This window comes from Prunus avium, chromosome 5 (genome assembly GCF_965620075.1).
Source record: "Prunus avium chromosome 5, drPruAviu1.hap1.1, whole genome shotgun sequence".
NCBI lineage: Eukaryota > Viridiplantae > Streptophyta > Magnoliopsida > Rosales > Rosaceae > Prunus > Prunus avium.
This window is the reverse complement of record NC_142288.1, coordinates 19,081,957-19,220,396: the sequence shown is the minus strand read 5'-3', so window position 1 is coordinate 19,220,396 and position 138,440 is coordinate 19,081,957. Positions and strand designations below refer to the sequence as shown.

The 138,440-nt window shown below is 36.8% G+C and overlaps 18 protein-coding genes and 1 pseudogene across 40 annotated transcripts in view; 9 read left to right on the top strand and 10 right to left on the bottom strand.

The window, feature by feature from the left end:
* The window catches only part of LOC148294467 (chaperone protein dnaJ 13-like), a 10,364-nt gene extending 3,706 nt beyond the window's left edge, over positions 1-6,658 (top strand). The window contains exons 8-14 of one of the 3 annotated variants that reach the window (XR_015835978.1): positions 969-1,022; positions 1,367-1,447; positions 2,365-2,442; positions 2,707-2,937; positions 3,384-3,491; positions 3,602-3,742; positions 6,556-6,658. Coding sequence is in view for 1 of the 3 variants with exons in the window: in XM_088253481.1 (XP_088109607.1) it covers positions 969-1,022; positions 1,367-1,447; positions 2,365-2,442; positions 2,707-2,937; positions 3,384-3,491; positions 3,602-3,658 (609 nt within the window). In the remaining 2 variants the exon portion in view is untranslated. Of the gene's footprint in view, positions 1-968; positions 1,023-1,366; positions 1,448-2,364; positions 2,443-2,706; positions 2,938-3,383; positions 3,492-3,601; positions 3,906-3,956; positions 4,256-6,555 lie in introns of those variants that run through there. The other 2 variants (XR_015835977.1, XM_088253481.1) reach the window with 2 other exon arrangements.
* On the bottom strand, positions 4,465-9,677 carry PRMT7 (protein arginine methyltransferase 7). Its single transcript, XM_021958740.2, has 14 exons — positions 9,206-9,677; positions 8,892-9,105; positions 8,660-8,785; positions 8,393-8,557; positions 8,191-8,309; positions 8,023-8,102; positions 7,377-7,648; positions 7,000-7,236; positions 6,577-6,650; positions 6,126-6,219; positions 5,847-5,996; positions 5,638-5,712; positions 5,033-5,129; positions 4,465-4,886 (listed from the first exon to the last, which is right to left on the bottom strand). The coding sequence occupies exons 1-14, from the start codon at positions 9,517-9,519 to the stop codon at positions 4,729-4,731; spliced, it is 2,175 nt and encodes a 724-aa protein (XP_021814432.1). The 5' UTR covers positions 9,520-9,677; the 3' UTR covers positions 4,465-4,728.
* An 8,796-nt stretch (positions 9,678-18,473) lies between these two features.
* On the top strand, positions 18,474-20,507 carry HINT4 (histidine triad nucleotide-binding 4). Its single transcript, XM_021958658.2, has 6 exons — positions 18,474-18,687; positions 18,865-18,911; positions 19,012-19,088; positions 19,213-19,279; positions 20,066-20,143; positions 20,243-20,507. Exons 1-6 carry the CDS (start codon positions 18,607-18,609, stop codon positions 20,346-20,348), a joined length of 456 nt encoding a protein of 151 aa, XP_021814350.1. The 5' UTR covers positions 18,474-18,606; the 3' UTR covers positions 20,349-20,507.
* Positions 20,508-25,120: 4,613 nt separating this feature from the next.
* Positions 25,121-26,615, bottom strand: LOC110757123 (zinc finger protein ZAT4). The gene has a single exon (XM_021958673.2). It carries the CDS (start codon positions 26,461-26,463, stop codon positions 25,459-25,461), a length of 1,005 nt encoding a protein of 334 aa, XP_021814365.1. The 5' UTR covers positions 26,464-26,615; the 3' UTR covers positions 25,121-25,458.
* Positions 26,616-33,731: 7,116 nt separating this feature from the next.
* UMAMIT8 (nodulin MtN21 /EamA-like transporter family protein) lies at positions 33,732-36,838 on the bottom strand. The gene is made up of 7 exons (XM_021958734.2): positions 36,321-36,838; positions 36,094-36,159; positions 35,215-35,331; positions 34,839-35,073; positions 34,523-34,684; positions 34,164-34,315; positions 33,732-34,049 (listed from the first exon to the last, which is right to left on the bottom strand). The coding sequence occupies exons 1-7, from the start codon at positions 36,527-36,529 to the stop codon at positions 33,923-33,925; spliced, it is 1,068 nt and encodes a 355-aa protein (XP_021814426.1). The 5' UTR covers positions 36,530-36,838; the 3' UTR covers positions 33,732-33,922.
* A 4,498-nt stretch (positions 36,839-41,336) lies between these two features.
* LOC110757192 (protein NONRESPONDING TO OXYLIPINS 2, mitochondrial) lies at positions 41,337-43,768 on the bottom strand. 9 transcript variants are annotated; one of them, XR_015835730.1, is made up of 5 exons: positions 43,513-43,768; positions 43,225-43,403; positions 42,654-42,721; positions 42,063-42,104; positions 41,337-41,723 (listed from the first exon to the last, which is right to left on the bottom strand). XR_015835730.1 is itself a non-coding variant. In XM_088252950.1 (4 exons), exons 1-3 carry the CDS (start codon positions 43,662-43,664, stop codon positions 42,085-42,087), a joined length of 291 nt encoding a protein of 96 aa, XP_088109076.1. In that variant the 5' UTR covers positions 43,665-43,768; the 3' UTR covers positions 41,337-41,723; positions 42,063-42,084. The 9 variants fall into 9 exon arrangements, 5 of the variants coding, with proteins under 5 accessions (XP_088109076.1, XP_088109074.1, XP_021814448.1 ...); XR_015835728.1 differs by lacking the exon at positions 42,063-42,104; XR_015835729.1 differs by lacking the exon at positions 42,654-42,721.
* Positions 43,769-45,279: 1,511 nt separating this feature from the next.
* Positions 45,280-46,874, bottom strand: LOC110757191 (Matrixin family protein). Its single transcript, XM_021958754.2, has one exon. The coding sequence runs from the start codon at positions 46,516-46,518 to the stop codon at positions 45,439-45,441; it is 1,080 nt and encodes a 359-aa protein (XP_021814446.2). The 5' UTR covers positions 46,519-46,874; the 3' UTR covers positions 45,280-45,438.
* A 9,484-nt stretch (positions 46,875-56,358) lies between these two features.
* LOC110757172 (O-fucosyltransferase family protein) lies at positions 56,359-62,195 on the top strand. Its single transcript, XM_021958733.2, has 9 exons — positions 56,359-56,972; positions 57,062-57,152; positions 57,232-57,308; positions 57,489-57,577; positions 57,719-57,908; positions 58,087-58,268; positions 59,420-59,522; positions 59,781-60,109; positions 61,350-62,195. The coding sequence occupies exons 1-9, from the start codon at positions 56,652-56,654 to the stop codon at positions 61,729-61,731; spliced, it is 1,764 nt and encodes a 587-aa protein (XP_021814425.1). The 5' UTR covers positions 56,359-56,651; the 3' UTR covers positions 61,732-62,195.
* Positions 62,196-63,368: 1,173 nt separating this feature from the next.
* G2484-1 (protein) lies at positions 63,369-77,758 on the bottom strand. Of its 5 annotated transcripts, none has more exons than XM_021958722.2 (17): positions 77,552-77,758; positions 77,320-77,465; positions 72,972-75,058; positions 72,365-72,868; positions 71,788-71,937; positions 70,166-70,551; positions 69,351-69,823; positions 68,782-68,834; positions 68,598-68,705; positions 66,781-68,531; positions 66,501-66,609; positions 66,068-66,248; positions 65,630-65,697; positions 65,381-65,493; positions 64,422-65,282; positions 63,857-63,953; positions 63,369-63,751 (listed from the first exon to the last, which is right to left on the bottom strand). In XM_021958722.2, exons 3-17 carry the CDS (start codon positions 75,046-75,048, stop codon positions 63,735-63,737), a joined length of 6,948 nt encoding a protein of 2,315 aa, XP_021814414.1. In that variant the 5' UTR covers positions 75,049-75,058; positions 77,320-77,465; positions 77,552-77,758; the 3' UTR covers positions 63,369-63,734. The 5 variants fall into 5 exon arrangements, with proteins under 5 accessions (XP_021814414.1, XP_021814415.1, XP_021814412.1 ...); XM_021958723.2 differs by having other exon boundaries at positions 77,350-77,465; XM_021958720.2 differs by having other exon boundaries at positions 77,320-77,416.
* A 3,884-nt stretch (positions 77,759-81,642) lies between these two features.
* LOC110757094 (uncharacterized) lies at positions 81,643-88,202 on the bottom strand. 2 transcript variants are annotated; one of them, XM_021958631.2, is made up of 11 exons: positions 87,747-88,202; positions 87,084-87,153; positions 86,790-86,900; positions 86,171-86,287; positions 85,149-85,496; positions 84,412-84,734; positions 83,760-83,859; positions 83,621-83,680; positions 83,030-83,116; positions 82,667-82,807; positions 81,643-82,270 (listed from the first exon to the last, which is right to left on the bottom strand). In XM_021958631.2, exons 1-11 carry the CDS (start codon positions 87,872-87,874, stop codon positions 81,941-81,943), a joined length of 1,815 nt encoding a protein of 604 aa, XP_021814323.1. In that variant the 5' UTR covers positions 87,875-88,202; the 3' UTR covers positions 81,643-81,940. The 2 variants fall into 2 exon arrangements, with proteins under 2 accessions (XP_021814323.1, XP_088109044.1); XM_088252918.1 differs by lacking the exons at positions 86,790-86,900; positions 87,084-87,153; positions 87,747-88,202 and adding an exon at positions 86,388-86,449.
* A 2,475-nt stretch (positions 88,203-90,677) lies between these two features.
* On the top strand, positions 90,678-92,185 carry TIP2;2 (tonoplast intrinsic protein 2;2). Its single transcript, XM_021958679.2, has 3 exons — positions 90,678-90,866; positions 91,196-91,440; positions 91,666-92,185. Exons 1-3 carry the CDS (start codon positions 90,740-90,742, stop codon positions 92,038-92,040), a joined length of 747 nt encoding a protein of 248 aa, XP_021814371.1. The 5' UTR covers positions 90,678-90,739; the 3' UTR covers positions 92,041-92,185.
* Positions 92,186-95,175: 2,990 nt separating this feature from the next.
* Positions 95,176-99,080, top strand: LOC110757120 (VAN3-binding protein-like). Of its 4 annotated transcripts, none has more exons than XM_088253411.1 (7): positions 95,176-95,803; positions 96,560-96,804; positions 97,105-97,483; positions 97,734-97,910; positions 98,174-98,223; positions 98,309-98,366; positions 98,531-99,080. In XM_088253411.1, exons 1-7 carry the CDS (start codon positions 95,773-95,775, stop codon positions 98,767-98,769), a joined length of 1,179 nt encoding a protein of 392 aa, XP_088109537.1. In that variant the 5' UTR covers positions 95,176-95,772; the 3' UTR covers positions 98,770-99,080. The 4 variants fall into 4 exon arrangements, with proteins under 4 accessions (XP_088109537.1, XP_021814361.1, XP_021814362.1 ...); XM_021958669.2 differs by having other exon boundaries at positions 95,177-95,803; positions 96,375-96,804; XM_021958670.2 differs by lacking the exon at positions 95,176-95,803 and adding an exon at positions 96,040-96,188 and having other exon boundaries at positions 96,375-96,804.
* A 2,008-nt stretch (positions 99,081-101,088) lies between these two features.
* Positions 101,089-103,014, bottom strand: LOC110757122 (uncharacterized). Its single transcript, XM_021958672.2, has 2 exons — positions 102,779-103,014; positions 101,089-101,989 (listed from the first exon to the last, which is right to left on the bottom strand). Exon 2 carries the CDS (start codon positions 101,978-101,980, stop codon positions 101,270-101,272), a length of 711 nt encoding a protein of 236 aa, XP_021814364.1. The 5' UTR covers positions 101,981-101,989; positions 102,779-103,014; the 3' UTR covers positions 101,089-101,269.
* A 925-nt stretch (positions 103,015-103,939) lies between these two features.
* Positions 103,940-107,187, bottom strand: LOC110757112 (formyltetrahydrofolate deformylase 1, mitochondrial-like). Of its 2 annotated transcripts, none has more exons than XM_021958657.2 (8): positions 106,979-107,187; positions 106,746-106,858; positions 106,128-106,278; positions 105,951-106,024; positions 105,747-105,852; positions 105,254-105,352; positions 105,054-105,140; positions 103,940-104,235 (listed from the first exon to the last, which is right to left on the bottom strand). In XM_021958657.2, the coding sequence occupies exons 1-8, from the start codon at positions 107,126-107,128 to the stop codon at positions 104,089-104,091; spliced, it is 927 nt and encodes a 308-aa protein (XP_021814349.1). In that variant the 5' UTR covers positions 107,129-107,187; the 3' UTR covers positions 103,940-104,088. The 2 variants fall into 2 exon arrangements, with proteins under 2 accessions (XP_021814349.1, XP_021814348.1); XM_021958656.2 differs by having other exon boundaries at positions 105,693-105,852; positions 106,979-107,185.
* A 982-nt stretch (positions 107,188-108,169) lies between these two features.
* Positions 108,170-108,995, top strand: LOC110757124 (uncharacterized). Of its 2 annotated transcripts, none has more exons than XM_088253084.1 (3): positions 108,170-108,357; positions 108,469-108,617; positions 108,777-108,995. In XM_088253084.1, exons 1-3 carry the CDS (start codon positions 108,352-108,354, stop codon positions 108,793-108,795), a joined length of 174 nt encoding a protein of 57 aa, XP_088109210.1. In that variant the 5' UTR covers positions 108,170-108,351; the 3' UTR covers positions 108,796-108,995. The 2 variants fall into 2 exon arrangements, with proteins under 2 accessions (XP_088109210.1, XP_088109211.1); XM_088253085.1 differs by having other exon boundaries at positions 108,469-108,621.
* Positions 108,996-114,178: 5,183 nt separating this feature from the next.
* On the top strand, positions 114,179-116,345 carry LOC110757138 (pentatricopeptide repeat-containing protein At4g32430, mitochondrial pseudogene; annotated as a pseudogene).
* An 8,904-nt stretch (positions 116,346-125,249) lies between these two features.
* On the top strand, positions 125,250-126,645 carry LOC148294466 (calmodulin-1-like). Its single transcript, XM_088253019.1, has 2 exons — positions 125,250-125,389; positions 126,258-126,645. Exons 1-2 carry the CDS (start codon positions 125,314-125,316, stop codon positions 126,419-126,421), a joined length of 240 nt encoding a protein of 79 aa, XP_088109145.1. The 5' UTR covers positions 125,250-125,313; the 3' UTR covers positions 126,422-126,645.
* Positions 126,646-128,774: 2,129 nt separating this feature from the next.
* Positions 128,775-134,243, bottom strand: PSD1 (phosphatidylserine decarboxylase 1). 3 transcript variants are annotated; one of them, XM_088252839.1, is made up of 13 exons: positions 133,916-134,240; positions 133,524-133,612; positions 132,986-133,039; positions 132,785-132,850; positions 132,513-132,573; positions 132,233-132,342; positions 131,876-132,129; positions 131,651-131,757; positions 131,259-131,326; positions 130,511-130,588; positions 129,902-130,024; positions 129,279-129,439; positions 128,776-129,138 (listed from the first exon to the last, which is right to left on the bottom strand). In XM_088252839.1, coding segments are annotated over exons 1-13 (1,332 nt in total). In that variant the 5' UTR covers positions 134,076-134,240; the 3' UTR covers positions 128,776-129,137. The 3 variants fall into 3 exon arrangements, with proteins under 3 accessions (XP_088108966.1, XP_088108965.1, XP_088108964.1); XM_088252838.1 differs by having other exon boundaries at positions 129,268-129,439; positions 133,916-134,239; XM_088252840.1 differs by lacking the exon at positions 130,511-130,588 and having other exon boundaries at positions 128,775-129,138; positions 129,268-129,439; positions 133,916-134,243.
* A 2,567-nt stretch (positions 134,244-136,810) lies between these two features.
* LOC110757183 (basic blue protein-like) overlaps positions 136,811-138,440 on the top strand; it is a 3,242-nt gene continuing 1,612 nt past the window's right edge. The window contains exon 1 of the mRNA XM_021958743.2: positions 136,811-137,054. Coding sequence (XP_021814435.2) covers positions 137,008-137,054 — 47 coding nt within the window. The 5' untranslated portion in view covers positions 136,811-137,007. The remainder of the gene's footprint in view (positions 137,055-138,440) is intronic.

The following is a 138,440-nucleotide window of genomic DNA, read 5'->3' as shown; positions in this document are numbered from 1 at the left end:
GTAGAGGAAATAACGAAGAGAACCAATTAAACTTGATATATTGAGGTTTTAGAAACCTTTCTTTCTATTCTTATACATATGGTTAGCAATTAAATTAAAATTCTATAAGGTACTTAATAAGGCTAGCAATTTCCATTTATGGTTTAGGAAAAATTTCTGGATATGTTCCTGGAAGTGATTTCCAAGAATTTCCTGCTTATAGAAAAATATATCCTCCACAATTTTTGGAAAAGTTAGTAAACCAACCATACAGCCAGGAAGAGAGGTGTTCATCCGTCTGGATTGATCAGTTATTGGAATATTTTCACACTGGAGCAACATAACATATCTATTGTTTCAGAAAGTCGACTTTGAAATTAACCAAACGAGCACGAGAAATTGACACGAAAATAGGGGGTTGGACAGTGCAGTTGATTGGTTTCTATAATTATTGGTTAACATTTTAATGGGACTTGAAGAACAAGGGGTTTTTTGCAAATTAATCACAGGTATTTTCACCATTTTCCAGATAAAAGTAAGACATAATAGAGATATAGCAAGAAATCAAAAGAAAAAGGAGTCGACAAGGGAAAGAACTTGGGATGTTTGGGGCAGTCAAGGATAGATAGTAGGGGAACAAGCATCAAAGAACATGTTTAAAGTTCCGGTGAATTGGAGAGAGAAGGACAGGAGAATTAGGGAAAAAGAAAACACAGTACATTATATGTAGGAAAAATTAGACAGCTGACATGTGCTCGGTCATTCACAAGAATGCAACAGGTTTTTAATACCCTTGAACTGCCTGCCGAATAGTGACCTGTTTGTTTTCACATCTGAAACCAAGTTTGACCCTTGGTCAGTTTCCTTAGTTCAGCAAACACTTTAAATATATTTTTACACTGCAATTCACTTGTTCAGTTAGTACTTGGTTGACTTCTTTATATTTTTAAAGTGTGACTGATATCTTATACGCTACCATTCTATAACAGGGTATCTCTTGGAAATTCAAATTGCGTCGTGGGGGCCAAAAGTTAGTTATTCCTGTAAGAATTGTCTTTACTCTGTATGTATTTTAGATGTGAGTACGAATTTGATCTGTATTTGACATCTAAGCAAAGGTGTTTTATGTGCTTGTGTGCCTTTTTATTGTTGTTCTTGGGGATTAGAAATGCAGCGTATGTAGAGTTTGAGGATCCATTGGGATTATAAAATACAAAACTGAGGTTACATTTTGATATCTGTTATGTAGTTTTGGAAAACTTTCTTGTCATGTGTACATTTCTCTTTTAATATCTTTTTGGAAATAAAATAAAATGTAACTCTATATTGTATAATCTAGGTTTAGGCCTCACAAGCTTTGATCTGTTGCTGATGGCTTTACATGCAGATTTTGCTTTCCGGGGATTTGGATCCTGTATTTGCAGCTGCAGCGTTCATAATTCCAACATCACTTTACTTCGTACTCAAGGTTATTATAAATATTCTCTAACTTTGGCCATTCTGTTTTGAGTATGTTATTCTTCTTTACCTTTTGCTTTTGCAAACAAAGCCTAGATTTTTTTACTGCTAATTTTCTCATTAATTTTGTTTACATTTTTTCTTCTCCTTTATATTAGGCTTTTTAAAATTTAATATATATTAGTTGAAAACTGTCTTTAGTTTGACATATCAAAATGTATAGCAGGAAGTGGTTTCTTGCTCCCCTTCTATTCGTAAATTTTAGATTGTGAAATATATTTTGATCAGTGAGCATGCATTAAATGAACGTTTTTCTATTTGGTCTTGTGCTTGCAACACGGAAGTAGTCATGTGAATCTTAGGCAAAGAATGTAGCCATGAATTAACGATGGTACTTCCTGTTATTGAAAAGACTTGTGGCTGATGTTTTTGACCTATTTTTGTCCTGTTAAAGTGGGTCCCATTTGTAAAATTCATGAAGCAAATTACGAAATGATGTACGTGGGCTAGTGTCTTGAAGTTGCAATCTACCTTATCAGTGTGCTCAATTCACCAGAGATTTGCATGTTCTATGCTTGATATATATATATATATATATATATATATATATTTCTCCCTAGATCCCATGTCAAACGAGGAAAAGGGATTTTGTACATCCATTAGGTGGCCAAGTGTTTAGTTATGGAGCAGATGCGTTGTTCCACCATCTATTGATTATTTGACGTCGTTTTCCATGGTCCATCATTAGTCGCTTACTTATATTAGTTTATCTTCTGAGTTCCGATGTGCGGCATTTTGTGTTGTGTGAAAATCTTGGTATTGGGAAATGTATTGATACTTGGAAGTTCCAATTTGATCTTATTAACCCACATTCTTTTTAATCAATATATTGTCTATTGATTATGTGTCCTTTTTGAATACTTGCAGAAATTCGTTTTGAAACCTTATTACCTTAAGAGGGAAAAGCAAAAGGCTTTAGAGAATATGGAGAAAACTTCTAAACCGGTATGGCTATCCATAAGTGCAAAATATCTGTGCAATTTAATGGGACCAAGTTTTGTGCTGTGTTGTAATTCTTGGTGTGATGCTGAAGATACCTGTTGCACCTTGTTTTAAGTTGGATGATTGCAGGTTTCAGTGTGTTCTACGATTATTTTTCCCTGAATTAATACAATGCAGTCTGTGCACATGATATCTTTCTGTTTTTTGATTGTTTACCATTTTGTCTTGTGTGAAAATTTGGAAGAATTATAGACCTTGTATCTGCAGGTTCTAGAGGCAAGAGCAGCAGCAGACAAAGCTCAGAAGTTACTACAGAATGTAGCGAATAGGAAACAAAATAGGCAGCTAGAAATCGGGGGCCTGGTAATCACAAAAGCATGGTATGGGAATCTCAAGGCTTTGAAGAAAAGAGATGAACTGGTAGAATCGAATGATTCACCGGTCATTGATGTTAAATTGCCTCTAAATTTCCTTGTCAGTGATTCTGGGCAACTGAAGGTTTGTTCTTTTATAAATATTATGTTACTGCTTTTAGTATCTTGAGACTCTTAAGTATCAAGTGCTTACTTATTGTTGGCCTAGCAATAAGTTTGGCTAAAATAGAATAATATTGCATTTACGAGAATGCATGCTTACCTATTATAACCGAAAAAAGAACAAAATGCACGCTTTAGTATGTACCAAGTAGTAAAACAAACTATGAAAATGAATTTTACAAACCTTAAAGTAATGGAGCATTTTCCTCCACTCTGCTCTTTCTGTCAACCTAAGGGGGAAGGGAGGGTAAGGTTCTAGCTCATGAAGACATTGAGTAACCAAACTGCAACTGCTTTGACATGCCAGTCTTGCAAGTAACCAAAATAAATTTCAAGTTTAGAAATAATTGTTCCCTAAAAATGCAATAGTTTTTCTAAGACTTCTGGTTGCTCAATTTAATCATGCAGCTTCATGAAGGCGTAAAGAAGTCCGGCATTATGGGCTTCTGTGATCCATGTCCTGGAGAGCCAAAACAGTTGTATGTGGAATACACTTACGGTGATGGGAGATATGAGGTACTACAATTCCCTTTTCTTTTGTTTTCCGGTCAGAATCTTCTGCTGTTTAGAACACAAGTATCCTGAAGTATTGTTGTTGTCTAGCTAATCTGAAACTTTTATACTAGGTTACCGTTGACGATTATGACAAGTTGCTAATACCTCAGGAAGAGCACAGAATTTGATTTTCATTTCACCATGTTTGAATCTCATTTGCTTACCTATCACAGTTTTGAATGATTTTACAAGCCTTGAGACAAAATGAAAAGGTATCGTAATTAGATTTCCACCTTTTTCTCCCATTACAACCGATCCTTTTATCTTTTTCCTTGAATTTTGTATTTAATTAGAAACCTGAAAATAAGTTTCCCTGTGTATTATACTTTGACAAAAATTGAAATAAAGGCCATATTTTTATGCTAGAAACAGTTTCACGTCATTTTCGTGTGATGTCATATTTCTCTTTTTATTTTTAATTTTTAGGTTGCCCAGAAGAGCTATTATGAAAAACGATTTTCATTGGTGTCTCTAATTCCCAGTGTACTCAATGGATCAATCAGATGTTGAACTCAAGTGGAATCTGCTACTTCCTGTAGAACTGTTTTTGTTTCTCCATATTTTCTTAGTTAAAATCATCATCTGATGTTTTTAGTGTTGCTTGGTGCTTACGTCCAAAAATACATGCTTAACATTTTTTTCCCCGAGAAGAAACATATTTATTACCACAAAGAAATGCACAAAGAAAGACCCAAGGGCCTGACACGACTCATTTCAAGTCTGAACCAATTAGTTTACTGGTAATTTTTTTTTTTTTCTAATGTTTAAAGAGGTCGAAAACAACACCACCTCTTGTATATTTTAAAAAAAATTAGGATCCTCTGAATTTTACAATTGAAACTTCTAATTCTATTTATTTAAGACTCTGTAGTGAACTCTTTTGATCAATATCTACTACTATATGTTTACATAAATTTAATTGAAAAACTTCATGTATTTTAAAAGTTTAAAATATATTGTATATTTCATTAATCATACTAACAGCATAATTCAGAACAGAAACCAATCGATCCACGCATCAAGGGTGCAAACCCTAAAAAAATTGGGATTACACTCTCAGTTATAGATCATGAACTCTAACAAAATCCTAAAACATGAGACAATGATAGCACAAGAGAACCACAGTATGAGAGGCTAAGAGAGTGCAGGTATCACTTCATGGTTCAAATGATGTAGAGGCAGGTTCCACTTGACATGGCTATGAAAAAGCATGTCTGACTTTGAGGTCGCCGCTTGATGGGTCAAACGACGCTTGAATCACTGCAGACCGGCATTCACCCGTACTTCTTGATTCGTTAGTTCTAACTGCCACAGGCTCAGCCAGAAGCTTTACTCCTTGCTTCCAATATCTCTTCTCTGTATCCACATTTCACACAAAATGTGAGCAAAACATAACTCAGGCTGAAGTAAAAAAACAATCATGGTTGTTCAAAAACGTGCATAACAGCAAATATAAGTAGCAAATTTCCATGGAACAGCTTGGACAAAGAACCCAACCATACCTGGCCCTGTAGACACCACAAAGGAGTTCTCTGAATCCATCACCCAATCAATCCATAGTGCAAAGCCATGGCATATCCCAGGCTCAGTAAATTCAACCTGGCAGGAATGCATTCCAACCAATTAAGCAAGATCATAGTGACGCTGTTATGAGAAGTTATGATTAACCCCCGTAGATAATAAAAACAGTCATGTTTATTAATTCAAAATCAGAACGTTGTTTAACGGAAAAATAGGCGTAAGGTCACTGCAGTTTGATTTTTCTGTGAATAGGATATGAAAATCAATTTCCTAACAAAATTAGGGATAAATCGGTATTTTACCTTATAGTTTATCAAAAAATAGATTATGCTGATTTTAAAAGATAAATTTGATGTTCACCTCTTAGATGGAACGTAAAGAGCTCAAGGCAATTGAAATCTTAAACTACCAAGGTCTTAGAATCAATGATTAGTAAGCACAATAATTTGTTCCGTGGTTGGTGCTAAACAACAGAGAGCATGCTTCATTATGTCTGACTAATAATACCACCACTACTGTCCTTTGCAATAAACCAACTGTGACCACAAATATTACCATCCAGATTTCAAAGTTCTAATTGTGGTACCTGGGCTTTTCCACAAGATGATGTTATAGGTTTTGAGCAATCAAACTCCATGACCGTAAATGCTTCACTCAGTTTCTGAAATATTGTTGGAACAGTTGCCTCAACATCAGTGACATATTAGTCATTCCAAAAATGGAACTTAAATCTTCTAATTCTTCTCCAAAATAAAACTCCTCTCTACAGGAACATAAAATCCACTGGTTGATTACCTTAACATTTCCACACTGCCATATAAAATAGGGCAGACAAGGACACTCTTGCTCTGCAGGTAATTCACCGCATGCTCCTAAGGTAGAATTTACAACTGAATGATCAAAACCTTCAATCTTACTCAAGCAGCAACGACTATTCCAAAGATCCTGTTCAACAGGTCACATACCATAACTTATAATCCATAGTGAACAGCCATGTACATTGTTGAAACAAATAAGATATAGAACTTTCCACAGTAGGGGAAAAGGAGAGTGGTAGGTTAGAACACAACTTACAGGGACAGACAAGGCACAAGCCTTTAATATTGCCTTACACGGCAGTATCAATGCATCTTGGGATAGGACAGAGTCAAGCATTGTCCGTTCGTTCCTTCAAACCCAATCCAGAACAAGGAAAAAAACATTATATATATATATATGTGTGTGTGTGTGTGTGTGTGTATTTGTACACATTTAGTTTAACTATATAATCAATCAACATCTTCCACATTGCATAACCAATGGTCACCATTATATGTTGAACAATGATAAAAAAAAAGACAATGGTTTGGTGGAAAATTATGCTAATATGAAAAGGCATATATACAGTCATTGCTATCCTAAAGAAAAGAGTCTAAAACCAACTCCTACTTGAGTCTACATATTGTATACATCATCTTATTAAAGCATGAAAATCTCATGAAGCACTTAATTTGAATTACTGCAGGAACAGATAACAAAAGTATACCAAAACCGTAGGTTCTGCCATGGAAGCATGCCATCCATTCCATAGTAGAAGGGTTCTCCAATCAGCAGGTCAACCTACAAACAGGACAAAAGCCCCAAAATGGTTCAATTCAGTTTGTAAATTGTCAACAGCAAAAATGTCATATTTTCATCCAATGGGCAACATCAACTTTCAAAATGTAATACACAAGGTTTCAGTGCAAATTCAGCTCTTCAATTTTACAGAATTTCAAAACCTATTCTATTGTTACCACTAAAAGAGCGAGGAGGAAAAAGAATTATCATTTTATGTCTTTTAATCGATCAACCTATCATTACAGAAACCTTTTTCCATTGTAAGCTTAAAGAGCACACACACATACAATAAATTCAATTTTCAGCTCCCAATCATACTGGTATACAAACTCAATTGGGAAGAATGTACCTTTTTCTGGTGTGTGTCATGCATGGTCAACTTTGTTTTCCTCTTATTAAGGAATTCTACACGATCCATTGAGAAACCATTTGAATTGGCAACAGCTTGCAAATATTGGAAACCCTTGTCTTGCAACCCCGGAAAAAATGACATCACATGTGATGTTTTAGAAAGATGTGCAACAAGGAGTGTCACGAAGATGCTGTCATCTGCAACAATGCATAATGGATCAACTCTTCCCTGTAACTGTGAAGAATACCATTCATGTCAACAATGAGAAGCTTTCTTTTTTAATTTTTAATTTTAATTTTTGGAACAGAGGAGCGGGTGTGGGGTGGGGATGGTGGTGGTTTGAGAGAGAGAGAGAGAGAGATCTTAATTCTTACAGAATTACTTATGGCACTAAACATGGTATGCCTCCATTCACTGTCTCCATAAATTGCAATTCTTTCTGGTGGTAGTATGAGCTTGAAATCCCCATTTTTGAAGCCACACTGCATAATCTCATTTCTTGACGCTTGGTTCTTGAGATTATATAAGATGCTAATATCTGTATGAACAGCGTGTAAACAAAGTTCTTCATCCTTCGTTATGGACATACCTTCACCAGGAACAAACCAAACACACTGTTTCCAATGGTCACACCAATCCCCATGACCTGGCAAAAAATTAAAACCACCTTCTTTATTGCATGAACAAGATGACCAAACATCAAGCACCGGTAAATACTAGTCAATTAATTTGCACAGTGAAGTTTCGAATAGACGATTAAGTTTCTCCTGTAAGACCTAATGCAGCCAGGGTTGGTGGAGAATTTGTCATTGAGGATAGCAAAAGACATTTGTACTGTGCTACAACAGTTTCACATGACAACACTAATAGGGTGAACATACAAAACCACTGAATTGATAATTTATTGAATTCTACATCGAGCTGCTTAACTTACCATGAAGAACACAAAAGGCACTAAATATAGCACAAAGTAAAATGGCATTCGCTCTTACTCACAAAGGAATGTTGTCTACAACTTACTTGTGTTGCCTGGCAAACTTATCCACCTAGGAGCAGTGGAATAAAAGATTGTCCCTTCACGATCAAGCTGAAGGATCCACCTGAAACAACACACAAAAACACACCGTGAAATTGTTAGAATTGTCCCTAGAAAAAAAGAAGTATAATCAAACCCCACAGTCCAACTACCATGATATTACAGCATGAACTCGGCCATCATTAGTTGCCTTCACATGCACTTCTGTTTCCCCATGACTGTCTGGCCGTTTCCAAAAATCAAACTCAAAAATTTTGAAGGGTTCGGACAGCTGGATGAATCCAAAACTGAGTAGGAATTAAACCACTAGCATTTTCTCTAAAAGTCTGTTCAAGAGTAACATGATGTCATTACCAGTTTCACTTCTTTTCCTATCGCGTCACAATGAAAGGCATACTGCTGCGGCTTAACACCTAGAATATTATCCAACCCAGTTGGAACAAGACGAATCCCATCAGACGCTTTTGCCTCATTGCCATTTAAATCATGAAGCTTCCACAAAAATGTGCTTTCAACAAGCTGAGGGAATGTTGCACAAAGCGGGTTATTCAACATATTTGTTACATGGGAAACACATGACATTCCATCCTACATTGTAAAACTCATTGTATCTTCACATACCTGGCCATAGGTGGTGGCCTTATACGGCACCGTTTCAGGATTTTCCACCAACAACATGTCATGAGCATGTTGTAGACTCGGAATAAGCCCTTCACCCAGCAACTCAGAATCCAGTATCTCACTAACCTACCCATTAAAGAAAAGTCTCAGAGGTATATACTCTAACTCTATGCTTAAAATCAAAACGGCAACGTTTTTGCACAAATCAGAAAACTCTGTTTTTTTAACTTACCAGAACTTGAGCAGGAGAAGTGATATCAATTCCGCGTTTGAGCTCATCAGAACGCTTGTTGATAAGCTTTATTTGGTTTTCCATGCCGTTCAAGCGCACCACTTTCTTCATTAACTTCACCATTGGAAGGTAAGACTCGCAGGCAGTCACCATACGACGTGTCGTCGAGCCCATTGCCCGCGCCGCCATCATCGATAGCAACCCAGTTCCAGAACTTCTCAAAAATTCAAATTTGGATTAATTAATTAATTAAAATGTAAAAAGAATATAAATTTAATTGATTGCATTAAACAAAGTCGTAATTTTGTAGCTACCCGATATCGAGAACATGGCAAGGAGTGGAGATGGTCTTGTCTATGGCTTCACGGAAGGCTCTGTTTCTATGGGAGTCGTTGAGCATGTCAAGATACGACGTCGTGGCAAGAAGGGCATTTTGGGAACCGCCGTTGAAAGTTTGTTCTTCTGGTTCGTCTTCTTCAATGACGACCCACTCGGAGTTTCCAGTGATCGGGTTGACTCGGAGCTGGAAGGCGCGCTGAGCCGACTGGGAGCTCATGGCTCGGGCAAAACGAAGTATACAGCAAAGGGGTAGTTGGGGAAATAGGGTTTTGGAGACTCGAGAGAGCATTAGAACTGGAAGGACGAGGCTTGAAGTAGGTTGAAAAACATGGTGGTGAGTCACTGAGTCTGGTGACCCGGCGAGTCAGTCAGTGACGGTGAGAGTAGGGGCTTTTACTTCACGTTTGTGTTTTCAACGTTAAATGTTACAAGCGCCAAAACACAGTCACTCTCGCTCACTCACTCACACACCGGTTGGGCAGAACTGGATTCTAAGCAGAAGCAACAAGCCCTCTGTCTTCTTGGGCCCAGTCTTGAGTTAAAACTCCGAGCCCACTATAGAGAATCGAAAATAGGAGATTTTCCGATATTAAGGTGAATGTTTTTAATCACTTGAGTTACAAACTTTTTAACCCATTTTCCATTTAGTTCGTTGTAAGTTTAATTTTAGTAAGGATAATGCTAGACATACCACATTTATATACCATATTGTGTATCTCCTTTCTAATAAAGGTGGAGCCCACCAATACAATGGAGTCCACCTCTATTAGAGAGGTGATACACAATGTGGTATATAAATGTGGTATGTCTAGCATTTTTCTTTTAACAATCATATCCTTGTCCGCACGCTACCAACAGTTACAACTAGGTTCAAATTCCACATTTTAGGTCATACTATTTGATTCAAATGTCACTTTTTGATCACCCAGAAAGGTTACTTGAGTCTAATAAGAAAGAGATGCATTATGGATTGTGCCACACTAAAATAATGAGTGGTAAAACAATCCAGTTAAAACATGACAAGTGTTCAAAATTAATGATAATTTTCAGTTTTTTAACACATGCAAACTTTTAACTTGAATGTTTTGTCCCACGCAAAATTCTCTCCTACATTGGACTTGGACTTGGAGTAACAAGCCCCACTTAGAATCTCAACTTTCTTTGGGTTACACGAGAATGGGTCAAATATTTGACATATTTGTTCTTTTTTATTACGATTATAAATTTGAGACTTCTTCTATTGTCACATAGAGAAGTACTACTAGACCATGATTCTTCCTCTACCTTGAACTTCATCTTACAAAACTAAGAATATTTTCAAGGGAAGAGGCAAAAGAGTAGGCAAACCTCATTTGTCTTGCCACATTAGCATTTTCTTGCTCCAAAGGAAGAGGCAAATGGGCAGGCAAAATATACACACTCTCCCCAACAAGGCAATTTGCGTAATTCAAAGTGAAGAGGTATATTGGACCCCACTTGCTTTTTATAATAAAATATTATATCCATTCTCTCACATACTTTCTATAAAATATAATAGTAAATGTAAAAGACCAATTATGCTATGCAAACCTCTAAATGACGGTGTGAAGGTGCATCTTGTGAGTTGGGAGAAGGTATCTCGTCCAAAATGCTTTGGTGGATTGGGTCTTTAAAAAGCCAATATTGTTAATAAATCTCTTCTTGCTAAAGTTGGTTGGAGGATTTTACAACATCATGAGGGCCTTTAGCGGGATGTTTTGAATGGTAAGTATATGAAAGGTAAAGAGGTGACTAAGGTTAAAAAAGAGGACTTTGCTGATTCTTCTTCTACTTAGAAAGGGGTCTTATATGGGACTTAGGCTCTTTCATGGGCGGAACTAGGTTAATGGCTACAGTGGGTTGTAGCCTAGGGAGTTTTTTGGGGAAAAAAAAAAAAACCAAACATATATATTTGACTTGTTTTAAATATAACAAAGCAAACTATATATTAAGCTATTAAAGTCCAAAAAAGTCCAATTCTTTATGAAAATACAGACTGAAATGTGTACACTTATGTTGTTGAACGTATTTTTATTTTGATAATATGTGTTTTTTGGTTGCATTTAATATATTTTTTTTAGTACAAGCGATTGGAGGAGGGAGTAATTACATAAATATTTATTGGGTGCCTACAGGTTTCAAACCTCTACCCATATGGGTGGAGGTGGAAGAGCTCAACCAACTAAGCTATATACCTCACTGGCATATGCGTTTGTTTTATGCTAAAGCTTATTGGATATCAGCATTTAGCCTTGCACTTGAGGTTCTAAGTTCTATTTCCCCTCCCCAATATCGCGTATAAAAAAATTTATTGGAAATTAGTGAATGGATTAGCATGATTTATATGATTTATTGTATACTTTTATGTCTAGAAAGACTATAGAAATGGTAAGTACCCAAAAAAAAATTATTAGATTTTTAAGCTAATGACTTTAGCTAGACCACCCGTTGAAAAATTCATGATTCTGCCCTTGGGCTATTTCCACTGATTTGAAATGGAGCCTAGGAGATGGGTGTTCTGTTATGTTTTGGACTGACAATTGGGTTGTTTTCGGCTTGCTTCAAAGGTTTGCTTGCCATACCCTTACGGTTGATCATCTGCAAGAGAAGGTAAATGATTTCATTACTAATGGTGAATGAAATTTTGCTAAACTTAATACGTGACTTCCTCCTGATATTTTCAACAAGATATCTTGTATTCATATTTTTGCTCATAGCAAGCATGGACTCAGGATTCAAAAATGACTATGGCTAACTTTTAAGCCAATTTTTTTTATTCGGTGTGCAAATAATATGATCATCAAAATAATATATTTTATTACTTTATATGAATTATTATTAAATTAACACATTAACTTTATTAGTTAAATATTTTATATGTATTGGGTATGTATTATTTAAATCCTGAAATCTCTCGATTCTCTTTGTTTTCCCCCAACACAAAGATAAATTGAAGAAAATAGAAGTACTAAAGTTGAGGTTACAATATACAACAGACAGATTCCCACAAAACAATATAATAATAAAAAATTGAAGTGTGAAAGAAAATGTGTGGGGCTCTCCTGATATGACCCCAGCAATGTCCCTGTTTGGTAGGACATGTCTAGTTGTTATTGTTTAGCGGGACATGTGTTAATGTTTACTGCTGCTTCGCATCATCTTCCTGCAGGCTGCAGCTGCCTTTGCAGTTAAAAAAACCTTGGATATATAGGTAGAGGAAACTTTCAAAAAACTTGGGTCGAGCTCCAGCCTTACCTAGACAAGGCTAGGTCCGTGTTGGCTGGCATTGGGATTTCATTTGGAAACTAAATCTCCCCCCTAAAATTAAAACCTTTCTGTGGACCACATTGAAGGAAGTTGAGGTTCCACTCCAAAATTAATTGGCAATGAGGGCGTAGCCCAACTCCTTATAAGCTTAGGCTAAGTTCCTTAAATTTTTCAATGTGGGACAAACACTCTCAACACGCCTTCGCACATGTGGCGAACTTTCAAGCCTAATACGTGGACAACACATATTGGGTGACATAGAAGCACGTGTAGTCGTTGGGCCCAACACATGAAGCCTTGCTCCGATACCATGAAGGAAGTTGAGGTTCCGCCCCAAAATTAATTGGCAATGAGGGGAGTAGCCCAACTCCTTATAAACTCAGATTAAGTCCCTTAAATTTTTCAATGTAGACAAACACTCTCAACACTTATGCCATGATAAAATTCTTACCAACAAAGCTCGATGGAACAAATGGTTATCTGTCAATGCGAGCTGTCGCATTTGTAAGTGGCCTTCAGAATCTATTTCTCATCTTCTTATGCATTGCCCCAATGCCAAGCTTTGTTTGGAATTCCATGGGTCTTACTTTGCATATTCGCCAATCCTTTAATTATAATGTGTATGACTGGATTTTCTTTAATTTGAGGGATACCAAGAGCTATTATTATAACCAGTTGAATTAGAATGTTATTTTTCGTTTTGCCTTGTGGTACATATGGAAAAACCGCTGCTGCAAAGGTCTTTGAGGATAGTCCTTCTCACATTACTCTCTCTAGTCCTTTTGTTTGTAAAGCTGCTAATGATTGGATTTGTGCCAAATTGAGTTCTCACTGTAAGGATGCCAGGGTTGAGGTCTTCCTTGCTTGGGATTTTCCTCATTTTGGGTGGTGGAAACTGAATACTGTTGGCGCTAAATCTGAACAGATAGAGATGAGTGCAACTTACAAGAGATGTGGACGATCTAGGAGATCGATTGAGTTGTAAATGGAGATTCCTCCTGTCTTCAGATGCTGATCCTGAATAGAAGATAAGCGAAGCTCGTGAGGTCTATGGAACCGGTGTGGAACCAGCCTAAGACCCTCCGATGCTCAAGTAAGATTGTTTTTAAGAGCTCTTGCTGTTGACCATATAGAAGTATAAAAGTCAAGCTGAAAAGTCTTACCCCTTTGTTGATGGTGAAGGGGTGTATTTATAGAGGGCATTTGGGATGCTTGTGGTGTTCATTTCCGATGTGGGACTCGTGGGAGGGCCCTGTGAGGTTGACACGAGTCCTTAGATATTTCGGGCGGGTGCTTCAAGGCTGATTATGTACAATCGGTATGGGGTGCCGATTGTAGACGAGCTGGGCCTGTATCGGTTGTTTGCAGCTTTGAGACAATGTCATCGGTAGCCGATGCCGATTGTTCGAGGCCTTGGGTACTTGGGTGAGCTTTTCTGATCCACATGTCGTTGTATGAGTGGAGGGTCAGATATGGTACAAACAGTAATCCCCCAAGTTGCCGATTGAGAAGCTTCTCGGTTGGGGACTTGAATATGTCTTCGGCATTCTGACCCGGGCTCGATGGTCTTATTGTTGCCGATGGTGGTATGTAGTCCCCCAAGTGCCCGAGCGAGCGAGCTTGGAAAGAGACGGTATGATGTACAGGGTGGTCCGGGGTGCCGAAGGTCCGCTCCGCCTAATGATGATGGAGTGCCGAAGGCATCGCTCATATGAAATGATGGCGGGGTGCCGAAGGCATCGCGCGCGCCGAATGCTGACGGGGTGCCGAAGGCAACGCTCGCGTCGCATGATGATATTGTGCCGAAGGCCGAAGGCAGATACCGAATCATTGGGGGGATGTGAAGACATCGCACGCATTGAATGATGCAAGGGTGCCGAAGGTAACGCTCGCGTCGTATGATGGCGGGGTGCCGAAGGCATCGCTCGCGCCGAATGCTGACGGGGTGCCGAAGGCAACGCTCGAGTCGCATGATGGCGGGGTGCCGAAGGCATCGCTCGCGCCGAATGCTGACGTGTTGCCGAAGGCATCGCTCGCGTCGCATGATGGTGGGGTGCCGAAGACATCGCTCGCGCCGCATGATGGTGGGGTGCCGAAGGCATCGCTCGCGCCGAATGCTGACGGGGTGCCAAAGGCAACGATCGCATCGCATGATGGCTATTGCCAATTTTTTGAGAACACTGGGATGCCGTTCGGCATAGAGAGACTGTCAGATTTTTTTGTGGAGTCATCCATGCAATGGGGCTTTGCTTATGCCGCATTCCCATTGAGGATTTTAACATTGCCGTTCGGCACTTGTCTTCCGAACTCCAAAGGCAGGGTGATAAGAGAGGTTACCGTTTGGTAATGATCTACCCGTGCCTCTTGACCAAATTATCTTGACTCCACACGGTAAGGGATAGATGGAGTGGAGGTATTGCCGAATGGCACTTTGAATTTTGTTGAGATGGTGGAGTCATTCTTGACTTGGTCATGTAAGCCATGCAAGCCATGCAAAGTATAGCCACATTTTGGTTGGCTTTTCCTATATAGCCAATAGGACAAAATAATATTAAAATAAGAAGAATGGAAGGTGACTGGGTCACCGATTGAGCCCATGTTTTATGTCAGCCACTTGAATAATATATGGAATGATTGAATCCCATGCTTATAAATATATTAAAGTATAAGATAAGAAAATGTGCTTTTATCTCTTGGAAATAATGCACGTGGCTTTTCTTGACCCAAAGAATAATAAGTTTCTCCAATAATGCTTTCCAAGGAATATGCCGAACGGTAAGGCATGTCAAGAAAAGATAGGGTGGCCCATGTGTTTCTTCTTCTTCTTAATATTATATTGCAAGGATTTATCTTCTATATGTCGCTGCTTTAGCATTCATGGTTGCTCCAGCATGGTAAGGCTGGTGGCCGAAGGCTGATGCCGATGGCCGAAGGCTGATGGCGCCGTAATGGAGAAGTGTCTCTTGGAAGGTGCCGTTCGGCATGGCTGAAGGCTGATGGCTGATGCCGAAGGTTGATGCCAATGGCCGAATGCTGAATCATTGAGGGGATGTGAAGACATCACACACGCCAAATGATGCAAGGGGTGCCGAAGGCCGATGGCAGATGCCGAATCATTGGGGGGATGTGAAGACATCGCACGCGCCGAATGATGCTAGGGCGCTGTAGGCCGAAGGCAGATACCGAATCATTGGGGGGATGTGAAGACATCGCACGCGCCGAATGATGCAGGGGCGCCGAAGGCCGATGGCAGATGCCGAATCATTGGGGGGATGTGAAGACATCGCACGCGCCGAATGATGCTAGGGCGCTGTAGGCCGAAGGCAGATACCGAATCATTGGGGGGATGTGAAGACATCGCACGCGCCGAATGATGCAGGGGCGCCGAAGGCCGAAGGCAGATACCGAATCATTGGGGGGATGTGAAGACATCGCACACGCCGAATGATGCAAGGGCGCCGTAAGCCGAAGGCAGATACCGAATCATTGGGGGGATGTGAAGACATCGCACGCGCCGAATGATGCAAGGGCGCCGAAGGCCGAAGGCAGATACCGAATCATTGGGGGGATGTGAAGACATCGCACACGCCGAATGATGCAAGGGCGCCGTAGGCCGAAGGCAGATGCCGAATCATTGGGGGGATGTGAAGACATCGCACGCGCCGAATGATGCTAGGGCGCTGTAGGCCGAAGGCAGATACCGAATCATTGGGGGGATGTGAAGACATCGCACGCGCCGAATGATGCAGGGGCGCCGAAGGCCGAAGGCAGATACCGAATCATTGGGGGGATGTGAAGACATCGCACGCGCCGAATGATGCAAGGGCGCCGAAGGCCGATTGTAGGAGGTGCCGAGGGCATGGCTCAAAAGGGTGCCGAGAGCACTCGTGAAGGAGAACGACATAGCGTTTTGTGTCGTTTCCCACAGACGGCGCCAATCTGTTGGCGCTAAATCTGAACAGATAGAGATGAGTGCAACTTACAAGAGATGTGGACGATCTAGGAGATCGATTGAGTTGTAAATGGAGATTCCTCCTGTCTTCAGATGCTGATCCTGAATAGAAGATAAGCGAAGCTCGTGAGGTCTATGGAACCGGTGTGGAACCAGCCTAAGACCCTCCGATGCTCAAGTAAGATTGTTTTTAAGAGCTCTTGCTGTTGACCATATAGAAGTATAAAAGTCAAGCTGAAAAGTCTTACCCCTTTGTTGATGGTGAAGGGGTGTATTTATAGAGGGCATTTGGGATGCTTGTGGTGTTCATTTCCGATGTGGGACTCGTGGGAGGGCCCTGTGAGGTTGACACGAGTCCTTAGATATTTCGGGCGGGTGCTTCAAGGCTGATTATGTACAATCGGTATGGGGTGCCGATTGTAGACGAGCTGGGCCTGTATCGGTTGTTTGCAGCTTTGAGACAATGTCATCGGTAGCCGATGCCGATTGTTCGAGGCCTTGGGTACTTGGGTGAGCTTTTCTGATCCACATGTCGTTGTATGAGTGGAGGGTCAGATATGGTACAAACAAATACTAATGGTTGCAGGAAAGGTGAGTAAAGGATTATTGGTACTGGGGGCTTAATTCGAAATGTATTGGGATTGGTTTTGTTTTACAAGCGGAAATGTGAGCTATTCTCTATGGTTTGCGTCTTGCTAATCAAATTAATTGTTTTCCTCTGATTGTGAAGTCCGACTCCCAGTTGGCTGTGGAGCTTGTGAATGCGCCTTGTTGTGATCCTCTTCGCCCTTTATTCAGCCTTATCTCTAGCTGCGAAGCTATTATGAATGGTGGAGTGTGTCGAATTCAACATGTTTTCAGATAAAGTAATTCTGTTTGCTGATATGCTTGCTACCATCGGAGTCGCCAAGCCTTTGGGTATTCATTTTTGGGATGATGCCCCTGATGTTGTGAACCATTTGTTTGTTAATGATTTGTGTAGGGTTTCTTTACCAAGACTTATTGTTCCTTAGTGTTTTTGTTGGGCATTTGCCATCCAGTTCACCAAAAAAAAAAAGATAAAAATAAATAATGTAATAAATAAAGATAGAAATAAATAATATGATAATGGTTTGTATATTTGCAATGCCTAGTCTCTTAGAGCATCTACAATGGGCTTCCTAAATCACCTCCTTAGACAAGTTTTAGGGAGGCATTGTAAAAATACAACTCCAACCATGCTCCCTATCCACCTCCTAAAATATGGAGTCCTCTAGGAGCTCCTAAATCTGAGGAGAGAGAAAGGACTCCTAGTGGCTTCCTATAATTTAATGCTGCCTTATTTAATGAGTATTTCAAACCTTTATTTAATGCTAACTATTTTTTATTTTATTTTTTAATAGAGATGAACTAATCAAAAAAGAGTTATAGCATTTATGACTCTCCAAATTAGGGAGTATGGTTGGAGTTGAAATTTTTTAGAGAGCTCCTAAAATAGCTTTCTTATATTTTTAGCTAAGAAATAGAGAGCATCATTGCGGATGCTCTTAGGGTTGAGAGAAACTCTCATGCAACGGGAATAACATTTTTTTACTATCCAAGACCAATAACTCAATGACACGTAGGATAACTTTTTCACATGTCATTGTGTTATTCGTCTGGGATAGCAAAATAGTGCTATCTCCGTTACAAGTAAGTAAGTTTTTTTTGCTTGGAATGACCAACTTTTCATGAGGCAAATAGGTAAGCAACATGCCACTTAAGTTGTTATAGTACAATTTTGCCTATTTCATTTGCATACTCTCTTGGATATCCTCTCTCATGAGTGTCTCAAATTCCAAATATTTTAAACTTTACCATTACCTCCCATACCATCCCAGTTTTAGTTTTCACAGAGAAAATGCATATTTTTAACTTTATGTCATTTGTTACAATAACTAATGTTAAGAAAATGTTCAACAAAGAAGATGAAAGGTCGATCGAAGAATACAGTATCGACACGAAAAGAATAAATAAGGCAGCAGCAGAAGGAAAAGTATGAGTGCTTTACATTTCAGGTTAACTCTCCCAAACCAAACCCAAGTGTCATCCAATCCAAATACCAAAATAAAATGATATGACAAAGGCACAGAGGAACCTCCAACTTCCAGGAACGCGTCAATGGCGGCGGCAGCAGCAGCATCACAGTGCATCTTCTGCCAGATCGCCAGCAAATCCACCTCTACCACTCTCCTCCACACTGTCTGCTCTCTCTCTCTCTCTCTCTCTCTCTCTTTTGCGCTTTTACTTGGTTTGGTTGCTGAGGAAGGTGAGCTGCCAAATGGGTTCATCCCATTTCCTTTTTCTCAGCAACCAAACAGTGATTTTGGTACTTATGTTGATCCTAAGGCTGTAATTGGTCACTGGGTTTTCCTGTAGGATGACAAGGTCGTTGCTTTTCAAGACATCCGCCCGGCTGCCGTAAGGTACTGGATGAATTTCCCCAATTTCCATTCATCAATATTTAGCCATTTTGATTGAAGTGAGAGAGAGAGAGAGGGGGAGTCAAATGACAATTTTGTGTAGGCATTACTTGGTTATTCCTGTGGATCACATTCCAACTGTTAAGGATCTTCAAAGGAGACCTGAAGACTACTCTTTGGGTAATCTAAATATTGACAACTTTAGATTAAATCATGCATGATTGAACAAATTTGGGACTTTTCTTGCCTTTTGGTCATCAATAAATTTCTTAATCTTATATTCCATTGCTTCATTGGTTTTCAGTAAATCACATGTTAGAAGTGGGGAAAACGCTAATTCAACGAGATGCACCTCAATGCCATCAGTACAGGTATTGCCTTGTTCGTATTGCCTTGTTCTTGAAAATCTCTTTTTCTTAGCATTATTTTCTGGTTTGTATTTGTGTGCTCAGATAGATTGATCTTGACTTGAGAAAATTTGTGTTAAAATTTGTTTCAAGCCATTATGCTGTCCACATTAGTTACACACCTTCCAGAAAACTGCATTTTATGCATTTTAATTATTCTTTTATTAGGTTGTCGTCCAGGAGCCTCTTTCTCTTATGAAAAAAAAAATGAGCAATGAAATTTTGGAAAAACGGAACTGAAGAATGAATACATTGTAAGAGAGAAAACAAAAAACTGAATAATCTTTGTTTTTCATACAGCATAACTTAACTGAAGTTTCTTTAGAACACTGTTCTCCTTCTTTCATCAAAGACTATATGCTTAAAAACTTGTTATTGCATGACCAAAGGATTTGAACAAAAAGAAAAATTTCTGCAATCATGTCTAGGAGATTGCTTAATGCAGAAATGGGCCGGTGAAGAATGTGAATCTTCATAAATTCTGTGATCTGGTGTATACCCTGACCAATTGGTTCCTTTGCATCTTCTTTTGAAGAGGATCTTTCTGTAATTGAGTTTGTAAGAATACTTGTGAATCCTTGAGTGATTACACACAATAAGTGAATAATCAAACTGGAATTAGACCAGGCATGTGTGCATCATTAATCGGACAAAATGATAGTTGATTTTTCTCGTTTTGATCAAAGGTTCTCCAAACGACTTCGGTTATGAAAGAGTTTTGAGTGTGATTTTAGACTGTCCTTTTGATAGATTTGGCTTTCATCAACCTCCATGCAACTCTGTTAACCATCTTCACCTCCATTGTTTTGCACTGCCATACACACCCAGGTAAAGCTATTTCGGGCTTTCACAGTTTGCTCTATATCTGAGGTTTCTCTGAGATCCTACTTGTTCACTACACTGACATACCTGATTATACTTGAACAGATGGAAGTGTATGAAATATATAGCCATGGGACCATTTGGATTTCTTGAGGCTGAAAAGTTGTTGGGGAAGATAAAGCCTTTGCCACAAGTTATCTCTAAAGTTTGAAAATTGCGCGATAATTAGCAGTTAAACATGATTGAATTGGGTTTCCCTAATAAGTGGGTTGTAACACCATAAAAAAGAGAGTATATATACTATGTTTAAACCTTGTAATGAATCATGTATCTTGGTTGTGCTTACTTTAATAATCTGCATTGCTTCAAATCAGACTGAGTTTTACCGTATTTGCTTATGAATCAATCAAACGAGATATAATTACATACGTGTGTTAGGCCAGCGCAGTGTGATTGGAGTCGAATTGTAAATTCACTCCCCGTGTTTGGACAGGAAATATAAGCTTAGAATTTTGATGAAAGTGAAAATTTTAAAATTAACATACGCCATGTCCCTGTTTTGAAGTAATGAAAGGAACTTAGGAATTCTGTAGAAAATTAGGCAAAGCAGGTGGTCTTGATGAACTATATAGAATTGTCCAGTGCTCTTGGTTGGGAGCGCGATTAATGGTATGAAAATAAACACTTTCATGTGCTTAATTGGATCACGTGAAGACAGAGTTGGTAAAGCTCAGAGGTCAGATGTTCAAATCGTACGGTTGTTGTGTGAGTTCCTGATTTACCAGCACACACACTATGGGGCCGGGGTTCACCTGACATGGATGAGTCTAGTGTGGCCGTGCCTTTGAAGGGTGTTCCTCGAAATCAAAAAAGAAAAAGAAAAAGCGAGTAAAAAATAAAGAAAAAAAGCAAGACAACTAGACAAGATTCATATGCTACACACGTAATGCATGTAATACGATTATAATATGATTATTAAAGCTTAATCTGAATTTCAAAGATTGATTGCAAGCCTGTTGGAAAGTTTTTTTTTGCACTTTTGCTCATAAGCATTTTTTTTAAGAAGCATTTTTATTTAAAGCACGTCAAAACTTTTATTAAAAATCCTAAACCCTAAAAAAGTGTTTAATAACGTTTAGCAGAACGGGTTAATTTTCTGCTAAACGTTATTAAACACGTTTTTAGTTGTCAAAAGACATTTTTAATCATTTAAATATGACAAACACAACAAGCAAATCTATATCTCCAAGAACAATTACGAATTTCTTTAGTATTTAATTCCTAACTAGAATTGGAACAATGGATATCGTCATGCAGACTAGTAGATCACCGTTTAGGTTATCTAGAATATATTATTGATAGCTCAAAGTTGATTGATTTTAAAATAATAATAAAGAAGGGCATAAAAATAGATGAAAACGATAAGTCAGACAGACTGACCAAATTGCCATTGTAAATTATAGGATTAAGCCTTTAATGGTTGCTATGTGGCAAGATGAGCAGAGGTTTGGTGGTCCTTTCCGTATCGTAAGGAACATAATTCTTGATATGGACTCATTGGGTCGGGTAAATTAAGGACATTGTTCCTTTTTCTTTTTAATTAACAAACTAATCGAAATTACGACAGTCAAATCAGTTGTTTACATTGTAGATGTGGTTTGCCAGTCGGCCAAAATAAGTGTGTCCACTCACTTGCATCCGAGTTTGGTCCCCCTTTCACTAGATTAGAGTAATTTATGATTTAACTAGAATTATTTTATCTATTTGTATTATAATTGTTTTTTTCCAACTTCAAATTATCTACATCATGGGTACAAAAAAATAGGGTATATAAATCTTTCTTAAGGGGAATCTCTTTTTAAGAGAGTCAAAAGGCATCATATTGTCGTTTTAGATTCACATTTAAGAATTATTCATGTAGTTAACGAGGTTTAGTCTAGTGGAAAAGGGTCTTGACTTGTATATCAGTGGTCTTATATTTGAACCTTATAGCACCTTAGTAGCATGTGTGAGAAACACTTTATAATTTAGTCAATAAAATTGGAAATTGTATGAGTATTGGATTATCAAATATTTTATGAGTCACTTTGTTCGTCTATTTATTTGGTCATAGTTAGATGAATAACTGATTTTCATACTTGTTCATTTTGTGAGGATGATCGTTACATGGATAAATATCAAATGGAGGGTCCCGATCTTTGAATCCCAAAACCTTTTAACAAAAGGGATCCATCTTAATAAGTTTTCTTCCTCACTATTTATAAATTCATGATTATCAACTGTTTGACTGAAATTCAATGATTCAAATCCCAATAAGCATTTTTTAAACCAACTATTAGAGTTTAAAGAGAGAAATTATCATGCAACGGGAATAACACTTTTTACTATTCCTGACCACTAACATAATGACATATCGTATAAATTTTTCACATGTCATTATATTATTAACCGGAATAGCGAAATAGTGATATACCCATTACAAGTAAGTTTTTTGACTTCTAATGGGCAAAAAACTCAACCCTTTCTTTAGAATGGAACTTCTCTTTGAATGACAAGGATCACGAGTAACAAGTTATCCTGTAATGAAGTCTTTAAATAAGGTAAGGACTCACAACTCGGTTGGTAAGAGCTATTATTATTCTTCACTTCCTCTTCAAATTTTTAGGTCTCATTTAAACAAAAAGAAGAAAAGTCTTTACATAACATTAACATCGGTCATGTTTAACACGTTATTTAAGTTTCTGAAAGCGCCCCCCAAAATAAATCATGTTAATTTTTAGAAAAAGGAGATAGATTGCATTTGTAATTTAGGTCTTAAATCGTCAGCCATGCAAACTAGTATAAATAAATACAAATAACTACACACAGTTAATACAATGTTATTTAAGTATGACTTTCTGTAGCTTGACCACAACTTAGCATTGAATAATTTTAGGGGTTTAAAAGCAAAAGAGTTTTAGCATTGAATAATTAATAAAGATGTTAAAGCAAAGGAGGCTGGATGGTAAAGAAAAAGCCAGTATTTCTCAAGCATTGTTTGCCTTTTGGTCAAAGCAAATGCAGAATCATTAGACTGCACCAAAATAAGGGCAGCCGAGAGTCCAAGACAAATGCTTCCAAACACTGTTCTCTGTTTTATCTCTCTATAGTTTTCCTACTTTTTCTTGGATGGAAAAACAGAGGATAGTTAGTTGAGCAAGTCACATTTGTCAGCTATCTATCATATCATGATACACATTATGAACCACATCTCTAATAAAAATCGAACTCGCTTATACCTGTGAGTTTCACTTCTGTATAAGAAGTACTTGTAACAATATTTGATGTAAAAAGCACTTTCAACATGTTTCTATAGAAACACTCCCAAACAAACCTATTTGACCAAAAAAACAACACTCCCGAATAAACCGGCAATCTACAATCGTATCTTTATATGGTACATCTAGCTTTACTCTACTTTGAGTTTATTTTATGAACCAAGAATTCACGTGTAAAAAAAAAAAAAAACCCTGACAAGACCATATAATAACTAAGGCCCTATTTGGTTCATGGGAAAGATGGCTTGGGGATGGAAAATCTATTGCTTTCCCATATTTGGTAAGTTCATGCATGTGAAATGGTTGTCTGACACATGGGAAAGTAAGGGGGAAAGTGAAGCCCTTCTCGCTTTCTGGTTTCGTTTTCCCTCCTCATGAGAAAGTTTGAGAAAATGAGCTAACGTTAAATAAACATTTTTCATGACTATTTTGTCCCCATTAACAATTTAGAATTACAATATATCATTAAATGCATTTTTTTTATTTGATTTAATATGGGTAAATCAAACTTTGTTTTCCATTCATACTCAAAATAAATATGGGAAAGAAAATAAAGTGATATCTCCCGTTTACTTTCTCAACATTATCAAATATAGAAAAGGAATCTTTCATTCCTTGGGAAATGATATGGGAAATGATTTTCTCTAAAATCTATTTCGTGAACCAAACGGGCCCTAAGTACTGAGAGAAACCCTCATGTAACTGGGATAGCGCTATCCCCGACTAATAATGCAGTAACAGTATTATCCCCGTTATAAGAAAGTTTTTTTGCTAGGTACCCTACTTGTGGGCATAATAAAATGCCCTTGTTATTGACACTAATCTTTTATGAATATTTCTTTTTTTATTGAAAATCCTTTACGAATTTAAATAGCATATTAAATTTCCATACGAGGATTTAATAAATCCTAGTGTCTGACTGATTCTTCGATAAGAATAGTAGCATGGCAGATGGCTGGCACCTCCTATTACCCGGATACATCGTTCATTTCAAGGCAGATATTAATTTTCAATTTTTTATTATGTTCAGAAACTGAAGGGATTGGGATCTTCTCCAGTCACAATCAAACATATCCCATCAAGAAAAAAAAAAAAAAAAAAAGCCATTAGGTTCTTCTTTCAAGGTCATTTTGGTCAAGCAAAAGTTTCCAGTTTGTTGGTTCACCTTCACCCTCACAAATCATTTGATCCAATGCTTCAAGCTAAAACAAACCAACTGAGTCTTATTGAGAGAGAGAGAGAGAGAAAACAAATGGGACAAAGAAAACAATCATGGAAAGAACATCAACTTTTTATATATAATTTATTTTGTTTTTTCAAAATGAGATGGGACAATTTACAAGAACAACTGGAAAACTGGACCTGAAGCAGGAGAAGCAGAAGCAGAAGCAGAAGCAGCAGAGCACATTGACAATAAAACCCAGAACATGTTTTGATCCACAAGCAAAAGATACTTTCTTCTTTTACAACTGCAACTACAATACTATTCATGCATCTAACAATGGAGGTTGTACCTAATTTAATTACTATTCAGTTATTATTGAGCTAAAACAAACACCACTTGACTTTGCAACTAAAACCCATTACTTGAAGTTATGAATATGATTATCGCTTACTCGAAAAGAAATAAAAACCGATTACTTGAATTTTGCTAATGTTGCTAATATAATATAATAAGAAAAACAATTCAACTTTCTGTATTTTAGTCACTGTATTCTAGTCAACAACAAATACATAACAAGTTGTTACTGCAGTTGGAACTTGACCAAACAGTTGTTGAAACTTCAAAGTACAGAAACAAATGAATAATGGTCAAGAAAATGAACAATTCCCAATAGCTGAAAAAGAACAATATTTGGTTTTTGATCTTTGACTGAAAAACTGAAAAAAGAGTTTCAGTTTTCACCCATTTGATCTCATTGCTCAAAACAATCAAATTCTGTTTTTTTTTACCTTGGATCCAGATTTTGGTGGAAAAGTCTGTTACTTTTATACAGTTTCAATTCAAGCATCAGATAGCACGCTAAAATCATCTTCTTCCTGAGGAGCTGGCAGGTTGAGATCTATGAAACTCTCTCTAACTTCAGTTTTTCCAGCAGCCATTGATCTCGAAGAGCCCGAAAGGTGAGATCTTTTGTGGCCACCAAGAGCTTGGCCAGAACCAAAAATTTTGCAACAAAACGGGCACTCAAATAGCTTCTCACCACCTGCATTGTTGATTGCTTCGTCTTCGTTGCGAAAGCAAATTTTTTTATGTCCGCACATTGCTTGATAAGATCGAAACAGCTTGCTGCATTTCTCGCACCGATTCTTGCCTCGAACTCTCTTCAGTTTGATCCCCTCCAATTTCTCCACTGCTTGCTTACCATGTTCTTGATCTTGGTCTGATTGATCTGCTTGCTGCTGATCATTTGTTCTTCTCATCCACACATCTCTTGAGAGCATCATAAGACACATAGCAACGTCTTCTTCAGGAGATGTATCAGAGACCGAGCTCACCGGTTCAGGCTCGGCCATTGACTCGGCCAAACTGGGTTGTGTTGAATTTGTCAACATGGGTTTTTTCTGCAACTCCAATTTCTGGCTCTGCTGCTGCTGCTGCTGCCTCTGATTCTCTGTAACAACAACAAATGATCTCCGATTCCGCTTGGATCGTCTCCGAGTTGGGTTTTTTGACTCGGTCTCGCTCTCTCTGTCTTGAATGACAGAGCCAGCATCAACTGCAAAAGAGAACTCAGGATCTGCAAGCCTGAAACTCCTCTTTGGGTTCTCTCTCAACCCATACACCAAACCCTTCTCTTCTTCTTCTTCTTCTTCTTCCTGTAGTTGCTGTTCTTGTTCTGGTTCTGGTTCTTCACCTGAGGATGAAGATGAAGACGAGGCTGACTCAGTGAGTTGCTGGGTCTTTGGGGGAAGAGGAAGAGTGGCCAAGTGAGCCTTCATGTGACCACCCAATGCTCTGCCATTAGCAAAAGTCCTAGCGCAGAGCTTGCATTTGTGCCTCTCCATTGGCACGGTGCACAGCAGCAGAGCAGAGAGCAAACCAAAGATCAAAGCTTTAAGGCACTATTTCTTGCTTTCTCTCTCTAAAGCATTGGCCTTTGGAGACTACTAGTATGGAGAGAGAGATTGGGAACTTAAAAGGAGTAGGTGACAAGCATTCCTTCACCAAAAGACACACACAACCCAAAAAATATAAATTTATATTTCAATTTAACATATACAAAATATGAAGCAAAAAAAAAAAAACAGTTGTAAAATGTTCAAATAATTAATAATAATCTAATTAGATTTTTCTTTAGTGTGCCAAATTTTTTTTATAAAGTGTGATCATGAATGGGGAAAGAGGGACAAGTAACATGCAACCCTTGCCCATTTCAGTAATAAACTTTTCTTTTTTACCACCTTTTGGATTAGGCAATTAAACTCCTTCCATGCCATGTTTTTGAAGGCATGTATGCATATACATATATATATATATATATATTTAGTGTCAGTGTGGCACTCATTGCCAATGCCATTATGGATTTGTTGGTTTCAAGACCAAATTGATTATGTAACATGGTTTAGTTTCAAATGTATGAGGGGGGCCATTTTTGGTCATTTGCAATCTCATATTAATTTCACCAAGTTTTGTTTTGTTTTTTTTTTTAATCAAGAAATTTCTCACTTGCCCATACTTTTGTTCCTCTTTTGCTTGCTTTTTTTCTTCCCATATTTGTTCATGATTCTTCCTTTTCTTTTTTCCTTTATTCTTTGAAAAAATATATATATATTTGGCTTGTTGTCCATTTGCTTAAATGTTGATCAATGCACAAATCTTGCAAAAATAAAAGGTGCCCTTTCTTGGCATGCTCTCTCTCTCTCTCTCTCTCAACTGTTGATTTTTGTGGTCGATTTTACTTTTCTTCTCACACATTTTACCAATTAGGGCCGGCTGTATTACTTGAATAAAGTAATAAAGGTGAGATTTGAGAACCATAAGCATGAGGGATTCCAAAATTAATGGCTCCCCTTCTTAAAGTCAGAAAGACAGTTGGGTTTGGGGTTTGTTGTTGTAACAATAGGCTCCCTCTAAATGATAGGATACGATCATGTGCTATAAAGTTAAAAACATGAATTTTCACCTTTTTATTTATTTATTTTACAAGCAATATTAGAAGGTGAATTTGAACTCAGGACTTCGAATAGAAGGATAACGACTTTGAATCACTTCAGTTATAAGCTCCTTATTAGATAATATTGTTTTATTGAATAAAATTTGGTATTTATTGCATTTTGATATTCATACCAAAAATGGTATCGTTATTTATGCTGTAATATTTGAAATTTAAGCCACCACTACCAACCATCTGAGAAATGAGAATCAGTGATAACAAGCAAAACATTTACTGTGGTCATTAATATTTGAGAATCTGTTACTTTTTCCAGGGAAATCAGCACCAACTGTTACATTGCAATAAGATGCTTTTAGCATGCCATTGCCGGCCGGTGCTTTTCTATGGGCAGTTACATCCAGCGCCTGCTACTTTCTGCTTTTTCTTTTAACATTTCTAATATTTGTTTGATAATTTGAATATAGCAAATTAGCAATTTTTACCCTCCTAGCTTGTGGATAAAGTGAGGTTAAAAATTATAAAATACTCAAATTGAATCCGAGAAGCAAAATCAACGGGTGCAATTTTTCTCACTACTTTAACCCAAGATATACCCTCACAACTCTTCTCAACACTTTACACGTGTTTATTGACATAACCATCCATAGTTCCATAAATACAAAGTAAAGAGTTAACTATGATTATGTCAATGAAGACGTGTCAAGTGTTGAGAAGGATGGTGAGGGTACACCTTGAATTAAAGTGGTGAGCAAAAATATTTCCAAAATCAACAAGTTCATTTAAGAACTTAAATTCTTTGTAAGCCATAAACTTTCTTCAACACTAGTTAGATGGGGATGGTTATGTTCACGATCGTAAGGCCAGAGCTATAAGTTTTTAACGAAAGGGCCAAGAAGTCCAAATATCTTAATTGAGGCGGCCATTATTTGTAATTTTGTTTCAAAATCGTATATAATGCTGCAAATATGTTTTGCAGCATATGACTCCGCTACTAATCATCATGATGATGAGACTAACCATGACTGACTTCCAAATAATCAGCTAGACTTTCCCATAGTACATATGTCGAGAATTTCACATCAGAAAAATCTAAAGCATTGCTGATTAATTTTTTTGTGTTGGGATGTTCTAATTCTATGAAAACCAGCCAACCAAAATGCCCTATGCCTGGCAACTCCAAAAAGATGGGGATGCTAACTATGCCAGCTCCAATCACTTGAGTGCTTATTTCTATTTTTCTAATGCAACAATCGGGATATTCCAATAAGATATCTATGAACTGTAAAACATTTTTATTTAGAAAAAAAAAAAGTGATTATTAACTGGATAATCCTTTTTTTAGGTGAGACCCAAGGGTATCCACCGCCGACAGTAGTGACTAATCCCTTTCGCCGCGGGAGCTCTCCCAATGGAGGTAAACGGCTGGCCACAAAATGCACTCCATTCCCATGGACGGTTAACTGGATAATCCTTTTATGGTGATCTTTCACATGCTTCTTCCCTTTCTTTTTTTGGCCGTTTATACCCAACATTGTTTTTTCTGTCTTTTCTCATATGTCGTTCAAGTCGTAATTCAGGTGACAAGTATTTTTATAACTTAAGGGCCCGTTTGAAAATCATTTCAATTTTATTTTTTATTTTTTATTTTTTGTGCTAGAATATAGAGGAAAATGAGAGTGAGAATGGGAGTGAGTGTGAGATTATGAGAGAGGATGAGAGGGAAGGCTGGGAGGGAGGAGTAACAAAAGTGAAAACAAAAACTTGAAAGTGAAAACAATTACAAATAGATTTCAGTTTTTAGATTTTGTTTTCACTTTGTTGTTAGTCCTCCCTCTCATCTTCCCTCTAAATCTCATCTTGACTCTTATTCTCATTTCCATTCTCCCTCTTATTGCTCTATACTTCAGTACAAAAATGAAAATGAAAACTAAAACTAAAATTGAAATGGTTATCAAACGGACATTAAGTTGTTAATACAAAATAACTTACATACAACACGATATATGAAAAAAAAAACAAAAGAAAAAAAGAAAAAGAAGAACAGAAACAGCATTACTTTGCTTTTTGTTGTTGCAAAGTGGATCAATTTATGGCACCGAACATGATGTGACTGCGGTTGGTTGATGAAGCAGTTCTAGATTTGTATCTGTTAATAATAAATAGCAAAATTATGACACTTCTCACAGCTTGTCTTAACCTTTAATCCAACCTTTTTCTATTGAGTTATCTTTTTGTTTGCATAATGTACAACAATCAAACTATAGTGTACAGTGGAGAAGTGTAAACTCATAATCCCAATCGTACATCAACCATCTTTCTTCGAGTAATATCACGAGAAGTAAAAATCCAACACAAAACTTTGAGTGCGTAGCTAAATACTGTTAACGATTTTATTTACGAGTTTTCGATAAAGGAGTATTACGCTTTTTCAATCGGCCATTAACCCTATAATTGTAGCCTATCCCAACAAGCTTCCATATTTGTAGTTATTTTTCCACGTTTTGTAGTTACCCTAGTACATGAAAATTATATTTTTCTAGCTCTAACCATGTGAATTGCATCTTCTAAATCCAGCAAATTCGCATCTAGTCATTCTTGATTTGTCTTACTTTTATAGCTTCGATTAACAAAATATCAGCTCACGCCTTTAAAATTCCAGGTTCCGCCATTAACAGCGACATTTACTATTATACATTACACACGTGGTGCGTACACTATATGTGAGTGTACACTATATACTTGGCTTTTGACCTATGCCTCGAGGCATGCGTGTTGCTATATTGAGACAAACTGAACCACACAGAATTGTCAACATATGCACCGTCCCCCTATATATTTTTTGAAGTATTCAGTTTCCTCCACATAAAAAGGTAGAGAGTTCAAGTGTACCAACAAACCCAGCAAAATTGTACTTAGCTTACTTGGATTGTATGATTGCGTCCTTGTATGTTCTCCACTCCACCATTGACCATTCTGCATTACCTATTAACTTTTTCAAAGGAAAAATTGAGGAAGGTTTTCTTCAAAATAAGAGGCCTCAAGCACTTGGTTATAAGTTTGGTGTGTATAATGGGATTTAAGAGTACGGTACATGTAGCTCCAATTGTAGAATACTTGTTACTCCTACGCTCTGTATTCGACTTCCGACATCTAAAAAGTATTAAAAAAATTGGTCAAATACATGATGCCCCTTGAACTTTGGGGTGTTATTATTTGACCCTTTTCTTTTTATTAATAGGGAAGGATTTGAAGTTGAAACTTTCTCCAACGTTGAGAAGATAAATAGCACTAGACGAAGAGCTAATTAGTTTTGGTCCTTAAAAAAAGTTTGCTAGCAGTGGCTATAATCTTTGACGATGAATATCACGTTTTCACCTTGGAATATAATATTAGAGAGTTTACTGTTAATTCTTGTGGGTAGGGAAATCAAAATGTGTTTTTCACTTTTGCTTTTCTCTCTTTACGGCTCACCTTCTTCTGTAATCCTAGAGAGATTAAAAGCTGTAAATTACTTTATTCATATGCTCTGGAAGAACATAAGGTTTTTTTTTTTTTTTTTTGGGTAATATAAGCGATTACAAAGTGTTATTGGGGTTAGAACCTAAGATCACTGACCTACAAATCAAGACCATTTTCCACTCAGCTAGACCACATTGGCGGAAGAACAAAAGTTAACAGCAAGAGTGAAGCGCACTTTGTGGATTCGTTAGGTTAGGTCTATGTTGATTTGCTTTGGATTTGGTCCAAGTTGGGCAGTCTATAATGCATTATATGTTTCAGACTATAAACTTGTAAGTGATTGTTTGCTTGAATCTGTCTAAAAATATTAAAACTATTTCTAGAAAGAAAAAAAATATTGTCTCAGAATTTCAAAACCACGATCATGATTCATGTTACTGCCCCCAGCCAACTCTAGCATTAAACTAAACAAAGATACAATTTCGGTTTGGCTTCATTTGCCTTTGTCTAAATTGATGTCTTTGTTGGTATGAAGCCCGTCTTCCAAAGTCCATTAAGTATCATGGAGGCCTTTAAAGTTTGGGCCACTTAAAGAAAATATATTCAAAGTCAAATCAAAGAAAAAGATGACCACCTTATGGCTTTTGAAAGTGCAATTGACCTGTAGCTCAAGAGCAGTTACTCTAAAACTCCTATTTTCGAATTCCCCCTCTTCCAATATCGCTTGTATAAAAAGAAACCAAATAAGCCTGAGAGAACTCATGAGACATATTGAAGTGGAATACTTCTGCATGATAAATAATGCTTTATTTAATTACCATTTCTGTGTTGATTCTAACATCATTTTCAGGTTGAAAGTTTAGTTTGTAGGGTTGATCTTTATATTTGATAGCAACTTCCCAACTTCATTTTTAAAGGATTTGTCACCAACCTCCATTTTGCTTCGTTTTACTGTGGCTGTGCGATGGGTGTGATTCCCAAATGTTAGGTGACTTGGGATGTCACATGCATCACGCCTCTGCATATATACTTTTTCTTTTAGTACGATTTGTTAAATACCTCCTAACTTTTAATCTATACTCTACTTTTATTTTATGAGAAATTCTTGAGTTTGATGGGTAGATCATGTCATTGTCGGTCACACGCATAAGTAAAGGGGTTTCTACAATAGGTTGGGACCAGCATGGTATCGTATCGTGTGAGACTCAAATACACACATTCTTATTTGTGCGTGTGGCATGAAAAATGACATGATCCACCCACCCACTGGATATGATAATTTCTCCTACTTGATATTACAATTCAAAATTCGACTAGTACTCCAACCATATAGAGGCTTAGTTTAATATGGTCCTTTGGAAATACGTAACAATTTTAAACTACTACCATTTCAATATGGTCTTTCACAAATACAATTTGAACTAGCAAGGGTGTATGTGATTGTCGTCCGAAAAAAAGAAGTTTTGTCATGTCACTCCTAGTTGCGTATATAAGCTCAAAGAGCTACAATTCATGGTAAATCACACGATCTTGAATGCATGGATAACTATTTGTATCTACTCTATTACAATAAAAACATGTTTAAGCTGTGTGGTAGGAGAGCATCTTCCATATATATATTACTACAACAAATTATGTGAAATGGGTTTTATAGCTAGTCCCAATTGTTAGGTCATGTTTCAAGTGGCAAATTTCTAGAGCCATCCAAATGGTCACTGGATCTACGTTCCTTTAATAGATAGACTTTGTTGGCCAACCAAAAATATCCACACACAAAAAAAGTAGACTTTGCTTCATAAAGCATTTTTATGAAAATCAGCGTCAATCTTTGAACAGAGGTCATTATCATGACCAAACCATACACAACCAACGTTTAAAATCAAAAGCTAGCTAGAGTTGTAGTTGGATTCTGCTTTTTGCCAAAGTATCTTCTTTCTGGTCAGCTGCTTTCAAAGGCACCAAGTTTAAAGTAGCGCACAAACTCACCAAGCTTAATCATGGAATAGCATTTGCAAATCTGTCTAAACAATAATTTATGGTAAATCATAATTAACAAAGCATGTGATTGTAACAGATTGTAACAAGTGACACGTTTTGAGTGAAATGGTAATGTTGCACGATGGTATACGTGACGAGCAGGGTCGTATTTTGCAAAGTTCTTTAGAAGATAAAAGCACATGAGAAATTAAAATTGTAGTTAAATCAGTTGTAACTTGTTTGTACAAATACAGTATACAATATATTTAGTCCCATCCCAAGCCAGCCTAGAGACTTGGTGTTGTATATATAATGTTTCTACATCTAGAACCCCAAAGAACCTTCTTTTTTTTTTTGGTTAAGTATATATTTAGACTTAGTGACTCAAAAATGGTTTTGCAATATGACCTCAAGTGTTAGTAACTTTCTCCTCCTAAAAGAATGCCAGCCAAAACAATAAAAACTAAAAATCTTTTGCACAGAACTTCTATTTGGCTGCACTTGTAGTTTAGAAATTTTCTATAGCCTCAAAATGGAACCCTAATGCAAATCTCAGAAGCCCAAATCCATAATCTTCTCAAGCACCATCTCTATAAAGTAAAATATCCCAAGTCATATACAGAGCAATACAGGTTGGTTGCTTGCAGCCCCCCCAATCACCTTTCTGCAAAAAACAGTTAAAAATGTAGGAACTCTTTACTGATAAATGTTGAGCATTTGAGCAGAGTATAAACTGTTTTTCCTTTCTGATTTTTGGCCATTATGCAAAGCTTGTTCCATCATATTGTTCATAGATCAGATAGCGATCGGCATTTCCACATTAACACTAGTACTATGCAAATCTTGTTTCTATCTCTCTAAGAAAATGAAGCCAAAATGTATATACAAACCAGGTGATGTAAAACATATGTTTATCAACTTAATAGAGGCTTCTCTGCATCAAACTCACTTTCAAGGTCAACAACATCTAAGTAAACTTCCTTGCCCTTGGCCCATAGGAAGAAGTAGAGGCCAGTAAACATGAGGCACATGCCAGCAAAGCTGCATCATTGAGACCAAAAAGCAAGAAATTAAAACAAAAATAGTTTCAAAATTCGAACACTTTCTCACATACTAATTAAGCTCACAAGGGAAAGTGCTTGATAATTGATGTACCTTCCAACAGTGACGCTCTCTCCCAATGTCACAAGTGAGAGAACAACTGAGCAGACTGTTCCAACGGGGCTAAACATGGAAACCAAAACAGGCCCTCTTTTCTTCATTGCCCATCCATTGAAGCTCACACATACTCCACTCACTGTACCTGCCTGTGCATTAATTAAAAAGGTCAGTTTTTAACAATTTTAGACTCTAATTTACAAGCACCCTGTTAAAAACAAGGGTCATATGTGCCAAGTCTCCGGGACTAGTCCAGGTGACGACGGGTGGAGAAAAGGATTAGGATTAGGATTAATTGTTGGTTCAGACGCATTTGAATGCACCAAAAAAATAGACACACAGAGAGGCATATTTACCAGTAAAGAAAAGCCAACCATGTCTCTTGCACTCACAAGTGGCCAACCAGTTTCTATCTTGCGATCTTGAACAAATTGTATTGCTGCAGTTATAAACACCCCTATCAAAGATGTTATGGCGCACAACGACACAGGTGCAGGAAAATCACGCAATGTTGTAGCCTGTCAAACAACACAAAAAACACTGATTCATATATGACACAAAGAAAACATATAAAGCCAAGATCAATGCTTATATTGCCGGGCAGTCTAGCAAGAGAGCATTTTCCTACGACACGAAATTAACAATTTTATTCATACTTGTTACTATATTCACCTGTAAGACAATAGTGCTGGACAAAACAAACACAGCAGAGAGGAGATACAAGCAACCAATAATTTTCTGCCTATCAAAGACAGCGTCAGGAGCATGAGCTTGAAATTGGGCCTCTCTTTCCGCAGGAGTGGTAGTGCTTTGCATTATGCTCATTGTGATAGCGCCTAGCACACATAGCAATGTGCCTAGAATCTTCACTTTGCTGTAGAGGCAACTAATTTTCATTCTCTCCAATCTGCATAACCGTTATAAGTTACGTTACGTCATGTTAACTAATCTAATAATTTGTTACTTCTTTCTCTCTGTCTTGTTCTTACTTTTGCATTTACTTGGAGAAAAAAAAAGAGAGAAGAAAAATAGATGTTAGATGAAGTACCTAATAGTACATGCGATGATGAAAATAAAACCAGGGGCAAGGTTTGGCATGGCTGTTGCCATTGCTGGTGAAGTTAGCTTGATGCCCTTTAGGAATAAGGTCTGGAATAAAGTTACCCTGCAAAACAGAAAAACAAGAAAAGCACATTTATTACCAATTTCTCTTTAACTATTTTTAATGTACTTCAACCAAATTAAAAGTTCAATCTAGTAGTCCTTTATTGGTCAGAAAATTAAGAACCTATTTCAATTTTGTAGAAATATTTGTTAAGATTAGCTTCTTCACAAGAAAGTCTTTTATATTGCATCAAACATGAATGTACCCCTATAACAATAACACATCGAATTGTAATTTGGAAAAAGTTTGGACATTGCTTTGAAAACTAGATTTATTTGTAACCCCCCAAATAATAGAAGTATAACCAACACAAGCCGTTTAGAAGCATAGAGTGATTTTCTCAAAGATGAAGATATTGCGTCAATAAGTGTGACTACGAGATTAGTTGTGGAATTTAAACTGGGGCATTTTAAACCTTTATAGAAGAACAAAAAAAGTTATTTTAAACCAATATTTTATTAAAACAAACTAGGAAGAAGGGCATCCAGAATTCATGGAAAAAAAAAAGTGAGGGCATCCAGAATAGAACAAAATCTGGGCAAGGAAACTCCAATAGACAAATCAAACCAAGCAACACGACATGCAAAGTTTCCCTAATTTATGCAAACAATTTCTATTTAAACCAAGTACTCATTGGATTTTCAATTTCTCAACCCAAAAACAAAAACAAACAAAAAAGGTCAAAGTATTAACAAGGTTTCCTGGAAAATTCAATAGAAATGTAAATTAAATTAGAAACAAACATATTTAAAACTTCCATACCCTCCAAAAGCGATGAAAACCAACTGAATCATCAACTTCAAGCTGACTTTCGAGGGCCATGTATGCCTGCAACACAATTACATATGTCATCAAACCTCCAAATCCACTCAAACCCAAAAATTTAAAGAAACAAAAAACCCAGAAATTATCAATAAAATACTAAATGTCATCCATGGAGAGAGAGAGAGAGAGAGAGAGAGAGAGAGAGAGAGAGAGCACATTTCTACCTTTCAAAAAAAGCAGCAATAGGAGAGAGGATGATGAAAGTGGCCAAGGTAGAGAAAATAACAATGGTGAGAGGATCAAGCCCCAAAGACATAAAATAACTCAGCAACACAGAATTCCCAGCATACACAAATTGCACCCCTACCAATCCCCCTATTATTGCAACATCTTCAACCACCTCCCTCTTCATCCTAAACATTTCCACCAACATATTTTCCTTGTGCCCTCTCTCACCAAACCAAACAAAACCCAGAACCCAATTAGGCCTGAGATTTGTCTCTCCCAAGTATATAGAATATTATATATATATCGTACGTTAAAGTGACAAGATATATATTAATGCTTCATCTTCTCCCCTGGTTTTTCATCTTTTCGGTTTGGTTTTTTGCCGTCCTTTCTGTTATGGTTTTGTCTTTAATTTTTTCAGTTTTCGCATCAACCTTATTCAGCTAACGTTCATGGGGGTTGAGACTTTCTAATCTCTCCTCTATCAGCCAGTCTTCTCCCGTCCTTTCGGGTGAATGGGAATCTCTCTTTGTCCTTTTTTAGAAAAAATATAATAAGTTAAGTGCTTCTGTTTTTAAAATTACCCCCCAAAAATTCTATCTTAGTTTTCTTCTCCTCATTTTAATAAACTTAAGAATTAATTATTGTTTTGCCCCTCGTATTCTTCACGAATTCTTAATTTTCCCTTACTTTTTGTTGTTTTACGTTATCCAACTTTATTAAGTTTGCTGTCAAAGGAGTTTAGTGTGAGTTAGAAACTTCATTCTCTTAAGTGAAAAATTATAATTCATTCGTGCCACCGAGGAAGATTTAACGGGACAAACTTAACATAACGGGGTAACTTAAGACACAAAAGAAAAACATAAAGGAGGTAAGTGAGATAGGAAGAAAATTAAGGGAGAACCTGTGATTTTGAAGAGTAGAGGGAAAAACAATAATTAAAACCTAAATTTAATTATGTGCCTAGATTTTTGCTTGTGTATGTTTTCTTACCATATCGGATCTCATTTGCTAAATTTTCTCTCTAAAAAATAAAGGACTTTTTGGTGGACAAGCGCTTTCCACGTTGCACCTACCGACTAAAAATATCACTTAGATCAATAATCTTTCAGTTTAGCTTTTGCAGAAGCACAAAAATCAAACTTAAGAAAATAGTTTAGCCAGCTCATTTGTTGATGGCTGTCGACCTCTTTGTTCTACCTCCCTTTTATTTGCCTTATAAATGAGATTAAGACTAGTGATTTAACATTTTTTTTTTTAGCGTAAGATATTCAGTTTGTAGTGTATCAATGACCAGAACATGACTAAATTCAACGTCGTTGCCTTAAATTGTAACAAGTATAGTCTTCAATTTAGAGGGTGTATTCAGCTGGGACTTTAAAAGACTATTTAAGAATAGAAAAGTCTCGTGAAATTAAGCAAAATGTAATGACTTATAGGATTTCTCACACACACACTTGGCCACCATCTTGACTTATAAGATTTGGAGGGACCAAATGAATTTAACTATCCGTAATCTTCACCACGATACTTCCATTCAAAGTTTGCCCCGTGTCTTTTTCGAAAAGAAAATTGAAGCTATTTGTACAGCTGTAAATTGACTTTCAATTTTTACCTATTATAATAAAAAGAAAAAGAAAACAGTCGGCAGTACCGTGCCGCTCCTCCCTTCCTTTTCCTTCATCTCTATTTCTCCTCCCTTCGTATCTCTATTGCACCAGCAATTACTTTATTCTATAGCTTGCTTTTATTTTCAATTCCAAAAAGGCTCACAAACTTTGAATAACAAAACACATAACAAAGATTAAAATTAAGAATTACTTTGGTCCTTTCCGGGTTTTACCCTTAGTTTTCTCGGCAACCAAACACAGAATAAAGAACTAGCTTGAAATAAATAATGGATGTAACTACACATTCAGTCAAATTGACCACAAAAGGAGTTAAATATAACAATAAAACAGAACAAATACCCAGCAGAAGACAAAATCATCATGAATTTAAAATAGCAAGTTTACAACCATGAGATGTGGTGTGGTGGTAGCTCACCTCATTTCTTAACCATGAGGTTGGGGGTTCGATCCCCGCCCATGGGAATGGAGCGCATTTCGCGGCCAGCCGTTTACCTCCATTGGGAGAGCTCCCGCGGCGAAAGGGATTAGTCACTGCTGTCGGCGGTGGATACCCTTGGGTCTCACCTAAAAAAAATAGCAAGTTTACTTTTCTTTAGAGCTCTCCCTAGTGGAAAGGTTCAACGGAGATAGGGTTCAAAGTGTTCATCTTCTTCAACAAAGAAAAAAATCCCACATCAAAAATCTGATGGGTTAGAGCATCTTCATTGCAAGAGGTGTAAATTGGAGGTGTAAAGCCACATTTACATCTCCTTTACACCTTTGAAAGATGTAAATGTCGTTTTTTCTCCAATGAGATAAATGTAAATTGGAGATGTAAAAAGGACATGAGAGGAAATGATTTTATATCAAGTTGATGCAAAAAGATATTTATGATATTTTGGTAGCTATCTTACCGTATATATGTTTGGAGCCCACCACTTTTGCATTATCTCTCCTCCTTTTCAACCTGTTGGGCTCAAGAAATGGGAATGTAAAATCAGATGTAAATGTCCATTTCTTTTTGTACATTTTCCGGCTCAATGCTATATTTACAATCAGTTAAACCCTACTATTGGAGCAACTTCCGGCGACTCTTGAGTGTAAATGTCCTTTACATTTCCCTTTACACCCTTGCAATGAAGATGCTCTTAGGGTAGGATTTGAGATAGAGTTTGGTATTTATACATAACACTAAAAAGTCTCACACAATTCCACATTTTAAAAATCACAGAATTCCAAGAGACTACCACTTGGCCTGCTCTAGAGCCAACCCTAATCTAAACATCAATCAAGAAAGTGGAGACAAAACAATGGAGTGAATCAACTTGATCAAACAAAATTCGTGACACTATATAATACGTGCAGCTGAAATTCTTGCCAATGTTTGCCATTAGACATGTTGATGGCTTTTATGCACAAAATTTCAGCTCAAGAACCAGTTATTCTGAATAATTGACTAGATATATTTTTGTTTGAATGAATATATAGTTCGGATTTTATATCACAATCCAGAACTGTTGTATATATTACAGAGCAAAAAAGCTAGTCATATCCCATTTATATGCAAAATAACCAAAAAGTAACTTTTCCTTAGAGATTTTTGTCGGCAACTGGTTATTTATTTTCTCTAGATCTAAAAAGTATAGTAAATTTGAATAGCACAATCACAAACTAAGACCCAAAAGAATGACAAACTCATATGAGGAATATCAGCTACATTTTGATTATATTTAATTGGAATTTTAAAAGACTATTTTGGGATAAATAAGTCTTATGGTATTTAATTAAGACTTAAATAATCTAAACAAGTCTTATGGTATTCCATTAAGACTATTAAGATTTTTAAAAGAAAGTGTTAAAATCTAGTGGTATTCAATCAAGACTCTTAGAGCAACTCCAACGGTAAAAAAAATTTTAACTCGTGTGCGCTAACATTAGCCCTGCGCAAGCTCCAACGGGTAGAAGACAGGTGTCAAGGCCTGGGCACTCCGATCTGCTTCTCCTCCTCCAATCCAACGGCTGGCATTTTTTGGCAATAAAATTATGGAAAAAAAAATTGAATTTTTTTATAAAAAAAACCAAAATATTCTGATTTTTTTTTTCTATAAATACATATGAATACCCTTCACTTTCAACACCAATCATCATACATTTTCTTCTACTTCTACTATTATTCACTCTTTACTCAACATTTTCCTCTCTTTCAAATTGTATTTTTATTTCTTATATTTATGGCTTCTTCTATCGAAACCGGAGGGGCATGGAGCACCATGGAAGATGTTTCCTTATGTGAGGCTTGGCTCCAAATTTGTCATTGTCTCGTGTCAGGTAATGAGATGAAATTTTTTTCATATGTGGAACAAAACTCATGCCGAATTTTGTGAAAAAATTCCGGGGTCGACTCTTACGGAAATGGCATTGTCTAGTAGGTGGAAAATTCTCAATAAATAGTTGGGAAAATGGAGGGATGTCTTAGCAAAAGCGATAGACAACCATAGAAGCAGGGAAAATCTTAGTAACGAGGTAAGTATTTTGTAATTTTCGTTTTATTAAGTTTAATGTCCTAATATATATATATTTTTTAATGTTTATTGCATTTTCAATATTTTGTTAATATTTCTTGCATTTTCAACATTTTGTTAATATTTCTTGCATTTCCAATTGTTTCTTAATATTTCTTGCACTTCCAATATATTTGTAAGGTTGATTGCATTTTCATTATTATTATTTTTTTGTTACTTGCATATCCAATATATTTTAAATATTTCTTGCATGTCCATTATTTATTTTTTAATAGATGATTCAAGCACAGATGTGGTTTGGTGCAATTGGGCAAGGCAAAAAAAGTTTCAACCATCATGTATGTTGGGAGGTGGTGAAAAATTGCAACATATTTCTTTCATCTGCTCTACGACTTCTCTCATCTGCTCTACGGCTTCTCTCATTTGTTTCTCGCTCTTGCCTCTCCAAGCATCTCCTAAAATCTTCCATTTGAGAATAGAGTATGAATTCTAAACTCTCATAAATGAAAATATAGAAAGATGTGGTGTGAGAGGTATGAGCTGAGCCTCTGATTTTATAGAAAATTTTGGCCAGATAGAGATGCCACATGGCTTGATTTGATTGGATGAAAATCTTATCTGAAATTTGACAGCTAGGCAAATCAGTCACTCCATGATTGGGCGCTCCACGTGCAAGCATGGTTGTTTCAGCCTTCAGGAGCTATGAACGCTGGTTAATCGTTCACTTGTGAAGAACGCAACAAATAGAACAGACACTGACATGCCGGTTGAAAGCAGGAAGACTTTGGTACAGATTTGTTCGATTACTGTGCATTCTGCCATGGCTACGATGAATTTGACACTTACAATTGAGTATATTATGGTGAAAAAACACCACTCAAAAACATGAAACCAAATTTATTACACCTCGTCCAACAATATGAAGAATGCTGACCTTAAGATTACATGGGTTTCGATTTAAACATTGAAGTAATAGCATCAAGCATGGTATGCTCGCCATAAGGTGGCCAGGATGTCTGGAAAGACATGGACTTGTATTCCAAATCAAAGATGCATAAAAATTTAGTATTGAACAAGCCAACTGAATTATTATTTAACAACCACTAACATCCTATCTTGTAGGAAGAATCGAATTTAGCTTCAGTGCTGTGAATGAGTTTGAATAAATAAAACTACAAAATCTTTGCTTTTCCATTCTTGTGAAGCTAACTTCCTGTAATGGTGACACAGCCTGCTGCGAATCACCTTGGAACTGACAGACCAAGCTCTGGATCATCAAAGAATACAAAGACTCAAATTAGGAACACATAAAGTGAAGCCATCTATAACTCGGAGAATAATGCAGAAATCGTGCCAGTCCAATTTTATTAATCAAAAGACCCAATCAAAAAAGACTCCACTAAAACAGCTCAATAAATGTGATCCTGTGGACAATTTAGGACGTTCTACAGAAAATAAGCAAAACTTTCCAGCATCCACTAGAGCTTGCTTTCAGAATACAAATGGCTAGGAACATAGTCCAATAATAACCGATCAACATGTACATATATCTAGTTTTCCTCAATGTTTTAAGTCAGACACAATGAGCATAAATGGCAGCGCCCACCTCCATATACAGCATACATGTGTCACGTACCATCAATTCCATCTGGGAAAAGGAGCAGCTATGTTATCAACGCGTTCTTGTTTATTTAGACATGGTATGCTATATAAGTTCAACAAACTTAAGGCAAAATGTTTGCACTCAAAATTTTATTTTGCTCTCCCCTTTAGATTATATCATCTTGCCGAATTAGCAATAAACTTAACCCATTAGTTATAATTTTCAAGAAAATGGATTTGCTGTAGAATGTCTCAACAGGCTCACTTCAAACTCAAAATATATAGACAATATAAAGCAGATGGAGTAGCAGTGGCGATATGGCTAGAATATGATAAATTACGAGTGCCACAGCCTAATAGAAACTTTTCATCATAATACCATCCTATATTAATTGGTAGACATTCCTAGCTTGTCATTGATACAACTAAAAGGATCAAAATTGAACGTCGATGCGCATAACGCAGAGGCCACAATGTGGCAACTGCTGGTACAATCATCAAAAGTGACAAATCAAGCCATAGGCGAAATATAAGTCTCTAAACCCACATAGTTAAACATTTTTATGGTTTTGAGGGAAAACTCATAGTTTCGTACTTGATAATGACGCAGCAGGTCTTAACTACCGGGTCCAGTTTATTTCTTTCAAGCATAATGTTATGTGCCTGCAGGAACCAAATATTCCAGTCAGATAACATACCCTATGAAAAGCATTTCGACCCTCATTTTCATTGCCCCAAATTGTCTTATTCTCAAAACTACAGCCTCATTGCTTTCCCAGGACACATCCAACAAGCTCTAAAAAAAATACCCAATGAGCCAATCTTACATTGAGAAATGTCTCTAAGAATGCTCATATTTTCAAAGACACAACAACCTAGTTTGAGTTACTCAGAAGTAAAACTTCTATGCTAAGACTCAAACCATCTATTAAATTGTGCACGGCAGTCTACAAGTTCAAGCCCACACAAAAATATACATTTCGAGAGGGAGACAACAAATCATAACCAGGTGGGCACAGAGGAATCATTCAATGCAAAACTCAACAGCAACAACGAGGCAAAATCAAATTATGAAGAGAACCCAAGTGAGCAAACACAAAAAAGAAGATATAGGATTGAAAGAACTACAAATTATTACAATGGTGGAAGTAGCAAAAGTGACTCACAGTTAGAAAAGAAAGCAATTTTTTTTTATTAGAGGCCGGGAGAGGTGCGGCAGAGAGTACCCTGTGAGAGCGCACGGCAACTCCTCGATGTGATGCTCAGAGACGACGTCATTCTCGCCGCCGCCACCGCGCTGTGGAGTGGCAGTAGTGATTGCACGCATCCCAGTGCACCCGGAGGCCTGCCCCAAATAAAACGCACATCAACAATCCAAACCCAGAAGTTAAAAATCACAATTAAGAAATAAATAAATAAATAAATATGAATATGAAACCCTGAAAAACACAGACCTTGAGAGTGAGGAGCGGCGAAGAGGAGTAGAGGGAGTGGATGTCGGGAGAGGGAAGCGTGAGGTGGGAGATTTTGGGGCGTTGGATCTGATGGAGGATCGGATGGACGATAGGGATGCTCTGTTGGCGAACTGCCTGCAGGCTGAAGCCATTACAGGGGTTCGAGGGTGAAGGAATGATTGAACGAGCAAATGAGATCTGATCTGAGTAATCAGTAATGGTTTTCAAAAGGGTTTAGGGTTTTAGCAGAATGAGCTCAGTGAATAGATGCGCTGCTTGTTGTTATTGGTTTTGGGCTTGGGTACAGATCTTTTGGGCTTTGATCTTTCAGTTTTAGTTGGGCTTAGGATTGAGCAATGCTGTCTTTTTAATCAAAAATTCGAACTTCTTTTGAGTACTAAACCACAAGGGAGATGAGTTTCTTACACACGCGCACAACTAAGATGTTATGGAAGTTCGAACTTGAGACACATGGTCTACAAGTTAAGGCCATTTTCTATTAGCATACCTAACGTTTTTGGGATCATATTTCCAACTTAAAAAAAAATGCTCATACATTTTTGGTGTGGCTGGTTTTGGTTTTGCATGCTCGTTAATTGACTAAAATCTCACTCCACTGCATAAATCTACTTTAAAATGGTTCCTCTTCCACTAGCCCAAAAGAAGATCAAATAATGGCATTTCCAAGTCGTGATAGTCAACTTGCTTTGCTATATAATATAAATAGATGGTGTACAACTAAATTCTAATTGGAACAAAAACTGTTATGTAATAAGGGAGTGCATGAATAAGCCTACCCCATTGTCCTAGAAGTTGAAAAGTCAGTCTACCTCATGATTTCTGGTCCTAATGGCACTCTCATGTTCCAATCCAAACCATATCAAGTTTGACTGGATGTGTGAACCATGGCAAACGAATACATCACTTGTTTTGTAATTTTATAGGGGGCATTTGGGGTTAGGGGGGGGTCAATTCTTTTCCTTTCATTCTTCTCACGGAATCTTCCGTATTAAACTTTAAATGAATTGAAAATAACTTATAACTCAAGTGGTTAAATCTATTTATCTCTGCATTCAATGTCAGACAATCGATTTCTTCTTTCTCAGTTTCGCTTGTATTTTTTTTAAAATAAAAACAAAAAACTTTGAATCCATTATGGCATATCTACTTAATTTTTCATATATGTTTCTTTTAGTCAAGTCTAAAACTCATCTTAATTAAAGCCAAGATGGTCTGGTTCAAGTTACTTTTCCCTTTGCAGCAAGCTTATTATTCCTCCCATGCACGTTAAGATGTGCCTTCTGACTTCTGTGAGAGACTGGTACAATTTATCTCTTGGGCTGAAAGTGATACCTTCAGTTCCCCCCCAATCTCGGGTTAAGCATATATTCTTAGCAATTCCCAGGAAGTTGCAAATCCGAATTCAAATTGGGTAGGTAGGACTTTTCCATCTCATCACATAACATTCCCACTAGGATTAATTAATCCACAGCTTAAGACACGACCATTGACCTCTCGTTCTCCATTTTGACCACTTTCATACTTAACCTTTTCTTTTTGTTCTCCCTTTATGGCTTTTTTTCCCCTTCTGTCTTCTTTTATATACACAAACATAAAGTCCATAAAAAAAGTTTTTACAGTTTCTGATCCTAATATAATCCATGTCACCATATTCCCAAATCAAACACATGACAATAATGCAAAGGCTTGTAGTTCCGTACCTTTGCACTAAAGGTTCTGTGTTCGAATTTCCCCTCCTATAATATCGTTTGTATCAAAAACACATGACGACGATATAAAAAGAATTCTTTTACTTTCTTTGAGTATTGTTGTTTCTACAATTTCATTTAAAAAAATTACGAGTATAAAAATAAATAAATAAAACCAATTTAAAAGAAAAAAAATGGAGGCTAGCTAGCTACCAATTCATGTGGCCAAACGCAACATCAAAGTGATGAGAAGTGTTAAAGAAATTGCCCACTTAAAAGATGATCTGGTGTCCAAAGCAACTGCATGGTTGTAAGAATTTTCACTCTGCAGGGAGCTAAACTTGAAATTAGGGTTTGACCCATACAAAGCTTGGACCCCTTCCACGTCATCAATCCTGAGGTCCACCTTCTTGGTCCTCGGACTCAAACTCGGGTACATCACAGCCTCCTTGACCGAGGAGTGAGCCAGCCCAAGTACATGCCCGATCTCATGGGTCGCTACCGATTCCAAATCAACGGCCGCCTTCGACTTGTCCTTTTTGAAATCAACGGCCCAGGATTCCGCCGCGTCCAGATGGAACCTCCCGTTCTCTGGGGAGAAAGCGTGCGCCAGCACCCCCAGCACCCCGTCGAACGGCTCCCCATCACCGTGGTCGCCCCGGTAGAACCCGATTTTTATATCTGCCGACTCGTAGGTCTCCGCCTCAGTGAAGTTCACGGGGATCACCGCCGACCACCGCGAAAAAGCACGGCGAAAGATGTCTTGGACGTCCGAGGAGCTCAAGTAGCTGATCATATTGTTGGGGGAGAGAGCATAAGAAAGCGTCACAGGGTTCTGGCGGACCCACCTCGGCTTTCCATTGAAGAAGGCAAAGCGACGCGTCGCATGAAGAGCAGTCCGCTGCGACGAGTCACTAACGCCACATCTCGGTGAAATGATTGCCGAGATGGTGTCTGAGTCGAGCCGGCCAGTGACCGGCAGGCTCAGCTTGGACTGGTAGAGCGTCAGGGCCGATTCAAAATCGGTATCGAAGATATCAGTGAAGTTGGAATTGGGCAAGTAGCCGAACCGGTGGAAATAGTTCTTGAGCTCCGACATGCCGCTAATCTGGCTCCCTCTCCCGGCATCCAGGAACCTCTCGAAGTCGTGCCACGTGGCGTTATGGACGTCGGAGGCGGCGGTTAAGACAGTTACTGAGTTGGATAAGATTCTGGCGGGAAAGCAAGGGCGGGAAAAACAGAGAATACAGAGGCACAAGAAGAAGAAGAAAGAGTTGCAGCTCACAAACGGAAACATGGTTTGATTTTGTGGGATGTGTGTTAGTTATTTTGGGATTTGAGCCTTGGGATTGCAGCAAGGGGGAAAAAGAACATAGGCTTTATTGATTGATGGCACGGAGAAATGAACTTTATAAATAAAATTTATAAATAATAATCTGAATAAGAATTATCGAAAGTTTGTAGGTAGGATCGAAGGGAGAAGAGCACTAGAAATTCGAATGAGAATGGAGAGAGATAAGTTCAGAAGATTCTGCCGTGTTTGTAATTTAGTTGGAGATTCTGACTTTCAAGGACCAATGATGGGTAAACCACTAGGTCTGTTTTCAGTTGATTAAGGTTTTGTTTATTTGAGGAAATTTAGAAAATATATGTTTAAAAAATGTGAAAATTCATTTTGTAGATCAAGTTAGTTGATCAGTTTTATATATACTACTCTTTTTGTTGACCAAATTAGGTGATTTTTCATTCATCTATATCATCGATTAGTCTTGGGAAATCAGTTTCTAGCAAGGAGGGTTTTGTTTTTGGGAGGCTTAACTTGTTGTACAAGACAATTTCTTCATCTTAGGAAAGACCATTAAGCAATGTATGATGAACTGATCATCCAGACGTTTTTTCCCAAGTAAATTCAACACGAGAGAAAAGGACTTGTGGTCAAGATTGAAATTCAAATAGTCAAGACCCACCTCATTCACTGCATTTTAATTTCACTAAACACGTACCAACATGAAACTCTGAATGACAAAATAAATTTTTTTTTTATAAAGAAAAATTTAAGAGGAGATTGGCTACTCTCACCACTGGCGGACCCAGGAATTTTTCAGCGAAAATGCAATTTTTAAATACCAAAAGCTATAAATAAATAAAAACATATTGAATAAACAAAATTGGCGTTTGCTCAAGAAGAAGAAAATATGCATTCGACTTACTTTGGATTGGTGTACTCAAGAAGGAAAAAAAAACGCATGATTCTTGTGATGCACGCACACTTTAATGGTCCGTTTAGATGAGGGAAAATAACTCGGAATTTAACTGAAATTCGGGAATTTAAGAGGAGAAATTGACAATTCCCTTGTTTGGCAACTTAAGCACGGAATTTATTAAATGACACGCGGAAAAAATCGTGGAAATTGGGGTATTAAATTCCCGAGTTTAATTTCCACCAAAATAGGCGTCATTTCACAATTTTCATAGTGCCATTTACAAAATTCTGTCGTTTACAAAATTCGACATACATAAATCAAAACACTGAAATTTTCAATTGCCATAAATTGAAATGATAGAAATCTAAATTCCGTCATTTTAGAATTCTATGTAATTTTCAATTCCTTCAACCAAACGGAGGGTAATAAAATTAGGTTATGTTAAATTGGTCCTTTATAAAGAGAATTCACAATCCCACTTAAATAAGGAATTATGCAAGTCTTATTAAAGCCCAATTAAATAAAGAGAACTCCCAATCCCATTTAAATAAGGAATTATGGAGGCCCTATTAAAAACCCATGAAATGGCAACAGTTTCCCCTATTTTTTTTAAAGCCTAGTCCAAAACGACGTCGTTTTGGCTAGGTTTTTTTTTTTGGTTTATTAAAAAAAAAAAAAAAGAAGCGCACGCACAACAGCTCCTGCAAACAAAAACTTCATTTAGGCATTTTGTCGAACACCTACGCTGCAACTCAAAGGTTGAGCAGAGGTGCAATATGCAGCACTTTTTATGGATTTTTCAATGAGGGAAGGTGTAGCTGCCAACGGAACACAAATACTGGTGGGGTTACACACAGTGTAGGGACTAGGGGTGGGCATCTAAAACCGAAATACCGAAACCGTACCCTAACTGAACCGTACCATACCGATTTCATACCGTTTCATTCGGTACCAATCAATATTCGGTACCGTACTGTACCGTGCCAATAGAGTATGGTATGGTAGCGGTATCAAGTATTTGGTACCGATCAATACCGTATCGTACCGAATACTATTCAGATATATAATTTTCTATTGAATATGTTGATGGATATTGCATATGTTGATTAGGATTTGGTTGATTTGGATATTGAATATGTTGATGGATATTGAATATGTTGATTAGGATTTGGTTGATTTGGATATTGAATATGTTGATTAGGATTTGGATATTGATAATTGAATATGTTGAATCTTTGAATTTGTAACTTAGGCATCACTTATTTTGGTAAATGAATATGTTGAATATTGAATTGGTTCATTTTTTAGTTGTGTCATTTTTGTACCGAAATGGTACCGATACCGTACCGATACCGACATGGTACGGTATGGTACGGTACCAATTTTGACAAACGATAATCCCATACCGTACCATACCGATTTAAATTTCCGGTATCGGTAGCGATACGGGCTCAATACCGTATCATACCGTACCGTGCCCACCCCTAGTAGGGACCTTACCAACTAAACCAACCATCGAACAATTTAATTAAAAGATAACACATGGTTTATTTTTTGGGAGAAAAAAGATAGCACATATTCAAGTTTTGATAACTATATCTTTTATTTCTTAAACTTATGTCATCTTGTAATCGGACAGCACTATCACACAACACCGCGGAAGAAACAAACTTTTGTCGATTTGTAGATCGTAATTGGGTATAAAAATATATACTTATATGCATGTCTTTTGTGGTAAAATTATACGCATAAGTGTGCGTCTAATCATGGTGTGTCTATTTGTTTTTTATTGGTGGCCTAAAGGTCTCCCTTCCTTTTCCTTAGTTTCGCTTTCAGAAGACAAATCTTTGAAGTTATTATATGAAGGATGACGCAACTACACTGAAATAAGCCACTATGAATAATTTATGCTGGTGATTATTGGTCAGCAAACACACTTCTAGCCACTATGAATAATGCCCTTTTGTTTTAATTATATATCAATTTTTTTTTTTACCTAATGCTCGTGTGCCAATTCCAACACATTTTGTTACTCTCTTGACTTTGTCAAGAAATTACTCATTTCAGACCACTTTGCCAACAATCCGCATCTTCAAAGATTTTGACTTTTGTTCATTAAAAAAAGTTGACTTTTAAAAACCCTTTTATTAAGTCATTAATAATTAAAAATATATACAGACATGGATTAAATCAGTTGATTAAGACAGTGTACTGCCAAGGGATTCAAAAATAGTCTTGACTTGCGAACTAGTGGTCTTAAGTTCACCTCATGACAACTTGATAGTGTGTGTGTGAAAATTTTCCTCCTCCTTTCTAACTTCGGTAAATAATTTACACCTGAGTTCGATCTCATTCTTCGTGTATTAGAGTAGATTACTTGTCCAAAAAAAAAAAATCTCAAAATAATGAAAAGGAAATATAAGGGAGATACGTGCTCTAGTAACCTATTACTTGCACAAAGATTGGGACTTGGGTGTTTGGCAACTTGAAAATGGCGACCCAACAATCAAATATAAATTCTGACGGAATTTTCACCAACCCCTACTGGTTAAGTGAACCATAACGAATCAGAAGACAAAGAGAACTGTGGTTGGCACATTTGGAGGGTTAAGGTAGTAGAAAACAAGAAGACTATTTCACCCATTTCATGAAACTATCAAATACTATGGCAACAACCAACTTTGGTTGTCCAACAAGATTAATATTAGACTGCAGGTTTAATTTTGTAGTTCAAGGATTAAGACTTGGCTAATTATAAGCAAAATGAAATTAGTATTTTTACATGGTAAACATGTTTATTATGATTACAAATTTTTTTGAATTTTTACAAACAAAAAAGTGTGGGCTTTTTGTCTTTTTGGGAGGAAAAATCTTGGCTAGATAAACAAAATAAAGCCCAACTGTGAAATTTGCTGATTAAAATGCTGCCCAGTTCAGAAAAGCCCTAAAATGAGTCCAAATGTTTGAGCTTCACCATGTCAGACCACTCACGACAGCCCAAATGTTTGATGGTCACATAGTTTTTGGTTTTTTTTTTGGGTGGTGATTTTCCCACTTCGTTTTTGTCCACTTACAATCCCTTTTGTTTTTTAAAAAAAAATAGTTTTTACTATAATAAAAAAGGGAGTGTAAGTGGATAAAAGAGAAGTGGGAAAATCAGCTCTCTCTTTTTTTCAGGAAGATTTACTATTATACCCAATATAGGCCCAAATTATAAAAAACACCATACATGAAATGGACTTTAGAAACACACCCAAAGCTCATTTACAACATAACAGTGAGACTTCGAACTTCCCATAAATTACAAAACTGTCATTGATTTCTTAAAACAATTCCAACCCCAAAACCTCATTTTTTTTAAAAACCCAAAACACTCAAAATGGCTTCGAAGTAATTTAATAATCAAAATTAAATTCAATAGGGTCAACTGTCATTTTTTGGGTTTGTTTATGGAAATTAAATTGTATAAGGCTAAGAATGGGTATATAACTAAATATCTCTTCTTCTTTTTTAGGACTTCGAACCACTTAGCCCAATTTTTTTTTTTTTAAAGAAAAAACTCATAAAGAATTAAATTATTATTGGCGGAAAGGTTCACATGTGGCGAACTTATATGAGGAAAATAATTATTTGATGGAAATACTTTAGTGGTTTTAGTTGAAATTAAATTAAGCAATGATTAGGGTTTTGAGTAATTAAAGCACTATGAACGATGATCAGCTCCGATAATCTAAAGTTAAAGTCTTAAAAGGGTCTTCTAATCATCATGATGTTTAGACTAATGAATAATGAGGTAGATCATTACCCCCAAATCCAAAGGTACCAATTTAAAACTTCAAATCTCTAAGCTGAGTGTTCCTTGCTCCACAAATGCACCAATTTCCACTTGTGAGCTTACAGTACCAATTTATGTTGACCACTTGTTTTTGCCAATTCAAATCGAATAATATTTAATCATCTAATCGTGATCAAATAAATATACGAACGCAACGTGTTTGATAAACAATGAACTGTTGTTGTATCATATTGTTCGGCATAAGATTGTACGTGAATTTATTTCACTAAATAGGTTAAATTTGTACCAAAAATATATGTGTGATTTAGATTTACAATTTCACAGCATACATAAATCTGATGAGAGAATATTACTCCGAAGAAGAGAATACAATTATGTTTAGAAGTTGGACCTTCTATCACATCGGGGCCAAGCCCAATAGAACATTCACCGTATATTCTTCTTGTGTAGCAGCCAGCCAAACGTCAAGAATTGTTCCAAGCTATTGACATGAAATGCATTATGCATATACAAATCGTGATATCACGTGACCAGTACTGGCTTTGTATAGGAATGAATGAAAGGCCCTTCACTTATTCTTTGCTTCTCTCCAGAAGCTACATAACTCTGCGCTTTAATGGCTGCTATGCAAGAAGCTTTAAATGAAAGGGCCAAAAAGCTGGGGCCAGCCACTATATAAGATGGGCACCATTTGGGTGATATTAGACCCGGCAATATTGCACACGACCCGTTAACACGACACGAATTCGCACGAAATTATCAGTATTTGGGTTGAGCTTATTGGGTCGGGTTGAAAACGGGTGAACCCGTTAGCCACCCGTTAAGCTAACGGGTCGTTTCGGGTCGAAAACGGGTTAACCCGTTACCACCCGTTAAGAAGGTTAATTTTGTAATTTTGCAAAATATTTTTCTTTTCTTTTCTTCTTCCCCTTTTCTTTCTTCTTTCCGTGTCTTTTTCTTCTTACCTTTTTGTCTTTTTCTTCTTTCCCCTTTTCCTTTTCTTCTTCCTCTCGTTTTTCTCTTCTGCTCTGTTCTTCTCTTTTTCTCTTCTGCTATCTTTTTGTCAAGATTCTCTTCTGCTCTTCTTCTCTCCACTCAATAGACTTCGCCAACCCAGCCACCAGGGATGACTTCGCCAACCCAGCCACCAGGGATCAAGGAGGAGGTATCTAGGTCGGTCCACAGAGGGTGATTGATTCTAGAGTTGTTGGTTTTGGTTCTCTCAGTTAATTTTGAATTTTCTTTATTCCTCAATTTATTTAGTTGTTGAGTTTTTAAGATATCTGTGAGAGAGAGATATATACTGTTTTGGGGTGAGAGGACTGAAATGAAGAGGGAAAGAGGGAAGAAAAGTTAGGGTTGGGGTTTGGGGGAAAAAAGACAGAGAAGGCGTGTTGGTAGAGAAGCTGTGATAGGTTTTTTTTTTTTTTTTTTTTTTTTTTTTTCTGGTTTATTCTTAACGGGTTAACGGGTCGTGTCGGATATTCGCGAATTGTAACGGGTCGTGTTTGGGTCTAGTATTTGTCACCCGTTAACTTAACGGGTCGTGTTCGTGTCAACCCGTTAAGAAAACGGGTTAACCCGTTAACGACCCGGAACCCGTTAAAACAACCCGTTTGCCAGCTCTAGGTGATATATGTCCATAGCCATAGCTCTCTTAATCTGGCACCTAACACCTTTTTGCTTTAATCTAGCCGGCCGGGCACAACTTGCTTTAATTAATTATTTGATCCTGAGATGACACTTAACGCACTTTCTTATAGTTAAACCTCCATTGCAATGGCTTGTAACTCAAGTGGTTTAAGAGCATTTAACCGTGCACGTGAACTCCTAGGTTCGATTTACAGAACTACACTTCTGCCCAAAATAAACCATGACACCAAAGTAAGTCCCAAATTTTAACTGTTAATATCATGTCGAATTATCTTTCTAATGTCGAGTCCTGAAAGATGCACCAAGTTCGAATTTATCATTTGCGTTAAAAAAATAATAATCTAAATTTATGGATTTGAGTTGGAATTAAGGAATGCCAATTGGCAAAATATGTGTGTATAGGATCCGATATGCACATGCTCATACGTTTGACCACGACTTTGATGACAACGCGATGTCTCACAGACTCACACTCACAAATCCGTAATTATAATTACGGAATAATTGAGAAGGTCAACCCAACTCAATTAAGGAAGATGAGCATGAGCTAATATCATGTTGGTCCATAAATGCAGCCAGCATGTTGCTTAACTGCTTCATAAATTTCAACACCCATATCTAATCTATCTACTCCACGTAATGCGTGGATTTCTGGGTTTTTGTTAAAATATACATAAGTTTTGCACGCAAGTCGCCAAACCAACATGCAACAAATATAATAATTATTAAACACAATCAAGGGCAAGAAGAAAAATCTTCATCTCATCACGTGTGCCTTGATCCGGTGCCTCATGTATAATTTAGCAATTATCATCCCTAAAATGTGAATTAAATGTAATTTACGGGGGAGACTGAATGTCACTAGACTAAATGGTCATTAATAATACGTACTTATCATGAGCAATATTCTTTAAAAGAGTTTAGCTACTAAAAGGAGGAAGTTTCAATTAAAGGATCCTTCATCTTTGTAGGACTCACTTTGCATTGTATGTCAATGATTCGACAATTTAACTTTCAAGTCTTAATTCGTATATCCTATCAACAAAAACGTAATTGATGACCATTTGATTAGAATGTTGTCATTTTAACCTTTCTTTAAAGAAAAAAAAAATTATTGGTCTATTTTGTTTCATCACAATTATATGCCTTAATGGTTTATGATTTGCATAATTTTTCTCAAAAATCGATTATTAATGAATGAAAACAGAATGTCAAGTGAGCCCCCACAATATGTCTCTCAAACAAGGGATACTCGTAATTTTCATATTACAGTCAATCACTTTCAACTTAATGAAGAGATTGGTTTCTTAACATGTCATCATTAATCATCATCCCTATTCCATATGGGTCCAACTCCAGGATGTATTTCTAAGCAAAAACCCACCGTTTCACCCTAAAACGACATTTTAATTTGCTTCTTTTGATAAAGGAGTCAATTTTAGAGAAGGATGCTAAAGACACCAAACTAGGCGGCAAGGGACGGTTTGTCACTTCTCAAAGAACAAATTTTAGCGGTCGCTATAGTGATGTTAATAACTTTATTATGATGCACTTTTCGGTGCCCTAAAAGTTTAAGACTTGAAACTCAAACCAAACCTTGTGTGTGGCTCAACTTTGGCGTTTGGAGGAAAATCTTGGACCACCATTCCATTGATGGTTGTCAAAACGATAGTGCACATCCGAATATTGGAATCTCACACAAACAAAGAATGTGAACCCTTCAATTGAGTTCAACTTTCGTAGTGCAAGTGATTTTCTTTTGCTTAGTGGGTTTCATTTTTAGTGTCATGTATGTAGTGAGTCTCTAATAAAGTAACAATTTTTTAGTGTAATAGTCACACCGTCACATACTATAATCAATTCACTCATGTTATAATACGAGTATGCTCTTACTTTTAAGAAAAATAAGAACCGTTTTATTGGAACTTAGTATACTTATCATCGGAAGCCTATTGCCACGTGCAACAAAAATTTATCTATTAATTTGGCATATCGTCTTAGTTCATTCTTTCATTGATAATTTCATTAAGGTGTGAGTAAGATGCTCGATAAAATGCGTGAAAGATGTTGAGATAAGAAGTATGATATATATTTTTTTATAATTCATATTTTTGAAACCCTATGAGATAGAAGTTCCCGCTGCAGCCCCTTTTGGGAGTCGGTGACCTCCATTCCTCTCCTCTTTTGCTCCTTGCCCATCCCCTCAAACCCATCCGCCTTGGCTGTCTTGGTGACAACGTGCTGTAGTTTTTTGAGTTTCAATAAGTGCATCAACTCCTTATGAGTTTATTACGCGTTTCTAGTTTCCACTTGTGAGAGTTAAAATATTGTAGTTGTAATTGTAGTTTGGTGCGATGAGGTATATGTATGGTTTTTCCAAGCTTACGGCTTTTTCGTTGGAATTTCTTAGGCCATGTGTGACTTTGAGTGGAGGTACACATTGTGTGCTTCTTGTTTCTGGTGGACTCCTTCGTATTTGGATTAAACCCCTTGTGGTTTACTGTGCTTCCCTTTTTGTATTAATCTTATGTGCTTATTTGTATACGTATTGGTCCTTGTGATTGACGACCTTTAGGCCTGAATTATAAATGCAATCTATCACATTTCTCTCAAAAAAGGAAAAAAGAAAAAAGAAAAGATTTTTTTGTTCCACCCCACAAGACAAATTTATGGATATACCACTAGAAGTGCTTAAACACTTTAAATTACTAAATTAATAAATTTATTACCAAGTATTATACATAAATAATTTACCATAAGTAGTAAGTATCTTGACTATCTATATTGTATAATAGCAATAATACAATTCTTGAGTTGAAATAAAAATTGGAATACTACATGTGTTTTTGCTTGTGTTATAGATAGACATATCGCTTTCTTTCAAAAAGGATGTTGTTGCTTTCTTCTTCTAAGGCCAACCCAAAAGCTCTTTTGACATGCTTTTAACTTAGCCTTCAACAAAGTTAGCAAGCCCACATGGGAGCATGCTTTGTTTTGTTTCTCAAGCATATAGGGCATGCCTCAATTTAGAATTTGGTGATTAAAGAAAAAGGAACCCTAAAAACACAATAAAAGCAAACCTACATGACCAAGATTAATGTAATTAAATAATTAAAAAACCCTAATCAAGTTAGACACTTGAATTAAATCATATCTTAATCATAGACCTCTCTTTTTAGGTCAACATGAATTCATTTCATCACATGACCCTCCTCCCCCTTTCACCATACATGGATCCAATAATTCATCATCCTTCAATACACCTATTAATTTTCATATTCCCATTTTACCCATTTTAAATTCCATTCTTCCAATTTTGCCCATGTAAAATTCTATCTTGTGATTTTCTATCTGCTCTTTTTTCCGTATAAATTACTCATCAAAACACATGCTTCACTTAATTTTTAATTTTTAATTTAAAAAAAAAAAAGAAGAAGAAAAGTAAAATAAAACAAGCTTTTTCCTCTTCCTCATAGACAGTGACACGCACTCTCTCTCTCTCTCTAAGGATCTCTCCACTGTGAACACATCTCAAAAGCTGCACAGTGATTCTTGTCTCAAACCGCGCACTACCTAGCTAGGGTTTGCCCTCCAAATTGAGCAAGCATTCGACCCCCACACATTCTCATTATTTACACCAGCTACCCTTCCCATTCCCATTTTCCTCTCCGCAACAGCGCTCCTGCTCCATTTGAACAATCTGATCACAGAGAAGCATTAATCGGAGGACGAATGGCATTTTCAGTGAATAAGTTGGAAAAGTGAGGGCGGTTTTGGATGGGCGTGGCGAAGGCGTGGAGGTTCAGCTTGTCACCGGCAGCAGCGAAGCTGGCTCTGTTACATAACGGTTACAACAATGGTGAGAAGAAGCAGGAGCTCAGCTTGAAATCACCAGCCACCGCCACCACCATCACCAAAACGACGTCGTCACTGAGCCAGAGAAAGCAGACGGTGTCGTGGTCGTGGTCGTGGTCGTTGGTGTGTGGGATGATGCTGTTTGGGCTGGGCCTGATTTCGCTCTTCACTGGCCACGTGGCATCTGATCTCGAGTGGTACTCTCAGCGCTTGGTCAAGAACACCCTCTACTACTCCAAGCTGGTAACCTTCAACCTTCAATTTTTAATTTTTGTTTAAGGCGTCATTTTTTATTCAAATTTTAAAAAAAAATTGTTCGGTTTTGAGTTTAGAATGGGAATGGTCGTGAGGCAATTGATGTTTGGAAGTCCAAGTACTCGAAATTCTACCACGGATGCAGTCAAAGAAGTCCTCGTTATGCTCGTGAGTTCAATTTGCATATTTCATGTTTGCGTTCTGAATTTGCCATTGTTAATTTATAGTATTTATATGTTGAATTTAGCTGCTGTAAAAGAGCGAGCATCAAATGGTTATCTGCTGATTGCTACGAGTGGGGGGCTGAACCAACAAAGAACAGGAGTAAGACACATTGTTTTTATGTTCAGCTACATTTTTTTTAATTTTTCTCTGAGTAGTGAGACCCAACAAAGAAAATAAGACTTGGGTTCTGGTTTTGGCTTTCTGAAATTTCTGTTATTCTACTCAAGTAGTTATTTGTTTTCACATTGCCAAAAATGACAACTTATTTCCTGCAATCAGATAACAGATGCTGTGGTTGTTGCACGAATTCTTAATGCTACTTTAGTTGTACCTGAGCTGGATCATCATTCCTATTGGAAGGATGATAGGTAATGTGATTCTATCAATGTTTTAACCCCATCGTCTATAGTTTTATGTTATTCTTTTTTTGAATGTGTTTTCATGCTAGTGGTTGTGAAAATTGGCTCTTCCAATTATCATCCTATTAAATACGCTAATTTTGCATGCAGTGACTTTATCCACATTTTTGATGTCGATTGGTTTATGTCTTATCTTGCAAAAGATGTGACTATTGTCCGGAGAGTTCCTGAGAAAGTCATGCGGAACATGGACAAACCTCCATATACAATGCGTGTCCCAAGGAAATCTGAACCTGAATATTATATCGAGCAAGTTCTCCCAATACTTTTGAGGAGACGTGTAAGACCCCTTTGCCGATATCTGATGAATTCTATCTTATTCGATTGTGTAAAAGATATGCACAATCCAGTATTTTGATCTTTTTTCTTTTTTTTCTTCTAAGTTGTGTACTTATGAATTTTAGTAAAATATTGTAGTCCGTTTCAGAAGGGCAATTAACACTTGGGCTATTTTGCAGGTTGTGCAATTGACAAAGTTTGATTATAGACTTTCAAGTAACCTTGACGACGAACTGCAAAAGTTGCGATGTCGTGTTAATTATCATGCACTTAAATTCACAAAATCCATACATGAACTCGGTCAGAAACTTGTTATGAGAATGCGAAAGATGGAAAAACGTTTCATTGCTGTTCACTTGAGGTTTGTTTTGATTGCCTATCAATTTAGGACATAGCTGATAATTTTAAATTCAACCTGCATGTAATGTTCATGGAGGATAAAACTCTATACAGAGCACATACTTGTTCCAGTTGCGTTTTACCCGCAATATATATTTTTTCCTTTTCTTTTCCATTTGGATGTGTAAGGATGTTTATGTTATCGTGGTTATGCAGCATGTTCACTGGGTCGCTAGAAAGTAAATAGATTAGCATGTGTCTGAGGATAGGGATTGCTTTCCTCAGTAGGCAGTTGCCTCTGGTTGGACAATTGTGCAGACAAAAGATGATAATTGCGACTTTGTGAACTTCTGTTGGGTTGATTGTTTGGGTGTCGCTCTGGATCAATACATGTACACCTGGAGGAGAGAAGTAGAGAACATGAGCGCTAGGAGTTTCTGGGTTTCATGCACTTTCTGCTTCGTTCTCAACTATGCTGGTGGAGATTTACCAATTTCCAGCATTTTAGTTAGTAGAGATTGATCCCAACTAACCATTGATTTGTACTGAGTTGGCAAGATTTGTGTGAGTTTGTACCTGGTGGACTATCACTATCTACAAACGTTTCTTTTTCTTTTTTAAATTCCCTGATATAAGAACATATCAAACTGGTTGATCTTCAGATTTGCCTATTGAAACCTTGGCAAATGGCCATAGTATATCACAATTAAGAACTTATACAGTGTGTAGTTTGCAGTATTTGGAAACACCCTTTATGTTTTGCTGGAAAGCTACCCACACATTTAAGTCAAAGAAGCTAGGAGTGAGACTATAGGCCACCTCTGCTTACAAGATCTTTAAGATAGTGTTTGTTTTGCGGAATGGAATTCTGGGAATCTCATACCCATTTCTTTGAATAGGATTTCTAGAATTTCTTGGAGTGCACCATTCACTCTAATGTCTCAAAAATGCTGGGAATGGAAATGGTGTCATCGGGACACCAATGAATATATATATTATCTATGTTTCGAAATATTTCAATCACCATCATGATTTATTATAAAGTTAAAACCGGAGATGGGAATGGTAAAGCCACCTCTCTGGGAATGCAAAACCTATTTTCTTCTTAAAGAACTGCTATCTTTTCCTGATACATATGATTCAATTTCTTTTGTTATGGATTTTGGATGACAGGTTTGAACCTGATATGCTAGCATTTTCTGGGTGTTATTATGGCGGGGGTGATAAAGAGAGATATGAGTTTGCTGAAATAAGAAAACGATGGGCGACATTACCTGTGAGATTGCTATTCTTTTATAATTTAGATGGAACAATATTTATTCATATTCAACTCAACAAGAATTATGTTTGTAACTATTTGCTCTTATGAGTTGATTCTTAACAAGATATGCTTTTGTAGTTATACGAAGCTCATGTGATTGCAGTGCAATTACCAATATATAATTTACATTCTACAATGCTTGTGATAATTGTACAGTTGGCTCCATATACTATAATTTGACTACCAGTGTAATTTTTCTTATTATCCATTTAGGATTTAAGTGCTGAGGAAGAGCGAAAGCGAGGAAAATGTCCACTGACTCCTCATGAAGTGGGTTTGATGCTACGTGCACTTGGTTTTGCAAATGACACATATCTCTATGTTGCTTCTGGTGAAATATATGGCGGGGATGAGACTTTGAGACCTCTAAGAGAGCTCTTCCCAAATTTCTATACAAAGGAGATGCTTGCTAATGAGGAGCTGAAACCTTTTCTTCCATTCTCCTCCCGTCTTGCTGCAATTGACTACATTGTCTCTGACGAAAGTGATGTGTTTGTCACTAATAATAACGGGAATATGGCCAAGATTCTCGCAGGTCGAAGGTTAGAAATCGAGTTCACTTTTTCATCAGGCTTTTTCTGGGTTGAGCTAATGCGTTTGTCAAATCATATTTATCTCCAAAGAAAAGTTACGGATCAGTTAATAGTGTCTAAATTTGGTTTCTGAAGAATGCCGGTGCAGTAATTATTACCCTCTCAAGAAACCTAACAAAGTCTGACAGTGTTTAACTACAGTTGAGAATTTTGCACAAGCACAAGCGATAGAATTTGAAAAATCCAAATAAACAAATGCACCTGCCTTTTAATTTGATTTTTTATTATTATAAAGATTTCAAGTACTTTGACACATCTTATCAATCTTTCATTAACCGTCCCACATGATGTACTTCGGCATTTGGATGTCTATATAACTCCCGATCGCTTGCACTATAAAATTTATTGTCCTTTCCAGTTGAAACTAGATTCTGTTAAATATAGGATTCTAATCCTACAATTGGCTGTGAAAGATGTGTTTGGATACGAACTTAGAGCTGTTCATCATCCAGTCTGGTGCTTTTGATTTTATTGCATTAGCTATTGTTTTACTTTCATCTTTACTGTAGTAGCCCTCGGTAGAAAGTTATACCGTGGAAGTCAACTAAGATGAGGTACACTAAAGAATCTCACAACTAGATTCCACTTTCTGGTTCAGAAGCAAGCAGGGGATAGATTTGCAAATCTGTAGGTATCAGTGTGAATTATGATTTTTCCTGTAGTTCCCCAAAATTTAGACTTCAGCTAGATTATGCAGAAATTTGGCAGTTTCCTATACTTAAATTGAGTACTAGTATACTATTAAAACCTTTCAATACTGAAATCATTCCAACTGCAGCAAGTGGAGCTATATAAATTATTAAGCCAGGCTCAAACGCATATAAGATTACAAATGATTTATATAGTAAATGGTTAACAAATCTTACAGATTGTAAGATCTTGCTCTCCTCAAGTAAACTTTTAATATTGGCTAGTGGTCTAGTGTATATTTGTTCAATTGACTTCCCAGATGAATAACCTTGGGTTGACATCCATTGATGACAAGGAGATTTATCCCAACTGAAACCCTCATTGAGAGAACCTTCATGTTTAATCTATAGATCTCTGAAATTCTTTGGTATAGTTTGGTATCATGGATATTGTTATATAATTATTTTTACTAGTTGTTTCTGCTTATTTAATTTGATTCTTTCCTTTTTCTGGGATATTTATTAACCATATGTTACTGCATTTGTTTCATCATTGGTAGGAGGTATATGGGTCATAAGAGGACCATCAGGCCAAATGCTAAGAGGCTCAGTGCTCTGTTCATGGCAAGGGATAAGATGGACTGGGACACATTTGCAAAAAAAGTAAAGTCATGCCAAAAAGGATTCATGGGTGACCCCGACGAGATGAAACCTGGTCGGGGCGAGTTTCATGAATTTCCACAGACTTGTGTCTGCGAGAAAGCATTCAAAGATATTGCAAAAAGCAATGATGGAAATCATCTCACGGCAGGAAAAACCAAAGGTACATACAGTGTAGAGAATCCAGGTGAGAAGGCACGACATATATCAGTGAAGAGGAAAATTGGGAAGGACCGTATATCTGTAGGAGATAATGAGGATGATGAAATTTTCGCAGACTAAGGGGTTGAAGAAATGAAGCAAACTAAAAAAGACGCCAACAAGCTAGTGGTCCAAAGGATTTCGTATCTAAATTAATTGGGGTATAGGGGTGACCTTGCCGCTTCCTTAGCATGGCAAATTTTTCATCTTGCCAGCACAAAATTATATCAACGGTGTGCTGCATTTCGGAGGTGATGTCTGGTTTCTGTTCAATATCTTTGGTTGGGTTGGTGAATGACTGAATTGAATCCATGTATAGGAGAGAGGTTCAATGAGCTGCAATTGTTCATAAATAGTTTTGCTAGTAAATAACTCTGTAGCTGTGGTAGAAACCCATCGCTGCCAGCATCTGTTGCATTAACAAAAGTTAAGTTCTTCGAGTTCGTTTCTTGAATTTTGTTTTTCTTCTGCATTTTAGGTTCCACTTTGAGATCACAAAGTGTAAACACGTTTAATTTTAGCTATCACTGCCTCCAGTTCCTTTCCGGTTTCCATGTCTTTTAACTTCACATCAAATCACTTGTTTTGACGAGTGATGAACTTTTTTGACCTGTGAACCTAAAGGCAAACAATTTTATTTCAACTTTCCGACATTTTATTTGACTCTTTATTTGACTTCTGATATGCGGGACTTTCAAGTACACAAAAAAAAGAAGGCTTAGACTTGCTGAAAGGCAAGTTTGCCAAAATGCCCCTGAACAATGACCCTACTACTAATTTGCACCATGAACAATTAGAACTCAACTATTGAAACTTGTGAGTTAAATAATTTTATTTTTGGCTCTTCTTGAATAGGTACATGGTAACATGACATATTATACAAGTACTCATATTGAGCCTATTTAGCCACTTGTCATTTTCTATTTAGTTCTTAGAAAATTTTAAAACACTAACAACCAATTAAAAAAGGACAAGTAGCTAGTTTTGGATCTTATCTTCAAATATACTCTATATGGGTATTTGTATCATGTCATGTAAAAATGGGCTTTTTACTAAAAATCTCTTCATTTTTTTTTTTATGAAATTTTGCTCAATAAAACATATGGCAAGCGTGTATTGGAGAGGGCGGTGATGCTACACCGTGGTTTAGGATGATGAACAAAAATGCTGCCAACATTAGAGAATTAGTCCCAGGGCCAAGTAGAGTAGATGGACTAAATATCCCCTTGTACAAGTTGCGATGCGAGTAGAAATTGCATCTTCTAAGGGAGAAAAACTTGGATGCAACATCGATAACTACTTTGTTATGCCCGACCAATAACGCTATCACATGGAAGAGTTATCACGCATGCAAAACAACGTTATTCCCGTTTCATCCTTTCAAGAGGTTCGTTTCCAATTCCTAAGAAATCTTTTCACGCGTGTAAGACTAGCAAGAGAATCGATTTGGACCAGCAAGAGAATTGATTTGTGTATCAAGAAATCTCAAAATGATGAAAAACAAAATAATTAAAATTCCAAAATGTATAATTTCTTGCTTATCCAACCTATCAAGTATAATGAAATTTAGAGTTTATCCCTCTGGAGGTTTGAATCAATAAATGAGTGATAATAGCGGTGGTGGTGCTTGTAGTACGGTGGTGGCGATGCAGCTACGGTAATGGTGGTGGTCTGGACAGGAGACGACCAAACTTGAAGGAAAAAAATTGCAACAACCATTTTATGAAAAGGATTTATCCATAACATTAAAATGGGTAAAACAGCAACAGGTTATATGATTAATCTTCTGAAAGCCTTCCTTGCACTACAAGCCACAAACTACATGGACAATTTCCATATACAACCTATCTGGGCGATACCCACCTACCAGGGGAAACCACAAATTGTGAAAGAAAACTAAAATCACTATGAACATCTACTGATTCTACACTTTTATGACTGACCGAAACCAAGGAAGCAAGAATTTCCACCCCTATGCTTATCCTCCTCTATCATAAATATACACAAACTACGCTGGGCGTGTCGGCCTCGCCATCCAATAATTGATGTTCCTTGGACTGGAACCCATCATCGGTAGAGCTCTTTCAACTGTTGTTATTCCCTGTCAGAGTCTAACTGTCAGATAACACAATTGCGTTCACATAAACAAGAAACTTGTCCTGCAAAATGTTCCCAAAGAAAATAAACCCTGGGGTTAATAATTAACCTCTAGAAGCATTCCGGTTCTGACTTCGGTGACCTTTGTCATGTGAACCAGAAGGAATCTTTGTGATGATCAACGAGCTTTGCAGTCCTTCCAATAGCTGTGGCCAGCAATGTCAACAACACAAGGCTTAGATTATAGAAAAAGAGAATGTTTACATTGCATTCAAACACGAGCAAGGGAACTAGCATGAAAGAGGAAAGTTTCCGATTCTACATGGATACCTAACGAGTAAAGAAAATTAGTAAATCTGTACCTGAAATTGCAAAAATATATAATGTGAATAATACAAGGACCACAACAATAAAAAAAATTCAAAAAGAGATGTTGGGATCTAATTCTAAAAACCTACACTGCAATGAACACTGCACACATTAACTTCCAAAAACACCCTGTACAAGTGACAGTGTAACATCACCAAATTCACACCAAAATAGTATAGAACCAAGCTAAGCACCCAAAAATCAAGAGACAAATAATCAGAATAGTTCACCACAATGTTATCATATGAAAAGAACAAATGAACATCTATATGCAAAACAAGACCAAAATATATCTAAATTCTTACTCTTGATGTCGGCTGAATTCTGCGATTTGATCTACGAGGCTCAGCAACTTCAGAAGTCGACTTTGCAGGATTACCACTGAACACTTTTCCCTCCTCAATTTTACCCAACTTCGCACCAGCAGGTGCAAGGTTTCCTTTGTTTGACCGAGATTTAGCAGTTGATGCGGACACTTTCTTGGAGGAAGGAAAATCAGACGAGGGAGCTAGTGAAGAAAATACGATTGAGCCCTCTGGTTGTGATAGGGTATGCTTTCCGGATACACTGTCAACACGGCTTACAGAATCCTTGATCTTTCCTGTATGGTCCATTTCACTTGAACCATCAGAGACAGTACGTGCATCTGTTAAGAGGTTGTCCTTCTGTGGAACAGATTTACTTGGCACACCTTGCGGCTTTACAGATTTAAGATCCTTCAGCTTGGATTCAGTCACCTGCTTTTCCCTTGTGTCAATTTTAGATGTATTTTTCAATCCACGGGAACCCGATCCTTGAGGCATCAAGTATTTCGCAAATTTCATTGAATCATTAGTTTCATTAATCTTATTACTCTGATTTGCCACATAATGTTTGCTAACTTCCATAAATTTTCTCTTCTTTCCAGGCTTGGGAATACCATAAACCACCTTGGCTCCTTCCTTCTGCAACCCAGTCCGAATTGTTCTGGTTGGATCAGGCTTGTTCTCAGTTCTGGTATTCTTACCCATATTAAATACCTTTTCATTTGCAGATAAATTCAGTAACCTTGGCTCTTCGGGTTTCCCTGAATCTACAATATCAATGCTTTTTGATGTCTTATCCTTCCCTTTGCCTTCCACTGCAGGACTGCCCAATTTGGGTCGCTTTTCCTGGGGCATGTCACCCTGAACAACAAATTGGACTTCAGTAAAATAAAATAAATTCAATTGAGAAGTTTTAGGAACCAGACAAAATCAAGCATTAACTGATATAAAAATAGTACCTCATGGGAAGCGCAGTCATTTCGCACACTGAACCATTCAACCCATTCCCCATCCTTCCAAATGAGAGAAGGCCGAAGATGCCAAGCTTTAACAACTGACTTTTCCCCTTGAGCTGTAAGAATTAATAACCAGAGAATCCCGCATTAAGAAACAGCAACTTTTGCATAATACAATGGGAAGCATTTACATGTTGGGGCCTTAATAAGAGCACCCCCAACCCACAAAAAGACAAAATGATCCATACAAACCTGGAAAGTGGACAGTCAATATAGTTTCATCTTTCTTGTTTTTCTCAGTGACAACTCCTTCCCACCAGCTGAAAACATAATTCAAAACACATGAGAGGAGTTAAGCATACTGATGGCTAAGAAATCAAGGAAAACTCCACAAACTCAATGTGGAAATTGGACAGAAGAACAGCATCAAAATCAAAGTTGCCGTTAAGTAAAATAGGAAGACCTGATGCAAGTTTATAATCACCGTAGTGCATAGATATCTAATATACCAACACTGCCAACTTTCTTCAACACCCAAGACTAGGCATGGTTGAGATAGTGAGGAAAGATACAGAGAAATGTAGGCAATTGCAGGCAATAGTTATATTTATCTTCCTATACAAATATCCCTCCAGCAAGATTCTCCCCAAAAAAGCCAATCACCTTTTAACATAATTAACTTGTGCTCACCTGTCCTGTATCCATGCATCAACTTTATCTCCAACAGACCAAGCATAATCTGCCATCGCTGCTCTGCGCCTTTTCCTCGTTCCTTCAAATCCCAAAGTGGTAACAGGGCGGGCAATGCGAATTTTCGGTGGCTTATCTTCTTCGCCTTCAAGTGCCACCCATTCCTGTAGTTTCCCTGAGCCTATATAGATGAGAAATCAAACATACATTAAGCAAACAAGGTGCACAGGCATAATATCTTTACAAAGAGTTCTCATTATGAATCATATGGTAGCAAGGTTCCAATGCAAGTATCAAATACAACTACACCAGATCCTAATTAAAGGCAGTAACCAGGAATTTATAACATGAGGGAAAAAATTTCTCTTAAAGGAAACAGGGCATGAGGCAAAGGCATGATTGTCTGCTTCTAACAGGATTAACGATGGTATACCTTCATCTGACTGAAGCTCAGTGTAACACACACAAGCTTTACCATCCTGCAAACTCAATACATTAGCTGTGAACCAGGCTGCTCCAAATCCACCCCCGTCTTTGAGAACCTAAAGAGAAACCAAGTGAATAATATATCATGCCCATATAATACATAGCAATTCCAAGCTTCACAAGCAAGATGTACCAGTGAGCAGCAAAAAAGGTTAAGAAAAAAGCTAATTTAAAGATTTCGAAAACTACATATAGTAAAACATATCAGATACACCTCAGCTTCATACCTCTACTAGATAACCCTCCTTGATGCCACTTTCTTCAGATGTGTGTTCTTCCTTTTCAAAATCATTCTCAACAGTCATCAAAGCAGACTTTGATCCGATCTCAGAAACTTTGCGGCCTTTTGGTCCTTTTGACCCTTTTTCGTTGACTATATCGAAGCCCGAGACGCCAACTACCGATCTCAATTGATCCTCTCTTGATTCCCTATTTACCTCTATTGGAATAGGCAACTTCTCATGTGCAGTTGGCTGTGCTTCTTTCTTATCTGATTGTCGATCTTTAGAATGCCTAGCAGATGTACCAGCATGTTCTTCAACAGTACCTACATTTGATTGTTCTCTCATCATGTCATTTGATTTTGTAACGAGCTCGGAAGAAACTTGGGGTACTTTCCAATAACCCTCTGGACCAGCTTCTGCTAACTCACTCAATGGCAAAGGATCACCCATCGCAACAATTGTTCCAGCTTGTGAAACAGCTTCTGCAGCCAGCTCAGCAGCTTTTACAATGGCATCCAAATTTTCAGCTCGCTTTGAGGCTGCAGATGCAGCTACAACCTTCCTCCTAGCAGCCTCCCTGGCAGCAACAAGGATCGAACTCGAACTGTTTGTTCCATCCTCACCTCTTAAAATGGACACAGGAGTAGCCATTCTCATACTTTGGCTTGGATTCTCATAATTATCCAAGGCTTCTTCGGCCATCAATTTTGCTTGCAATGCAGCATTTGATGCAACATTGGCAGCTGCAGCTGCTGCCTTGGCAACAGCAGCAGCAGCAGCTACAGCTACAGCAGCAGAAGCTAACTTAGCTTCACCATCTGATATCAATTTGGAGTTCTTTTGCTTCTCCAACTGATTCCATATTGTTTGGCTGTGACTAACAGCTGCAGCAGCAAGAGAAGCAGCTTCCTCTGCCTGTTGCCTAGCCTCCTTAACTTTAGTAAGCGTCTCCTCTGATAAAGTTGCCCTCTGCTCCAAATCCAGATCTGCTTTTTTGAGTTGATGAGAGGAAGACATAGGAGGCAGAGACATAATCAATTTCTCTGGCATGGCCTTAGACAAAAGGGTACTTGGGGTAGTACTACTAACAACAGCAACTGTTAAAGCTGACTCAGGTTGAGATTGAGCTTGCAAACTAATTTGACCAAGTTCCTCAGACGGTGAAATCTTCTTTCTTTTTCTAGGCTTTGGATCAGCAGAATGCTGGCCAGGTGATGCTGACACCTTCTTTGGGTCAAGCAGTGGAGAAGGCCCTGCAAAAGCACTGATTGGACCCCCAGTCTGAGCAGAAGGACCAGAAGGAACATGCTTTACAGTAGGCAATTGTGGCAAAGATACTTCTTTTATAGGAGTCAACTGCACTGCTTCTGTGCTAGGAAATGCTGAAAAATGTATACTAGCTTCAGCTGAAGACTGTGGAGAAGGAAGCCAGGGACCCCGGAAAGAGGACTGAGGCATCCACGTAGTATTATGGCCAACAAGGTTCTTTACAGATGGTGTTTGAAAAGGATGTAATGGATTAAATCCCTGCTGATAATCCATAACTGAGCCTCTCGGAATCACACTATATTGCAGGCCCTCACAAACAGGGGTAGAAATACTCCAAAGTGGTGATGAAATAGGTATCATTGGGCTTGCTGTCGGTGGAGTACCCTTCGTGCTGGCTCGACCAACAGGTGAGGAAAGACCTTTATTGTGTAATGCACCTTGTTTAATTACTTGATCAGAAGCCCTAGAACCTGTAAATCTCAATTCTGAAGCACAGTTACTTAATCAAATCAAGAGATAATCAAACTGCTTATAAAGAAAACAAAAAGTACCGGAACGTGATTGCAATGGGGTTTCTGGATTAATTGGAGTAGATTTTTGACCATGTAGCCTCTCTATGCACACACGCCAGGCATTCTCCCACATGCCCCGTCCACCATCTGACAAAAAAAAGACTTTAAGTTATTACACATTTGTAACGATTATTAATAGATATAAAATGGACAAAATACTAACCAGGTCCCCCAAATGCTGACACCATATAAGCTTCTTCAGGTGCTATCCCTTGACTGCACAAGAAATGGAAAATAAAAAGAAAGAAAAAGAAAAGCATGTTTCATTCACTGTCTCGAAATGGCAATTATCTCCCTTCTCAGTAAAATCAAGAATGATCACTCTAATGCTTTCAAGATTTGGTATAAATGCACTGATCCCATAAATTGAAGATAGTTCCATTTATGATCAAAACCTGATTAGATTCAGTGGGTCCCTAATGATCATGTTCTGTTCTTTTTAAAAAAAAAAAATCTGGAGCATGCTATTCATGTCATAATGGTGTCCTCAAAACAAATGCACAAGTATCAAAACACTCCCTCTTTACTTTTCTTACTAATATATACACTATTGCGGTCCAAAATTTATCTCTCTCTATGTCTCTAATCCAAGTTGAAAACTAATCTTTTTCAATTAAGTAGTCTCAAGAGCACCTGCCATTCTTCATTTTAGTAAATCTGCTTATGTCAATAAATTTTAACTAAAGCCCAAAAAGAAACCATTAGTAAAAACATATACAGTAAGAGACTCACATCAAAGCTCCATAAACAAAGATCTGAGCACGTAATTGCACTTGCTGCAAGTCAGTGAATGGCTGTTGAAATATTACAGATTGTGGAGCAGAAGTATTCAGATCTGGCAGACTAGATGTTGAAGTAGTAAGAACAGAATAAGGCTTTATGGAACCATCCACATGCCCATAGGGCTGTGTCTCACTAGGTTGCACAAGCTGGAAGATTCCCGATTGGTTCTGGGACACACTGATTGATTTGTCCCCTCTTTCTGATTGTCTCAGAGGAGTTGTTGCTTTCATACTTCCCTTTTTAGCACTCGGTTTACCTGTTGCCTTGCTAGGTGCTCTCCTTGTTCTCCGCTCAGGGGTACTTTTAGAACCACCACGTCCAATGTCTCCACCAGATACTAGTGGACCTCCATGGGAAATATCTTGAGAGATTTTTGCATCCAGCTGGCCCGAGCCAGAATTTTCTTTAGACCCCTCTACAATCTTAAAAAATAATTCTAAATCAGAATATTGAAAAGTTGATGGTGTCAGGGCACATCATTAATTATACATGAATATTTCTATAGCAAGAGTTCCCAACCCCCTAAAATAAACAAAATGTCAAGAAATATAAAGTTTCAAAGACAGAAGATCTTAAAAGATAGTTCTAAATCAGAACATTGAAATGTTGATAATGTCAGGACATATCAATAATGCTACGAGTATATATCTATAGAAAGTATCCCCATTGCCCCAGTTAAAAACGTATATCAAGCAATATAAGGGATCAAAGACACAAGTATAGTTCAGTATGAACATGAGCAACAACAAGGTTAAAAATGATACTTTGGGAGATGGAATAGCAGGAGAGCGCTGCACGATGTTGGCAGCATCTGCTTTAGGCAAATCTGCAGATAAGCTGACATCCGAAGTGCCATTTCTCCGATCCTTGAAGGCATCATTTCCATTTGGATTCCAGGAATTAGGAGAATAATTGCCCCCATCCCCAACAGTGTCAGAAACTAGGGCACTCTGATTTGTGGGCCCCTTATTATTGCCTAATTCATGTTTAGTCCCAAAAGGCTCAGTGGTTCCAACAACCTTAGGAGAAACACAATCAGGTTTGTGGGGATCAACAGAACTTCGACCGCTTTCTGGTGCAACAAACCCAGTATGAGACTCAGGCAAAGCAGCAGAACAAGTAGAACCTTCACAGATCATAGAAGCATCACCTGTAGAAAGAAATATAATGATCAGCAAAGAAAATTAAACCAAGATGATGTGGAAGTAACAACGGTATATCCTATAGTCAAATGGAAACATGATGCAAAAACATATTTAAATAAAAGATATTATCATAATAGATCCTTGTTATTAAATGCCAATAATGATAGCCTCCATCAGTTTCATTCCAATGATGAGATATTTATTCTAAGTACTAATTGGTAGAAAGAATAAAATGCATAGTGCACCCATAACCATAATAACTATTCAGTACAGTAGCTGCATCATGATTTTCATAAATAGGTGTTCTCAATCTGCTTGTGATTTTACTCTCTAATGCAGAAATTTGACTATCGCCAAGACCAACATGACACATCTTAAAGAGTTCATACATCACAATCAAATCTTTCAGCTAACAGGAAAAAAAAAAGTAGACTAGTATGATATCACACATGATAATCTAAAGCCGACATGAAATTGATAGGTTTACAACAATATACACGATTCTTCAATTTCATTTGCATTAATAAGCATATTTCTTATTCTTATTGCAACTAAGCATAGGGGAACCCTTATCTTTTCCTTCTAATCCTTTTTGGCCTTATGTTTTTATTTGCCTCATACACATTATATATAAAGGATATGATAAACAAATATGAATCATTCTTAATATTTGATAAAAGAAAAGAACAAGGTATAGAAATGTATCACTCAAGCTTTCCAAATTTGCTTAAACACTGCAGCCGAAAAAAAGAAGCTTAAATACTGCATTTCGTTTTTGTTCTCCCCCCTCCCCGCCTCCGCCCCCCAACCCCAAAGCTCTGCCTGAATACTGTATCTAAAAATTTCATTTATAAATTCTCTTCTATTTCTTTGCTTTCCTAGAAAAGTCGTACCATTCCAACCAGACTGTACAAAACCTCAAAATTAGTCTTCTACTTCCTGCAAATGTAAAATTAAAAGATTCTAACACAGCTTATCCAAATCTAGCATACCAATCCCATGAACACTCAAAAGCCCAAAAATCATGAACCGGGCCAGCAAGAAGAAACAGAATGACTCTAGCAAACCATAAATAAACCTGAAAGCCATTCTACCTGCCATTGCCTAATTGCAGCAGAAGAAACAAGAGTTTACGACAGAAATAAATAGAAATTTCAAAATTTCCTCCATATTTCCTTCCAGGTTTATCTTTTTTGTTACTTTGATAAGTCATTCAAGATTAACCATATTAGAAGACTCACCATTAACACTTGGCACAGCAGAACCCTTATCTCCAGACACTTCAGAAGTGTCAGTGTCTTCCATTACTTTTTTAGCAGAACCACCACATATTTCCACCAATAGCAAAGGCCCAGGCTCTGTGACATTCGTATCGCAGTTCACAATTGGATCTGCATAACAGTAGAAATCATTTTAAAACATCAATATACAAATGAAAAAAAAAATAGTAAGGAAAAAAGTTAAAATTAATGATTGCAAAATCAACAAAAACAACATATAGAAAAAGAAAAAAGGGAAGCCTTGTTGGTTAGAAGCTGTAGCTTTCTCCAGGAGGTCCTAGGTTCAAACCACATTATTAGCATTTGTAACTTATGAAAACGGACCAGGGGTCAAGTTGAGCACAGATTGCTTAATAGTGACGAAAGCCAGTCCAACCCATATAGATAGAAACTGTCAACTTCAAAAGATGTAAGACTTAATACATGCCAAAGATTATACCAAAAAGATAACTTGCACTGGCCTTACACTTTTTCAACTCTAAATGGTTTCTAGTCAAAGGAAAGATGGAATGGTGACAGATAAATGCAAATTTATCACCTGTTACATTTGCAGATGCCTTCTCAAAACTGTCTTTTATGGTTGCTCCAGCACCATCACCATCATTTTCTGAAGATTCACACTGAACGGAAGACGCTTCCATCTCATTTGTACTTCTCTTGCTCACTTCATTAGCAACTGCAGTTTGAGGTTCATTTTGGCATTCTGTATTGCAACTATCTGTAACTGGCAGAGACTGATCAACTCTCTTGCATAATAACAGTCCAGAAGTATCACAAGAAACACCTTTCCCAGCTTCAGAAACAGAGCCAGGCCCAGCTTCTGCCAAAGGAGAAGACACTATACATGGAAAACTAGCATCTTTCGACATTTCATATGCAGTTTCTTGTTTTTTGTCACAGTGTGGTCCCACATCGGGAGAAGTCTCTGCTTCAACGTCTGAGTGGTTAATATTGGTGGTTGTGCCATTCCCAGAAGACGAGGGAACTGCATCCATTGTGACACAAGAAGCTGGATCAGGGTTTTCCAAGGAAACATTGGCCACTGCAAGAGAGAGAGAGACAGACAGACAGACAGACAGACCAAGTTAGTACATTCAACGGATTTGATATCTCTATCCATTTAAAGTTTCAATCTCATAACATACCTGATTCATTGCCATCAGCATCATGTTTTAATTTTGGGACAATCAGCTCTTTTTCTGCGCTACCTTCACAAATTGATGAGGGCTGAAATTCCTTATCAATAGATCCACCAATCTCCAATTCTGTATTATTAGACTCATTGAACAATTGTGTACTGTCCTTTTCAATGTGAGAGAGATCCAGGTTACCATCACCAACATCACCATCTCTGTAAACTTCATTTTCATCACATATTTGTGTAGACTCCCCCAGAATAGAAAATGATGCACCGTCCACATTTGATTTCTCTCCAGAAACTCCTAAAGAATCGTAAGGACTTTTAGAAGCTCCAGTCACATGCGCTTCACTAACTATTTCAGCTGAAGAACAAGTTGCAGTCAAATTAGACAAATTAGAGTGAACTTCCTTATTCTCATCACTTTCATCCTTAGAAACATCATTTTCCTTAATGACTGACAAAGAAACCTCGGACTTTTTGACCAAAATTTCACTATCTGGTCGGAAACTACTTTCTGATGCATTCTCCTTGGAGCTGCTCTGTCCAGAATCCACCTTCAGCATAGAATCTAGACTTGAAGAAATTCCAGCATTGCTGTTGCTGACCTCAACTGCATACCTATCATCGCTTCTGTAAATCACTGATGATAAATCATGTGTGTTCAATTTAGAATGATCATCACCAGTATCTGTGTCTTTAAACAAGACCATATCTTCACATTTGTTGGTCTCAGCAGGAACTCCACGGCATTCCCTGTCACTGCATCCATCCACCATATGTAAGTCAGAATCCCCTTTCAGCGTAGGTTCTAGACTTGAAGAAATTTCAGCATTGTTGTTGCTAACCTCAACTGCATACCCAGTATCGATTTTGTAAGCTATAGGTGATAAGTCATGCGTGTTTAATTTTGATTGATCAATACCTATATCTGAGACCATGTCTTCACATTTGTTGGTGTCAGCAAGAACTCCACCATATACCCTGTCACTGCATCCACCCAGCATATGTAAGTTAGAATCCCCTTGCAGTATTATGCCAGACTGTTCCTCCACATTAATAACACTGTCTTGATTAGCAATTCCTAATTCAATAGACTCCACCTTAGATGCTGAACAATGAGGGTTTTCCAAGTGACAGGTAACCTTTTCACCTGCTTTTTCATTCAAGTTTTGAGCATCTATGCTCAACACATGACCGCCTGGATTCTCTTCATTAACATTTTTTATATTATGTTCAACATCCTTATTATTCAACTCATCACTGATAGCAATAATATTTTGCACAGAGGTTGTCATACCATCAATTTGCATCCCTGAAGCACAAGAATCTTCTCTTTTATCTGGTGGTTCATCCAACAAATTATCAAAATCCACTGGATCTGCATCTTTGCATTTCCCATCAGCAAGCAGATTCCCTTTAGTTACATGTGGGCTATCATTTCCACTTAAAGCATTTGGATCTGAGTCGCCTGAATTTCCAGCAACTGATAATTTACCTTCATGAGTTTGTGAAGCATCCTCAACCCGAAGCTGATCTACTCCTACATCCTCTATGCCAGAAAGGTTTTCAGGAATATCATCCTGTGGTAATGTAGGCTGTAGATCTGTAACATCCTCCATTTGAGAAAGAATGTTATCATCATTGTTAAAACTAGGCTCCATCTGCTTTGTTAAGCAACGCGATTCCTTACAGGCATCTAATTCCTCTAAGATTGTCCGAGGGGGAATAATTTCTTCCTGCCCAACAGATTTTAATAGCATTTCAACAGATTCTGAGGAAGTGGCCTCAGACCAAACATTGTTTCGCCTTGATATAGAGCAAGATTCTGCTGCACTTGAATTAAACTCTATCCCACTACTCCCACGAGAGAAATCCTCAATCCAGTGGTTAGTTTCGCTACTCTCAATGCCAAGAAAAACCTCAGTTTCAACCAAACTATCAAACCTCAAATGCCCCTGAAGGCTATCATCAAAATCAAACTTGGGAAGAGCATATGGCCGTAAAACTGGAGGATAATTAGTGTTCCCTTCACCAGCTAAATGAAGATTCTGGCTTTGAAAATCATTGTCATCATAATCCATGGGTGTATCCCTACAATAGAAAAGCAATCAGGGAGAAGTGCAAAACAAATAGTGATCCACGTTAACCAAATAGCCAATATAGGGAGAGGAAAATATATGCACAAGTGTATATACATAGAAACTATATGGGACAATCTACAAGCTTTACAACCACCATCTTACAGAATAAGCCAATAATACCTAGTCACCCATGCTTACAAAAAATTGATAACCAACCACAAATACAAGATACACCTATAACTTGAAATAGGAGTCATGTAATACTCCAAAATAATAAAACAGGAGCAAGGTTGTCCCTAAAGTTGATTTTGATACAATTAAACCTATTCAGACCCTGAGAAACGTAACCCAATAAATTATATCCAAACAACACAATTATTAACAAGTAAAATCGTCAAAATGCAATCACTACCCAGGAAAAGAATCTTAATCCACTACAGCCATTTGCTCATCAAACAGCTAATCATCCTCAAACCATTTGTAGAGCCTAGCCGTTCTCACAATTTATGCTTAAACTCACAATTTCTCAATACTTTCAGTGAGACTTTCCAATATAATGCCACTAACTTTGTACAGATAACAAAACCACAACCAAGTTATAAATGCTGAACTTCAATAGTTCCCAAAACTCTTAAATTTAAGGGGAAAGTAACATGATATGATTTTGTGAATTATACTAAAGTATACCAGAGACGAAGGCATCACATAACAACAGCCACGCAAACCCAGCAAATACCTTAATCAAATCATTCATTGATTTGAGATATCAATAAAGGGTAACAGCATATAATATTAATACATAAATATCAGCACCTTTATCACAACAAAGGTGTCCAGCATTCACATGAACGCCAATCTACTCAATTCAAGGATTGCCTATGCATATAGGAGTTGCCTCTTCATGTATTTAAATCAAGGATTGATGACTATACTATTTACCTGGAAAATAAACCCTTATATATTCAAGAAATATTCATAATCAAGTATTTACATACTTTAACATAGAAAAATGCTGAGAATGACATATCAGACAAACTTCTTGACACAAAAGCATGTTTAAAACATAGTCAAGAATGAATAAATGAATCGTCTACTTACATTTTTTTTCAAACACAAAATAAGAAAAGTTATGCATCAAACGAAATCAAATCATACAAGCACCATGTGATTAACAGATAACACACATATTATAACAAATCAAATCACACATGCCCTATTATCTTGTGTAAACATTTTTTTTAATAGAATCTTGTGCAAACATTAAGATACAAATTTATTTATGCAGAAAAGATTGTCTTATAATACTTTAGACAAAAACAACAGAAAGTTATGGAAATGTACCCATGACTGATTCATCCATAGGCAAGCCAAATGAATGGTCCACTTGACCAGATACTTGAAAGTTTATGTTTTAAGAAAATCAACTCCCAAACCAAAGTAAAAATAATAACAAAAAAGGGAGGTCAAGGCACTTTCTATAACATCGGATATCACTCCTCCCAAAAATGCACAAAAAGGATTAAATTATACAAGAATAAATGGTAAGATTCTATTTCCATTTCAGAAATTATAGTCAATTGGTAAGCTCCAAGATATCATTCAAAAATTAACTCAAACAATAATAATAAAATTATTATAAGGAATAGCTGAGGCTATGCAACAAACACTCTTGATAACTAAATACATACTCACTGACCTCGAGAAATCCTATAAGTTTCAAAATTTCTTGCATTTGTACCAAAGGACATGAGACAGCATACTAAGTAAAGGTGAAAAAGCAGAAAACCGTACCTACATTCAATATTAAGTTTCTGTATATCTAGCAGCTATTAATTAACTCAAATAATTGCAAATGAGAAAATGCATGTTAAACTTACAACTGGACATTCAGATGTTTTTATTTTTCAAAACACGCATGACCTGGACAAAAATCCACCTTTATTAACACTATAGCAAGTATAGGTTGAATAATACCTTATTAGACTATACAAAAATAATAAACACATAAAACGATAAAATTTAACTCAGTATGCCATTGAGGACTTAAAAAAGATATGAAAACAAATACATACACTTCATAATAAGCTACTATCATAAATTCAAAGATTAAAGATTATGCATTTCTAATTAGCTCAAAGTACACAAAGGAAAACAAAAACACAAATTTTAATCAAACTCACCATTTCAAAGCAAAGCAAGGAACAACTTTGGCCTAATTTTACAAATACGCCCTAACTGTTTACAGAACCAAATAGAGGAAATGAACAGTACCAGAAGAAGTAAGAAGTCTAGAGACGCTACCTCCCTCCATCCGGTGACGAAATCCAGCCCGTTTGATCTCTCAACTGGTCCCCAATCGTACGGTCATCTGCAAGCCAAAACCCTAGGCGTTAGTCTCTCTCACAGACACCCCTCACCTAATTGATAACTGCGCATCAGTGAAGAAAATTGAAAACCCTAACAAACTAAAGCGAAAGGTCGCCGGAGGTTTTGGGTTCCTTACCGGAGTCTTCGAGTTTCCGGCGGATCGAATTAGGGTTCCGGCGAATCGACGGGGGCTACAGACGAAGAGAGTGAGAGACTTACACGAAGAGAGAGAAAAAGGAGAGAAGAGAGTGTGTGAGTGAGACTCTGTCTTTTTTTTTTTTTGGTTGTTTTTTCTTTTCCTCTGCGCTCGACCCCTCGACTTTTCTTTCAGAGAGAAAATGAGAATTGGTGATTGAATTTGAAAAATCAAAATTAAACGGAAATTGGAAAACTGGGGCGTTTTCGTAAATTGGTTAATGTCTGATGAGTATGGGATCGACACGTGGCTTGTTACGAGTCGCTAGACGACAGCATCTAGGGCCAGACTACATTACCTGGCGGTTACTGGTTGTTGTGTTACAGCCAATCACTGGGTGGCTTGGAAAACGAGTTTGAGTGATTAACCTGATCGACGGTGGGGAGGGGACTTTGATGGAACACGTGTAACAGTTGAGTGGCTACGGATGTGAAAATTATTGGTGAAGCTTTTTACAATAAATCAGTTTTTTTATTTGTCATAAACTGAAATTCAATAATTACTAGCCTCGCCAATTGATTTTTTATCTTCTATATATAAAGTAAAAGGCAGAAAATAGTAAAATATTCAAAATACCAGAAAATATCTTTGGTTAATGTAAATATTAAAAATTGAAATTATTAATTAAATGAAGATCTATATATAAAGCAAAAGCAAAAAATGGTAAAACATTCAAAATACCATAAAATATCCTTGGTTAATGCAAATATTAAGAATTGAAATTATTAATTAAATGAAGATAATATGGATCAGAAAATTGGTTCCATATTCAAGACTGGATGAAGAGAGAACAAGACCACCAAATTGTGGAAAATCATCACTTCTTTCTAACCTTCAAAATTTTGCTTTTGAAGTTTAATTTCCTCCAATAACCCAATAATAATGACTGAAAGCCTTGATACCATAAGAACTTTACATTTGTAATCCTCCAATATAAACCTACCAGTTGTAGTTCATAATTATCAGAACCCCAAATAAGTTGCAAAACACACTTTGAAGAACATGTCATGCCATCATAGTGAATAGTCTCTTCACCATGTGGTTGGCATTTCCTAACTACTAGGCTTTTCTTTATTAGAAAATTAGTTAGAAATCCAAATGTTCTAGGGTTTATTAGGAAAAACCCACACCTACTCTTTAATTTTTCATGTAAACCTAATGACTAGCCTTCCACGACAACAAACATACCATAACGAGATGATTTATGAGTCGGTTAATATTTATTATTCCAATAGTTAATTTTTGTGTGTTCCTATTTTTACCCCCTTGAACGCTTTTTTGTTAACCCATTATTTAATTTTGTTTATGGGAATAAAAGCTAAGGTAAATAATAACAAGGGTAATTTGTATAAAATACCACCTAAACTTTTAATTTTTACTTTTAACCACTTGAACTTTGTCAAGTGTTGTAATTTATCACCTATCTCTAACTCTGTTAAAATTTCCATTACATCAATATTTGTAAGGGCATTTTTGTCAATTCACTATAATCTGCAAATTTAAAATTTGTAAACTAAGGGCCAGTTTGGCATTGCTGTGCTGTGAAAATAATCGCTGTCAAATTTGATGTGAGAGAAATCAGTTGTGAGAGAAAGTAGTTTGGCGTTTGGTAAACTTTTTGTTAAAAGTGTTGTTGGTACTGATTCCCGCATAATTATAAAAAAAATTGGGGCATAATCATTAAACCCAACACCTCTTCGAAACTGATTCCTGCATAATCAGAAAATGAAAGCACCTCATTAGCTGCTTTTCCTTATAGCTTTCTCTCACAGCAATTTTTAACAATAAGTGATTTTCTCATAGTTTACCAAACGGGTTGGGCTTCCCAAACTTTTAAAAAAATCACTTATCACCTCAAATAAGCAATGCCAAACGGGCACTAACACAATTATGTTTTTTTTTTTAAACCTAAGTATCCAAAGACTTCTCCCACTCCCCTTGAACACCAATTCTCTGCCACCTCTGCATACACCCTCCAAATCCATCTCCTAGCTCTCCAATTTGCTAAAAAGTTCTCCTGGAGTAGCCAAGTTGCAATTGATTTCTATGTAGTAGCACTGCTGATGTTCTTGAAAAAAGTCAGATGATGAACAATATATTGTGAAAAGGAAAAAGAAGAAAAATTTAGAGAGGGAGAAATGAAAGAGAGTGGAGAGCTTGTGAAGAAAAGGAGAAGTAAATAGAAGAGGGTATGGTGAAAGGGACTAATCCATCATCGAACTCTATTTGTGATTTTTGGTGATGCTTGGTTTGGCTTTGCTTGGTGTGAACTGAGCATGAGGGTGGATAGGAGATGGGATACTGGGCAGTGGGGTGTGTTTGGAAGGGGGTGGGGGAAGCCGTGGATAATTAGGTTTTGTTTTGTTTGTTTGTTTTATAAATATGTTAGTTTTAGAATTTAATTTTTATTAATTATAATAAACTGATGGAAAATGATATTAAAAAACTTGATTTAACATAGTTAGACTTAGGTGGTAAATTACAACAATTTTTAAAATTCAGGTGGTTTAAAAAAAAATTAGGTGACAATTGCACACAGGCCGAAAATTTCATTTGGCAGTTTTGCAAATTTCCACAATAACAATTTAATTGGGAATTGATGTAGCCCATTTACAATTGTTCCACCTAAGCAAACGTACTTAATAATATATTGATTAGTCAACTTATTATTTTAACCGAATTTCTAAATTTTTTCTTCTTCTTCTAATTCTCGTTTTGTATAAACCTGATTATTTGCTTATTTGGACAATTTTAATGCTAGCATTTAGGGATTATTGGTTACAGGATTATTAATTGCATATCAATTTGCCTCTTTTTCTCAGGGTGTTTTTTTTGTTTGTGAAAAGACGTGCCAAGCCCAAACGAAAACACTAACTGGCGTGACTTGATTGCCAAGCAAGAACCCCAAAATCCTCTTATATATCTCCTAACAGCTAGCCGGGCATTTCTCATTACGCCTCTCATTTACTCTCAGCGTCTCCTTTGAACCCGCGCTATTTCACCTTCATCTTCCTTTTTCCTTTTTCAACTTGCTAAACCCTAGTTTGCTGCTCTTCTTGTTGTTATGGCTGATGAGTATTGGGAGGTTTTAGGTGATCCTTATTACGCCACACGGATTCTCGAAGTCTCTGAATTACCTGAAACCGCAGTGAAATCTCAATTGTGGCTAGACATCAACGCCACTGTCACACAAATTGTGTTGCCCTCGAATTTAGAGGACGATGAAGATTTGGAAGACCACTACAAAGTAATGATGCTAGAAGACGATCAAATGGGCCAACCCACCGAGAGCTTTGATTACCACGACAAACTCGAGATTGACCTACTAATGGACGACAGCTCCACGTCATCGATTTTGGCTACCATATCCAACGAGCTATCCAAGTCTATCCACGTCTCGTCCCAGGACCTTCGGTGCGTCGCTGCTACTATAGTCCATGACGCCTCACGGAGTCTTGTTGGGAGAGTGTGTAGCAGCGGCAGCCGGGGGTTACGTGTGCATATGGAGGCGTGCATCAAGATTGATGCGATCGTTGATGACGTGGCGGCAGATGATGAAGTGCAGCCCGCGTTTGTACCGGCGAGTAAATCTGCAATTGAGAAGCTGGAGAGGGTGAGAGTGGAAACGGCTGGGGTTTGTTGTTCTGTTTGTATAGCGGAGATTGCGGTGGGTTCGGAAGGTCGTGGTCTGCCATGTTCGCATATCTACCACGAGGCTTGCATCGTGGAGTGGTTGGAGAAAAGCCACTTCTGCCCTCTGTGTCGCTTCTCCCTGCCTGCCTAGTCCTAGTCGATGATGATGATGATGACGGGGAGTTTAGGGTTTCCACATTGAAATTTTCATGTATTTTATCTGATTCATTTCATTGTTCTTCCAATTAAATTCTTAATTTCATTTTATGTAATCGGATTTATTGTTCCAATTCAGTTCTTTAATTCTACTTTTTGTTGTTGTGAGAATTGTCTAAGTGACTGTATACGTTGCTGCAATTAGAATTTAGAAGCATGGATAAAGTTGAATTGACAAACAATTACACTTTAATGCCTCAGTGCATAAACCAAGCAAACATATTAATGTACAAATAAGGTGCGAAACTTGAATTATACAGCAGCTGCAAGTAATGGTAAGCTTGTTAGATCGAAACTACCCGGTTAATACAAAGCACTTGTGAGACGGAAGCTTGTAGGGCAAGAAACTAGAGTTCAAAACAAAAAAGGATCAGATGCACAATAAGAAAACAATTAGAAGGTTCTGATTGACCAGTCTGATGAGCCACTAGCTTCCTCAAGTGGTCAGTCAGGTTTGTTTCTTCCAGCATTTGGAATGAATCACAACCACCATGGCTTCTCAGATAGTTCCTTTGAGAATACATACCGGAACCTTGAATTGTATGGCAACCACTCTATGATCTGAGATGCCTTCTTGCTGGATTTACGGTCAATGCATTTATGTATTGAATCATTAAGCTTCTTATCAGCATTCTCAGTGACCCATTTGAGAAGATCCTCGGAGCCAAAAGACGCTTCTCTTGCAAACCTTTCAAGTATCTTTGGCAGAAAAACTTTCCTTGACTTCTTTACTACTACAGTTGCTTTAATAAACTCCTTCTTTGCCTCTTCAAGTTCATCTCTAACATTTGAGGCTGTGTAAACTTTTAGCTACAAGTAATTGACAAGCAAACGTTAGTGCCGTTAGCAATATAGTGGAAGCAGTATATCACTGATCAGAATGTGTTTTTAGAAGAATGATTTACAATCAAAACAATTCAGTAGTAAAAGTTGCTACCATATGCTTTTGATTATAAAAAAATTACTGTTTGTAAAGTAGTTTTCTGCAGCAGTACCAGATTTCATTAAACATAGAGACGCAGAAAAGATAAGTTATGAACGGAAATTTCAAGGGAAAATCATGAGCCAAAGCACTGTAATTGACCAATTAACGTGTGTAGCATTAGGGGAAAAGACTGAAAATAAGAACCTAAAATTCATTGGACAATTATATATTAAATTTTCAATATAATGTGAAAACAGGACCAATAAAAGCAAAGTGGTTACCGCAGGATCAGAAAAGGCTCCAGTACAAAGAGCAAAGCAAACAAGGGGTTCAGAAACTGGAAGACCCAATTTGGAATTGCGAAGTTGTCTATCTTCACCAAATTTTTTCCTCCAGGCAGTTGAAAGGAGGGTTTCAAGCCACTGGAAACACAAAAGTAGACCAAATTAGTATTCTCAAACATGGTATTTCTTATTCATATTAAAGAAAGAAAGAAGGAAAATGCACTGTTCAAGTTGTCATTCATAAGAAGAGCTCAAATGATTTGCCAAACCATTTAAATTATGAGATAAACGAAATAATTCAATGAATGTTGTTAGCATTCCTCTTGCATTATCAGAGAAAGAGTGGTGAGCAGTGAGTACCCGTCCAATTCGGGGTGTTTGGAAGCCAAATATGGATTGCTCTATGGCATTTGCACTGATAACTTGGCCCCCAATATTGTAAGCAGCCTGCACTATACCAAAAAGCTCATCATCTTTTTTCTTTTCTTTCCAAATTTAGAATACACAGATAGACCAAAGCATTGGTTCTTTTTCTTGCTCCACTTATTTTAGATTCAACTATTTTTTGGAGGCATGAAAACCAAATATTTTGATAACTTCCCAAACATTGACAATAGAAAATGAAAAGGTACTTGAGCATTTTACGTAATGGCCAAAAAGGGAAAGATGATATTCTGATTGTCTTTAATGGGGATCTTCTAGTCCATGTCTTGAAGGGCAAGAGCAATAGACTTGAATATAAAAGAAAGAAACAAAGATCAAACCAACTAAAATTTAATTTTAAAATGGGATGAATCAATGAATGTATTAATCCATCTTTCAGAAAGAAAGAAAAAACGAAATGACGCTTGGTGGACAGGACTTCAAGAGAAAGCATTCATTTGTAATGAGATGCACAAGTCTTCTTAAGCTGCCAGCAAAACCCATTGTACTAGCAAATAAGTGAATTACCTTGTGGAACAAAGCCAGCTTTCTTAGGGAGCTGTGGGGAATTCCATATGCTAAATGTGCCTGCACAAGGGTAAAGAGAAAATTAGACAGACTTACAAATCAATAAGAGAAAACCAACGGTTGGTTAAGAGACTTTTACATGCATAACAAGAGCATTGTATGTGTTGATCCAAAATGCAACTTGGGCATTCAATTCCATCAGAGTGACATTCACCCTCTCCAGTTGTTCAACCAAGATTCTGAAATTGAAACATGAAGTATATCTCAAGTCAGCACTCCTGATGAGGTAAAACATAAGAGGAGATCCGGTGCAAGTGTGTTAGCTGCATTTATGTGTACCTTAAACTATGTGCCCTACATACGGAAAATTAATAAGTGTACAAGTCATCACCCCGTCAACCATATTAGGATCCAAAAATTATGGATTTGTTGTTTAATAATATAGCTCTAAGATTTATGGGTTGCGCATTATTGTGCTCCAATATTAGAATGTTATTAAGCAGATTAAATAGAAACAAAAAGGTTAAATTTAGATAAGCATCTGCGGGGGAGATTTCTATACACAAAAATTAGAGGTTTTTAGCGGCCATGCTAGTCAGTGGTGTGCCCTTAACCTTTTCTTACCAACAACCTGAATTTAGTGCAGTTGACACACACAGGGTCTAAATAATTGAAATCAAACTTGTTCCAGTTAAATTCAGAGTGACTCAAGGCAAAGTACATACCCTTGTTTTACTTCTACTATTGTAGAGTTATTTTTTGGGTGATTAGATTAAATGTAAAAAGCCAACCTGTAGTTATTGATGGCAAAAGAAGCATGAGGAAGCTTGCTCTTATCAGTAGATATCCAAGTTATTTCTACCATTGATTTTCCAGACCAATCTGGGGCATCTCCAGCACCATGTCGAGGTTGTATAACATTAGTTGATGACCTCGACAACAAAGGTGATTTATTTCTTTCGATGTTCACAGACGCTGCATTGCACAGCCAACAATAAACAACAGCCATGCACCTGACCATTTCCTCAGATAACTTGCTAGGGCACTGGTGGAGATGATCTTTCAGAGTTCGCAGCATAGAAGTTTTCTCCAGGGCTGGAACCCTTTCACGAACCTGGAAAATAAATGACTTGAAATCACTTCGACGAAATAGAGCATTATATGACTGGCCGGTAACATGGAGGACATACTAACTTCAAAATCTTCTGCAATAGTAAGGGGTATCAGAATATCCCCTCTTTTCATTTTGATTTCTCGGAGTGGCCTGAATGAGAAAATCACTGTACACTGCCTATTAAAATTCTTTTTCACTAGTTTGATATATATTAACTAAATAAAATTGTTCAAGAAGGATCTAGAACTAAATTAATAATGAATGTGTATATTTCAGCCAAACTCAACACTTTGAACACAAATCCTATATGTATATATATATTATGTGTCACACAAGTAATGATCTTCAATAAAATGACACATACATTTAACAAATGTCCATCAGTGAAAGAACAAGAATAAACTTATGTTCTACCTTTGCTAGGTTTGAACAAGTCTTCACAAAAGCGATGTCACTTTTGTCACTGGATTGTGTAGTATGCCTAGTCTTTAAAGTTCTTTTTCCTGAGTCATCAATAGCAACTAGAGCTCGCAAATGTCTGAAAGGAAACTTTTTTGAGGAACAAAATGCACTTGAAATGATACTCGGATGTTTCCTGGATCCATTCCTCATATGGGCAGGGGAAGCCACAACTGAGTTCTGCTCTGAAGGTGGCCTGCTAATGCATTGCTCAAAAATACTCCTATAGAGTGAAAGAACATGCTGCTCGCGGTTTGCAACTTCTTCTTCAAGTAATTCAATTTCAGAAATCAATTCCTTTGTCTAAACAAAAAAGAAATAAAACAATTTGCAGTCCTTAATTCCATATTCAAAGAATTGCAGCTAATAAGTGGAATGAGATATCAATAAGTAGATATAGCAAATTTGAAAAAAGAAAAAAAGAATCATATGTATATATACAGACACACACACACACACGCACATATATATATTTGTATGTTTCATAGTACAGTTGACAATTCATATTCTACACTGTGAAATTGGAATTTGCTATAATACAGTTTTAGGCATGCAGAAAACAGAAGGCAATTAAATAATTGATGAAAAAGGTTCAGGTGCAACCACAGGAAAAGGTTCATTTGCATTGGTAGAAACTGTTTAACTCAACAGTCCAAACTTTAAGAGTAATTGATTGGGCCATGGAGATATGTATTTAAGTTGAAGTATGAAAAAAACAAAACAAAAAGAACATGGATTAAGGATTTACAGCACTGCACCAAAGGCTTATGTGCTAACTAATAATTAAGAGTGTATTCAATACAGTTCTTTATATAGAGTTGACGAAGTGTTAGTTAAATGTTGCATGTTATCATCATTTCCACACTAGATCAGCTGAAACATGAAGGTACAACATTTATGCCTAAGTTAATACGTAAAACTACTGGATTATTCTGCAACAGCTCTTTAAAGGAAAGTAAGAAAAGTTTAGTAACTACCTGGACAGAGAAATGCCTATGTCCAGGTGATAGAGTACTTGATGCTCGTCCCATTGCCCTCTCGAGCATATTGCGCATGGATTTCTCTTGCTGCAAACGCAACTGCAGCTGTTCGATCTGCAAAATTGTATACAGTTTTGGGTAAACCATATTATGCTCGCATCATAAATGACATGGAAAACCAACAGTTGTAATGGTTAGAGATTTGTCCAGTCACCCCTGACCAAGTCATGCATTCCATCCACTTTGTAGACATGGCGTGCCTATAGTTTGGAAACCCAAATTTTCTATGTCAAAAGTAAAATAATAGTGGATTCAGATTCATACACATGTTCTATAGATAGGAACTTTGGAGGAACCTTGCACATTTTTCAGTAAGTCGAAATCTTCCCCAGACTCCCCTACCACCAGAAAGAAAAAAATGGGTTGAAGCTATATAACTTGAAATGTTTGGAGTATCTAGTCTATAACTACCCAATGCTTGCAACAAATTTCCAATTAAGATAAGTTAACTGTGAAGAATACTACAATCATATTAATCTCAGTCACACCTCAGACTATTGAAAGATTTATCGAAACACAATTTTGAAAGACAGAGAAATTGAATTCCATTTCTTACATCTTTTTCCAAAGAGGCTCTGTGGTTTGATGGCATATTCTTGTTAATATAAACAGGATTGTCATGCCAAGGACTTTGTCCCCTAGACGCACTTGTTGAAGGTGATGACACCTGTTAATTTCATGAAGAAAACAGTAAGCATCTTTGTTTAAATCCAATTAAAAATAAGATTCAGTCTGCAGTCAGTTATGAATTTATACATTGTCAAGTTTGAACATACCAATATGGGAGAAGCCCTATCAATATAGCAGGAGACAATTATTATTTTAACTTCAACTGCTTAAGTGGTCTCACCTGCGTTCCATTTTGGTCCTTCTTCGCAGAAACTCGATTTCTTGGAACATTTAAGTTCCTGTCAGAAGCACTGGAAGGAAAAGGGAGAACCACATAAATTTCAAAAGTGAAACCCAAACATGACGATTCCAACATGTATGAGAAGAGAAAATGATCAATCTCTTTGATTCAATCACTGCAAAACAGCCTTACCCAAGTCTTTTGATGGTCACTACTCACTAAATCTTTTTCTTCCTAATACACACATCTATGATCACATTGTTCTATGATATGCCAACAATCTTACTTAAAAATCACAAAACACAAATAAAAACTTGTAAGAAAAACAAATAAAGGATACCTAAAGAACTCAAACAGTCAAACCCCTTGGAGTGGAATTTTCTTTCCCTGATGCATCACACATAAAGAAAATACATTTCCTTGTAATAAAATTACATAAATCATGGGATTTAGAAAAGAAAAAAATTCAACTAAAAACTTAAAAGCCATAAAAAAATAGATACTAACCTAAGAGATTATATCATCATATCATAATACAACACATAAATCCGTAACCAACCATGAAATGAAGGATATAGAAATGCAAATATCCACCTCATAGAGAAACAAAAGACGCACTTAACAATAATAATAACAACATTGATTTGAGTATTAAAACTGCACCTCTTAGAACGCCTGTGCTGGGCATGAACAGCTGAGCGTGCCCAAGAATCTCCATTCTCTCCCTTCCCACCTGCTTGTTCTTCAAATTCTTCTTTTTCTTCAGCTATGTTACACATAAAACCAACCATTCTCCTATTATATATACTTTTTCTAAGAAAACCCACAAAGCATTCACGTGATTCCTCCCTTCTTCAACTATCAAATACTATATACACACACACTTTTCCTGTGCACAAACTATGAAGAACAAGTCCGAGTGATACAAAAAGGAAACTTGGCAGACAGAGATTATGTGATAAATTTGTGAAATGGGTTAAGAAGGAAAGAGAGAGTAATATAATAGAGTATTTCTGAATGGGTATTGCTTGAATTTAATAACAGCTTGAACTTTGAATGATTCTGAAGAACTGTAGAGGTTTTCATAATTTGAAAACCAAATAATGTGAAGTACAAGTACAAAGGTAGCTTGCAGGGCCACTGCTGGGACATTAATAAATTTCTTCACTTTTGGGTCGTTGAGAGCATTCAATTTGAGTAGTTAATTCCAGCTGATGAGTCAGTCTCTCGGTTGATTTTGAATCTGCGTGGTGGGTCCGGAGGTGACGGTGGTCGTGCCTACTTCCCGCCAATTCAAGCCCAAGAAAAAAGAAACCAAAAACACTTGATTTGGCCTGCCATAGGACCATGATGAATTCAAGGATCGGCTAAATAATTTTCTTTTCTTCTTGTTTTGGGCTTGAGTTGGATAATGCACTATGCAAAACTAATCCAATTTAGTCGAGCTTGGGTTCAAAGTCTATGGCTGTGCTTGGTTGCTTAGACATTTGGTGGACGTCAAGCCCATACAGGAATTTGAAGGACCTAGGAAAACAACTTCAAAATCTATCGCATTGCTAGGTTGAAGTCAAAGGTGTATCAACCTTTGGGAGAATATACTTACATGTGTACCCCTTCTCTCTAACAACATGCCCTTGATGCTGCTAGCATGTGATTTTTCGGGGAGGTGGATTTGAACTTGAATGTAAGGGGGCGGGTTTATTGTACTAGCCAATTAGCATAACTTATATATGTAACTTATATCTACATCACGTGACTACTTATGTGAAAAGAATGTCTGTAATTCATATCTACAACACATAACTACTTATGTGAGAGTGTGGACACTGACTAAATGAAGTCCCATGTAATTGAAGTCCCGCAAATATACTTAACTATTTTGCCATAAAAATAATAATAATAAGGTTAGAGTGTGTGTGAATAATAATTCTCAAGAATAAATACAGCTTTGAACAAATGATTTCTTAATTGGAAAAGCTCAAGCACAATAATTAATTAACCATGAAACAACAATACACTAACACAAGCACCATCATTATTGTTCATTATAAAATGCCAAATCATGCCTCAACTCGAAAGTCGAGAAGCTGCTCTTCAATTATCACACTGGATTCCTAAAGTGGTTGAGAATTAAAACTAGTACTGCTGCAGTGCAAATTTAAACTAGTATAACTCAAATTTCCATATATTTGTTTGAGTAATATTCTAGCTGACCTCAAGTCCTCAACCCAACAAGTACTATGATATACTCAAGTATTTTTTTTTCATTAGAGCATTTCCAACCGATATGTCAAAAGTGCCACATAAATATTTAACGGTTAGAAATAATATCTCACATTACTCCAACCGATGTGCCAAAATTGATGTGGAATGAAGGCTGGAGGTTGAGATGTTATTTTTGACATCTCAAAAGCAAGATGTCAAATTAATATTTTATTATTTATTATTTTATTTTATTTTTAATTAAAATAAATTAATACTAAAATATAATAAAATAATAATTTAATTTGACATATCGGGTGAAGTGTAAAGCTGTGTAAGAGCATCTCCGAGGGATATGTCAAATACCAAACATCAAATTTAAATTTGATGGCTTATGTGGCAATTTGACATTTACACAGTTTTACACTCCACCCAATATGTCAAATAAATAATTATTGTAACAGTCAAATCATTCAAGATAAAGAAGAAAATAATAAAAAAGGAAAATAATAAATGAAAGTAACAACCAGCTGTCTTTAAAAAATAATAAAATAAAGAGCATCTCCAACCGATATGTCAAAAGTGCCACATAAACATTTAACAGTTAGAAATAACATCTCACCTCACTCCAACCGAATTGTCAAAACTGATGTGGAATGAAGGCTGGAGGTTCAGCTGTTATTTTTTACATCCCAAAAGCAAGATGTCAAATGAATATTTTATTATTTTTTATTTTCTAATCTTTTTAATTAAAAATAAATCAACACTAAAATGTAATAAAATAATAATTTAATTTGACATATCGGGTGGAGTGTAAAGTTGTGTAAGATGTCAAATTGCCACATCAGCCATCAAATTTAAATTTGATATTTGGTATTTGACATCTCCTTGAGATTTGCTCGAGAGAAAATCCTTATATTAAACTTGACTCACTTTAAACAATAAACACGAAGTGACAACAAGTCGTGTTAATGTTTGTATTGTATATCAACATCACCTACAACATTTTAAAGGTTACAATCGAAGGAAAACGACATGATCATACCTCTATATAATCAATTTATATTGTAATGTAGTGGTTGGTGCCCATGGCTGATAATCAAATATTCCATCGGAATTAACATGCTTATCTCCTTAAATTAAAACAGTTAAAATACTTAATGTCGGTTCATTAATTTAGTTGTCTTATCCTCATAATGCCTCTTTATTATACAAACTCTTTCCAAAATTTAAAAATGATCTGGCGGTTGGTCGGCATGCAATCATACGGTGCCAGCGGCTCATAGGGTCCCATGCACATAGGGTTGGCGCCGGCAGTATTGGCCCTTCTTGCATAGCCCGGTATGTTTCTAATCACTATATATAAAGTTGATGCTCGAAGAATGTGAAGAGCATCCACTAAACTCAAACTAGTGTTTTTGGTTCTCTTTCTTTTGATTTTCAAGTGAGCAAAAATGGTGAAGTTGGCTTTTGGTAGCTTTGGTGACTCGTTTAGTGTTGGCTCCCTCAAGTCCTATCTAGCTGAGTTCATTGCCACCCTTCTTTTTGTGTTTGCTGGTGTTGGATCTGCCATTGCTTATGGTAATTAAGCTTTAAGTATAAGTAATTATGCAAGATGAGGAGTGTCGAAATCGACCTCTCACTTGCACTTTCTTACAAGTGTGCATGAATAACGCTTTCTTTTATAGATTTACTACAAATAAGAAGAGTAGCTTACCAAGCAAATGCTTATACTGCAAGACTATGAATCTGAATCATGACAGTCACGTATTAACACTATAGAATGCCATAGAGTTATAGATATGCTAAAACTAATATGATTATTACTTAATAGTGTAATTAATTAAAAAATTGTTTCATACATGATATGGTGGAATTTTTATGCAAATAATTCAATGATATGTATGCAGGTAAGCTGACATCAGCAGCCTTGGACCCTGCGGGCCTGGTAGCGGTGGCCATAGCCCATGCATTTGCACTGTTTGTGGGGGTCTCTATTGCTGCAAACATCTCAGGTGGCCATTTGAACCCAGCTGTCACACTTGGATTGGCCATTGGAGGCAACATCACCATCCTCACTGGCATATTCTACTGGATTGCCCAACTCTTGGGCTCCATCGTTGCCAGCTTTCTCCTCAAGTTTGTCACTCAATTGGTATATTTCTTAGATGATCACATCACAATTTACCCAAAGACAATGACCCTAAAACTTAATCAAAATGGGCCCAATTAAGTTTATCTTATCGTATATCTGGCATGTTATGAAAGGAGAGTAACATATTTATATTGATAATCCGATGACATAACATGTTAAATTCCAGTTTCGGCATGGCTTAAATTCAGTTTTCTGATTTGGATTTTATGGCTTTGGATTTGGCAGGATGTGCCAACCCATACACTTGCCTCAGGGGTAGGTGCAATTGAAGGAGTGGTATTTGAGATCATCATAACCTTCGCTCTGGTCTACACTGTCTATGCCACCGCTGCTGACCCCAAGAAGGGTTCACTGGGAATCATAGCACCCATTGCAATTGGGTTCATTGTTGGGGCCAACATTCTGGCTGCCGGCCCATTCAGCGGTGGCTCAATGAATCCAGCCCGGTCGTTTGGCCCGGCCGTCGCCAGCGGAGACTTCACCGACAACTGGATCTACTGGGTCGGGCCACTAATTGGTGGTGGGCTGGCTGGGCTCATCTATGGTGACATTTTCATTGGGTCCTACAGCCCAGTCCCAGCATCTGAAGATTATGCTTAATTTGATATGCTTATGCTTTGGGGTTTCTCTTGTTGTTTGCTTTGTTGTTATTGTTTTTGTTGGCTTTATTCTTGCTTTTGGGTTGAGTACTTACGATTGCAATCATCAATTCCATGAAGAAAAAAAAAGTACTTTGAGCCGTGAATGAGAATTGTACATATACTAAATCAAATGAGTTTTGTGAATTGTGGTGCATCATTTTCCGGTTTTACCGCGTTTCACATAGTTTTTTAGGGAAAAACTTAAAACTCCTAATCTAGAAATCTCTAATATGGTCACTACAATTTAAATGTCCCAATTACTTTTCGAGTAAGTCCAAATATTTAAAGAAAAGGTTTTTTTTTGGTTGATTTGAAAATAGAAGAAAATGAGAGTTCAATTCTTTACGTATAAAGATAATAGAAAGTTCCACCGTTTGTTTCTAATTTTTTTTATACAAACGATATTAAGGATGTGTGGAATCTAATTTAAGACCTGAATAAATGTTTTTAACAACTTTAACTAAAGCTATAAACCCTACCAATATTTAATTTTAACTTATGCTTAACCCAGAAAAAAAAAATTAAAAAAAGAATTTCTCACCACAACTGTTTGTATGTCTCTATCTTTGGTGGGGGTGGGTCCAAAATTTGAACAGATATATTAAAGTTGAGGCCACTATACTATCCCTGCTTTATTTGATGCAAAGTGCTGCACTTTTTATGTCATGAGAGGATAAATAGCACTAGAACTTAGAATGATAGGTTTTAGTCTTCTCTGGTTCCTTTTCCACTCTTTTTCTATGAAGTGGACATTGATCTCTTCTGCAGTGGAAGGTGACAGGACAGCCCACATTCCTTTTGCTTTCTCAGTGTTTCTGTTTCCATCTGAATTTTATGCATTTTGGTTTTACTTTTTATATCAAAATGTCATTGGTTAATCAAATCAATAGTGTCAACTCGTTATTGGAATGAGATGCCTCGAACAAGAATGTTATTTGTCTTTCTTTTTTGAGAACCGCCTCGAACAAGACTGTTAAACATAGTGAATTATGTTGCACGCACGAGATCAATGTGAGTCGCTGATGCATGTGAGTTTCATAATATATCAATAATTTATTATTGTCTTAGATATAACCAACTGAATAATTAGTGCTAGCATTCCTCTAAACGCATCTATTTATGCCTAACAAATTTATTGATACAATTTCTATATTCTATAATCAATTTTCGAAATCATTGTGAAAACTCAATGTATTGGGCCGATTGTGAATATAGAAAATTTTAAAATTAGAATTTTGGGTCACTTTCATGTTTCATTTCAACTTTTCTCCCACTAGAAGGACTTTTAAAACTAGTCAACTTCACCCATATGGGGCTAATTCCTAAGGTAAAGGCCCAATCAGTTTGTGTAACATGTTATACCAAATTTGCGGCGAAATTTTTAGCGTTTTGGTTGAAGTGATGGCTACTTGATATTATTTCCCTTTATTAGAGTGCCTTCATTCTAGATTGGCACATTTGGGTGGGACAATACATTTATGAGATTGGGCATTTCTGGCATAACAAACGGTGTGGAAAGATAGACCTAATTAAGTAAAGCTTTTCTTGAGAAACAATATCTTATTGAAGAAAATTAACCGTTGCTTCAATTCTCAATTAGAATGGCCTGAATAAGAAAAAGAGAACTCTTCGACCAAAAATATAACAACAGAACTCTCATTCCAATAAATGTAACTTTCAATAGACAAAGCAAAGCGAGCCGAACAATAAGCAACCCTATTGCAATGGTGAAGCACATGAGAGATGCTCACCCTTGACAATTAGCATAAAAGAGCCTTAGCAAACCCGAAAGGACAACATCTTTTAGAAAACCCCAATCAACTATTTCATCACTATCATACATAAAAGAAAGGGGAAGAATATAAGAGGGAAAATATATAGAATACCTTTTTGATAATTGATATGTGCCATCCCACAAAATTTCAAAATTTGAAGACTTTGGAATCTTTGGTAGGTAAGAACTAAGAAGTGATCACATATCCATTCAGAAGCTGAGGCTAAGACAATGAAACCAAAAACAAAAGCATTGCTTTTGCTACCAAAAACATAGCTGTCAAGTGGGACATTCACTAATAAATGTGTAACATAGTTGTCAATTGTGGCACATGTTTTTGTTGGATATCCAAATCCAACCCATACTTCAATATATTAGGTGTCTTGGATGGCAAAGATAGAGCTAATAAGTGATCAATGTCTTCAGCTGAGACATTTGGTCTGTGCACAGCAGCCTACCTTGACCATGATGACCAAATCATCGCGTTATTCTCTCCTCACAAACAACAAGTAATGTAAGTGATCACCTTATAATACTACCTTGGCATCCTGCGTAACAAAATCCGCAATGTCGCCATTAGGAAGTACTAGGCTCAATACTATGAATTTTCATGGTGCTTTAAAGAATGATACGTTGATTCTTTCGTTAATTTGACGCTTAATTGTTGTGGTTCCCCTTTAAAGTATGGATATATCTCATGTTGCTCTCGAAAGTTACAGTAATCTACTTTATCTTTAAGATTGGACGATTATTTCAAAAGTCATGAAATGTTACGCCTTGCGTGAAGGGCTTCAATAGATTTTTCAGTTTGGATACCTAAAGTTGAAGTTAAATGAGACTCTAAACTTTTATTAAAGCAACAAACTTAACCCTCATGGCACGCACATTCCTTGTTGGCAGATTTAATGAGCCAATATCAAGAGATTACATTTAAACATATTTGCCAAAATGTCTAGCACAAGACTATTTTGACATCTGCACTACTGTTAAACTTGGGCGAAGGTTCAACAACTAAATCTTATTTCCGCCATTGTTAAACTTGTTCTATTTGCCAAAATGATGATAAAGTTCTTCTAAATATTAGAAGAGATTTCATATTCAAATCCCTCATTTTTCGTCCTCAAACGCGGTTTTATTTACTCATATCCAAAGTCTAATAAGGTGTATCAAATGAGCCATTGCTCCTTTCTATTTTCTTAAAGTCATAAAAACAAAAAAAGAAAAGAAAAAGAAATTGATCTGAGCCAGTCAAACAAACACTCAACGCGTGGCCCGCAAAAGGCAGCGTAGGGAAAATTCTATCCCAAGGGTCGTAGGGACCAGGACCTGGGAAGAAGGAAGAAGGAAGAAGGAAGGGAATATGAGAGATAAAAAAGAAAAGCCCTTCCTCCCAAACCGTCCCCACCGTCCAGTCAACCTTCATGCATTGCTATTGGCCACGGCTGATCCACCCCCAGAAAAGAAAAAAAACACAACTTTCGTCCTTTCCTGTAACCTTAACACATTAACATTCATAGTCTAATCCATCCCTTATGGGCTCTTAATCATATTTATGGGTTCTTAATCATATTTATAGGCTCTGGTGCTTTTCTGTACGTGCGTTAAGAAACCATTCCCCCACTTATCCAGGATTGTGTTTTGTCCCCTGTTCCTTAAACTGGTGTTTCCAAGTTTTCGAGTTTCGTGAATCCTAATTTCATAATTTTCATTTCTTTGTTATTGGTTTGTAATCTTTTTTTTTTTAAATGTAAGCCCGACCTGAATTCATGGGAGCTCAAAGCACTAGGTTCCTGTATGTGTTCGTGTAACATATTCTGTCTCTCACTGTTTCTGTGTGTGGCTGGCTGGCTCTCCTTAATGTGTATATATATAAGGAGTTTTGTTGGCCAAGAAGAAATGGGTTGATTTGTTCTTTGCATGGAGCTTTCAAGATTGGAAATTTTGGAAGGTTAGCAATCAATCTCTTTCTAATTCTCACTTGGGTTTTTCATTTTTTATGAAGCCTCCATTTCCAAAATCCAAGCCCATTTGGGTTTTTGTTGTTGATTGTTTCCCAACAGTTTTTTTCAAATATATATGAGAGAGAGCGGTGCTCTATAATAATAATAATAATAATATATATATTTTAGTATAAGCCATTGAGGGGAGGGGGTTACACAAATATTCATTGGGTGTGTGGAAGTTTCCAACCTCTGCCGGTGCCTTATAATATTTAAGTATGTGTTTTTGGCATTTGGAAGTATTTTGCTTTGTAAAGCAGAACTTGAAAAGTAGTTTTGCTTCAAGAAGGAAGATGCTTCCAAATTCAATCCAAAACTAACCCTCCCTTTTTGGTAATCAGAAGTAGATTTTAGTGTTGCTTTTGTTACACCAGTCTCCATAGCAGTTCACTGACTTTCTTTTGTTTTGGCTGAACAACCGAAACCAATTTGGTAGAAACTTTTTTGTTCTGTTTTTAATGATATCAACTATTTCTACTGTAGTATATGCTAACTTTTACCTTCAATTGATATCCACAGGAACAGAAAGCCATCAATTGTGGAAATTTTGATAGGACCTAAAGGCATATATAACTGACCACCACCAATGATCACAAAGAAGAAAGAAGAAAAGCTTTTCTGATTAATTAGTTAGAACATTTGAAAACACTATCTGTAGAAAGACACAACTTGAAATTAAGAAATGGAAAGTGGTTATTTTTCAGCTTGGAAGAGTGCTGGTTCTTTGCATGGGCTACAACATGTAGAGGAAGCTGAGGAGATGAAAATAGTGCCAACCTTGCCTGCAATCCCTCAGCCACAAACACCACAGGAGCCTATGGAGTTTTTGTCAAGGTCATGGAGTCTTTCTGCTTCAGAAATCTCAAAGGCTCTTGCTCAAAAGCAGAAGCAAGTTTTTCTTGAAAAAAGTCCTGACAAATTCCCAGAAGCAACTGTTGTGCCACAACTGGTAAGCTAGTCTCCCTTAACTCCATTGAATATATGCATGTGCAGTATTTTCCTAATTTGGTCCTACAATATATTGAATTTTGTTCCCCTTTCTTCATGGCTTGCTATTGAATTGCCTAAGTATTCATGAAATGAAACTAAGGAGTGGGATAGCTTATAGATAATGAATTTTGTGCTTATGCTACTTGAAAATAAGTATTTCTTGATACCTTTGTCCTCCACCATAACATTCCATCAATAGTTGTAAGTCTGGATTTCAAGTTCAGTTCAGTTTTCTAATTATTCTGATTTTTTCTTGCAGACAGGAAAGATTGTAAAGTCTGTTAATAATCGGAGATCGAAGTCAATGGGCAAATGGTTCCACCATAAGGAGTTCACTAGTAGCACAGTGAAGAAGAAAGACAAGGAACGGGTAGAAAGAGCACGAGTGCATTCTGCTGTCTCCGTTGCAGGAGTTGCTGCAGCCTTGGCAGCTGTAACTGCAGCAGAAAACTCCAGTGGTTCTTGCTCAAAAACGACCATGGCTTTGGCTTTGGCTACAGAGTTGCTGGCATCACATTGCATCGAAATGGCTGAATTAGCCGGAGCTAATCATGACCGTGTGGCATCTGCTGTTAGATCAGCAGTAGACATTCAAAGTCCTGGTGACCTTATGACTCTTACAGCAGCAGCTGCTACAGGTACTTGCTCATATTTAAAAGTAAACAAAAGAAAGCAAAAATTTCAGCTTTCAAATGAAAAGATTCAGAGAATTTGTGAACAATCATCATAATATGCACAGGAATTTACCAAGTAATGAATTTCTTGTCTTGCTTGTTCACTTTTTGCCAATGAGTGACAGTGCATACATATATCAAAAACACATTGACACGCTCGTCTTCCTGTTGTTTTAAGCCTTTGATCATTAAGTAATACAAAGTATTTCTTTAGCTTTGCGAGGAGAATCGGCTTTGAAATCAAGGTTACCGAAAGAAGCAAGAAGGAATGCTGCTATTAGTCCCTATGATAGGGGAATGGCTGAAATTCCTTCAGCTGGTGCTTTTTATAGTCAAGTAGAGGAGCAGGATCCTCCCTGTGTTGGAGAACTACTGCAACTTACAGGAAAAGGTAACTTAATATAACAAGTACAGGATTCATTCATCTATATTAACTATGTGAGAGATAAACAGATTGGCTTCTAGTAAGGACACAAACTTTGTAATTTCATAAGTTCCGTTTAATTCTTGCAGTTCGTAGAAGTTTACGTTAATCAATTCCTTTGTGCTTGTGAACTTGATGTTGCTTCTCTTGAGTCATGAATTCAGTTAAACCTGGAAGTGTCAAATGGACTTAACTAATTCATATGGTTTTGATGAAATTGGTGTATACAGGTGTTTTACAATGGAAACGTGTCTCTGTCTATATCAACAATAAATCTCAGGTAAATAAATTTAGTCGAAGGAATGATCAGGAGAAAGCGTTGGATCGAAAATTTGAGTTTCTGACTTGTATCTTTGTCTTTTCAGGTTATAGTTAAACTCAAGCGTAAACATGTTGGAGGAGCCTTCTCCAAGAAAAATAAAAGTAAGCTGATTTACTTTTTAACAAATTGTGTGTTCTATTTACACCACTATTCTGTCTTCATTCCTCTCTGATTTTGGAAACTAGTCAGCACTTTTCGTAGAAATTTTGTTGACCGATACATTTTTTAGCAAGCATTTTCTAACATCTGAATGTACATGTTTTAGGTGTTGTTTATGGAGTCTGTGATGAGACTTCTGCTTGGCCATATAAGAAAGAAAGGGAAATTTCAGAAGAGGTCTATTTCGGGCTCAAAACTGGACAGGGTCTACTAGAGTTCAAGTGCAAGGACAAGGTTCATAAGCAGAAATGGGTTGATGGGATCAAAAATCTTCTTCGTCGAGTCAACTACATTGAAGAAACTGAGCACTCCCTGGGATTTTTAAGTATCAATAACAGTATATGAGTCACTTCAGGACTTGTGTATATGTAGTCCAAGCATAGGACAGATAAGACCTTTGATAATGCAAATGCAATATACTTGTGTTACAAGTAAGAAGATTTATACAAGGGATCAAAGACATTAAGGAACGATACGATTTTCTGTTCTTATACGCTACAAGATATGCGAATTTCGTAATCGCATATGAATGCTTGTGCATAGTGCCATGAGAAGTTTTGTGTGTGCTCTATGAAAGTCAGATTCCAAACTCAGATTTTGTATTAGCCAGAAACTTTATTTCATGTCTATGATAAAGTAACATCAATTTCATGTTATTTCCTGGAACGGTTTTTAAAACTGAAACCGATGAAGTTCAAAGTGGGGATTGAAGCCGAGAAAGCCTAAGGTTGGCTTAAGCACATTAAGAGAAAGTTAGACTGTATGCATGCGCCACCAGAGTATCGCGTTCGGTTCGCAACCCAAATGCTGGAGAACGAAATAGGCAGTTGGTGGGGCACAATACTCCACCAAGGGCAAGTACGCTAAACACATCAGTTGGGACGAGTTCGAAAGATATTTTCTCAACCGGTATTTTCCTACCGCTTTTAAACAAACTAAGATCCAGGAATTGTTCACCCTTGAACAAGGCAAGATGACAGTGGTAGAGTACGTAGCAAAGTTCACTGACCTAGTATGCTTTGCACCTACCTTAATGGCGGACGAAGAAATGAAGTCGACGAGGTTTCGACAAGGCCTCAGGGACAATATTCGCCGACATGTGACAGCTCAAGGAGATCAAACATACCAAGAGATGGTGAATGATGCACATGTGCTGGAGCAAGACTATCTCTTAAGCCAGAAAATAAACCCACACCCCGGGAGATTTGAGGATCGAAGAAGAAACAATTCCAAGAAAATGAGCTTTGGGGAAAAGAAAGATGAAGGTTCTAGTAGTAGCAAGGGACCAACTCCAAAGAAGAACCGTACCACTACCTGCAATCAAGAAGGAATGGAGGACGAGTGTTCGCCGTGGCAGGAAGGCAGGGGACAAAGAAGAAGGAACTGCTCTTGACGGCCGAGTTCAAGTCGGGAGGTCCCAAATACTGAGTTTCGGTACCTAGAGTGCATTTCATGTGTGGTGATGTAACAATAGTGAATGAAAAAGGAGAACAAAAAAATTGAAAACGAAAACTAAATACCGAAAACACTTTCAAGTTGTTTTAAAAAATAAGGGTGATTTTGAAAACTATATTTCACTTTTTAAAAAAAAAATGAAAATGAAATTTGTTACCAAACATGTTTTCAGTTTTCAGTTTTTGAAAAAAGTAAAACTGAAAACTGAAAACGAAATGGTTAACAAACAACTTAAGGGTTGTTTGATAATCAATTTTTTTTTTGGGGTAACAAGGAGGGCTAAAGCCCAACACAAAGACTAAACAGCAACAAATCTAAGGGTAGAAACCCTACACAAATCATTAAAGATTAATTGTCTCACAGCAGCAGGGGGGAGTCCCAGATATAGAGACCCAAAGTCTCGGAGATCCCAATAGAAGCAAGCATATCAGCGGCAGAGTCACATTCCCTGAAGGCATGTTGAATGCGACACACCCCACCCGTCATGAGGGCTTTACAACAAGCGGATAAGGCTAAAGAGAGGGTGTAACGGATCACAACTAGAAGCATTCACCAACACAACAACCAATTGAGAGTTAGATTCCACAATCAATGGAAAATAGTTGGAATTGCTAGCAAGCCTCAAACCATAAAGAATAGCCCACGCTTCCGCCTCTAACACAGAACCAAGCCCAATATTAGCAGAAAATCCACCACACCAGTCACCATTAGAATTTCAGATTAACTAAAGTGAAAACTAATGAGAGTGGGAATGAGAGAGAGGATGAGAGGGGAGGATAGGAGGGAGGAGGAGTAACAAAAGTGAAAGCAAAAACTCAAAATCTGAAATCTATTTGAAATTGTTTTCACTTCTGTTACTCCTCCCCCTCCCATCTTCCCTCTCAATACTATCTCCAATCTCAATCTCACACTTCCATCCTCCATCTTTTTCCTCGGCCTAGGTCGATGCTTGAATCGGGAGGAGACAGAGAAAGGGGGTGGTGATTACAGCACATGGTGGTTGGGCAGGTGGCTCCGACAGGGGAGGGGGTTGGGCGTGTACGGGACAAAATGTAGAGGACGACATTGATTGCCAAAAACAAAAATTATTAAAATTAAGTATTTCACAGACTTCAAGGCCTATTTGTGATAAAAACCCTGACAAGATTAAGTACATTATTATTGAGCACACAAAAATAATAGATAGGAAACCAGGTTGAGCCAAAAAAATTCAGAAACCAACTTTGTTAAACCAGGTAAAAAGACATACTCAAAAACGTTAAACATCATATATAGGATTTAGAAGCAAAATTTTGAGGCATCAAGCTTTTGCAGGAGTCCATACATCACATGGACAAAATAAGAAAACCTCCAAAAGCATACCAAACAATTGTCCCTCCATACAAGAAGTTCAGAAATCCAACCATTTGGTGAAGTAGACGCAAGTCCTTGGGGAAATAATACCATCTGGTGTACATTGACTTATCCGCGGACAAACTCCACATGGAATGGAAACCATGGCCCCTACTTTGGGTTCCCGTTTACTACCTCCCTTGCTTGCGGATTTATAGCAAACTTTCCCAACTGGAAATGAACCAAACTCCCCCATCCCAGTGCTCTTCAACGCCGTGACCCGTTTGTCCAAAACCAAAACCCTCAGAATCTCCTCAATTTGCTGTTTTGTGAACGAAGTTTTGAATATTCCGCTCTTTTTAACTTCATCTGAAATTCCCTCCAAGGTAGCAACCTTGAGCTGATATATGATCTTTGCAAACCCATCTTTTACACAGGTTATGTAATCTTTATCGAGGGTCCCATTAGAATACCAATCCCCGCCAGTTAACTCCTTGGAGGGTTCAAACTCTGCAGCCATATAATGCTTTCTCCCCTTGCTTTGGACATTTACAACCTCTTTTATCAGGTTCTTGGCTTGGAGTGATTTTATGGATTTGCCAACCAGATTGTCGGGGAGGTTCGCTTCTTTCTTCATGTCTCGTGTCCAAATTCCCATATCTTGCTTGCTTCGGATTACACTATATACAATTTTCTCGTGCTCTGTCAAAGACTCTGATGGAGAACTAGAGTCTGGCTGTTTCCGTTTGAGTGCTGAAGGTCTGCTCATCTTATGATCCTGTCGAGGGGTAAAGAAAACAACAGAAGAAACCTTATTGACGCTTACATCACAAAGCTCTATGACTTGTTTCTTTTCTGAGGTGTTAACAAATTAAATCATTACTTTCTATGGGATAAGATACAACAAACATAAAATCCGAAAATGTATTCACTTAAATTAGAAAGACTATTTTTGGTGGCAGAGAAACAGGAAATGAAAGCAAACAAAAACACTCAAACAAGTTAATATCCTTCTGTTTATAGCCGTAATTTATTAGGAAAAGTCTAGTATTGTTTATCCTATAAATATATTTTATTTAATAGAGCTTTCTGTGCTGTGCAGAGCTTGGATAGTTTCTCCCAGCTGCTTGAAAGAGAGCTTTCGTCAAGGAAGATATGTGGGTGAGTTGAATTGACTATGGATTTCTTTTTTTCAGATGAATCGTCTTACATATTAGATGATTGAGAATATGCGCTCAAATATAGAACTGAGTTAAGAGGTGCAGTTCTCAGAGCGAAAGCAAGTCCCCAAGGCTTGCTTAAAGGCTACTATGTATACATAGCAGCTCATGTTCAACCCATTGCTTTGCTAGGATGTTATCTTCCATTGTTAGGTCTGCTGGAGGAAATGTAAGTTCCTCACTGAATGTAAATATTGGATAAGCATGCTTGCGATTGAAATGTGAACATTGTAATGGTATTGGGGAATGACATCTTGCATTTTGTATGTCATACTTATAAAATGAGCAAATGAAACCTACCAAACTGACAGGATTAATATATTCATACAAAATACATGCAAAATTACCTGAGAGATTGGCGGTGGATAGAGGCGGCCAGAGAGATTCGCCGTCCTTGATGTGGGTCTGAGAAGGTGACTGTCGCCGTCGCGATGTGGGTGAGAGCGAGTGAGAGAGAAGAGAAGAGAGGAGAGCAGGGTGACTGACAGCGAGTGCGCGCGCGAGAGAGAGAGAGTAGAGCGATGTCGCCACCGATTTGGTGAGGTGGGATAGAGAGACAGAGGCCGCGTGAGTGAGGGGGAAGGTGAAGGGTTACTGAAAAAAATTAGGGAGTTTTACTAAAATACCCAAAATGGGGGCTGAAATTATAAAAATACTCAACACCCAAAACACTTTATAAACATACCAAAAACTCATCATTACACACACTCAAAACCCATTTATAAACATACCCAAAACCCATCATTACACACATACCCAAAACCCATTTTGGGTATGTTCCTATGTTTAAATAGTGCTTGGGTATTTTTATAAATACATATCTAGGATTTGGTATTTTTATAAATATCTAAAAAAATTATGAGAGCGCTTCTATCTTGTGCGAGCAAACCCACCATAAATTCTTCCATGGATCAATCATTTAACGCCATGTGTCACATATAAATATAAGGCTGCTCGGGTCTGGTCCAACGGTTGGAAATTTTTGACCCGAAACCTGAACCGATCTCAATCGGGTCGGGTCAGTTCTGGACACCAATTTTATTTTTTTGGGTGTCAAAAAATCAAATTTTCGGGTTGGTTCAGTCGGTTTTTATGCCGCCACATTGACACTCTCGTCTTCCTGTTGTTTTAAGCCATTGATCATTAAGTAATACAAAGTATTTCTTTAGCTTTGCGAGGAGAATCAGCTTTGAAATCAAGGTTACCGAAAGAAGCAAGAAAGAATGCTGCTATTAGTCCTTAAGATAGGGGAATGGCTGAAATTCCTTCAGCTGGTGCTGAAGAGTGAATAGATTGCATGCCAAAAGAAGAAAAAAGGGAAAACACATAAGAAAATCTCTCGTTTTATAGAAACAAAATAAAAGGGATGGTTCTAAATTAGACCCTACTACTTGCTTTTTGGCCTTTTAAGTTTGCGCAGTTTCCTACGCAAAAAAGGAGTTCAAACAAAATCATCCCAATAAAATGACTCCTCAAAATATGATTATGACATGCATAAAGAAAATATCTTAATCAACTTGTGGGCTCTCAATAACTATCATTTTCATTTGTGTGCCCTTAAAGGGCAGAAAATATGTATTTTCAACTTTTTATGAGAATGATACAATGTACAAACAGATGCCAGGCACTTCTCCTCAGAAGTATGTTCTTTTTTCCCTCAAAATACAACAGTCTTGTTATCCTCATAAGGTAACACTCGCAGCTCACAGTACGATTTGATAGCCTTCGTAAGGCATTGTTTTTCGAGGTTCTCTGACTTCTGCACAAAACTCTGCAAGTTATCTCTGTGTGAAACTCTTGCAACCTGCATATTGAAGTTGAATGTATTGTAAACTCTATAAGCTGCTACAGTTACAATATACGCATCATTGAATATCAATGCTTGGTAATAAATCTAATTTCCAGGTCCCACAGACAGGCATTGCACACAGAACACATAATCTAAAATGCAAGCATGTCTGTCTTAAACAATTTACAGAAGCCAGAAATCAGCAGGTTTACACAAGTTCTTCAGCAGCATATACTTTTCTTTCGACCACTAAATATTAAACTCTACAAAAAATGTATACAATGTGATGCAATAACCAACAAAGCTGAGTAATGAGGTTATCAGGGTATGAGATAAAATTTTATAATCATGCTTCATATTACCAGAACAGAATATTAATGAGGGATCAAGCCATTGAAAGCATTTTACTAAAAGTTTTAGGCCCACATAAGTTTGTGTTTTAGTAAGATTCTGACTATCAAGCATTTCAAAGCACTCTAACTTCTAAAAGTAAGATATATAATCTGAACGAAGACTATCCCACCCATCATGCTCTGGGTGGGTAGCAAAGTCGTCCTTTTCAATGTGATCCATGTTCTATGTAACTTGGTTCAGTTGTTTAACTTGATGTCATCATGTTCCCATCTCACACTTGCCCAGGAAAAACCAAAGCTTTCTATGGAACTCAAAGTAAAAAAGGGTGTAACTTTCAAATAGCCGCAAAAATGAGAATAATCACCACAGAAAATCAGCCTGTATGGTCAGAGATTCAGAACCAATAATACAGCTTTTACAAGGATGTCAAAACTAAACAGGGGCAAAATTAAAAGCAGCAGTAAAAAATTTGTATTTACCATCTGTTCAATAATAGGACCAGCATCAAGTTCTTGGGTCACAAAATGACTTGTTGCACCAATAAGCTTCACCCCTGCATCAAAAGCCTGCGAACATAATCTACCAAATTAAACATGTATAGACAGTTAGGATGGAAGCATAGAAATACTTCAAATGGCAACAATATGTTTTAACACATAGAAGGACAAGAAGTGTGAACCTGTTTAGATGGTTTTCCACCCTTGAATGATGGCAAAAGGCCATGATGAATGTTAATTACATCCTTTCCGTAGCTCTTCAAAAAATCGCCAGATAATATCTGTGGAAATGAAAACAATGCTTTAGTTCATAAATACTACAATATTAATCTTTTACAACAAATCTGCAATATGTCTACTTTGTTTATTCTTTTGTTTTCTTCCTTCAAGTAGAGGACGCTAATGGATTTGATAGATTTCAAGCTTACTATCCTCTTTGGTACTAAAGTTTACTATCCTTTGACTTCTAGTTCTAGAATGAAAGAAGAAGAAGAAGCTTGTTCCTCCAGTCAGCACTGCAAACTTCAGTTTCAATACCTTTTACCCATGGCTGTTTTAGAAAGTTGAAAGTGATAATTGAAATGAAATGGCGAGAACACAGAATTCTGTAACCTGATTTACCTGCATGTACCTGGCAAGAACTAAAAAATCAGTATTTTGAACCAACTCCAATACCTTCCCTTCTCTTTTGTCAGCGTTGGTTGTTTGCAGATAATGATAAGGTATACCATGTCTTTCAAGAAAGCGAGACACATGGGTGTTTGGACCTCTATCATGATTACTGGAATGAAAAGAAAAACAAGGAAGTGCAACCATGGTCAAAGTTCTGAATGAAAACCAAAATATGAACTACGATACTGAAACTTCCAAAAACCTTACCTTATAACACAAGTTATATCTACTGGAAGTCTGCCTTCCTGCCACTGATGTAACAAATCAACCAAACAATGATCCTGCAGCAACATAAAGACAGTTTTAATACACACAACATTAGAACCTATAAGAACATGGGTGTCTAGGTGTGTACATATATAAGAACATTTGTGTGTGGTACACCTGCTTTGAGGCAAGGATACAAATCTTATACTTGGGGTCGTGATCTGGAACCCGGACAACAGATCTCATCGCAGAGTACATTGTCAACAGCTTATGGAAATCCTCATCCATTTCCGATCTTGGCCATTTAATGGGATCGAAAATAAATTCACTGCCAAGTTGCAGACAGTTAGATTTTCAGCTGTCTCATGGTTCTATCTAATCACAGAGTTCGTACAATTCAACATTTTGCATCAAACAATAGCTGGCTCTGGAAAAACTAATGTTGGATAGTTGGAAGCAACCTGTCAAATCAACATGCTCCATTTCTTTCGAAGTCATTACTTTGAAAAGCTGACTCTGCATATTTTAATTTTCTTCTTCTTCTTCTTCTTCTTTAAATAACTATAATAATAAAAACTAGCAAACTTCATTGATTGAATCACTAGATTTTTCATCCTAACAATATTACACAGTTCCAAAACAATCAAATGAAACTCATTCCAAGCTTTGGCACTTATAATCAATCAATCAATCCATCCAAACAAAATCAGACAAATTCCTTATTTATTTTTTCGGTTTGCAAATGAAATCTGAGAAATTTGGCAAAAAATATCAAACAGCAAAAGCAAAAGGTACCTTCTGGAATAGAAGACGTGCTTGTTTTCGGGCACGAAGACACTGGCACCGAGTATGTTTCCACCTTTAGAAGCAATGCAATCCGAGAGCTTGGCCACAATCCCAACTGCATCCTATTTACAAAACACACCCATTTTCGATTTTCTCATCCCCGTTTGGTTCCCGAGAACAAAAGAAGACGAAGGAAAATGAAGCTACTGCGATGCGAGAAGAGAGAAGAGGAGAGGACTTACGGGGGCATGGAATACATGGATTCCGTAGGAGAGGATGGGAGAAGACGAAGGGTCGAGGGGTTCACCCGGAAATCTGAAGGACTTGAAGGACCTCTTTGCAAATCCAAAAAGCTTGGGGAGGCTTGGAGTGGCTCTTTGGACGAGGCTCATTTCTATCTATCGCTCTATCTATCCGCAAATGCAAATGGTGGCGCGCTTGGCCTTCAGCTCCACAAATACGTCGTCCTGTTAGGTGTCGTTTGGTTTGCAACCGAGTCATGAGTCAGTGACTCAGTACCAACTGCCACTTGCCAAAAAAAAGGACATTAACTAATATTTTTGGTTCTTCCAAAAACATAAAGACTAAAATAGTCCTCTTCCACACCTCTTTTCGATCACCACTTGAGCTAACACCAATCGCTTGCGATCTTTGATCACAAAGCATTAATCCATACACCCGAAGTTTTTGTTAATTTCTTTTTTCTCAATATTACTTGTTCAAGAAAACACAAAGAGCTTAGTAATACTATACGTAATTAGAGTGCTTCACTTATTAGAAATTATATCCACTATAATTTTCAATTGTTTGTCACAGATAAGATACTGAAAAATCACTTTGGTAGTTTTGATGAAGAAATTCAACGATTCTAAAAGGGTCATGTTAGGGAAACCAACTATAAATACCAATTTGTTTATCATCTCTCTAATGGAGATGGAGCCCATCAATACAATAGGTCCCACTCTCTATTAAAGATACTGGTATCTAAAGTTGATCTCCTTTACATTTTCCGTTCTTAAATTATTCCACATTATAACAGATCACATGATTAGCATGATGTTGGCCAGCCATTAGTTGATGCAACTATGGTTCATTATTATAACCTACAACTACCACATGACAGAGCAAAATTATAGATGGCAGGAGTTAATTTGAAAACACTTAAAAAGGATAAAGCATATCTATGTTTAGCACATCCAAGAAACTATTTGGTTCTGTACCTACTCTATATCATGCGTTTCATTCTTCCCTCCCTCAATATCGTTTGCGTAAAAGAAAATTACATAAAAGAACCAAAAAAAAAAGGCATGAAGAAAACAAAGTTGGGCTTGGTAGAGAACTGATTTAGGTTTCTATTGGGCTCCCCTTTCGAGCCACATAGCTGGGCTCAGCCCATCCAATGCTCCCAATAGTATGACCACAGTACCAAACGACGAGAAGTCACGACTTGAGTTTGAGTTGAGCAACTATGAATTGATGAGCGATTGATTCCTGACAAAGGTCTCAAGGCCGATCCTTTCCTTCCCGTCGACAAAGTAAACGATCCTCCGCCACCGTCACCGTCACCGTCACCGTCGGACGGCCTCTCGCTCTCTCAATCTTCAGAGCCCCAACAATGCCTGTAACCCTCTCTCTCTCTCTCTATTTTTCTCCTATGATCCAGATCTATATTTATTTATTTATTTATATAAAATTAAAAATAATGGAGGGACTGTGATCCTGTGCGGTGCAGTTCAGGAGATTGATAGAGGTAGAACCGCCGAGCCCACTGAGATACGTGATTGGAGCGGCCATCATGATGATCGGAGTAGTCTTACCCGTCGGTTACATGATGTTCCGTAACAAGCGTGTTCCTTCTTCCTCTTCCTACTCCAAACAGACGTAGGTGTGCCTTTTTCAGATTTTTCATTTTCACCATTCCCCCCTACCCTAAATTTCCCATATTTCTCAAATTGCCCTAGTCTCCTAAGTTTGCAAACTTCAAGTTTAGGTATTTGTTCTGAATCTAATTTGGGATTTTTGTTTTGATTGGTATTTCAGGAACAAAGTTTTGATATAGAGAGATACTGAGATTCCAGGAATTTCGGATTCGATTTTTCGTGTAATTGAGTGGTGAAGTTGAAAAGCAGCAAAGGCCATTGATGGATCCGTCATTTAAAATTGTAAATTCATTGAAACTTCATATCTGTTATATGGGTTATTTGGAATTTTAACTAGATTTTGTACAATGATATATGCATTTGGCTTTCTGTTTTTGTACCTCTTGATTTAGTTAAGCAGCTAGAATTGATGCGTATCATTCATCAAATACCCATTTGCCTGGAATAATTTTTCACATTTTTTAAATTCCACTGAACAATCATGTCATATTGCTGTAAGGTTGTGTAGATAATTTGTTGGATATACTTTTCGTTTTGAGCCGTATGATAATTTAGATCTGAATCTGCTTGGGTATGAGAAACGATACTTATGATTAGAATGTCTTCTATGTCTATCATTGTATAATGCAGGACATGCTTTTTGTGGTTCCTTGTGTGTTCTGGTATATGCTTTTACAAGATGCAATTTGAATTGGTTTATTACTAAGAGAGTGGATACATTGAAGTGTTTGATGTCTAAGTGATTTTTGGTTTGATGTAAAGTGGTGGGATGAGTGAGTAATGATAGGAAGATCCACGAGAGAAGATACAGTTTGGTAATTCCGAGCAGCAATAAGCAGTAGATGACTCCAATAAGTCGGGATAAAAGTGTTAGCTGAGTTGAGTATGAAGGTGGTGGGTGTGACACTACTTATCTCACCAATAAACTTGAATGTAGTTTTGTTTGGATTTGATCAGCTGGTGGACTGACATGAGTATCCTCCTTGTGCGGATACCCAGTTATCGATTGGTCAAAATGAAAATTTCTGAGTAGTAGTGGCATTCAGCAATTCTAGGTCTTGTCATTGCTTTCATGTTTTTGGTTTTCGTCCGAAATGCTAGAAGATTTTATTAGAATAAGTTGAATGGTTCTTGTGAGTTGTATATTCTAGCTGGAGAAGAAGAGGGAGAGAGACCAAAATAAAATGCATGTTGCGGTTCTTGTGGTTGTCTATTTTATCATCTTCTGGTTCAGTTTAGCTGCAAGACATGCCTGTAAGAATTGACGACTTTAAGTTTTTGCTGGTAGTTAACCCAAATTGGGAGAAGTATGAAATGGTTAACAGGACTGGGAGGAATTGTAAGAACAATGTTTGCATTATTTCTTAAGGTTTGAAAATACGTTGGTCCGTTATTCACTTTAAGATTCATGCTTAGTTGGTTTCGGTTTGCAATCCGGTGGGGAATCCTTATTTCCATCAATTGAGTGGATGAATCCAATTGCGAATTCTTATTTCCGTCAATTGAGTGGACAGCATGAATTCGAGTTGCGCACATGTGAAGTGGCATAGAGTGACCTTAGTGTAAATTTGGCCAAACTACATGAACATGTGCGCAACACGTGACTACGCTGTGCACTCAATTAACAGAAATGAGGGTTCCAACGATGAAATTGATAAAATTAAAATAAAATTGCGAAAATTGAAACTACAATGACTATAGGTACTCTTTTCTTTTGGGTAATTTGGCCTGGAATATATGAGGTATGTTAACAATGGTGTTAAGAAGTCGAAATTTCAGAACCAAGCGGGCAAAGCACGACACTTTAAGGCAATAACGAGTGATGGCAGACATTAATATTTTGTATTGTTCATAAAAATAAAATAAAAAGTCTGAGATTATATTTATACAAAAACATCGAGCTCATCAAACCCCTCAAGAATTATAATGTTTTACCCACTGTTATCTAATTTTAAATAAAATAAAGAATTCCTTTTCTCTTTTGAAGTATCTAATTCTACACTACAAACATAACAAAATTATAAATCAATAATTTAAAGAGAGTTTTACTACTATGCCCGATATAGGAGTCCAAATTATTATTATTATTATTTTAAAAAAACCTACATGAAATGGACTTTAGAAACGCACTCAAACCGCATTTACAACATAACATGGAGGCTTTGAACTTCCTATAAATTACAAAACTGCCATCGATTTCTTAAAACAAGGCCAACCCCAAAACCTCATAAATAAAAAAACTCAAAACACTTAATATGGCATTGAAGTAATTTAATAATCAAAATTAAATTCAACGGGGCTAGCTATCCTTTTTTGGGGTTTTTTTGGGTTTGTTTATAAAAATTAGATTTATTTATATCACTAGTGTTAAGAATGAGCATATAACTAGGATCCCAAGCCTTTGCATTTAGCCACTATGCATTTACCCGCATTTCACAAGATCTTAACCATTTTAATAATCTAACGACTCAAGATATGACATTTGAATTTTTAACTTTTGACACCTCTCTATTTAATTAACTCTAACTTAACAGCGTTAAGTCTAAATAAATAAAAAGAAATACAAAACAATAAAGAACAAACCATAAACCTATCAGCCACCGATAACACGACCCACCCCACTCACGGCAACCCCCTTCCATCCTCACAACCAACCTTTCTCGTTCTTTACGAATTAACAGCCATGTTAACAAACAACCAGCTAAACTGTTTTTTCATAATAATGCAATAAAAAGCAAGAACTAGGTCTTATCATGGTGGCCTTTTACCCAATTAACCCAAACCAAAGTACCTAACACTCATAAACAATTATGAAGCGTCTCCACCCATCAATTTCTGGAATATTTCAAGTTTGAGTTAATTATATGGTTTTTGATAGGAGGGAAGGGGGTTGCCATGATTGGGGTGGGGTGTGTCATGAGTGGTTTGCTGATAGGTTTAGGGGTTTTTTTTTGGGTAAATATCACGAGGTGTCCCCACATCCGAAGGGTGGGATTAATCCCTGCTCGGAGTTCGGCTTGTTTCTGGCCACAAAATGCTCCCAACTAGTTTCGAACCCTTGCTAGTTAGGCACTAGGCAGTTCACCAGCTAGAGTTGGCAATTTGCCAACTGCACCACACCTTGTGGTTTAAGGTTTAGGGTTAGCGATGTTAACTTGGAGTTAATTAAATAGATAGATGTCAAAAGTTAAAAATTGACATGTCAAATCTTGAGTCGTTAGATTATTAGAATGGTTAAGATCTTACGAAATGCGAGTAAATGCGTAGTGGCTAAATGTAGAGGCTATACCTCTAATTTAAATTGGGTTTAATTGCTTGGTAGGTGGACTTAAGTGCTTCCATTTGCATGCAATTTTTCACTCATCATGTAATAAATAAATGTGATTAATAATACTAATAAGTTAGCTCCAAATAGAATTTCCCATGAAGAAGATGTAACTCAATCAACTTTGCGTCCATAACAATTTTTGTATTTTTCATTAATCAATATATTTTGTACTTGAGGAGACAAAGGCGGAGCCAATGAAGGCCCACAAGGGTCAGCTGACCCTCCTGAAATTCCATAAAGAACCCTGCATTCATTACTATTTACCCTTTATATATAAATTATTATTAAAATATGATCCTTCTCAGCTTTCCTTTTTCTTTTCTTTACTTTTTTTTTTTTTAATAACTTCTTAATTAAAGAACTACTAACCTAAAAGCTAAAGCAGGCAACCTTTTGCACAACATTAAACCTATTCTATTTCAACTTTGCATTGCTTAAATTAAACATATTCTATTTCAAGTCTTTGTTTGCATCAATCATTCAAGTATTTTTTTTTTTCTCCAACTCTAAAGTTAATTCTCTACAAGAATTCAACTTTGTTTCACCGAATTGTGACGATTAACCCAGTAAATCTTTAACCCTAATAGTGTAATTTTTTTTGGTGTAGTTTATTTTTTTATTTTTTATAGTTTATTGTATTTGTGGTATGTTAATTAGTTATTTATTTATTATCTCAAATCAAGAACAATAATCTTTATATGATTTATTTATTATTTGATTTCTAAAATTTACTTTTTAAACAGTTATGGAGAAATATTTAAAAAGAAAAGCAACAGATTAATGTCACATCCTCTAAGAACAGATGCATTAAATCATGGTACTACAAAACGTCAATGTGAGGAAATCAATCTGGCTAATCTTCCTTCAGATCCTAGACTATGAATTCGAATTTTGGATTAAGAATGAGATGCTACTTCTCATCTAACACGTTGTTTGAAATCTCATTTAGAATAGTTCGTATATATATATATATATATATATATATATATATATATATATATATATATATATATATATATCAATGCCATATGACTTCTGATACCTTCAATTTATTTCAAAACTCTTTTCTTCGTTGTCTCATTAGACTGTATATATATATCAATGCCATATGACCTCTGATACCTTCAATTTATTTCAAAACTCTTTTCTTCGTTGTCTCATTAGACTGTTTTGTATCCAATTTTTCATCTGCAGAGAATACAACACGAACTGATATATCTCATAGCATAAGAGCAGGCTTGTCAAGTGCAATGAGAAAAAGGCTGTCATTGGGTTTAGTTCATAATTACGATGGATACATTTTAGAAAATAAATTCTTACACAAGCAATTTTATACTATTAAATTCAAGATTCTTTTATCCCCAAAATGTTGGTGAATCCCTATTTGTTGTTGTTGTATTTATGGGTTTAACTCTATTATTTCTTATAAATAAAATCCATTTTTAATTATTGCCTAATGGACTAATAGCTGGAAATCATTACAATGGGAGGTATCGGAAAGAATTTAAATTCTCATTCCCCAATATCACTAGTATAAAAATAATAATTGAAGAAATAACTCTATCATAATTAGCTAAAGTGGTATTTTAAAATAACATGACAAAATTGTATATTTAAATAGTATAGCCGCGCGGCTATACTATTTAAATGTATTATTTCCAAGGTATAGCCATGCGGCTATACGCTTTGAATATATTCGAATATTTGAACGGTATAGCCGACCGGCTATACTCTTTAAATATATTCGAAAACAAACGCGAAGCTTGCACTCGCAGTCACAGCCATTTCGCTTCTCTCTCTCTTAACTCAAGCTTCGATTTTTTTTCTTTCGTTTTGGCTGCTGCGTTGATTGGATTGGATTGGACTTTCTCTACAAAAACCATCAAATGTCATTCAGCTATTGAAATCTCCACTAAGATAACAACTCTGATGCTATAAGGGAGTTAGGCGGCACCTGGGAAGATCTAGGCGGCATGGGCGGGTCTAGGAGGCACCTAGGCGGCCTGGGCGGTTCTAGGAGGTGCCTAGGTGACCTGGGTGGTTCTAGGCGGTTCTAGGCGGCGCCTAGGCGGCCTGGGCGGTTCTAGGCGGCTTGGCCGGGTCTGGGCGCCTACTTTTTGTTCCAAATGAAGACAGACGAAGCTTGCACTCGCAGAGGAATGTGGTGCGCGAGTGAAATGAAGAGACAGAGAAACGAACACGATGAAGTTATCGTTACCCTTAGAGCCCTTGACATGTTCTGTAAGCAACTTCAACTACATTTGTCTCATAACATCGATGAAGTTACCGTTACCCTTGCTGTCAAGGGGACCCCAAACCTAGATGCCAAATTCACAAGTTTGCAGTTTCTTCTGAGTTTGCTTCGTATGCTACGGTTTCAAATTCTTTGATGAGTATGTACACCAAAGCTGGACAGTTTGATGGTCCCTTACTTATCTTTGAGACTGTTTTATACTGATATAGTTTCTTGGAATACTATTCTTTCGGGGTTTCGGACAAGTGAGGGTGCATTGAGTTTTGCTCTTAGGATGAATTTTAATTGAGTTGTTTTTTATCCAATGACTTATACTACGATTCTTGTTTTTTGTGCGGATCATGAAGATTTTCGATTTGGATTACAACTACATTCTCTTATATTTAAGTCTGGTTTAAATGGTGAAGATTTTGTTGGTAATGCACTTATAAGTATGTGTTCGAGGTGGAGGTAGAAGCTAGGAGTGTGTTTGATGAAATGGCGAATAAGGATCTCGTTTCATGGAATGCAATACTATCAGGTTACTCTCAAGAGGGAAATCATGGGCTTGAGGCGATTTTTGTCTTTATTGAGATGGTGGGAGAAGGGATGGGGTTAGATCATGTCTCATTTACTAGTGCAGTTTCAGCTTGCGGTCATGAAATGAATTTAGAACTTGGGAAACAGATACATGGCTTGACAATTAAATCAGGATATGGAAGTCATGTTTCAGTTTGTAATGTATTGATCTCGACATATTCAAAGTGTGAGGTTACTGAAGATGCAAAATTAGTCTTTCAGTGCATGAATGATTGCAACGTAGTGTCTTGGACAACTATGATTTCTATAGACAAAGAAGATGCCGTCTCTCTATTTAATGAGATGAGATTGGATGGAGTATATCCAAATGATGTTACATTTGTTGGACTAATCCATGCTATATCAATTAGGAAGTTGGTGGAGGGAGGCAAATGATTCATGGGTTTTGCATAAAGACTGGCTTTTTATCAAAGCATAATGTTTGCAACAGCTTGATCACCATGTATGCTAAGTTTGAGTCCATGAATGACTCCATCAAAGTTTTTGAGGAGTTAAACAGCAGAGAAATCATATCTTGGAATGCTTTGATTTCAGGGTATGCTCAGAACAGGTTGTGTCAAGATGCACTAAAAACATTCTTGGTAGCAACTATGGAGTCAAAGCCAAACAATTACACATTTGGTAGTGTCTTGAGTGCAATTGGTGATGCTCAGGATATTTCTCTGAAATTTGGCCAACGATGCCACTCTTCCTTGATCAAACTTGGATTAGTGACTGACCCAATTATTGCAGGTGCTCTTCTTGATATGTATGCAAAGCGAGGAAGCATTTGTGAGTCCAAAAGAGTTTTCAGTGAGACGCCTCATAAAAGTCAGTTTGCTTGGACTGCAATAATATCTGCATATGCTGGGCATGGAGACTATGACTCAGTGATAGAACTGTTCAAGAAGATGGAGAAAGAAGGGGTAAGACCTGATTCAGTCACATTTCTTTCTATACTAACAGCATGCAGCAGAAAGGGAATGGTGGAGATGGGCCGTCACCTCTTTCACTCAATGGTGAAAGACTATCATATTGAACCATCTCCTCAACATTATTCAAGTATGGTGGACATGTTGGGACGTGCAGGGAAATTGGAGGAAGCAGAGGAATTGATGAGTCAGATCCCGGGACAGCCAGGGTTTTCGTTGTTGCAAAGCCTGCTTGGGGCTTGCAGGATCCATGGGAATGTGGAGATGGCGGAGAGAGTAGCCGATACATTGATGAGATTGGAACCAATGGAATCGGGTTCTTTTGTGTTGATGTCCAACTTGTATGCTGAGAAAGGGGACTGGGAAATGGTAGCAAAAGTTAGGAAAGGGATGAGAGATAAAGGAGTGAGAAAGGAAGTGGGATATAGTTGGGTGGATACTGGTGATGCTGATGGTTCCTTGTATCTGCATGGGCTTTCATCAGGTGATACATCCCATCCAGAGTCTGGGGAGATATATAGAATGGCGAAATGTCTAGGATTAGAGATGCAAATTTTGAGAGAGAACATGTGGGAGACAAAATCACTTAAAATGGACTCCTTCTCAAGGCCCTCACTTCGAAGGCTTGAATCTGTACATGTAAAACTTCAAAAGTAACTCATGATTGTTAAGAAGTTCTGTAGCCAAATTTCAAAAAAAAAAAAAGAAAAAAAGAAAGGAAATTCATCTTGAGGTAACATACAAATGAAGTTTTGATGTGAACGATAACAAAAGGTCATGTATGGGTTTCCTTTGCCCATCACCACCTACCTATAATCTTCTTGTTTAACGTTTATAATAACAAGAAAAAAGAAAGGTTGCATATACAAAAGGGTCATATAAATGAGTGAAAATTAACCATCAAGATCTGGTGAGTCATGGAAACAACCAGAAGACAAAGCAATAATAGAGCAAAATGCAAGTTATTCAAATGTAAACATTATTTCTAGTCATGCCCGATAACCACTCCAACACGACCACTTGATGTACGTGAGTCTACATCTTTTCCTATATTACTATGTCCTGTTCACATTGTTGGAGAGCCAACTTTCAGAGATGAAACTTACAAATAGTTATGATTTAAATTTTGTAGCCAGTGCGTATTTTAGTTAGATTATCAGCCAGAATGTTTTTCTTTTGTTTTGTTTGTTTGTTTTTTTTTTTTTCTGAAGAGAACATGAGTTAGAACTTGGTAGCTAGAAATAATTAGAATGGGAGGTATCGGAAAGAATTTAATTTCTTATTCCTCAATATCACTGGTATAAATAAAATAATTCTATCCTAATTAGCTAAAGCGGTATTTTAAAATAAATTGACAAAATAGTATAGCCCCGGCTATAATATTTAAATATCTTATTTTAAAGGTATAGCCGTGCGGCTATACTCTTTGAATTTATTCGAATATTTTGAAGGTATAGCCGCTCGGCTAGACTCTTTAAATATATTTGAAACGAACGCGAATCTTGCACTCGCAGTCACAGCCATTTGTTTTGGTAACACTCGCAGTCACATCCATTTCGCTTCTCTTTAAGCCCTTCAAAGCTTCAAAGACTCTGGGCCTCTCTCTCTCAACTCAAGCTTTGATTTTTTTCTCTTTCGTTTCGGCTGCTGCGTTGGTTGGATTGGATTGGACTCTCTCTACGAGAACCATCAAGTGTCATTCAGCTATTGAAATCTCCACTAAGATAACAACTCTGATGCTATAAGGGAGTTAGGCGGCCTGGGCGGTTCTAGGCGGCGTGGGTGGGTCTAGGCGGCCTGGGCAGTTCTAGGCGGCGCGGGTGGGTCTAGGCGGTTCCTAGGCGACCTGGGCAGGTCTGGCCGCCTCCTTTTTGTTCCAAATGAAGATAGAGGGTCAAGCTTGAAGGTGATTGAAAACTTGAAAAATATGAAAATATATATTTGGTGGGTCACCTTTGTTATTGATGTCCTGGACTTCAACGGAGGCATCTTTCTTGTTGGTTGGGATCACGCTCGAATCAGCAGACTGATTGGAGCTTTCAGCGGAAGAGTCGTCTTCAGACGAGAAAAGCCTGCGTAGGGACCGAGTCGAAGTGGCGAGTGGGACGAGTGAGGAGCTAGGATTAGGGTTGCAGGTTGGAGGGGAGAGAAGGCGATTGCGAGCGTAGAGAGAGACATTATTCAATAGAGTAAGTCTCATGGTTCTCTAATGCACTCTCTAGGGTTTATTAAAGGTTCAGTTTTTGGGTTGCAGAAGGGGTTTTATGATTTGCCTGCTTCTTGTCATTTCGGGTGCTTCAAAATGTTGTTGTCTTTTTTATTTTTTTGGTCAAACTACAAAGGTGCGGGTTATTTATTTATTTATTTTTTATATAGTTATTTTGAATATTTATTCATCTATCTTTTTCCCATGATAAGTTGGTAAGTGCAAATAATTACCATTCCAGAAACACAGCCTTGTATTCATCCAAATGAACCAAAAGTATTTCATGTAAAGACTTTTTTGGATTGGGTTTTGATCATCATCTTAAAGTGTTAAGAAACGTTGAAGTGAAGTCGCAGCAGCTGTGAGTAGGTGTTGGTTTGAAGACAACAATAAAATAGTAATTATTTAAATTTTGCAGCTAGTGGGTTTTTTAGTTAGATTATCCCCAGAATGTTTTTCTGAAGAGAACAGGAGTTAGAACTTGGTAGTTGTTCTAACACTGCTAGTTCATCGCAAAACTATTAGATAAAATGCTCTAGCCACCGCTACTTGGTCTACTCAAGGTCCAAAACCTTTGTATGGTAATGCCAAAATTGAGGATGTTATGAAGTTGTGTCTTTGAATTTTACAAGTTTGCTAAAAATCTTGTAACAGTAATGTGTAGAAAGGTGCTAAAAATCGTAAAATTAATTGGCAAGAAGAGATGTCACAAATAAAAATCTTGTAACTAGTTGTCTGTAGAAAGGTCCAAAACCTTTGGATTGGATTCCTATTTTTTGTTGTTGCATTTATGGGTTTAACCCGTATTATTTCTTATAAATAAAATTCATTTTTTATTCTTGCCTAATGGACTAATAGCTGGAAATCATTAGAATGTGAGGTATCGGAAAAAACTTAAATTATCATTCCCCAATATCACTAGTATAAATAAAATAATTGAAGAAATAACTCTATCCTAATTAGCTAAAATGGTATTTTAGCCCTAAACCCTAAGATATTATTGCAAAATTGTATATTTAAAGAGTATAGCCGCGCGGCTATAAGCTTTGAATATATTATTTCCGCACGGCCATTATCTTCGAATATATTCGAATATTTTAAAGGTATAGCCGCACGGCTATAACACGAAGCTTGCACTTGCAGTCACAGCCATTTCACTTTTCTATAAGCGCTTCCAAGCTTCAAAGACTCTCTCTCTCTCTCTCTCTCTCTCTCAACTCAAGCTTCAATTTTTTTTTTCTTTCATTTCGGCTGCTGTCTTGATTGGATTGGATTGGACTTTCTCTATGAAAACCATCAAATGTCATTCAGCTATTGAAATCTCCACTAAGATAACAACTCTGATGCTATAAGGAAGTTAGGCGGTGCCTAGGCGGTTCTAGGCGACACAAGTGGGTCTAGGCGGCCTGCGCGGGTATGGGGGTCCTTTTTTTTTTTTTTTTTTTTTTTTTCCCCCCAAATGAAGACAGATGAAAGATTGCACTCACAGAGGAATGTGGTGCGCGAGTGAAATGAAGAGACAGAGAAACGGACACGAAGCTTACACTCGCAGTCCAATCTTCAAAATTCAAATACTCGTTCTTGAGCCTCTCTCTCAACTCAAGCTTGGATTTTTTTTCTTCGGTTTCGGCTACTGTGTTGATTCAATTTTTGTTGTTGTTGTGCTTTTCTGTTATTAAAGTTGGCAACGTCAGATGAACATCCAAGGCAGTTTCTTAGTATGCCAGAAGAAGCCCAGCATATGGTTCTTTAACCTGAGGCACACCTTGCAGTTTGGCATTGGATTACACCATGCCGGTCTGAATGACAAAGATGGATCTATTGTTGAGGAGCTTTTTGCAAACAACAAGATTCAGGCATTTTTGTCTTACCTCAGTAAGCAGGAGTCTTTCCTGAAAAACACATTAGGAAAGAGAATATAAAAATATCATGTTCTTACTCTATATACTGATTAGGCATACGTATTAAATTATAGGTATTGGTTTGTACCAACACATTGGCATGGGGTGTAAACCTTCCAGGTCATCATCTGGTCATTATTAAGGTAAGGCAAAACTTGTGCAGTATCTTTTTCATTTGGTTCCTATATTTACAAAGGTTTCTAGTAGGAGTATATTGCAGCAGTTGTTCTTCAGGACAAATTTACGTAAATGTTGATTCTCTTGCAGGGAACATAATATTATGATGGGAAAACAAAGAGATATGTTGATTTTCCAATATCAATCACAAATATATTGCAAATGATGGTTTTGGTCACACATGACTATATAGAATAAAAAATGGAAAGAAAGAAATATGTGAATCAGATTACATGCTTTTCTCCCTTTATAATCAACAGTTGATCAGATTCTACAAGAAAGATGGGAGTAGATGTCCATCACAATCCGCCCGCGCCTAACAAATCATGTTACTTTCTGAATATGTGCCTCAAATACTAGGAATTAGGTTGTTTGGGGTTTTGAATATCAGAAAATCTAATAAAGTCTATGGATGAAGTCTTGCAGTCCTATATCTAATCAATAAACCATTTTACTTTTTATTTTTTCAATACTCTACACCTATCTTTTTTTTGTTGTTAAAGTTCAGAACGCCTAACACGTTTCTCCCGTCTTAACATTGGGAATTTTAGGTGCACGTGGTTATTATCAAGGTATTAAATATCGATAATATCCCCGATATTATCCCGATAATATCTAATTTTTGGGGGTCCGATATTTTAACAACTAACCATAGTGTTATCGTCAATATATCGATATTATCCCGATATTATCCCAATAATATCCGGATAATATCGGGAAGATATTTTCAACATTTTTATGAATGATTTGGGCAATATATCGAGATATTATTGATAATATCCCGATACGAAACCCAAAAATATTTATATACATGGTATTTGTGAAAACCATTTTACTCCTTCAACACAACCACCATATCACTTATGTTTTTGTGAAAATACTAAAATATTTATATATATACATGGTTTTGTTTTGAATTCTTTTTGCAAGAAACAAATTTTCACATGAGATGAGTAGTATCCGAGATTCAATCAAGCGACTCATGGAAAGAATCCGAGACTCAATCTTCAAATGATTTTGCTTATGGACAACGTCAACCAATCTCGGATCCATATGGGTGACATGTTAACAATTACATGCAAAACTATTTTGGGGATTTATCATTTGATGACTACTCTTCAAAATATACTTACTCTACACATAGAGATGATGAAGATAGTGAAAATTTTGAACCTCATAGGAACTCTATGTGGTACTAAGTCACTCATGTATCTTACCATGCAATGTATAAAGTGTAAAATATTGTAGTAATTCATTATATATAAATGATTATGATGTGTTTAATCTTCTTTCATTAATTACTACATATTTTCTACACTTACGGTGTTTGCCAGCTGTTGCGTAGATTTAGCTCCACCAAAATGGATTAAGCTGCATCCTCAACTTGTGATACTCGCAAGTGCACGAACCGTTGGTAGTATAGCATATGTAAGTGCGAGGTCGATTCCACAGGGATTGGTGATTGAATGATCCAATTTAGTTTCCCTACACAAAATAGAAACAAAAACAAAGAACATAAAACAAGGAAGAAAGAAATAAGTAACTCAAGCAAATAAGTTCCCAAGTTCAATTTAGATTAATGGATTGATTCTAGCTAAAGTATGATTAAGCCATGGTGTGTGGTCATAACCTTGTGTTCCTAATTCCCTAATTTGATCATTTGTTGTCTAACCTAAAATTAAGCATTAGGAACCCATTAAGCATAGAAGAACATTTTAAACAACCAAGTATGTATCTAATCCCTGTTGTCGAATGTCCATACATACTCTTCCTATTCATAGTTCAATTCGAATTAAAGCATGGTGTATACTCTTAATTCAAACCAAGATAGCTAACATGCAAGCCTAAATGGTGATCAATCATTCAAACTAGCATATTAACTTATAAGCATAATGAATAAGAACAAAAACCATAATTGAAACTTGGAAACTAATTCAACTTGAAAACTTAAGAAAAGAATTTACATAACAAAGAAAAATAAATTACAACTAAGAAAACATTAAGGAAACTAAGAGAACTTTGAGGAAGAAAGGAAGTGTTTGAGAACTTTGAGGAGGGAGAAGAAAGTGTTTGGGAACTTTAGAGAATTTTGGAAGAACATGTGTTTGAGAGCTTTGAGGATTTTGGAAGGGAATGTGTTTAAGACATGGGGAATTTGGAAGAGAGTGTTTGAGAACTTGGAGGATTTGGAGAAGAAAGTAGAGAGGTGTTTTGAGAGCTTTGTGGATTTTGGAAGAGAGTGTTTAGGAACTTTGAGAATTTGGAAGAGAGTGGTTGAGAACTTGGAGGATGTTTGTGAACTTGGAGAATTTGAGAACTTAGGGAAGGAAGAGAAATGTGTTTGTGAAGTGTTTGAGACATGGAGACTTTTGGAAGAGAAGGGAAGTAGAGAGATGTTTGAGAACTTTGAGGATTTTGGAAGAACATGTGTTTGAAAGCTTTAGAGAATTAGAAGAAGAGAAAGGAAAAGTGTTTGATATTTAGTACAAAGAAAATTTAATAGAATGATCTTATTACAACAATTGAGAACTACAAAGGGAAACTAAGAGAATTTGAGGGAGAGAAGGGAAGGGAGCTCTAGAGAAGTGTTTGAGAGCTCCCCCCCCCTTGGGGTGTTATTACAAGCTTAGAGAACTTCCCTATTTATAGGCCTAGGGGAAGTGAAAATCAGAATTCAATAAGACTAATGCATACAACACTTGAATTATAAAATCTGAAATGGTTGATGCACTTGTATTAGAAAATCTGAAATGGGTGATGCACTTGTATTAGAAAATCTTGAATTGGTTGATGCACTTCACCACTAAATCCCACCAGCAGCCCTAGCTCATCTTCATGTCACCATGACCAAGCTTCCAACCAGAAATGATAGCTCATACCTAGCTCACCATGACCAAGCATCCAACCAGCACATGCTGAGGTCAGCATGACCAGCAACTTCAAGGGCTTACAACTTGGGCTTCTCTTAATCAAATTAGGACTTTAAGCACTCTAAATTGAAGTTCAGAATGTCTTCTTTCCAGCCATATGTTATTTGGGCCAATCCAAGGTCGGAGGAAGAAGTTAAGGCCGAAACAAATTGCTAACTCATTTTCCGCGCTGATAAGATCCATCCTGAGCATGGTTCTGTGTTTGCTAGATAACGGACTCCAGATTTATCCAATGGGGCTGAATTTTGGATATGTTATAGTAAACACCAATTGGAGCAACTTTCATGAAGAATGTGGCCTCATCCGAGCTATGTAGGTTGCTGAAACAAAGCTTGCAATATGACCTACGGAACTGGACTGGCAGGGGGCTGTAGCCATAATGAATTTGTCTTTAAGCTCTTCATCAATTCATCCAAATTAGGCCTTAACATACTTGAATTGCATGAATTATGTTCTCCAAAGCCATCATTGTTACCTAAAGCTCAATTAACTGAAAGATAAACACAAAAAGGATTAAAAGCACAAGTTTAACTCAAAAACATAACCAAATCATAAGCTAGAAGGGTAAGAAATAATATACAATTATGAACCGATCACCAGCTCGCTATATAATCAACTTAAATCAGTTAAATCCATCATGCAATGCATTTCCTTCCAATTTTTTGTGATAAACTAATAGATAATTGACTAAATAAACATCCTGCAAAGTTTCAATAAAAATTTCCAAGTTTTTCTTACAATTTCCGTAGGTCATTATGGTATATGTAAGCAAAGGGGGAGCCAATGAATGCCCACAAGGGTCATCTGACCCTCCTGAAATTCCATAAATAACCCTGCATTCATTACTATTTACCCTTTGTATATAAATTATTATTAAAATATGACCCTTCTCAGCTTTCCTTTTTTTTTATTTTTTTATTTATAAATTTTAATTTATTTTATTAACTTCTTAATTAAAGAACTACTAACCTAAAAGCTAAAGCAGGCAACCTTTTGCACAGCTTAATTAAACCTATTCTATTTCAACTTTGCACTGCTTAAATTAAACCTATTCTATTTCAAGTCTTTGTTTGCATCAATCATTCAAGTCTTTTTTTTTTCTCCGACTCTAAAGTTAATTCTCTACAAGAATTCAACTTTGTTTCACTGAATTGTGACGATTAACCCAGTAAGTCTTTAACCCTAATAGTGTAATTTTTTTTGGTGTAGTTTATTTTTTTATTTTTTTTTATAGTTTATTGTATTTGTGGTATGTTAATTAGTTATTTATTTATTATCTCAAATCAAGAACAATAATTTTTATATGATTTATTTATTATCTGATTTCTAAAATTTACTTTTTAAACAGTTATGGAGAAATATTTTAAAAGAAAAGCAACAGATCAATTGTCACATCCTCTAAGAACAGATGTATTAAATCATGGTACTACAAAACGTCAATGTGAGGAAATCAATCTGGCTGATCTTCCTTCAGATCCTGGACTATGAATTCGAATTTTGGATTACAATCCCAGTGTCCAAGATCAGGTGCGTAGAGCTTATTTGCAAAGAGGTCCTTGCTAACCTAAAAAACACAATTTTCCTTGCTCGTTACAAAAAAAGATAGGGTATACCCATTGGTTTACTTGCTCGTGACACTGGCACTAATCCTACCAATTGCGATTGCCTCTGTGGAAAGAGCATTTTCTGCTATGAATATATTGAAAAGTGATATGCAAAACCGAATGAGAGAGATATGGATGAATGAAAGCTTGATCATATATATTGAGAAAGATACATTTGATATTATAGATAATGAAGTGATTATGAAAAGATTTCAAGAGATGAAAACTCGTCGAGGATGATTGTGAATGTATTGGAATGACATATGAGTTATTACTAAAGACTTTGTATTATTAGATAAATTTATCTTGTTATGCGATGATTTTATTTTTTGAGGTTGACCCTCCTTGATGAATTTTCTGGCTCTGCCATTGTGAGGAGATGCCATAAATTTTATTTGATGAAATATAAGAAATTATTTTTAGAGTGCAAATTCCTTTTCTGTTGAGATTTCAATTTATTTGAGGTCGTGTAAAAAAAACATTTCAATAAAAATGAAGAAAAAATTTGGATGGAGGAGGTGCAGAGCCAACAGACCCCCTACAAACCGAGTCAAAATTCTAAGTGTTGCATTTTCACAAGAGGTTGAAAGTTAACATAAATAACTGTGGTAAAAGCTGCAGCGAGATTTACTGCCATCCATTTAAACAACTACATTCATTCATTCACAGTCGCAGAGAGAGAAATTTGAACACTTTAAATACCTCCATTTCGATCCATTTCTTTCATAGCTTTCAAAGAGACATCAACGAAGAACAGTACAGAAGTTTCTATATATTTCTTTATTTTAAAAAAAAACAGAAGGAAATATGTCTCACGGATTGAGTGATGAGCAAGTCGAGGAGCTCAAGCAAGCCTTCGACACTTTTGACAAGGATGGCAATGGTTAGATCCCTCTTTATATATTTATGTGTATATTAGGTTTTACCCATCTCAATCTAAATTTCTCGTCTTTTATTACTGATTGTATATGATTGTATACAAGGGGAACCATGAATTTTTTAACAAATGGGTTAACTAACGTTATTAGCTTAAAATATAATGATAATTTTTTTTGCTACTTCCAGTTTCTATAGTCTTTCTAGAAATAAAAGTATACATTAAATCATATAAACCACGCTGGTTCATAGTTCCATTGACTTATTTCTAATATGTTTTTTTTTTGTTTTTTTTATACAAGCAATATTGAGGAGGGGGAAATCGAACTTAGGATCTTAAGATCTCGAGTGCAGGGCTAAATTATAATTTTCAAAAAGCTTTAACATAAGACAAATACATATTAAATGCAACTCAAAAACACATATTATCAAATTGAAAATATATTCTATAACAGACTTGAAAATGTGTACATGTTTCGTAAAGAATTAGATTTTTTATACTTTAATCTACTAGGCTATATTTAATCCTCAAAAAGCTCACTGGGCTACATCCCAGTTTAGCTGTTAACATAGTTCCGCCCTTGATTGTATACAACCGATTTCATCTAAAATTTTCTCATTTCATGCATACAAGAAAAATCATAACATGTTATACACGCAGTGACCATCATGTTTCAATCATAGAAATACAAAAGAAAATATATGTGTTGAAATGTTGAATTAAATTACTAAAAATCAACCTTAATATTTAAATTTCATTGGTTAGTTATAGAACTCAAGTTCCCTTAGTCATCATTTCATACTTTTGATTGACAAAAAAGATGTTAAAGATACTTTTGAATAAAAATTTCATATTTATTTTTATTTATTTACAGGCACTATCACTACCGATGAGCTGAGCAATGTAATGACCTCACTAGGGCAAAACCCATCTGAGGAAGAACTGGAAGAATTTATTCAACAGTTGGGCGGTGATGATGGGAGGGTTCGCTTTGATCAATTCTTGAACTTCTCGGCAAAATTCTTGAACGCTCAGTAATTATTATTATTATTATTATTATTATTATTCCCAACATAATAATCAAACCCCTATGTGATTATTTCATTCAAATACTCACATTTGTCAAAATAATGACAAGTACATCTATAAATTTGTCACTCTTTCTAAGATAGATATTTATTTGTTCATATTAAAAGGGTAAGTGACACTCTTAACATTTTGTAATCATTCTACAAAGGTTTAATGCAATTTTGTTCTCTCTCTCTCTCTCTCTCTCTCTCTCTCTCTCTCTCTCTCTCTCTTATTTTTGTAGCAAAAACAAGTTATCTCCTTAATTTCGTCCAAGTACTCAGAAAGAGGAAAAACGAACTATTAATCCTAGCTTAGTTTTGGGGGTGGGTGTTTGTGGACAGCCCAATGATCTTAAGGATGAGAAAGAGCAAGGAGATGAGAAATAAGAAGAGAAAAGGGAAGGAGGGGTGAGTGTTGTTAATCAACAATTGTCGTCCATAAAATTTGTACTCAAAATATCCTCTAATAAAATAGAGATTAAGTGTCGATAGACGAAATGGTCATTGTCGTGTAATGTGCTTACTTATCTTAAGTATGTACTAATCACAAACTAATAATTGTGACAAATAAGAGTTCATGCACCAAAATGAGACACAAGTCGAAGTTCATGGGACAATAGTACAAAAACCCAAAAGTTTTATTATATGTTCGAATTATAAACTTGATTTAAAAATAAGGGATTTCACGATGTGGTAGTAACCCAATTATGAGATGATTAATGAACAGACCATATTAGTATCAAATCATCCTCTCATGTGCATATAATATTATTCTGGGTAAAATTGGCAGAAAGTTGATGCCATATTATTTCATCAAAAAATTACCTGCACAGAACTTATTATACATAAGCATGCTGCATGCAACATATTAGCTTTAAATACCTCCATCCATTTAAACAACTACATTCTTTCACAGTCGCAGAGAGAGAATTTGATGAACACTTTAAATACCTCCATTTCGCTCCATTTCTTTCGGAGCCTTCGAAGAGACATCAAAGAAAAATAGTACAGAAGTTTATATATATTTCTTTATAAAAACAGAAAACAAACAGAAGGAAATATGTATTATTTCAAATTGACCGATGAGCAAGTCGAGGAGCTCAAGCAAGCCTTCGACATTTTTGACAAGGATGGCAAAGGTTAGATCCCTCTTTTTGTATATATTTATGTGTATATATTAGGCTTTACCATCTCAACTTAAATTTCTCCTCTTTATCACTAATTGTATTTGACTAAACACATGATTGTATATAGCCGATTCCATCTAAAATTTTCTCATTTCATGGATACAAGAAAGATCATAACATGTTACACACGCAGTGACCGTTACATAACAATTGTAGAAATACGAAAGAGAATACGTGGTTGAAATGTTGAATTAATTTACTAAATCATCCTTAATATTTAAATTTCATTCGTTAGTTATAGAACTTAAGTTCGCTTAATCATCATTTCGTACTTTTGATTGACAAAAAAGATGTTCAAGAAAATGGTTCATGTGCTTTTGAATAAAATTTTCTTATTTATTTTTATTTATTTTAAGGCACTATCACTACCGATGAGCTGCGCAATATATTGACCTCGCTAGGGCATACCACATCTGAGGAAGAACTGGAAGAATTTCTTCAACAGATGGGCGGTCATAATGGGGGGGTTCGCTTTGATCAATACTTGATGTTAATGGCAAAATTAATGTACCCTCCAACCGCTACGTGATTATTTCATTCAAATACTCACATTTGTCAAAATAATGACACATCTATAAATTTGTCACTCTTTCTAAGATAGATTTTTATTTGTTGATAATAAAAGGGTAAATGATACTCTTAACATTTTGCAATCATTCTACAAAGGTTTAATGCAATTTTGTTCTCTCTCTCTCTCTCTCTCTCTCTCTCTCTCTCTCTCTCTCTCTCTCTCTTATTTTTGTAGCAAAAAAAATTTATCTCCTTAATTTCGTCCATGTACTCAGAAAGAGGAAAAACGAACTATTAATCCTAGCTTAGTTTTGGGGGTGGGTGTTTGTGGACAGCCCAATGATCTTAAGGATGAGAAAGAGTATGGAGATGAGAAATAAGAGAAAAGGGAAGGAGGGGCGGGTGTTATTAATCAACAATTTTCGTCCATAAAATTTGTACTCAAAATATTCTCTAATAAAATAGACATTAAGTGTCACTAGACCAAATGGTCATTGTCGTGTAATGTGCTTACTTATCTTAAGTATGTACTAATCACAAACTAATAATTGTGACAAATAAGAGTTCATGCACCAAAACGATACACAAATCGAAGTTCATGGGACAATAGTACAAAAACCCAAAAGTTTTATTCTATGTTCTGAATTATATAAACTTGATTTAAAAATAAGGGATTTCACGGTGTGAGTAAACCCAATTATGAGATGATTAATGAACAGACCATATTAGTATCAAATCACCTCACATCATTAGATGAACAAATATGTAAGAATTTCCTAACATTCGACGCAAACAACGACACATCAAATCACTCTCATTCAACACTCACCTAGCTATATGGTAGTTTCTTATCTAATATTCACTTTCTAATCTCCATGAAAGTGCTCGCTTGGTAGATTGTGGAGGGGCTCTATGAACATCCAAGTTTCTTTCAGTATATTCCCATAACTGGAACCTGTATTGCTCTGATTAATCGAAAAAGTTAAACCTGTAAAAGGCAGCATTGCACTGATTAATGATATATTACTTTAATTTCAGCAATTTGGTACATGGCTAACAGAGACTTTTTTTGTTTCATCATGAAAAGATTGAATACACCATATTATAGGCTAGCTACCCGGGGCTTACTACTGATCCTGCCACCTCCCCAAGGCTTCCCCGACACGGACTCTATCCCCACGTTGGACCGAAAACCTGAACTCTGATGAGGAATCCCCATTTTCTTGTGATAGTGATATGGGAGCCTGGAAGACAAGCACAACCGTTGATCCCATGTTGAATGCGGCTACCTGAATAGATGGAAGCACACAGACAGTAACCGGTAAAATAAAAACCTTGAATGGATAGATGCACAAAACATTAACAGATCAAGATAATAAACCAATGGAAGAGCTCATAAGTTTGGTGATGAGGAGCATAAGAATCTAAGATACCAATTTTAAAAACCACGTAAAGACTGGTTATGTATAACCGCTCTCTCTCTCTCTCTCTCTCTCTCTCTCTCTCAAATGATTTCCATCTTCATGCTTGGAAGTCAACAAAAAAGGGATTCAAGGCAAGTGGAACCATTAAAATAAATCTTTTATCCAAGGATTTCTAGGCCACATGTTGGTAAAAGTAAATAAGTAAAAGTATGAAATATGATTTTAAAATTCCAAGCAGCTTTCTTTTGTTCTCTTTTTATATCGTGGACATTACAAAACTAACCAAAGCATAAAAATCCTGGAAGACATTCAAAATACATCTCTAACCTCATCTCCTTTCTTCAGCGTCCTACCAATACCATCAGGTTCATATATCCGGTCTTCTGGAGGCTCTGAGTGCAGTAACTTCTTTCTTGCCTGGTTTGTCCGAAGCTCCGGTTCAATGGAAAGCTGCCATGTCCAAGATCAGAGAGTCAACGACAATAGAAAGATAATCAGTACAAACTAGTAATCCAATGACACCCAAGTCCGATGAAAAAAAAAAAAAAAAAATACACCCATCAATCTGGGTTTGCTTCAGTTGGGACAAGGTGCAACTCATGAAATTTGATTTTCATTCAGTTTTTTGCCTTTTGTTTTTGTGGAGGGGGGTATTGGATTGTTATAGAATCGATTGTGCACTTATTAAAAGAGATGCCCAAAAAAACACCACCCCTATGCACTACCCAGCCCTTCCATGCACAGTATTTGATTGTGTCCTAAACCTCCTTCAAATTCAGCCTGCTCAGGTTAATTGCCTACATTATTTCCAAACCCAGAAGTGAGTAAAAGAATTGTTTCTATGTGCAAGTGTTTCCATGTTTGGTTTGTGAGTGTGCGTGCGCGCAGGCGTGTCTCCTGGGAATTCAACTCATCATATGCAAAGAAACACTTGACCTCAATTGAACCAATATTCGTTGCTCCAACAGCAGCAAGTGCCATAAATCCTTCTTTCCATAAACCTTCAAGCACAACCTGATCGCATAGGAATTGCAAAGGCAACTATAAATCAATAAAAGAACAAAGGAAGAATTGCATGCTGACCCATATTTATCCGGGAAAAGATGGGAAGACCAAACACAGCAAAGCAAGTTGACATATTGATTTATTAAATTATCTGACACTGGGAGAACCTTTGAACAATAGGATGATTTGAAAGTACAGGAGAAGGCCAGATATTTCCAAGGAATGCAAGTTTTTGTTTGTAATGTGTCACCGTGTCAAATTCCTTTTATATGCATTGCAGCATACCATCCAGAATATTTAATCTCATACATGCCCTTATTATGTCTAAATTCATCTCCTGCAGTTTCGTTAATTGGTTTTTGCATATCTTAGAAACTAATCGCGGGAATAAAATATGCCAGATTTAAAGAACAAATTAAATGATTTCCTCTTCCATCTCTTTCTTTTGTAAATCCTAATGGGTTTGACAAAGATGTCCTCATCATATCTTCTCATTGATTAGTTCTTGTCCATCACTATCCCATAAATGAAAAAAGAAGCATAATTTAATTTCTTTAATAAGTAAGCATCTGCATCTCTCATAACACGAATGAAAGCGATAATACCACAAACATAAATAGCAGTGTATCTTGCTAAATGTTAAATTCCTGTTAATATAAACTAATATACAAAATTTTACCCGTTCATTCTCAACATAAAGGTTTCTGATTGTTCTTGTAGCACGTTCATTTACAGGAAGTAGACGACCTGCAAAGTAAACACCAAGATCCTAAATGTAACTAGAAAATGAAATAGCTAACTCAAGATTATTAGAGCCAAAACAAATCTGGTAATCAATGCGAGCATAAAATGAAAACTTAAAAATTGGGCAACCAATCATGTATTTGCTTTTGGTTTGCTAGAGAATAAGCAAATACACAAAACGGTCCATAAAATTTAGAGAAATATAAAGATAAAGAACTTTCTAAGGCGTCAAATTCCTTCATAATCCACAGAACCGTTAACCCAAAGTGAAGTAAGGAACCAGCCCCAATGTGTTCAACATGCAGGTCTTCACAGCCCTAAGCTTACCAGAAAAATGACGGCGTACAAGAACATTCCAATCAGCTGGCGCATGTATGCGATGATAGTCTCCAGGCTTCAAGTAAATTACACAGTAAAAGAGGCCTTTCATAGGACTGCCAAGAAAATTTATATATTTATTAAACTGCATTGTATTCAACTTGGTACATCATAAATGTCATGAAAAATTATGTGTCAACTAATGGCACTATTTGCATCCAAGTATCTCATTACCATGCTGACACAGGGTCCCTCACTTTAGGAGAAGCCAATGAAACTCTCAGCCATGACTTCTTACTCTTCTCCCTGGAAGCATTTTCTGGTTCACTACTCTCCTCATTCACATCTCCTTTAGCAATCAAAGGAAGAAATGAGCTTGCACCGAGCAGGGAAAAAGCTGAATAAGAAAAACCTTTGACTTGCTCAATCATAGCCCCTGCTCCTCTAAGCTCCCCAAATCGTAATACAGTACCATCCACAGGACTAACCTTCACCACAGAAATGAAGTCATGCAAGTCACAAAATGCTAAAAGCACTTCAAAGTGAACAGATTGGACAAATAAGCAGTCCAAATTGCTGGTTACCAGTTACCAGACATTGTGGGTCAGGGTCAATTGGCCTGGAACCTTCTTTCAAGGTGCGAACAAAGAACTCTCGCAAAGATGCGTATTCATCCAGAGGGAAAGCTGCTTCTTCCAAGTCTAAAATGCAAAACATATCATATTTTCAATATATTATATATCATTCAGTTTTAATTTTTTTTCATGCACAAATTTCTACCATTCTATTCAAAACTAATAAATGACTAACTATTGTAGCAAAACATTAAAAAAGTCTGAAGACAACAATAATGAAAAAGATAAAATCATACTTGAATGGAATGCTCGAGCCCACGCTCCATAAACATATGGACGTAGAGAGACTGGGATTTCCTGAAAACATTTTTGTCTAGTGGGTAAATAATTTCAAAACTTAATCTGATATCATATCAATAAGAAAAAATAGCTAAGACAATATTATGAGTCGAGCTACAAATATAAATTTGTTTCTCCAAAAAAACAATAATAGTAAAAAGAACATGTAGCTTGAAAAGGAAATAGATTTGTTAAAGATGAGGAATCAAGAAACAGGAAGATCACTTACCACACTAGTCAATAAACCCCAACATCTGGAAATGGAGCGCAAAGGCAGCAATCTTAAAAATGTAGACTACGGTTGCCAATGTAAATAAAGTTCAAGTCAAAGTCAGAAATGGACAACGAACTTTGCAACTAAAACACAGAAGCTATAAGTGAAAGCATGAAACTACAAAACATCAGGCAATGATTACTATTGATACATTACTTTTACATCAGGTTGAAACTCAAATTCCGTTCCCTTCTCCCGTGCCTCCTCGACCTATCAATCAAGTGGGGGGGAAATATTTAGACATGAAAAAATCATCGCAACTTCTAGAATGTGCCTAGTTGTAACAACTGAGATCAATTTGGAATATAGAAACAATATAACAAATACACATAAATGCATAAAGAAAGTATTCTACTGCATATTTCAAGTGTTATGCACCAAGAAGGTAGAGATAGCATGTAATCTACTGAATTCACCACTATGGACAGACAGTGATAACAGTTATGTAACTAAACATTCGAATTCTGAGGCAAAGGTTGAATATTTTGTTCCTTTTACTCAAAAGACCTTCTCAAGGTTATATAAACATCTGACATCTGACATGTGATGTTTTTTGTTATACGGCAGATTATCCGGGATGTCTCAATCATGGTTAACGCACATATGCTGCTGATTTCATTCATTCATTCATTCATTTATTTATTTATTCCCACATTTTTTATCGAAAAGTGGAATGTAATTCACCCACATATACCTTCCTGTCATCATACATCCGACGAACATGTAAAGCACCGAGCATAAGCAATGTAGCCACCGTTGCACCAGGCAACAGAAAAGAATCACCTGCACACAGCCTGTAATTAGCTTCACACGCTTGAAAAAAATATACCTAATGATAACTTTTAACAAATAAATAGCTCATAACAATCACAGAAACTAAATTCAAAATTTATAGTGCCAATGCTCCATCACAACGATTTGTAACTAATTCAAGATACGCCAATGCTTTACATCGTATTTATCTGATACATAAAAGAAAAAAGAAATTGGGGAATCAATTCCACTTAAACAAAGTTTCTTTCTTTCTCTCTACATTATTTTCTCGGCAACCAAACAGAAATGAAGCGCCGGAAGCGAAACACTGACCTTTAGAACCACCACCTCCGCCATTGGAAAAGGAACGAGCTTGAGTGGTTTTATGGAGTTTCTTGAGAAAGGAAGCGAAGCAGCGACGCTGGCTATGGAGGGAATTGAGGTGTGTAGAGTGAGGGAATATACAGACTCCATGTGAAGCCCTAAATTTCATCTGGGTAAAAGATTTGATTGAGTTACAGGCTTAAGCCTCCCACCGTTGCAGGGAAAACAGGGTTTAGGGTTTAGTGGTTTGCGATTCTATTTACACCCCAATGATATCTTTGGACACCCTTGACATGGATTTTACTTTCCCAACTCGCAGACAATTGTCGTCTCGTCACCGACTTTCTTTTTCCTACAAAGTGAATGAATAATGGAAAAGTTAACAAAATTACGAAAGTACCATTTACCACGGAAAATTCAACCATCATCTGCTAGCTAGCCTTAGTTTTATGGTACTTGTGTCTGTCCCAAGCATGTTGATGCCATATTGTTTCATCACGGACACGGAGTTAGTTTTATACATAAGCATGCTGCATGCAACATATTAGCATCTGTTTTGGTTAACAAACAATTGCCAACGAAACAAGTTTACAAAGCAAATTAATAATGGAAATCCTCGATTTCATCCTTGTCCTCGTAGTATAGCCGTATAACTGCGCGGCTATACTATTTTTTAAAAAACAAATTAAAAAATCGGGTATAGCCCTTCGGCTATACTATATACTATTTATTTATAAAAAGAAGTAAAAAACCAGGTACAGCCGCGCATTTAAAAAAGAAAAAGAAAAAGGGGAGTATAGCCGACCGGCTATACTATTTATGAAAAACAAAAAACAGATTTGCAGCATAGCGCCTAGTTGCCCATGTGTAAAAAACAGTATAGCCCCGCGGCTATACTACTGTTTAAAGAAACTTTAATAAAACCGAATATAGCCGACCGGCTATACGATTTATTAACCAAAAAAAGTAACGGATTAGGCGCCACGTGTCCAAATAAGTACGGCTGCGCGGCTATCCTATTTTTATAAAAAAAACATTCAAAAAACCGAATATAGCCGATCGGCTATACTATTTATTATATATATATATATATATATATAAACCCTGTAACGCTGCGCGGCTATATTATTTTTAAAAAAATTTAGTACAGCCGCGCGGCTATACTATTTTTAAAGAAACATTGTATAGCCACCCGGCTATACGATTTATTTAAAAAAAACTATGCATAGCCACACAGGTATACTATTTTTTTTATATATAAAAACTAGAGGGCTCCCTAGCAATTAGGCACCCACGTGTCAAAACAAGTATAGCCCCCTGAAACTACGGTCAAATCTCACATTGCCCCCCCAAACTTAAAATGGCCCATTTACCCCTCTTGACCGTGGTTTGGTGACCCACTTTGCCCCATGCTGTCAACTCCGTCCAAAAGTCTGTTAACTATGATGACGTGGCATGAGTGTTTTTGTAATTTCATATACATGGATCATTATCCACCAATTAAGAGTGATGTGGCAAGTGGAGCCCACCTCCACATAGGTAAAAATATAATTAAATATTCCAATGATTAAAACTAATTAAAATAAAAATAAAACACTAAAAAATTTAGAACTAAAAAGAATCTCTCTCTCTCTCTCTCTACCCAACTCCCTATTGGCAGCCATAACTGCCCCTCCTCAAGCCCACCCCCTCCCTGCCTAAACAACCACCAACCCAGATGGTGGGGGAAATTGCTCCCATTTTCTGACTAAGGGAGTGTATTCAATTGAGATTTTAATAGATTATAATTACATAATTTTAATGTAATGGATTTCAGCCGGATTTGTAATTATATGATTTTACTCATGATTGCAATTACATGATTTTACTTATGATTTTAATAGATTGCAATTATATGATTTTACTTATATTTCTATATAAGCTTGAACACATGGTCAGAATGAATACGTTAAAGATACTGAGAGCCTAGACATAACATGCAAGAACACCACTCATCACTTGAGCACTCAACTGCAAATGCAAAACTACCATTAACTCTCACAAGCAAAATAATACAACAAAAAACTGCAACTACAATGAAAAACAAATCCGCATAGCTAGCTTGTCGACTCCAAGAACCACAAAAGTTCCAGCAAGACCACCCAAGTCGACCAAACCAATTGACTGTCCTGGGAAATGTATGGATCCAGGATGGAACTAAGGAACACCCAAATTTGCAAAATCAAAGAAGGAAAAAAAAACAACCAAGTCCAAGCCAAAGTACCCACCACACAGCTTCAGCCACCACCTCAAGTCGAACACTTGGTGGGCATGATACCTCACTGTCTCAGATACCCAAATCACCATCTTCGTCTTCTTCCATAGGAGGTTCACTTTTTTCTCTATGCTCCACAAAGTAATTCAATAATTATTCTTATTTCTTATTGTTGTTTTCATTCAAGTAATGTAATCAAGGTTCTCACGGGGTTTGGCAGTGGATTGCTGGGGGGTGGCAGCCACGCAAAGGTTGCAAGGTCTCACATAAAAGAAAAACAGAGAAGAGATAGGAAAATAGAAGAATAGAAAGAAGTGAGAATCAAGCATAGAATGATGAGATTTTTTATGGAGCTTGGTATTTATATCACATACTCAAAAGTCTCATAGAATACACCATTTAATGAAATACTTCAAAATCAATAAGCTTTTCAATACCACAAGACTTGTATTTAGTACTTAAAAATCGTAATTGAATACCACTAGATTTTTAAGCTTCAAAACAATCCATTTAAAAATATTAATTGAATATCACCAGACTTTAATTCATTACTTAAAAATTTGAATTGAATACCACTGAACTTTTAAGCTTCAAAATAATCTATTAAAATCCTAATTGAATGCACCTCCTAATATTCTAATCACTCCCATCAACTAAATCTCTTATCCCCAAACCAAACCTCTCTCACTCCCAAATTTCCGCAATCACCCACAAAATTCCTCCAGTTCTGTAAGTATCTGGAGCTTCTTCACCACAAGAACCCAGAAGATTTTCTGTGAAACTAAGCTAGAAAAGTCCAATTTTTCAAGGAAAATTTAGAACTCTAGAAACCAAAACTCGTCTTTAAATGCTGAAATCTAGAGAACCCAGCGATGCAACTCCTCCAGCTATGAGGTTTGTCTCCACCATTGTAGAGCTAATCATCTGAACATTTACAGTTACAGAAAGTTTTTGATCTCATAAATTCATGAAACCCCAACATGTACATTTTTTTATTTTTTATTTTTGCTTTTGATTTCATTTTCCGATAATTTTTTCTATTAAAAACTAGCTATACTCTGACTATTCGAGAAGAAAAAGTTGGTTGGAAGAACATGAAGGGACCGGAGCTTAAGAAGGGAGGAAAAGAAAAGAAACATGACACAATAAAAGTTAAGAATTCAGAATCTAAGTAAACACCAGATGCATATGTAATTTATGAACATTCCTTGTCTGGCGGGGAAAACAAAAATAAAAAATCCCAAGGGGAAAAGGCTCTTGTTGATGCACAAATTGTAAACAACTTCTCTGGATTACAACGAACTAGAAGCACAAATTTTCGTTGTGATTTCAGAAATACTTCGAAGAAATGTAAATGTAGGGTTTTGCAGGAAAAGGAGGAGAAATAAATAAACTATTAAAATTGGAAAATTATAATTAAAAAATAAATTGTATATTTAAATATTAATGAATTTGAAATTACAAAAACACCCCTGTCACGTCATCATAATTAATAGACTTTTGAACGGAGTTGACAGTAGGGGGCAAAGTGGGTCACCAAACCACGGTCAAGCGGGGTAAGTGGGCCACTTTATGAACATTTTTTGTGTGTCTTATTGAAAAGTTTGTTAAGAATACGTGTATTAAACACGAGAAATATGTACGTACATGTACAATGCGAGTATTGTACGTTCGCTTTTTAAAAACGTCAATTTTAGGCCTGTTTGTGTTAGATGGAATGTTTCATTAGATGTCTATATTTAAGCCTTTTTCAATCTAAGTTTTCACTGACCTTTTGCGAGTTGATTCATATTTTTCTTCTTTCTTATCTTATTCATTTTTTCACTTGTAAAATTTATTGGGAGATCATACCATAAATGGATATGAGTGGATGAAACTTATCCAAACTATGAAATTCCTCTGCTCATAATTTCCATAAAACGAGGTTTGTTTCACAAGGCCTGTGAGACGTACGACTTAAGTCGTTTTGTCAATCTTCATTATGTGGCATGAGCAACAAGAAACTTTGTTTACATAACATATGCATAGTCTTCATTATGTGGCAGTGGATTTTTGGGAAGACAGTCAGTAGCATAATTTTTTCGGTGTGGTCATTGAGATTTTCAGAAGAGAGAGAGAGAGAGAGAGAACAAGATAAGACTATGAAATGAAGCAAGATTGTTTTGGTTTCTTTGAAAGCTAGATATTTTATTTGGATATGCTTAATTTTGCTTTTATTTTCTACATATCAGGCTGTTTCATGATAAGTCTGCTGTTTTTGTTTTGCTTTATTTCTGGTTT

What these genes read in the sequence shown, in the direction of transcription:
- LOC110757172 (XM_021958733.2), top strand. Translation starts at nt 56,652, where the DNA reads ATGGGCGTGGCGAAGGCGTGGAGGTTCAGCTTGTCACCGGCAGCAGCG. An exon ending in AAGAAGTCCTCGTTATGCTC is followed by an intron (nt 57,153 to 57,231) that starts GTGAGTTCAATT and finishes TGTTGAATTTAG; the next exon opens with CTGCTGTAAAAGAGCGAGCA. An exon ending in AACGATGGGCGACATTACCT is followed by an intron (nt 59,523 to 59,780) that starts GTGAGATTGCTA and finishes TTATCCATTTAG; the next exon opens with GATTTAAGTGCTGAGGAAGA.
- G2484-1 (XM_021958722.2), bottom strand. Translation starts at nt 75,048, where the DNA reads ATGGATTATGATGACAATGATTTTCAAAGCCAGAATCTTCATTTAGCT. An exon ending in TGCTGTGCCAAGTGTTAATG is followed by an intron (nt 70,552 to 71,787) that starts GTGAGTCTTCTA and finishes TTCTTTCTACAG; the next exon opens with GTGATGCTTCTATGATCTGT. An exon ending in ATTGACTGTCCACTTTCCAG is followed by an intron (nt 65,494 to 65,629) that starts GTTTGTATGGAT and finishes TAATTCTTACAG; the next exon opens with CTCAAGGGGAAAAGTCAGTT.
- PSD1 (XM_088252839.1), bottom strand. Translation starts at nt 134,075, where the DNA reads ATGAAATTTAGGGCTTCACATGGAGTCTGTATATTCCCTCACTCTACA. An exon ending in GGGGTTTATTGACTAGTGTG is followed by an intron (nt 132,574 to 132,784) that starts GTAAGTGATCTT and finishes AAATGTTTTCAG; the next exon opens with GAAATCCCAGTCTCTCTACG. An exon ending in TTTATGTTGAGAATGAACGG is followed by an intron (nt 130,589 to 131,258) that starts GTAAAATTTTGT and finishes CTATGCGATCAG; the next exon opens with GTTGTGCTTGAAGGTTTATG.
- LOC110757123 (XM_021958673.2), bottom strand. Translation starts at nt 26,463, where the DNA reads ATGGAGAGGCACAAATGCAAGCTCTGCGCTAGGACTTTTGCTAATGGC.
- LOC110757191 (XM_021958754.2), bottom strand. Translation starts at nt 46,518, where the DNA reads ATGTTTCCGTTTGTGAGCTGCAACTCTTTCTTCTTCTTCTTGTGCCTC.
- LOC110757094 (XM_021958631.2), bottom strand. Translation starts at nt 87,874, where the DNA reads ATGGTTGGTTTTATGTGTAACATAGCTGAAGAAAAAGAAGAATTTGAA. An exon ending in TTTGCCATCAATAACTACAG is followed by an intron (nt 83,860 to 84,411) that starts GTTGGCTTTTTA and finishes TTTCAATTTCAG; the next exon opens with AATCTTGGTTGAACAACTGG. An exon ending in GAGCCTTTTCTGATCCTGCG is followed by an intron (nt 82,271 to 82,666) that starts GTAACCACTTTG and finishes AATTACTTGTAG; the next exon opens with CTAAAAGTTTACACAGCCTC.
- PRMT7 (XM_021958740.2), bottom strand. Translation starts at nt 9,519, where the DNA reads ATGCTCTCTCGAGTCTCCAAAACCCTATTTCCCCAACTACCCCTTTGC. An exon ending in TTAGTGCCATAAGTAATTCT is followed by an intron (nt 7,237 to 7,376) that starts GTAAGAATTAAG and finishes TATTCTTCACAG; the next exon opens with TTACAGGGAAGAGTTGATCC. An exon ending in GGCAGTGTGGAAATGTTAAG is followed by an intron (nt 5,713 to 5,846) that starts GTAATCAACCAG and finishes ACAATATTTCAG; the next exon opens with AAACTGAGTGAAGCATTTAC.
- LOC110757122 (XM_021958672.2), bottom strand. Translation starts at nt 101,980, where the DNA reads ATGAGCAGACCTTCAGCACTCAAACGGAAACAGCCAGACTCTAGTTCT.
- UMAMIT8 (XM_021958734.2), bottom strand. Translation starts at nt 36,529, where the DNA reads ATGTTGGTGGAAATGTTTAGGATGAAGAGGGAGGTGGTTGAAGATGTT. An exon ending in ATTGCTGCTTTTTTTGAAAG is followed by an intron (nt 36,160 to 36,320) that starts GTAGAAATGTGC and finishes ATTGTGTTGCAG; the next exon opens with GCATACATGGCCCTCGAAAG. An exon ending in GTTTTCATCGCTTTTGGAGG is followed by an intron (nt 35,332 to 36,093) that starts GTATGGAAGTTT and finishes TCTGTTTTGCAG; the next exon opens with GGTAACTTTATTCCAGACCT.
- LOC110757120 (XM_088253411.1), top strand. Translation starts at nt 95,773, where the DNA reads ATGGAGCTTTCAAGATTGGAAATTTTGGAAG. An exon ending in CAACTGTTGTGCCACAACTG is followed by an intron (nt 96,805 to 97,104) that starts GTAAGCTAGTCT and finishes TTTTTCTTGCAG; the next exon opens with ACAGGAAAGATTGTAAAGTC. An exon ending in CTTCTCCAAGAAAAATAAAA is followed by an intron (nt 98,367 to 98,530) that starts GTAAGCTGATTT and finishes TACATGTTTTAG; the next exon opens with GTGTTGTTTATGGAGTCTGT.
- LOC110757192 (XM_088252949.1), bottom strand. Translation starts at nt 43,664, where the DNA reads ATGGCTTCAGCCTGCAGGCAGTTCGCCAACAGAGCATCCCTATCGTCC. An exon ending in CGCCGCTCCTCACTCTCAAG is followed by an intron (nt 43,404 to 43,512) that starts GTCTGTGTTTTT and finishes TATTTGGGGCAG; the next exon opens with GCCTCCGGGTGCACTGGGAT.
- LOC148294466 (XM_088253019.1), top strand. Translation starts at nt 125,314, where the DNA reads ATGTCTCACGGATTGAGTGATGAGCAAGTCGAGGAGCTCAAGCAAGCC. An exon ending in TTTTGACAAGGATGGCAATG is followed by an intron (nt 125,390 to 126,257) that starts GTTAGATCCCTC and finishes ATTTATTTACAG; the next exon opens with GCACTATCACTACCGATGAG.
- HINT4 (XM_021958658.2), top strand. Translation starts at nt 18,607, where the DNA reads ATGGCGGCGGCAGCAGCAGCATCACAGTGCATCTTCTGCCAGATCGCC. An exon ending in ACCTGAAGACTACTCTTTGG is followed by an intron (nt 19,089 to 19,212) that starts GTAATCTAAATA and finishes ATTGGTTTTCAG; the next exon opens with TAAATCACATGTTAGAAGTG. An exon ending in CCTCAATGCCATCAGTACAG is followed by an intron (nt 19,280 to 20,065) that starts GTATTGCCTTGT and finishes TCCTTTTGATAG; the next exon opens with ATTTGGCTTTCATCAACCTC.
- LOC110757112 (XM_021958656.2), bottom strand. Translation starts at nt 107,128, where the DNA reads ATGAGCCTCGTCCAAAGAGCCACTCCAAGCCTCCCCAAGCTTTTTGGA. An exon ending in GTATCCTTGCCTCAAAGCAG is followed by an intron (nt 106,025 to 106,127) that starts GTGTACCACACA and finishes ATGTTGCTGCAG; the next exon opens with GATCATTGTTTGGTTGATTT. An exon ending in GATATAACTTGTGTTATAAG is followed by an intron (nt 105,853 to 105,950) that starts GTAAGGTTTTTG and finishes TTTTCATTCCAG; the next exon opens with TAATCATGATAGAGGTCCAA.